The sequence below is a fragment of the Nycticebus coucang genome, chromosome 2 (genome assembly GCF_027406575.1).
Source record: "Nycticebus coucang isolate mNycCou1 chromosome 2, mNycCou1.pri, whole genome shotgun sequence".
Taxonomy (NCBI): Eukaryota; Metazoa; Chordata; class Mammalia; order Primates; family Lorisidae; genus Nycticebus; species Nycticebus coucang.
Window position 1 is genome coordinate 29,152,055 of NC_069781.1, and position 144,179 is coordinate 29,296,233.

The 144,179-nt window shown below is 41.8% G+C and overlaps 1 protein-coding gene across 1 annotated transcript; it reads right to left on the reverse strand.

Annotated features, from left to right (window-relative positions):
• Window positions 1-39,122: 39,122 nt before the first annotated feature.
• On the reverse strand, window positions 39,123-39,791 carry LOC128569171 (glutathione S-transferase A4-like). Its single transcript, XM_053567303.1, has one exon. It carries the CDS (start codon window positions 39,789-39,791, stop codon window positions 39,123-39,125), a length of 669 nt encoding a protein of 222 aa, XP_053423278.1.
• Window positions 39,792-144,179: the final 104,388 nt, after the last annotated feature.

The window sequence follows — 144,179 nt, forward strand, 5'->3', positions numbered from 1 at the left end:
GAATCTGGGAGCATTTAAATTGGGTGCATAAATATTTAGAATTGAAATGTCTTCTTGTATTTTTCTCTTGACCTATATGAAGTGACCGTCTTTGACTTTTTTTGACTTTAGTTGCTTTAAATCCACATGTATCTGAAAATAAGATTGCAAGTTCTCTTTTCTTGTGAATTCCATTTGTCTGAAAAATTGTCTTTCAATGCTGGTTCAGCCCCTTCAAAATTTGTCTTTTGAAGCCAGGTGTGTTTCTTGCAGACAGCAAGTGGATGGCTTGTGTTTTTTAATCCAGTCAGCCAATCTGTGACTCTTCAGTGGGGTATTCAAGCTATTAACATTTATGAAGATAATTGATAAGTATGGTAGTGTTCTATTCACCTTATTTTGTGAGAGTCTACTGCTTAGTTTTATCTTTTGCATCATTGTGGAAGTTAGGTTCTGTCCTTTAATTGCTGAGTTCTTACTTTGCTACTGATCCATTGTGATGGTCAGTGTGTAGAACAGGTTGAAGTATTTGCTGTAGAGCTGGTCTTGTTGTGGCGAATTTCCTCAGTGTCTGTATATCCGTAAATGATTTGATTTCTCCGTCAATTTTAAAGCTTAGCTGAGCAGGATATAGAATCCCAGGCTGGAAATTGTTCTATTTAAGTAGATTAAAGTTAGATGACCATTGTCTTCTTGCTTGGAAAGTTTCATTAGAGAAGTCTGCTGTCACCCTGATGGATTTACCCCTATAGGTCAACTGGAGCTTACTCATGGCAGCTTATAGAATGTTTTCTTTCGTCTTGACTTTGGTCAGGCTCATCACAATGAGTCTTAGAGAAGCTCAGTTAGAGTTGAGGCAATCTGGGGTCTGATATCCCTCTGAAAGGAGTGTGTCAGAATCTTTTGTGATATTTGTGAAATTTTCATTTATAATATTCTCTAGTATGGCTTCCATTCCCCTGGGGCATTCTTTTTCCTCTTCTGGGATACCTATAACTCGTATGTTTGAATGCTTCATAAAGTTCCATAATTCTGTCAGTGAACATTCTGCTTTCTCTCTCCTTTTCTGCCTCTTTAATTATCTGAATTATCTCAAGAGCTTTGTCCTCTACCTCTGAGATTCTTTCATCTGTATGGTCTAATCTGTTGTTGATACTTTCTGTTGCATCTTTAACTTCCGTAATTGACTGCTTCAGTTCCTTCAGCTCTGCTATATTCTTTCTATATTCTTCATATTGTTCATCTCTTATTTGATTCTGTTTTTGCATTTCCTTTTGGTTATTTTCCACTTTATCAGCAGTTTCTTTCATTGTTTCCATCATTTTCTTCATTGTTTTCTTCATATGTATTCTAAATCTCCTTTCTGTCATTTCTAACATTTCTTTATAGGTGGAATCCTCTGCAGTAGCTATGTCACAGTCCCGTGGAGGGGTTGCTCTGGACTGGTTCTTCATTTTGCCAGGAGTTTTTTTGCTGATTCTTCCTCATGAGTGATTTCTTTTATCTATTTCCTTGCCCTAATTTCCTTTCACTTCTTCTTGCTCTTTAAGTTGCTGTGCCTCTGGACTAGGGTTTCCATGAGTCTGTGCCCAGTTGCAAGGAAGCTGTTACTCGGCTGCCATCTTGCTCCTCCCCCTTCTTTTTTTTCTTAATTAATATTTCCACTCATTCTGCCGATTGTCTTGGGCGAGCTTCCTACAAGCGGAGCCTGACATGGGCACAGTTAGGCACGTGGCTTGCAGCAGGAGTGCTTATAGAAGAGACACCCGTAAGGAAGCAAGGGACATAGAGTGAGGCAGCCGGTGAAGCAAATCATCAGAGAGGGGGCTTCAGTTGAAGCCTAGCCTCACCCTCATCCTATAGGGAGGATAGGATAGGAGGATAGGACCTCTGGAGGGTGCAGAGTACCCTTGAAGCTAGGGGGCCAGCCTTCCTAGCTTCCCAATACTTCCCAATCAGCCAGTATTGACTTGGGTTTGGGGGAAGCTGGGGAAAGTGCATAGCTTCTCAGGAACTGTCAGACCAGGTTGCTTCTGTCTGTTGCAGGTAGTTCTGTGGGGAAGGCTACAGCTGTAAGCAGTTAGCAGCCAACACAGGAGCTGGGGTATGAGCACACACACCAGAAGTTCTCAACTGTTGTGACCCAGAGGAATTGTAGTAGAGGGCTGTGGCATTAGGAAGGTTGAGAACCACTGAGTTATATGGTTGCTGGGCCTGGCCCAGGGGCGATGACAGCAGAGCCCAAATTCACATATGACTTCCTCTGTGACTTGCTGAGACAGGCCTGAAAAGTTATTGCCCTTTACTGGTATAAGTATAGAGTCTGCTACCTTTATTCAACATGTGAGTCACTTGCAAGTAATGGAACTTGCAAGCACTTGTGTTCTTAGGAAGCTGTGCACTGATGCCAATGCCTAGTTTACCCTTTAAAGTAGTGGTTCTCAACCTTCCTAATGCCACAGCCCTTTAATACAGTTCCTTTGGGTCACGACCCACAGGTTGAGAACTGCTACTTTAAAGCAATTTTGGAATTCTTTTTTTCTGGAATGGCCATCAGAGTTGTCATTGTATTATCCTTGATGTCCTGAATGTCATAAAAATATCTTCTTTTCAATATTTCCTTTATCTTTGGTTAAAGAAAAAAAGGTATTCGGGCCCAGATCATGTGAGTAGGGAGGATATTCCAGTACATTTATATGGTTATTGGCTAAAAACTCCCTCATAGGGAGTGTGAGCTGGTGCATTGTTGTGATGCAAGAGCCATGAGTTCTTGGTGAAAAGTTTAGGTCATTTTCATCTAACTTTTTCACACAGCCTTTTCAGCACTTCCAAATAGTGAACTTGGTTAACTGTCCAGTTGGTACAAATTCATAATGAACAATATCTCTGACAACGAAAAGGTTAGCAACATTGTTTTGACTCTTGATTTGGACTGATGGAACTTTTTGGTCATGGAGAATTGGCTGACTTTCATTGTGCACTTTGATACTTTATTTTGAGATTGTATTGGTACACCCATGTTTCATCACCAGTGATAACACAGCCCCAAACAGTATCTTATTTCTTCAAAATGTCTTGACAAACTCTCCTTTCCTTTTGTTTATTAGTGAACTTCTTTAGAACCATTTTTGCACATATATGTTCCATGCCAAGATTTTCAGTTAGATTTTTCTGTTTCTCTGTTGATGTTTATTTGGTATGCTATGCTTCTCACAGTCAGCTGATGATTTTGATGCACAATTTGATAAATTTTTGCAATGTTTTCATCATTTCTGCTCATTACTGGCTGCCCTGATCTCTCTTCATCAGTGACACTTTCTCTATCCTCAGAAACATTTAATCCATTTGTACACTGTTAATTTTTCATGGCATTTAATCCATTTGTACACTGTTAATTTTTCATGGCATTCTTCCCATAAACTTGGACAAAAATGTCCCTCATTTCACTTCCACTCTTGCCAAGTTTAACTAGAAATTTATGAATGTTTGCTTGTTGCTCTAATTCAAGATCTGAGATTCTTGTGATGTCACACAAAAATACACAACAATGATAATGAACACCACTCAGCAAGACACCGCCACATGTCAACATAAACACAGCTGTGAGACACTGATATATCAAGCTTACAAGCCCTGACCAAGTTGTTTGTATAGTGTTGCCAATGTAAGTGCACAGTGGCAGGTTCATGAGCTTAATTGTCAGACCTTGTATTTCTATTCTTAACATGAAATAATCAAGTTTCCCTGTAGATAGTTAGAGATCCAGGCCTGTAAATGAGAATTGAAGAGAGATTTGGGGTTTGGAAGTAGTAAGAGGTAGGCAGTTAAAGCATTAAGGAAGGCTTTTCAAGGGAGTGGTGTGTATGGGTTAACTGGTCTTCTATAGAAAAAGTTAGCTGATTCTTGTCTTTTACATCGTAGGTCTGCATTTAAGTTCCTTGTACAGTTATGTCATTCAGTTGTCACAACAGCCTTGCATGATAGATTTTGTTAGCTTATTATCTCTTATTGTAGAGATGAAGAAAGTATCAGTGAGTTTAAATGCCTTGTCCAAGATTGCATGGTACAAGCATCCCTGGAATATGGGAAAGAGGTGAAGTCACAGGAAATTGCCAAGGGAGTGAGTATAAAGACTAAAGAATTTGTTCTAAAACTTTTTTGAAAAGGTCACAGTCCTCCTAGAAAATCTGATGAAAGCTATGTCCACCCCTCTCTCATGCATGTCTGTCTGTCTGTCTGTCTGTCTATCTAAATATCTATCTATTTATCATCTACCTATACGTCTAGATATATACATTAGTGTATGTCATATTATTCCCTTAGGACACAGAAAGTGGAGTTAGGAAAGGGAGGAGGATAAATATAAGTTATGAGGAGGTGAAAATGTGATGAGAAATGAAAGAGGTGATGCTGAGGAACCTTGTTTTAGGTGGTCAGCATATTTTCAATAAAACAGGCAAAACGATGCCATGAGAAGAGGTGAACCCCAGGGGAGGGTTGGCTCTTAAAGGAATGCAAGGAAGTCATGGTGTAGTTCTTGGGAAAAGGGGAGAGGGAGCTACCATAAGGTATCTGAGGGAATTTCCCATGGTACCGTGGCCTTGGTGAGTGCAGAGAGACAGGTGTGGGTGAGAATCCTGTGGGTGCACAGCTTTGTAGTCTTCCTTCCAAGTTTGTATGTTCCAGACAATTTGAAAGCTATTTCTGAATCAAACTTATATACAGACAGTGCCAAAAAAATGTATTAAGAAAGGAATAAACTGTATTAAGTTTGTAATATTCAAGTCACGCTTGACTTCTGCAATTACAAGAGATATAAGACACAACATACAAGATAACAAACGTTACTGATATATATTGAGTATTACAATTTTAATACAGTTTTTTCTTTCTTAAAATGTGTATATATTTTTTGATACCCCCTGTATGTATATTTTATAATTACATATAGTAAAATGCACATTTAAGTATTCAAGTGGATGAGTTTTGAAAATTATAAGGAACTGTTTAACTGTCATCCCATTATTAACATGATATGTTAATAGGATATCTCTATTACTCAAAAGGTTCCCTCATGCCCCAATCTGGTTGATCTCTGCTCCTCCACCAACCCCAGAGAAAACTATTTTCTGATTTCTATTACCATTGATTTGTTTTGCTTGTTCTTAGGATTTCTATAAATGGAATAATATAGTGTCTTCTCTATTATGCGCATCTTCTTTTGCTTAACATGATTTTATCAGATTCACTCATTTGTTGTTATACCAGTAATTCATCTCTCTTTTTTGCTAAGTGGTATTATTACATGGTATGAATCTATCATAATTTATTTACCTGTTCTCCTATGGATGGACATTTGAGTTATAAAGTTTTTGCCTGTTCTTATAATATTGCTATGAACATTTTTATACAAATCTTTTTTTGCAGGCGTGTGTATTCCTTTATTTTGGTCATATACCTAGGAGTAGAGTTACTATGTATTTGGGTAGATGTGTTTAACTTTATAAGGACCTGGAAAATAGTGCCCCTGAATGTTTATACTGTTATTCACTTCTACCAGCAAGGAGCAAGAGTGCCTCTCTAGCATTTTTTTTTACCAGTTTTAAAGTTTTAAACCATCTAGTTGGTGCAAAATAGTATCTCATTGTGGTTTTAATTTGTATTGCTCTGATGACTAATGATGTTGAGCTTCTTTTTCTATGTTTATTGGCTGTATATTTATTTTGTGAAGAGTTTATTCAAGTTTTTGCCAATTTTAATTAGGTTGCTTTAAAAATTTTTTAGTTTGTAAGGGTTCTTTATATATGCATTGTTTCCACATGAATATACCATTCTGTCAGCACCATTTATTGAAAAAACTGTTCTCACTGAAGAATCTCTCAACTCCCCTGGGATCCCCCAGCATTGAGTTTATCCACTGAGTATAGAACTTGTCATAGTCTGACTTTTATTGAAATTATATGCCTGCGGGGAACAAAACTTTTCTTATTGAATTGGCTTGGCATCTTGATAAAAAAATCAATTGATATTGTGTGGATCTATTTCTGAACTCTCTATTTTGCTCCATTGATCTGTTCGTTTCTTCTCACGTAAATACCACACTGTTTTGATCACTGCAGTTTTTTAATGAGCCTTGAAATCAAGTAATGTAAATCTTCCAACTTTGTCTTTTTCAAAATTATTTATTTTGGCCATTCTAGGACTTTCCCTTTTCATGTACATTTCAGAACCAACTTGTCAGCTAGATTTTGATCAGAATATCTTCTTTTTTTTTTTTTTTTTTTTTTTGTAGAGACAGAGTCTCACTTTATGGCCCTCGGTAGAGTGCCGTGGCCTCACAAAGCTCAGAGCAACCTCCAACTCCTGGGCTGAAGCGATTCTCTTGCCTCAGCCTCCTGAGTAGCTGGGACTACAGGCGCCCGCCACAACGCCCAGCTATTTTTTGGTTGCAGTTCAGCCGGGCCGGGTTTGAACCCGCCATCCTCGGTATATGGGGCCGGCGCCTTACCGACTGAGCCACAGGTGCCGCCCAGGAATATCTTCTTAACCATAAATTAATTTGGAGGAATGCATACTTCACACTATTGCCTTCTTGAACCCATGAATCTGATGGATATGTCCATGTACATAAGTCTTTAATTGTTCTAAGGAGTGCTTTGTAGTTTTCAGTGTAGAAGTCTTGTTTATTTTTCATTAGATTTATACCTGAATATTTCTAAAAATTGTTGTAAATAGTATTGTTTTCTAAATTTTCATTTTCCATCATTTATTGCTAATGTATAGTAATATAACTGATTTTTATATGTATTCTGAAAACTTAAATTTTTTAGGTTCCATAGAGTTTTCTATATACATAGTCTATGTGTGGCTATCTATAGTTTTAATACTTCCTTTCCAATCTATGTTTTATGTTTCTTATTGAGCCTTATTGCACTATTAGGATCTCTAGTAAAATGTTGAGTGAAAGTGGTAGGAACACTTTGCTTTGTTCCTGTTCTTATAAGAAGACCATTTCAAATATGATATCAACAGTGAGGTTTTTTTTTTTTTTTTTTAGCATCCCCTTGATCAGATTGAGAAAGTTTCATTTTTCTTCACTTCCATTCCCCCTGTAATAAATGGTTGTTAAATTTTGTCTAATACTTTTTATCTTCTATTGAGTTGACCACATGATTTTTCTCTCTGTGAATATGGTGAATTAATTAAATTCATTAATTCACTAATGTTAAACCATTCCTGTTTCTTCCAGAATAAACTTCACTTTATCATAATGTGTTATCCTATTTAGATATTTCTAACATTTTGTTAAGGATTTTTACATATATGATCATGACTAATTTTCATAATGTATTTTTCTGGTTTCTATATCAGGTAATTCTGGCTTGAAAAATGGGTTGAAATAGTATTCCCTTTTAATCTGTTTTCTAGAAGAGCTTATATTAATTTGGTATATCTTAATTACATATTTCATAGAATTTTCTGGTGAAGTTATTTGGATCTGGATTTTTTTGTGTGAGAAGATTTTTGATAATGAATCAAATGAAAACACAGATATGGGTCAATTGATTTTCTAATTCTCCTTGTTCAGTTTTATACATTTATGTTAGTTTTTCACATTTGTTAGCATAAAGTTACCTGTAATACCACCTATTATCCTTTTAATGTCTGTCTGACTTGGAGTGATGTTTTTCTTCATTTTTTCTGTTGGTAATTTGTTTTCTCTCTTTTAACACATTGATCTTGTTAGTATTTTATAAATTACTATTCTGATCAAAGAACAAACTTTTATAAAATTTTCTCGATTTTGTCCAATCTGTTTCTTTGATTATGTTTTTATTTTTTATTTAATTTTTTCTACTTAGTAGTTTGATCTTTTTTCTAATTTTTTAATACTCGAGATTAGATCATTGATTTTTACCTTATTTTTTTCTAATATAAGCATCTAAATCTATACATTTTCCAATAAGCATTACTTTAACTGCATCCCATATATGTATGCACATTTTCATTATTATTTAGTTTAAAATATTTTCTAACTTTTTCCTATGATTCTCTTTTTAACTTATGAGATATATACAACACACTGCTTAATTTCCAAATATCTGGGGGAAATCTCTAGACATCTTGTTATTGATGTTTTAATGTAATACAGTAGTGACCAAAGGATATACTCTGCATTATTTTGCTTCTTTGCAATTCACTGAGATTCATTTTATGGTGCATCTTGTCACTCCTGGTTAATATTCCATACCCACTTAAAAAGAATGTATACATTGCAGTTGTGAGGTATAGTGTTCTGTAAGCACCAATTAGGTAATTTGATTGGTAGTGTTGTTCAAATCTTCTGTATCTTTATTCACTTTTTGTGGTCTATAGCTTCCTTCATTTTCTGAGAGAAGAATATTTCTCTGACTGTAATTGTGAATTTGTGTATTTCTCCCTTTAGTTTTGTGATTTTTGTCTTTGTGTAATTTGAAGCTGTGTGGTTAGATACATACACATTTGGAATTATGTCTTCCTGATAAATTGACTCTTTGATTATTATGAAATGTCCTATTTATATTTGAAAACATTTCTTATATTTACTTTGTCTGTGATTCATATGGCCACACCAGATTTTCTATGTGTAGTGTTTGCAAGATACATGTTTTTAAACCTTTGCTTTTAATCTCTCGGTTATTGGATTTGAAACATATTTCTTACAAACACCATATAGTTGGGTTTGGTTTTTATGCAATGATTATCTTTGCCTTTTAATTGGCAAGTCATCCATGTATATTTCATGTAATCATTGATATGATTAGCTAAAATCCTTAATCTTGGTAGTTTTTTTTTTTTTAAAGATATGGCTCCTGCTTTCTTTTGGGTGAATTAAATACTTTGAAGCATTCCATTTTATTGCTTCTATTATGTTTTTCTTTATATCTTACTGTGTGTGTGTGTTTTTACTGATTTCTCCAGAGAAGAATTTTCAACTTTGGTACTATTACCACATAATTCTTTGCCATGAGGGGTGTTGCATGCATGGTAGAATATTTAGCAGTATCCTTGGTCTCTACTCCCTAGATGCCAGTAGCATCTCATATCCCCAGTTGTAAAAACCAAAAATATCCAGAATTTGCTAAATATCTGTTGGGGGTGAAATTGTCCCAGTTGAGAACTACTACCCTAAAGATTACAATATTCATCTTTACCTTATAACATTTTACCTTCAAATATTATTATACCTTTTCATAAACAATATAATAACTTGTAACTTATCCCTTTTTTTTTTTTATTGTTGGGGATTCATTGAGGGTACAAGAAACCAGGTGACACTTACTGCATTTGTTAGGTAAAGTCCCTCTTACAATCCTGTCTTGCCCCCCAAAGGTGTGTCACACATCAAGAACCCACCTCCTTCCCTCCCATATACTTTACTTTTAATTATGCTATGAATCCCATAATGCATTGTTATCAATTTGCCTTTGTTAGTTTTTCAGGGAAACAAATATGTGTATATGTATAATTTTCCTTTTCTTTGAGTACCTTTAACATGCATTCTCCTCATCTTCTGGTTTCTATTCTTTGAGAGATCTATCTTCATCCTGTTGCCCTGACCCATCTTTGAATGCCCACTGCAACATGCTTGGTAAAGGCCTTGAGGGACTTGCAGAGAATTCTTTTGGGTCCTTTGTTTACCCCATGGTTTTGAAGGCCCCTCCTGAGCACTCTGTGAAGTCCTGGCATGCCTCAAAGGTTTTCTTCAGTTCTCCTAGGCCTACCTTCAGCCATCATTCAGCCCCTGCCTTGTACTAGAGCAGTGGTTCTCAACCTTCCTAATGCTGTGATGTATTTTCATTGTTACAAAGGGGTCGCGACCCACAGGTTGAGAACCACTGTACTAGAAGAAGTCTCCACGCAAGCCCAGGGAATCTTTGTCAGATCTGCTGCTCTGCCCAGATCTTTGGCACACTATCCTGAAGCACTTGGGGAAGGCTTGTGGGACAGAGTTGGTTGGTAGAAGCCGACTTACTCTGAATTTCTGATCTATTGCTGTACCTTATACCTGGTGTTAACAGTTCATTGAAAGTTCAGCTGGTTTCTCTTTTTCTTGTTTATGGTGAATTTTTCCTCTTCTCTTCTAGAAAGAGTTTGCCACTTTCTAGTTAGTTCATTTCTTTTTTTTATGCCATTGTTTTTCTGATAGTTTTTTTAAAAAAACTATGATTTTGTAGTTGATTTTGTTTGATCACTGTGGGAATGATGTCTGTTCTGATTTTCTGCATCCTAACTGGAACTGCACCAAACTTTTTAACAAATACCCAGAACCATGAGTATTATTTCAATCTAGTTCTTGCAGAAAAGCCCTGCCAAACTTTCAACATCAGTGACTTGTCATTTACTCTCCTACACCCCCTTTCCCCACCCCATCTGTCACCCAGTGCTGAGTCTGTGATGCTCGTAGAACAGTGCAAGACTAAGCATTTGTGATGGATTCAAAGAATTCTCTCTTCAAGAACAATAGCATGGTTATTAAAGAAAATAGTCCGGGGAAGTGGATGCTGCACCTTGTCAGGACTGGGTGCCCTCTAATTTGTGGGCTTCATGACTTGAGAAAGAATAAAAACGTCAAGCCTGTGACACAGCCTGCCCAGGACTTGTTACAGCAGCTAATGTTTACTGGTCATTACATTTTTCATGTTCTGTTTCAGGCTGTTCCCAGTAGGCAGGATGGGTCACAATAGAAGTGGGTAAAACAAGAATATTAAAATATATTCTGCAGGGCTGATAGTGATGAAGTGAGTTAATGTCTATGACATGGGTGGCTTGTCATAGGTGCTTAATAAATACAGCCTCTTATTACATTTAGTTAGAAGAAAGGGCTCTCAGAACGGAGGATGAGTTTCCTGTTTTCATGTAGTGGCTATATGGGATTATTCAGAACTTGAGTAGAAAGTAGCCCAGATTAAAGTTGGCCATACTGGGTTCAAACCTGGATAGAGAGCTGGGGGTGTGCCAACAGAAATCTACTTTTGTTATCCACCATAAAGTGTCCTGTAAAATGTCACCCTAAGGGTAGGAGGAGTCAGGTGTATAACCTTGGTCCAATAGCAGAGTCCCAGGCCTTGGGGGCAACTCTGATCCTGCCTCTTCCTTTTTATTTCTCCTCTGCTTCAGCTCTTTGAACGTATGTCTTTGTCCTGAGAAGAGAGGGTGCTGTGTGTACAAATTGTTCTTTTTTCCCCCATTGATCTAAAATCATTCAGTGATGCTGAGTCTAAGTCCATCAGCTTTAGAGCCAGTGCCATGGACTGTGACATGAGAGGAGAGAGGGGTTCTCCCACTTGGCAGGGGGAAGCTGAGGGCACTGGCTGTCTCAGCACAAGGGTCTTGGCTGAGTGGCTGACGTCAGTGGGTACAGGCTATGTTTAGGTATTCTCTTTTCTCTGGGCCTGATCTTCACCATTCTGGTTTTTTGTTTTTAAGGTAGGTTTTCTCTCAGTTGCTCAGGTTAGAGTGCAGTGGTATAATCATAGCTCACTGTAACCTCAAACTCCCAGACTCAGGTGATATTCCTGCCTCAGCCTCCTAGGTAGCTGGGACTATAGGCATGTGCTACCAGGCCTAGCTAATTTTTCTGCTTTTCTGTAGAGACAGGGTCTCACTATCTTGCTCAGGCTGGTCTTGAACTACTGGCCCCAAGCAATTCTCCTGCCTCAGTTTCCCAAAGTGCTGGGATTATAGGCATGAGCCACTGTACCCAGTGTATTCTGTTTTTCTTAATGTCAATGAGATGATAATCTTGGGCCACAAAAGAGATTGATAAAGAGTCTCACCCAGGTTTTATTCATGATTGAATTCAATGCTTAAGCTGTATTTCTTTTCTTTTCTTTCTTTCTTTTTTTTTTTTTTTGAGACAGAGTTTCACTATGTGAGCCCTAAGTAGAGTGCTGTGGTGTCACAGCTCATAGCAACCTCAAACTCTTGGGCTTAAGCAATCCTCTTGCCTCAGACTCCCAAGTAGCTGGGACCACAGGTGCCTGCATAAGCTATATTTCAATGGAATCTGCTTGATGGGACTCTTAGGCCCCAGAGCTGATGACTAGACAAAGGAAATGTCCTTATGACTGAGTCTTGCTTGAAGCTGCCCCTCTGGCAAAGAGGGACTTTTGCTGAACTTTGTCATTATTTGCTTTGATGCAGAAGTTGTGGACCCAAGGTGCAATTCGATTAGACTTCTTTTTGCTTTATTTGGGGCATAGAGACAAATTTCTCTTTAATCTGTTTATGGAGACAAATGTTTCAGAAGAGCAAACACTGTAGCTCTGACAGCAGATGAGGTGGGTTTGGTGGACAGCAGCTCCTTTCCTTCAATGCAGATGTGTGGAGCTCTTGGAGGGGAAAAGGCGTCCCTTCCCTTTATTAACCCCCGCCCTGACCCTGTGCCCATCAGCAGTGCCAGGTGTTTCAGGACCCAGCGGGGTTGGGGCTGGGGAGTTTCCTGAGGCTCTTCCATGGCAGATGGTGCCAGCGTCTTCATAGGCGTCAGCATCAGGGTCTTGGTGGGGACTGGGGACACTGGAACATTATTAGGTACAGCATAAAGCTGTGCGGTGGCAAGTGTTGGTAGCTTTGGGAGCATCAGGGGATAGACTCACTGTGCCCTTGCTGGTGAATGCTGACAGCATGGTGGCAGGGGGCATAGTCACACAGGACTTGCTGCCCAGCAGAGGTCGAAGAGCTGATGACGGACAGCACAACAGGGAAAAGGAAGCCAGTGGGTACTGTGGGGTGGGCAGAACTCGCTCATCTGCCCACGTGTGGTCTTCCTGCCCCATGGGCATGGAGTGGAAACTTTGAAAGGGAAGGAGGTTATTAATTTCCTGGGGCTGATGTAACAAATTGCCACAAACTGGCTTAAAACAACAGACATGTATTTTCTTACAGTTTGTAGGCCAGAAGACTGAAGTCAAGGTGTTGGCAAGGCTTCCCTCCCTCCAAAGGGGACGATGTGTTCCCTGCCTCTCCCAGCTTTGGTGGCTGTTCGCGTTGCTTGTGGCTGCGTCACCCAGTCTCTGCCTTCATCTTCGCTTGGTCTGCTCTGTGTTCCAAATCTCCCTCTGCCTCTTTCTTTCATTCCCATCTCTCTCTCCTTTTTTTTCTCTTGTGGTAAAAACAGATAGTAAGGAATCTGCCCTCGTAACAAAATTTTAAATGTACAGCACCGTATTGTTAAGCATAAGCGTCATGATGCACAATAGATCTCTAGAACTTACTCATCTGGCACAACTGAAACTTTATACCTCTTGAATAGCCATGTCCTGTTCTCTGGCCCCTGCTGACCACCATTCTACTTCTGTTTTTTTCTTATAAAGATAGTTGACCTTGCCCCCTCATGTAAACAGGCAATGAAATACCACTTTCCTCACCAGAGGAAAGACCTCCTTATAAGAAGGTCTTTCTTCACTTCTGATCAGAGCCATTTGTCAGTTTTCATGAAGCTTCAGGCTCCTCTTTTACCAGATAATTAACATGTAATTATACTAGCGTGTGTCTGTGTGCTTGATGATTGTGGAACATGACTCGGGGTTCCAGCACCTCCCCACATCCACGAGCTCATTGCCTTGTTTCCCCTTGTGCCTTGCTGTCATCTGGTAACATGTGCATTTTCTGACCTGGACCAGCGAGCTGATGGAAAAGAGAATGGTTGCTGGGCCACTTGGCTTTGCTGTGGGACTCTGTGTCACTGATCTTCCATCTGCTTGTCTGGAGAAGGGCGATAATTCCTATTTATAGGATTGTGGTGGGGATTAAAAGACAAAGTGCATTCATGGCACCTGGTTTAATAAAGTAGTTCCTTTATCCTTTATTTCCTCTCTCCATTTAGGTGTCTTGAGAAATCACCTTCCTGTCCCCCCCAAAACAAAACTCACTTCTAGTATTTGAGTTCTGAAGACAAACACACAAATTGTTCAGCAGTGACCAATTTTGTACCATGGCAACCTGATGTTTTTAATTATCCCCCTTTACCCTGTTACAGCTGTGGTGCACTTGGCTGGCCAAAGTAATTGCAGTCTTGTGACATGCTCCAGATGTGAAGGTATTCTGCCAGGTGTTTATTTTGAGTATATAACGTGGCCTTGTAGCATACTCTGTTTGTCTATCTCCCATCCTCCCTCTGACCCCACCCCAAATGTTCTTTCAAAAAAGGTCCAGAGTTGGGGCTCCAGCTCCAGGCCTAGAACTTAGAGCCGGTGTTGTGAGTTTGGAGTCTTTTGAACTGGGCTACCTACCACTTCTGGGGTTCTCCAGCTCCCTGAGGCCTCCTCTGCTAATTAGGAAAACTGCTGCTACTGCTTTGAGAAAGAGCTATGCAGCCTTGGGTTGTGCCGCCTTCCGGGGTGGGCTGGGTGGAGTCTTCTGGGTTCCCACTTGGCAGGGCCAGGTCTTGCCGGTGGCCTCACTTTCTGAGCATGGACTTACCTTCTGATGAGGGAGGCAGCACTTCCCTTTTGGAATGAGGCCTGAACAACTTCGAAAGCTATATTCAGGAGGCCAGCCTGGAATCCGACATACCAAGCTGCTCCCAGCATGCATGCCAGACGGAATGCATGTGCTTTCCCTGGCCACAGTGCCCCGCAGCCCTGCCCGAACCTGGCTTCTGGCTGTCACTAAGTAAACAGAGGAAGTGCTACCTTTGGAAGTGGAAATGTATTTTCAGATTTTGTTTTCTTTTCCTATAATCTTTGTAAATTTAGGACAAGTCCTTTGCATTGCTGAAGTTTTTTTTTGCATTTTTAATGTTTTCTTTCCTGGCCTCATTTGCGTTTGCCCAGAACTTTTGGGATAGTTTATTAAATGCATTGAACACATTTACCTATGATGACTGGTATGAACCTGAGTGTAAGTTATCATTGAAGTTGGTTTCACTTTTAACCCAATGACTTCATTACACGTTTGACAAATATTTCCTGAGTACTTACTATATGCTAGACGTTCTCCTAAAGGTTGGAGAAATTACTGTGAGCAAACCATGAGGAATTTCTTGTCCTCATGGAGCTTATAGACTAATAGGGAGCAAAAATAATTAACTGTTATTAGTTAATAATTAACTGTTACTAGTTAAATAAATGTATGCTATTAAGTATAAGTGTTAAATAAAAATAAAGCAGAATGAAAGGGTAGAATATGAGAATTTGCTATTTTAGGACTTTCTCCAAACAGTAGATAGAACCAGGTAGAAGTATATATTTTTTCCTCAGGAAAAATCAAGTTGTCCACTTGATTTTTTTTTTTTTATTAGCTCTGAAAGTGGTTAAAAGTAGTTCTGAAATCATCAGAGGCCTAGCTCTTTTTATCCTCTGTTACACCATCCTCAGTATGTGGCTGATTCATCATGACTATATATGGCTGCTGCAGTTCCAGCCATCACACCTGCATTCTAGTCAATAGGAAGGAGGAAAGGAAGGGAAAACGGCACAGCTCTCATGGAAGATATTTCCTGGAAGTCGTATATACTAGCTCTATGTTCATCTTTTTGGCCTCTCAGTCATATGATCATACCTAGCTATAAGAGAGGCTGGGAAATGTTTTCTCTATTCCAGATAGCCACATATCTAGTTAAAATCAGGGGTCTTTTTCTATAAGGGGAAAAAAAAATGAGAATGGATATTCAGGGATATTCACAGGGGGTGAGGGATGACCCCTCTGAGGAGGTGTCATTTGAATAGAGACCAGAACGACATGATTTTTATTCAATCCATTTAACTAATCCAGTCATCCCAGTGCCTCCTATGTGCTTGGTATTACAGAGGTAAAGATGGATAGTCCCTAGTCCTGGCCTCAATGCTTGCAATCTAGAGCAGAAGTGGCAAGTTGGTGGTATAAGGGTAGTATCTCTCCAGCAAATATAATTTGTTTGGTTGATTTTAACAATTAAGAAACTTCACTTAAAGTGTCAGAGTTCTAATTTTTCAAAAAACATGAGAACATCTGGTTGTAGGCTCTGCATTTCCATGTGACCAGAGCTGAATAGAATTGGACTTTTTCAAGCTGGACCCAAACACTCCAGTTAGCCTCAGTCTTCACCACTCCCAGTTGTCACATGCTTGCTTGTTTTCCTCTTTTTCTTTACCTGCCTGACACCTACAGGCATTTGAGTTTTTGTAGTCCATAGTTTAAAGGGAGAGAAATTTATAATTAAAATAGGTTTCAATGATTTGGCTTGTCTCTCTCACCACTGGGTATCAATGTCTACTTGCCTCTTCTTGAAACCTTAAATACCTGAGAAAATCATGAGAGTATCAGTCAAATTCACTCTGAATTTCTGTTCTTCTTGATTAGATTGATGTAGGTGGGTAAAATATCAGGCCACGAGTCAGAAGACCCGAGTTCCGGTTCTGCTCCTTACGTCTAGTTGGGTAAATAAGCTTAGAAAAGTCACTTCACCTCTCTGGGTCTCCATTTTCCTATCTATAAAAAAAGAGTATATACTAGCAATCATTTCTGTTCTGCTGGTGTTCCAGGAGTTGGGAAAGATCAAACAAGATAATGGAGGAGGAAATGATTTGCAAGCTGGAAGGTGCATCGGTGTGGCAAGGACGGACCTAGCCTTTGAAAAGGGCTCCTGGATGTCACTGAGGAATGACAGCTTCCCCTGGTGGGAATTGCAGAGCTAGAGACTGGGAAGTCATTAGAAATTGAGGCAGCTATATTCTTTGCATTTTTCTTTCTCTGTGTCAGTCTCCACTTTCTTTTGCATTGGCTTTCTATTCTAGTTGTTGTTATTATTTTTATTATGTATGGGCCAAAAAGATCTATTTCAGTGCTAATGTGCCATGGCCTTTGTTTAACTGGTAGTTAAACTATTAACGATAGTCTTTCTGTCTCTTCCTTAAAATTCTCAAAAGAAAGTTCTTAACTGATATATTGACTTCCCTGGGGCTTGGTGACCACTTGAGATGGTGACAGCAGCATCACATAGTTCAAATACGGGGGCTTAGGCTCAGATCTTTGGCAGGTGCCAAGTATGGGCCATCCTAGGCAAGGGTAATGGTTGAGCAAGGATACATGTACCAAGCATGTCTCCCACAACACTCAGTGTCTGTTATTGTTATAGCTATGATGACTCTGTTTTGAGTGGCTCTACTGACGATTCTTCTGGCAAATTGGCTGGACGGCTCTTTTTTAAAAGAGGAGCCACCTGAGACAATTCTGTCGTGGAAACACGCTCATTTCCAGGTTATGGACTTGTACATCAAGGTCCTTTGCAAAATTATTCCACCTTGCCACTGTATACGACTTATTTAATCTGCTGTTGCTGCAACTTCTGAGCTCCAAAAGAAGGAGTGGTATACAAAGAGACAGGCTGAGGAATGAAATGAGAGTTTCCATGGCTACTTGCTTGAGTATGCAGAAGACAAAAGTTTTTGAACTGCAAAGCATCAATTCATTCAAAATATTTTCCCTTTTCTATTTCACTTGTTTACTTGGTAAGCAGAGAAACAGAGCAGAGAATGTTCTGGTACAAATACATAGCCTGAGGGAGTTAGAACTTTTCCAGCTGCCAGGAACATCCCCAACAGAGCCTTGAATGTTCAACAAGCTTTGGGGACACTCAGAACCGGCTTGGGTAAATGTGGGGCCAGGGGTTTGGGCCTCCTTCCCGTCAGTCTCTGAGTGATGGTGGGTAACTCTACTTCCCTGGGTCTCGGTGTCCCATCTGTAAAGAAAGAAATGGTGGTTCACTCAGGTCTGAACTCTCATTGGAGTTAATGCCAACAACTATGCCAAGTCTCTCCTGTGCGTGGAGGAAACGCAACACTTAAGGTTTAATTCTTTTGAGTAAAAGGCAATGATGACATGCTGGAGTCACCAGGGACTTGGGCTCCTCCTTCCTGTTTTCTGATCCACCATTCTTAGCTTGTGGCCCTTATCCTCATGGGCCAACAGGGCTGCCAGAACTCTAGACATTATAGTTCATGCTCCAGGCAGGAGGATGGAGGTTAGTGCTTTTCTACTATCCTCTCCTCTTGAGTGTAGGCTGGAGTTAGTTACTCACTTCTAAGGAATAGGATATAGCAGAAGTGATATGCTTGTCACTCCTGAGATTGGGTTACAAAAATACCCCTTCTTTTCCTCCTTTCTCATCCCTGGTGCTGAGGGAAGTCAGTGGCTATGTTATGAGGCAGCCCTATGCAGAGGCCCCGGTGGCTAGGGACCGAAGCTTGCTAATAGCCAGATGGAAGAGCTGGAAGCAGTTCTCCAGCCCCAGCTGAAGCTTGAGATGACTGCAGCTCTGGCTGATGGTTTAGCCACAATCTTAAGAGTGACCTTGAACTGGAGGCACCCTGCTTCACCTGGGTTCTTGACCCACAGGAACTTTGAAATAAGAAATGCTTGTTGTTCACAACAGCTAAATTTTGGAGTAATTTGTAATAAAGCAACAGAAAACTCTTCACCCTGCAATTGCTTTAAAGATGTTCAGTGAGCTTTGGGTAAATTTAGAGACCCCTCAAAACAGCCTTTTGGGAAACTGAACTGGGAGCCTCTGGTTCACCCAGGCAGCACACGAGCAGCATTTGGGCCAAAGCTTTGCTTCATTTGCTATCACTTAAATATGTTCCTACAATTTGCTTAGAGGAGAAGAATGAAACCACAGCACCCGCGCGAAACCACGGCACCCGCGCTCCACACGCAGAGCAGAACAGAACAGACTCAGCACACATTGTCAGGGCCTGCTCTGTGTGGGGCATGGAGTTTTACCCTGTGCTCTGGGGCATGGGGCAGAGATCTGGAGCAGAAGTGGCAGATGGATGGCACCACTCTGCTTGCCCTCACTTGCTCCAGCCTTGCTCGGAAGCAGGCCCTCTGGCTTCAGGGTCTCCAGGGCTGGCAGAGAGGCCAGTACACATGGTGCCTTTGTGCAAAGCACACAAGGGCCCCCTTCCCTGAGTGTTGTAGCTGTGCCAGGGACGGGAACAGGCTGGCTTTCAGCTCCCATGTGTCTCTCTGGCCTCTGTGCAGGGCACAGGCTGTCCCATTGTGGGTGACGACACTGCCTCTGAGGACCAGTTTCACGAGTCAAAAGAGGATGATAAATAAACTACTCAGGTACTTTTTCCACAGGACTGAGCTAAACTCGGAAGAATGTCCTTCTTAAAATAAAGTTTTGTTAATTTTTCACCATGTATAACTTGTGTGAAAAAAACCGGTCACGAAACAGTGTGAATAGTATGATACCATTGATTAATAATATATGCACACGCATACACAGAAACACACTTGGAGTGATTTCCTGAAGTATTACCGTTAAGCTGCTAATCATTTCTAGATGGTGGAACTTTAGATAAGGCTTATTTTCTTCTTTATATTTTTTCAGTACTGTTTTATTTTTTTTAAACACAAGCACATATTCTTCTTCTTCTTCTTCTTTTTTTTTTTTTTTTTGTGAGTCTCACTTTGTTGCCCTGGGTAGAGTGCTGTAGCGTCACAGCTCACAGCAACCTCCAGCTCTTGGGCTTAGGCGGTTCTCTTGCCTCAACCTCCCGAGTAGCTGGGACTACAGGTGCCTGCCACAACACCCAGCTATTTTTTTTTTTTTTTTTTTTTTTGTAGAGACAGAGTCTCACTTTACCGCCTTCAATAGAGTGCCATGATATCACAGGACTCACAGCAACCTCCAGCTCTTGGGCTTCAGCGATTCTCCTGCCTCAGCCTCCCGAGTAGCTGGGACTACAGGTGCCCGCCCCAACGCCCAGCTATTTTTTGGTTGCAGTTTAGCCGGGGCTGGTTTGAACCTGCCACCCTCGGTATATGGGGCCGGCGCCCTACTCACTGAGCCACCGGCGCCACCCACACCCAGCTATTTTATTCTTGCAGTTTGGCTGGGGCCAGGTTCAAACCTTGGTATATGGGGCCAGCACCCTACTCACTGAGCCATAGGCACCGCTGCCCCAATAAATCCTTTTCATTTTGAAAAAAAAAAATATATTTTCTCTTTCATTTGTGTAATATTTTGCTGCTAAACAAGTAAATGTACATGTATTATTTAAAACCTCATAGCTACCCTAGGAATATAAATATATAATTATCCTCAATTCACAGATGTGACGACTGAGGATGAGGGGGTGAAGTGATGGGCTGTTCATGAGGAGAGCCTTCTATCAAAACTTCTGTTTCTCCCCTGCTAAGTGTTAGAATTTTACCGGACACCATCAAACCTATATAACTTTCACTAATCATTTTCCTCTTTCAATTTTCTCACCTGGAAAATGAAGTTGGTAGCAGCATCTGCTTCATAGGGTTAGTGTGAAGATTAAGTGTTATAATGTGCGGGAAGCATTTAGCTTATCCCTACCCCCTCAGCCACCAGTAACCCTTAGCCTTTGTTTCCTTGGGTGAGGTGGAGAAGACATTTCCCCATTTGAATCTGTTTCTTCAAATTCAAAGTAAAAGGATTGGGCTTGAAGATTATTGAAAATTCTGCATTTCAAGTCCCTGTTTTGTTTCTTTATCAAATCATAAGTGTACAGTTATGGGATACTATGTGCTGATTTGATATGCAATGTGGAATGCTTAAATCAAGCTGATTAACATAGCCATCATCTCACTTACTTATTTGTTGTGGTAAGACATTTATACTCTACTCTTAGTAGTTTTGAAATGTACCATTGCATTGTGCACAATAGGAGAGGTCCCACCAAATATCCTCCCTCCTCCTGCCCTGCCCCCTTCCTCTTCCCTTTCTTCCCCTCTCCTCTTCCCTCCTTTTCCCTCCTTCCTTCTGGACTATAGTTGTGTTTTATCATTTGTATGAATGTGTAGATGATGATGTATTGGTTTCATAATAGTATTGAGTACATTGGATACTTTTTTCCCCATTCTTGAGATACTTTACTAAAAAGAATATATTTCAGTTCCATCCAGGTAAACATAAAAGTTGTAAAGTTTCCGTCCTTTTTTATGGCTGCATAGTATTCCATGGTATATATACACCACAATTTGTTAAACCATTCATGGATTGATGGGCATTTGGGCTTCTTCTATGACTTGGCAATTATGAATTGTGCTGCGATAAACATTCTGGTGCAAATGTCTCTGTTGTAAAATGATTTTTGATCATCTGGGCTGTTATACAAAGCAAAGTTGCTTTCAAGACACTAGATTGCAAGAAGCAGTTGTCACTCACTCATTCTTCTGTCCAATCAATTCAGAAATGATTTGAGTATGTGAACAAATAAAAAGAGATGGGGAAGGGTGTTCCTGGCAGGGAATAGCATGTGTAAATACCCAGGGCTAGCAACCTGGAGGAAGGAAGGGAGTGAAGCCAGGTGCCAGTGTTGTGGGCTGGTAGCTCTTTCCAGAAAGAGGTCCTCAGCTATAGTTGAGAGAATGTGCTTGGCTTCTCACTGAGCCTTCTATACCAGGTTGTGAGACATCTGAAGAAATGTCCCATGTGGGTGTTTTCAAAGATACACAATATTTTTTTAGTTCTGGTTTTATCTCTTTGCTTTCACTCATTTGGGGTGGATCCAAGAACATGAGAAAAGTGTCAAGTTCATGTCGCATCATAAATCAGAGGTCTGGATGTGTCTTTTCCATCTTAAACAAGTCTACTGGGAAACCTGTGGGAAATCTTACCCTGGATGAGCTGATGGTGGGGCAGGTGCATTGGGTGAGGAATCTGTTGGGACAGTAGCATTCTGAAAGTTCCTCTTCGAAGGTGATTGGGGAGGTATAGATGGATAATTTGGGAGCTTGGGATGTTGGGGACATGAGTCAGTGAGGATCCATCTAGGACAAACAGCCAATTGTTGACATGATCTGGCTGTGGAACAATGTTGTAGTCTTCGTTAATTTAGCTGAGGATGACGTGCCCTTTGCTATGGTTACCATACTCCTCTGGTATGAGGGGATATATTAATTCAATGTCATTGACAATGAGAGGAATCATGTCTACCCTGATTTTTGAAAATGGGAATAGAATTAGGAGACAAAGAAAAGTGAAAGGAAAAAAACAGGATGGAAGTTGCTGAGTAGGGATGGATGCCCCCCTTGTACCTTCCCACCTATCTATTGTTCTTACCTTCCCTTGGGGATTGCTGGAATAATGTGGTCTTTGGGCTTCCTTCCCTCACCCGCTGATGCATTCTTCACTTGCCTAGTCCTCAGGGTGCTTTGCTATCCCAGCGACCTGTTCATGTTATTTCCCTTTCATGGCCCCCTATTGGCTAAAGCTCAAATGCCTTAACATGGTGGGCAATGCTTTTGGTGATTTTGGGTTAATCTTCCTTTTCAGCCTTTTCTTGAAATGACCCCATGCTCAAATCATAGACTGTGAGAACTGGAATGCATTTGGAGATCACCTGGTTATTTTTCTTGCTGAGCAAAGGTGAAATATTTTTCTTAACAAAATTGTGGAAGCTGGAACAGTGATCTTTAAAGCAAAAGGGCAGAAACTGGTTAGCTGAAGGGTGGTGGAGGTGGTGGGACCCAGAGGCTCACCTCCTGTGGCCTCTGAATTTATACATGTATAGAAGGGCTATAGGACTTAGTGGAGGTGCTTGAAAATAGTTGATTTTATCTAATTCTTTCCTGGTATATAGGGGGTTGCTTGCTTAGGGTCTTTTCTGGTACATTCCAGAGCCAGGATTCAAAGTTAGTTCTCTGGGATCTAGGATAGTGGTCTTGCCTGGGTGTCTTCCCATGCTTCCCACCAACATTCCTGCTCTGATATAGATTGTGAACTTCTTTAAAGTGTTACTCAATTCAAATTCCCGGCAAATTCATTTCCAGGATTTGTTAAAGGAAGGTACCAAGGAACCTTGGCCATGTATCTCTTTCCCGATCTCTTGGTCTTCAGGGGACCTGTGAGCAGCCCAGTGTCTAGATTGCTTTGTAATGTCAAATCCACAAAGTCACAACAAGGAGCCTCTTCTTTTTTGAGGGTTTATTGATGAACCCTCTGAAACATCTTCCTACTCTGAGGGAATATTTTCCTCTCAAGTAGACTTCTTGACACCAGATCAGATTTATTGTTAAAATTCCATCTCTGCTATTTTATTTTGCTTTCACATCATTCTGAGGAATACTACTCCAGCATTCGGGGGGTCATAAAGTTGGAGAAGGTGCTTTTCCCCTCAGTCTCATACAGTGTCCTTCCTGTTTCTGGCCTTTCCAGTTTCAGGTGGAATTTGGTAGGAACTGACTTTCTTCTACTCACCATGCTGGATGGGAGGACTCAGATCCTGGGTAGTAAAAGGGAGTGTTTAGTGACTAGCTGATTGTGTTTACTTTAATAAATGGGACAAAGAAGGCTGGACTTGGCTAGAAGTAAGTTTTGGTGCTTAAAGCTCTGAAAATAGCCTTCCTGACCAAATGATGATGATAGTGATAACAACTAATATTAATTTTGTATTGACTAGGTACCAGGTCCCATGCAAAGTGGTTTACATGTGAGATCTTTTTTTTTTTTTTTTTTAAATCCTTATGACAATTCCATGAGGCTGATTCATTTTATAGATGAAAAAATAGAAGCCCAGAGAGGCTATATTATTGCTCCTGATTACACAGCCAAGAAATGGAATAGTTGCCAAAGAGTGGGTTCTTGATTATAACTGTCTTAAAGTTAGGGACACAGAAAACACAGAGAAAGAAAGTGATATCCAAAGGTTAAACTATGCCAAGGAAGAATCTGGCTTCCTGAGAACTCTATTCCACCCCACCCTCTGGGAATGACCACTGGGGTTGGTCTGGACAGCCAGATGCATACCAGACGATACCCACCCTGGACCACAGCTGATTGGTCAAGGGCTGGTCAATTCATTGCCTAATCAACAACTTAGTAGACTCTCCATGCAAATTTGAAGTGAGATGTGGGAACTGGAGTAAGCTGGTTTATGGCTGTTGGCCCAATGATGAGTAAGAGTAGAAAATAGAACTGAAGTCCACTTCTCTGTGTGCTGATCTCCCTCTTATACAGGTTGTTCTCTCATTCTGAGACCGGAATGGGGAATGGGAGACAGGCAGGGAGTGGGCTTTGAAAAAAGAAGAGAGATTGGATTGGGGGGCACTTGCGCGGCTTTCAGGGCCCATATGATCTTCAAGAGATGGGAAATCCAAGCCTAGGGACGCTGTGACTTGCCTTCCCAACCAGTGGGTGGCAGCAGTGGGCCTAGAACCTGGGCCCTGCTGCTTAGCTGGGGGAGGGGAGGAACGAGCTGGAAGCAGAGGGGAGATTGTGTTTCACATTTGCATCAGGCATTTGGAAAGGAACAATCCTCTTCAAAGAGGTAAGCCTGAATTATATGTTGCCCCGGAAACGAAGAATTATCAGATCTTCTCCAAATGCAAAAACATTTCATAGTAATCATTAAATTTCTGTCTGATTCACCAGTAGGGCTAGGGATGTGCATAAATGAGTTTATAAACACATTTATCATGTTTCTTAATATTTAATGAAGGTGTCCCTTGTTGAAATAGGTATGGGGAAGAAAGAAAGGAGGGGGTGGATAAAGCAATGACTTCAAGCTGAGCTGAAATGACTCTCCTGGCATTTCACGCATCCCAGGAAATACAATATGTCCCGTCAAAAGTTATTTTCTCCCTCACTGATGATGTTGGGTACTAGCAACTCTGTTTATAATGCTCTGTGGGATTAGCTACTCTTCTGCGTAACATAGCCGTCATTAAACTCTGGCTTTGGGGAAACTGGAATCCTTGTTTTGATTATTGTTTCTGTGGTGATGAGTGGCTCATTGGTCTAGTGACAAGCAATGCTTTAAGTAATAGTTCTTGAGACTTATGTGTGACACTCATAGTGTTTCCTCTTTCTTTTGTTACATCCTTACGTGCAAGTAGCAGGTTAGGTTTCTATAGCTCTTGTCAGGGTTTTGACATGCCCAGACAAACTCGGGAAAAAGGCAAAGAATGAGAGGAGCACTTCCTCAAGGAGAGAGAGAGGGTGAGGCTGGACACTGCTGTCATCCGTGGATGAATGTCTTGTGAGGCCAGACACTATATCCTTTCCCTGCCTTTGATTTGCACCCTTCTCCCAGGTTGGACTCACTGACCTTCCCTTTTCCAACTGGCTTGGATACTCCGAAGAGTGGAAGGTGGAAGGGGGTTGATAATGAAAAATTACTTAATAGGCACCAAGTATATTATTTAATTGATGGATATGCTAAAAGCCCAGACTTTACCCCTATGTAATACGTCCATGTAACAAAACTGGATTTATACAAATAAAAAAAATAAACACTGAACCAACTGGCCTCCCTCCAGGCCCTAGATCCTTCTGGACTTGAGTTGGTAGCCCCAGCCCCATGGAGATCTTTTTGTCTTATACTCTTGTCTTATACTATTTCAATCAAACGTTTGATCCTATAGGACTTTGGCAAGGTCTAAACCTTAGTCCTACTGGGACATAGCTGCCTCCTGGGGACAGGGATCTACTGACCACTTGCTGCTACTTCTGAAACACAGAAGGAAACATTCCAGCCTGGCTTTCATGCCCCATGCCGGTCAGCACACTCTACCCCCCTCTGGAACACCCATTTGGACTCCTACCCTCCACCGAGGCTCACTTTTTTGGACACTGTGCTTCTTTGGACTTATTCCTTGTCTACCTGTCTGAACATCTACTGTCATCTGGCCATTTATCCCCTAGGATTTTCCCCAGTCTTTATAGGGCTCACTGGAAACCAACTCTGAGCTTTCTCTGCTACCTGGCCTGCTAGCCAGCAAGAGGCACATCTTCTTGGTCCTTTCTAATTACAGCAAGCCAGTGGGACAGAAGTCAAGTCACTTTCTGGGAAAATAGGGCCTCAGGGCAGCTGTGAACATTTATCCTGTTTCACTGAGGCCTTCTGTTGGCTTTTACAGAAGTGTGCGCAGCTAATGCAGGCCCAGCCCTCGGTCAGAGCCACAGGGAGGCAAATGCTTGCCTTCAATTCCATCTTAGGGTCCCATGGACCCTTCTTTGATTTTGGATAATCAAGTAAACTTCTTTGCTCAAAAAGTATGATTGCTTCTTCTTGGTTTCCAAAGTAAAATTCAACTCCTTCCCTAATCTGTTCCCACCTGTGTCTCTGGCTGGTGATGCTGGGCTCTGGGATGGCTAAATGCCATTCAGTATGATTAGGAAATGATTTTTCTCCCACAGGGCCTGTAAATGGGTTTCCATAGCATTTCTTCTCCCACCCCCAGGAACAGCTTGGGACAGATCCCATTGCTTGTGGGTCACTTTTAGCCATGAGCTGTGTCTCTTTTTCAAGTATAGGTTGATTATCCCTTACCCAAAATACTTAGGACTAGGAGTGTTCAGATTTCAGAGTTTTTTGGATTTTGGAATATTTACATGTACATGATACGATAAATATGAAATTTACTTATGTTTCCTATACACCATATACACATAGCCCAAAGATACTTTCATACAATATTTTAAAATAATTTTGTGTATGAAACAAGGTTTATGTCTATTAAATCATCAGGAAGTAAAGTCACTCTCTCATGTCACTACTCAGAAAGTTTCAGACTTGGAATATTTTGAATTTCAAATTTGCAGATTAGGGAGGCTTGACTGTGTTAAAAGCCTAGCCCAAACCAACATCTTTATCCACCTCCACTTCAAAACGTGGCTCTTCCCTCACCCAGTACCTGCCTCAGACTTGGCCTGTGGCTTGGGGACCCACTGCATGGTGTTCTGGCCACACGGAGCTCTAGACAGACCCCACAACTCACCAGCATGTCTTATTTCACAGGCCACTCCTAGCTTGTCCCCGGCTGGAGTATGTCCCCACAGCTCGTCACATGGCTGGTTCAGAGTTCAGTTCTGATGTCTTTCCTCTGAAGGAACCACCCTGACCACCCTGCCTGAAGGGGCTCTGCTCTGGTTTCTAGCACACAGTAATCTCTGAGATCTTTTCACCATTTTAATTTGTTAATTTTTTTCTTAGTTGAAGGATGGTCTGCTTTCTCCCATAGTAGTGTTAGCTCTGAGGGGGCAGAAACTGCATTTGTTTTATTTAAGAGTTACACAGTTCGCAAACTCTTCCTAGAATAAGTACTATATGCCTTATTGCTGAATATCAGTATGATCACCTTCAAAGTACTTCTCTTGGGACACCAGTGCCCAGTCCACCCTTCAAAGCACTTTTTCCTGGGATAAGTTCACAAATTTAATTGTCAGACTTCATACAATGAAAGCTCTGATGGGAATTTCAGAAAAAGAGTTCCAAAATTGCTTTGGAATACTACCACAGTAACCACCACAAACTCTGGAAACTAAGGAATATATGTGACTCCATATGAAGAAAACTGTGAAACTTCTCAGGAAACTTGGTGATTGGGATGACAAAGATGCTTTGGGGTGGGAAGACTAATTTTTATAATATTATAAAAATTATTATTTTCTCCATAATTAATGTCAACAATTTATTTTCATTCCAATCCAAATTCTAATAGCATTTTGGGGAAATCTTGACAAAAACAAATGTAAAAATCATCTGAGAGGAAAAAAAAATCAGATTAGTCAAGAGTCTTCTCAAAACGAAGAGACATGTGAAGGAAAATTTTCTGCATAATGGTAGAACAACTGTCATGCTATGGTGTGACCATAGGTGACACGAAGCTGACACAGGAGTGAAGTGGAATAGAAATTTAAGAAACCAAATAAATTTTACACAGTAACAGTATATACTACTAGGGGCATTCAAATCCAGAGGAGAGAGGATTCACCCTATAAGGTATTTTGGGATAACTAGCTATCACTTAGGGAAAAAAACATTCCTACCTCACAACTCATACCAAAATAAATTTTGGATGAATTAATTTAAAATTTCTATGTAAAGTAGACCATAAATATTCTCGAAGAAAATGTGAGGGGATATAGATATTCAGTGTAAAGCAGGGATGGACTTCCTCAGCATATAAGCTAAACATAAAACTCCAAAGAAAAAACCATCACAGAACTGGAAGGTGGATATCCAACTGCAAAAATATTTTCAACATGTATAATAAACAAGGTTGAAATTCTTTATATATAAAGAGTTTTTACAAATCAAGTAAAAATGCAAGTGGGCATACATAAGTAGGCAAGTCCTGAGATGAGAACAATGAATAGACAATGAGCCTATACAAAGTGTGAATTAACAAATACAGGAGCTACCCCACCTCGGTTATTCTTGTAATGTGAAATAATATACTTTTAAACCAAACTATAGGACTGTATTACAGGCCACAGGCAGAAAGAACTTCTAGCAAAACTGTATTTTCTTTCCTTTCTGGATTCAGATGGGCCCACTTCAGCTAAGATTGCCCATTTCTTACAGACTCTTACTTAAGAGAAATAAAATTAGGCCATCCATGCCAACACCCTGAATTTTTCATACCCCCAATGCTATACTTCTAAAGGCATAGAGCCAAGATCCTAAGGTGTCATAGGTGAGAGGTTAAGAAAAAGTTTTATGGTAACATAGCAAAGTCACTGACTTCTCAACCTGAAATAATTAGGGTCATCTTATTATTTAAAATTAAATAAAATAAAATTTTATGTCACCAATTCCACATTTTAGGATCGATTGCCTATAGGATTCCACTCTTGGTATCAAATTATGGATCAGTAAGGATTGCACATGACTTTGGGTTGCAAATGAGGACAACAATAACAAACAGCTCAATATGGCTCACATGTACATTATTTCACCTAACAAGATGTCCAACAATCTAGGATTAGTTAAGTAAACTATGGCGTATTCACACAGTGGAATGTCATGCAATGCTCGTGGTATTTAAAGTGTAAAAATTAGGTTACAAAATTCTTACCAGAATATGGCTGGGGATTAGAGAGGGATCTTTTGGCATAATTAATGTTATAATCACTACTATTTAATGCACAGTTGCTATATATGCCAGTTTTGTTCTAAAGGCTTTCCCTGCATTATTTCATTCAGTCTGTTCAACTGCATGGTGATGAGGGTGGTGAGGGTAGTGTTCTCACTCCTTTGAGAGATGAGGAAACCAAAGGTGAAATTTCAAAACTTGCTTGATTAAATGGTAGAACAAATAATTTAAGGACAGGTCAGCTTCATTCTGAAGCTTCTATTTAAAATTCCAAGGTATTTTTTTGCCTTTTCTGTCATTCTTGCCATGGTAACTGGTTAATTTTCAAATTCTATCAATTCTCCCTTTAAAATTTATTTTATTTTCATCCTTTCTTCTTATATCTAATGATAATAGTTCAGTTCAGGCCTTTTTTATTATTAGCTCTGGCAATTCTGCTGGTCATTTAAATCATCTACTTCTTCTATTTTTTAATTGCTCACTGCATGAATTCATTTTATCTATTACTTCCAGATTAATCTTCCAAACATTATACTCTCTGATTAAAATGTTCCTTTCTCTACCAGACACCTGATCAAAATATCTCAAGGGATTTTTGAATGTTTACTAGCTCAGTTACTTGACATTCAAGGCTTTCCACAACGTAATTCCAACTTGCTATTTCAACATTTTGTTCCATTATTCCTTTGAATCAGGGATCAGCAAACTATGTCCTGATCCTGTTTTGTAAGTGAAGTTTTATTGGAACACACCTAGGCCTATTTATTATACATTCATCTATAGTGGCTTTTGTGCAGCAGAGTTGAATAATTGTGAGAGAGACTGTATAGCCCTCAAAGCCCAAAATATATACTGTTTGGCCCTCTATAGAACAAGTTTGCAGATTTCTGCTGTAGATGATCCCATTGTTCCAACCAAATGTGTATATTCTTCATCTCTGCCTTAAATTATTTTTAGAAACAGGCAGGATAGTTAAAAAGTATGATGTTTCGCCGGGTGTGGTGGCTCACAGCACTGCGAGGTGGGCGGAGTTCTAGACCAGCCTGAGCTCACAAGTTCTAGACCTGAGCTCACAAGTTCTAGACCAGCCTGAGCTAGAGCTCACAAGTTCTAGACCAGCCTGAGCTAGAGCGAGACCCCATCTCTGAACACAGCTGGGCATTGTGGTGGGTGCTTGTAGTTCCAGCTACTGGGGGGTGGGGTGGGGGTATGTGGGAGCTGAGGCATGAAAATTGCTTGAGCCCAGGAGTTAGAGGTTGCTGTGAGCTATGACACTAGAGTACTGTACTGGGGGCAACAAAGTGAGACTGTCTCAAAAAAAAAAAAAAAAAGTATGATATTTCCTGGATACCACTTGAATTTTTTCACCTCCATAGATCTTAAAAATGTTTTCCTATTCAGTGAGCAAATGGCTAAACAAATAAATTCCATGTTACATCTATACTGTGGAATACTACACTGAAATAAAAAGGAGCAAGCTATTTAATCATACAACTTGGATGACTTTCAAAGGAATTATGCTGAATGAAATACCAAAAGGTTATATGCTGCATGATCCCATCCATATGCCATTCTTGAAATGATAAAATTATGGAGGTGCAGAGCAGATTAGTGGTTGCCAGGGTAGAGGGAAGGGGGTTGAAGAAAGAGGTTGGATGTGGCTATCAGGCAAAATGAGAGAATGTCATGATGTTCTGTGTCTTGACTGTGGTGATGAATACACACGTGATAAAAGTGCAAAGAACTAAATGCGTGCACATACATGCATACACATACACGCACACACACACACACACACACAAATGAGTACAAGTAAGACAGGAACTCTGACTGAGATCAATGGATGGTACCAAGGTCAATGTCCCGGTTGTGACATTTACTATAGTTTTGCAAGATGTTACTGTTGGGGAAATTGGATAAAGAATACGTGAAATCTCTCTGTAGTATTCCTTACAACTACGTGTGAATCTACAATTATCTCAAAACAAGAAAGATTAATTAAAAATGCAAAATAAAATAACTAAGCTAAGAGAAAACCATACCTACCCAATTTTTTCTTCATGTCTGAAAATGCTAGATTATAAATCACATAAAAAAGCCTTTCTTCTTAAGCTTTATATATACAGGACTTTTCCCTTTTGATAAAAGTTGGCTCAATAAATAACTAATTTATTATGTTTTAAGTTATGCAGAATATCAACAAAAATAGCTTTTAGAAACATGTGAAAGAGGTACTATGTGAGATCAGGTATAATAAAGATGGCTTAAGATGGGTGAAAAATTTATATTTTGCCTTTTTTTAAGAGGGTCTTACTCTGTTGCCCAGGCTGGAGTGCAGTGGCCTGATCATACCTCACCTTGAATTCCTCCTGCCTCAGCCTCCTGAGTAGCTGAAATGACAGCTACATGCTACCATGCCCAGCTAATTCTTTTTAAATTTTTTGTAGAGATAGGGTCTCACTGTTTTGCCCAAGCTTGTCTGAAGTTCGTGGTCTCAAACAATCCTCCTGCCTCCAAAAATTCTGGAATTATAGGTGTGAGCCATCATGTCTGGCCTGCAAGTTTTTTGGGGGGTGGGGGGATAAGTATTGTTATTAAAATAACAATGAAGTATTTTTCCAAAAAGCAGGGAAGCATTTTTTTTTCTGTCTCTGCCCAGAAAAACATTTCAATGATTAAAGTCAATTTTATTACTACCTGTTAATGTCTGAAAAAGTTTTTGATTAATATGGAGAAATTCATCTCTGAACTCTTCCTCTGATTTGCTCCCCATCACTCCAGACACCTTGAAATTTTATTGTATCATTCACATGTATTCATTTAATTTTATTCCAGCAAATTTTTCATTCTTTTAGTGCTTTCCAGCATATGAAGACACTTGTAATTTTTCTATTGTAGTCACTCATCAAACCAGTGAGAACAGACAGTGATAGGCTAATAATTGCCAGTTTTTAGTGGAAGAAGCTGAACCATTCTGAGAGTCCAAGATCTGCCAGTTGTCACACCACCGGACGACAGAATGGTAGCACTGGTCTTTAGAATACAGGGTTAGTGCTGGCTGTCTTTGCCACCTCCCTAAGAGCAGTAATAAGGTAGATGAGCAATTACTTCCATTTCTTCCTGGTATAGTTCTGGCATTGGGAAGCATTCAGAGAACCACAGGTCAGAAGTTCTCAGAGCATGGTCCTTGGACCAGCAGCATCTACAGCCCCTGGGAAGTATTAGAAATGCAGATTCTCAGGCCCCACCCCAGACTGCCTGAATCAGCCACTCTGGGGTGGGGCCCAGCAATCTGTGTTTTAACAATCTCTCTGGTGATTCTGATGCATGTTCAGACTTGAGAACCAATGGCCTAGGTAGGTAATTGTGAGACATACTTCCTGCTGCTCTTCACGCAGTCTGGGCTTGGTGCCTTGTAGCAGGGAGGTTGGGACACACGACAGCCCTTTCAATGATGATCTCCCCCTGCAGCTAAATGATAGCAAGGATGGCAAGGCAGGTCAATTAACCGCACTGTTGCAACCACATGTGCCATGCGTTAAGTTGATGACTCCTGTGTCTTTCAACAGAGGATCAAAGACCAGAAATGCCTTCTTATGCTACCTTGGATTTTCCCCAAGGTGACCTTTACCTTCCCACAGGAGAAAGGGAGAGATGAGCTAGGACTTCAATAATGGTGGACCTTGTCGTCTACCGCTCTCACAGATGAAATTCTGTGCATGGTCTAGTCCTGAATAGTCTCTGGAGAGGTCCCATACGAGAGGACACGAACAGGTAGGCATATTCTTACAACACAGTATGACATAGGCCATAACAGAATTCAGCACAAGATATAAAGTGACAAGAAGAAGGAAATAGTGCTGGGTGCCTGTGTGTGCGTGTGTGAGACAGGATGTGAGGCAGGGTGAGTTCAGACAGATGTTCAGAATTTCACAAGGGAGGGCTTCTTGAGCTTAAAGATCAAGGAGCTCAGCAGGTAGACATGGAAGGAAAAAACGTTCTGGTCTGTCCAACAGGGTGGGTCTGAGATGGAGGCATGAGATGGCGTGGTGTGTTTAGAGAGCCCCAGTGGCGACGGTTGGTAGAGGGCAGGGTGTTTAGTGCAGCTGACAGTGAGCCTGGGGAAGGAGTCTGGAGGCAGATTGTGTTTGTGAACATGCGCCTGTGCTCATAGGACGCTTGCTTTTCATCCACCAGCTAGTATTTCCCAAAGTGTATGTACCTTGGAACACTCTATCCTATGTCCTTTGAAAAAAAAAAAAACTTTGTCTTTAGTCAAATGTGGAAAGTTCACTAAAAGGAAATGGATTTCTTTTCTTGGAGACCCCTGAGAGTCTTTTTAAATTTTTATTTTTAAAATTTAACTTAGGTGTTCTTTTGCGGGGGCAGGCAGGGTCTTCCTCTGTTCCCACGCTGGAGTGCAGTTCCTCTTTATAGGCATGATCATAGTTTATGGCAGTCTCAAATTCCTGGGCATAAGCAATCCTCCTGCCTCAGTAGCTGGGACCTCAGGAACATGCCACCCAGGCAGCTAAGTTTAAACATTTTTTGTAGAGCTGCTCACTATGTTGTGCAGGCAGGTTGTGAACTCCTGGTCTTAAGAAATCTTTCTGCTTCAACCTCCCATAGTGCTGAGATTACAGGTTTGAGCCTCTATTCTGGGCCCTGGGAGTCTTTAATACGCTAATGTGCGTTGAGAATACCCATGGTAGGGACTCAGAGGGCATTAGGAACTTCCTAATGTGCTTCTTCAACATCTCAGGTTCCTCAGGAATGGGCTTTGGGCAGTGCCATGGAAACCGGGGGACAGTTCCTTAGTTGTGTCCCTCTTAGAGTAGATTCCAAGCCCTTCAAAGCTCTGCACAATCCAGGCCTGCCTGTCTTTCAGACCTTGTCTCCCACCGTATTCTTTGGAATACAGCCACTTTCATTCATTTTATATTGCTGTGGCTGGTCTTTGACTATACCCACAGAGTAGTCAGGACGGAGCCTAAAATGTTTACTGTCTGGTCCTTAAGAGAAAAGATTTGCTGATCCCTGCATTATAGCATTTCCACAGTGTTTTTCTGGTCTGTCCCTCTGGATTTGGAGCTCCTAAATGGCAGATCTTACTGTCTTGACATTTTTGACAGATTCATCTTTGTATTGCTGACCTAGCCCAGGGTTTGGGGTGTGGAAGGCACCCGATGAATGTTTAATAAAAGAGTGAGTGGGACTCTCATAATAATCACTGCAGCTGGTATTTATTTATTTATTTTGAGATAGAGTTTCACTTTCTTGCCCTTAGTAGAGTGCTGAGGCATCATAGCTCACAGCAATATCAAACTCCTGGGCTCAAGAGATCCTCCTGCCTTAGCCTCCCCAGTAGTTAGGACTATAATTATCAACCACAACGCCTGGCTAGTTTTTGTATTTTTATTTATTTATTTATTTATTTTTAGTTTTTGTATTTTTAGTAGACACGGGATCTTGCTCTTGTTCAGGCTGGTCTCGAACTTCTGAGCTCAGGCAATCCACCCACCTTGGCTTCTCAGAGTGCGACGATTATAGATGTGAGCCACCTTGCCTGAGCAGCATCTGCTATTTACACAGGGAGTTTTAGTTTGACACATGCTGTAACATTTAGTCTTCATTCTGACTCTGTGATGAATGATCAGTATCCCCGTTTTACCTACAAGAAGTAGAGGCTCAGAGAGGCCACATGATTTTTCCTAAGTGGCCCAGCCGGAGAGAATGTGTGGGCTGTGGGCAGTCTTCTGCTGTGTTATATCCCATGCACTCCCCCCCCCCCCACTGGCCTTGGCTGGCTCACACTGTTGCCCTGACTACCAGATCCCTGGGAGCAACTTCACCATGTGCCCTTTTTCTTGCATGGTGGCCCCTGTTGCTGGCCCTTCCTGTGGGACCTATGCTCTCTGCCCAACTCCCAGCTGCCTTTGTTCCCCTGCCTCCCGATCTTTTCTCTTCTCGCGTGTCACTTCCACACTCTGTGCCATTTGTGCCTCAATCACAGAGGTGACATATTTCCTAGGAAGCTCACATAGCAGTATGTGGTCATCTGTATTTTGGATAATTTTTGTTACAATTCGAAGATGTCAAAGGTCCAGAAGAAGAGAGCCCTCTTCAAGGCCGTGCCCTACCAGGTTGCAGGGACTCCTCTGCTGGTACGCAGGGTTCTGAAGTTCAGGCAAGTGGGCTCATCTGCTCTCTCCTCATAGAACAGAGCTCAAGGCCTACAGAGAGTTGCATCTGGCCTCTCTACTAAGACTCTCACATGCTGCCTTATGCGTATAGTTTTCAGAAAAAATATTATGCTGAGCACCCCTGAGAGAAGATGAAGTCATTGCTTGCCTGAGATTGATTTATTCTTTCATTAATAACATATTTGCTATCTTTTCCAGTGATAAATTAGGTCCTTACAGCAAATGCTTTTGTTCCTAACCTGGCTCAAAGGATGGGCTGTGCACCACTCGCAGGCTTTCAAGTTTTCCTGGTGTTCTTGTTTAGTTAGCTGACAAATCCCTCAAACTCATCACTAGCTAAAATATGTTTGAACTTTATTCTTGAGTTGTCTAATTGTCATATGATATGAGGCAAGCCTCTAGAAGGGGTTGCTTTTTAACTAGCATTTTGGCTTTTTAAAGGAGTCACAATATGCAAAAGAAATTAGGTGAGAACAAAAAAATCTAACGCCTTCTCTACTGAAGTTGCTCTACAGGGTCCAGATATGAATTTTGTAAAATGAAATCTGAGGTCATAGGCATGCTTTGCACATCTGGAATCTTGCCTGTGGCAGATATTCTCAAACTTGAGATGTTATGTTAATGCAAGGAAAAGAACCCTTATCGAATGCCTACTATGTGTTAGGCTTTTTCACACTTGTAAATAACCTGGACAGAGTTTAGATGTAAACTCCAGCTTTCTGAACCTAATCTAATCATTGTCTGAGTGTATTTTGCCTCCCAAAGTGCTAAGATGATAGGTGTAAGCTGCCGCACACAGCCCTGATAGCATTTCTTAATGCTGGGTTAAAAGATGAAGAATCAGTATTCTTTTTGTAAGGTCTTACCAGTTATCTAAGAGAAGCAGTCTTCTTTTGAATGTTTTGCCTAATTTGTATTGTTATTAGAAATCAATAAAATAATTTCTTCTCTTCTGTAGATAGACTTTTTCATCTTATTTGCCTACATCCATCACCTTCCTCCCTGGGCCATTCTTACTCCTTGAGTGCAATAAATTGTGATGCTTTTCCTGTTGCTGAGCACAGATATTCAGTGTGATAATAAGGCTGCTCACCCATCTTGTGTTTCTCCAACTTCCTGGCCCTCTGGCTAGGTGGGACATGTGACTGGTTCTGGCTAATAGTTGGAGGTGAAAATGATGCATGTCACCTCCATCTGCATTTAATTGTTGGTGCAGTGGTTCTCAACCTTCCTAATGCTGCGACCCTTTAATACAGTTCCTCATGTTGTGGTGACCCCCAACCATAAAATTATTTTTGTTGCTACTTCATAACTGTAATTTTGCTACTGTTATGAATCATAATGTAAATATCTGATATACGGGCTGTATTTAGGTGACCCCTGTGAAAGGGTTGTTCGACCCCCAAAGGGTCGTGACCCATACGTTAAGAAACGCTGCTCTAGACCTTTCTCTTCTTTCTGGAACAAAGACTGCCAGTGTTTGGAAGATGTTGCTCCTTGCTCAGCTTGAGTCCATCAGTAATTTTGAGGAGCAGAGAGCTTTTCTGACATCCTGTGATCAACTTGTAATATGAACCAGAAAGAAACTGAAACATTTATTGTTTTTAGTCACTGAGATTCTGGGTTTTTTGTTATCACAATATAATCTAAACAATCCTGATAGGCACAGTAACTATTTACTGCCACTTCTAGTTTCTGGTCTTACCTCTGGATTCTACACTGTGAACCTTAATTGAATCTTCTCAGTTCTTTTTTATTTGTATAATCATACTGCCTTTGGCCAGCTCATGTTAGGGGCTCTATTTTGTACCCCCATATTTTCATTTTTTTTTTTTTTTTAAAGCAAATCATCTGCTTACAAAAGGATGTAGGTGGAAGAATACTGGATTTGAAGACAGACAGGCCTGGATTCCTATCCTGCCTCAGTCACTTTACAGAGATTTGGGCAGACAGTTTAATATCAAATCAGCACATTGTACCCCATAAATGCATTAATGTACACAGTTATGATTTAATAAAGAATTAAAAATAAAATAGATCAGTGATAATGACTGGCCTGTCTGTTTCATCAGATCACCTCTGAGAATCACATGAGATCAGTGAAGAGAACAACTTTTGCCAACCACAAGGAATGATTCATCAGGTGGAGCAGAGGATTTTCGGGGTGGCGAAACTCTTCCGTGCTACTTTAGTCATGGATACATGACATTATGCGTTTGGCAAAACGCATAGAACTCTACAACACAAAGCATGAGCCCTATTTTAAACCAAGGACTTTAGTTAATGATGTATCAATATTGGTTCATCCATTGTAATGAATGCATCATCTAATGTCAGATGTTAATTATAGGGGAGACTGGAGGGGGAGGGTCAGGAGACATATGGGAACTCTTCATAATTTATGCACAATTTTTTCTGTAAACCTAAAACTGCTCTAACATAGAAAGTCTATTAGTAAAAATTCCACAAAATGGCAAAAAAAAAAAAAAAGAGAGAAAATTATTCACGAGAGGAAAGTACTTTGGAGAACCAAGCAAAGCTTCTGTTCTGAACATTCTGCTCAGGATCCACCCCGTGTGGCTCACGAAAATGATCTGTCTCTATGTTACTGCTCACCCACTTTGCTGTGACTATATTCACATCACCAGCTTTTTGTCTCTAAGGCTCACTCCACCTTCACTCCCCATGGAAGCCACATCTTCATGTCTCTGTCCCTTCTTCCTGATGATTCACCTTCGCCTGGCTTCTTGCAGTTCACCTGATTCAACCTGGTAACCAGCCCAGGCCCCCTGCCTAAAGATCTTACACTGCATTTGTGACAGCAGAACTCAGATCTTCTTGATCCTTACTTCTTTGACCTAACCTACTTTCAGCAGAGCAAACAAATTTCCCTAAGCTTCACTTAGCATACGTCACTCTGCTCATCAGAATTAAACTCTCGCTCCCAGTTGTGTCTTTAAAATAAGATACACATGTGCATGCACAATTTCATGGTTATTACAAAAGCAATTCATGCTTGATGTACCAAAGTAGCAGAATACAGAAAAGCAAATGGAAAAGTAGACAGGTCCCTTACTATCTAATCACTTTAAGATAATCCCTACCAATATTTCCCCCTTCTTTTTTTTCTGTGTGTCTGTGTTTCATGGAAATGCTATCAAAGAGTGTGTACTGTTTCATATCTTGCTTTTTAAAGCCTTAGCCAAGTCATGGAAAAAGCCCAAGTGCCCATCGATCCACAAACTGTGGTATATGTACACCATGGTATATTATGCAGCCTTAAAGAAAGATGGAGACTTTACCTCTTTCATGTTTACATGGGTGGAGCTGGAACATATTCTTCATAGTAAAGTATCTCAAGAATGGAAGAAAAAGTATCCAATGTATTCAGACCTACTATGAAACTAATTTATGGCTTTCATATGAAAGCCATAACCCAGTTATAACCTAAGAATAGGGGGAAGGAGGAAAGGGAGGGGAGGGAGGGGGGAGGTGGGCAGAGGGAGGGAGATTGTGGTGGGATTACACCTATGGTGCATCTTACAAGGGTACATGTGAAACTTAGTAAATGTAGTATATAAATGTCTTAACAATAACTAAGAAAATGCCAGGAAGGCTATGTTAACCAGTGTGAGGAAAATATGTCAAATCGTCTATAAAACCAGTGCATGGTGCCCCATGATCGCATTAATGTACACAGCTATGATTTAATAAAAAAAACACACACACACACAAAATAAAGCCTTAGCCATATATTCTGAACATTTTTCAGGTTAATAGATTGGCTAATTCAATGAGTCAGTGGCTTCAATTGAATAGATTGGCCATAATTGACTTATTTAATTCCATATTGTAAAGCTTTTTTAAAAATTATAAATAACATAAAATATATACCTATGTCAGTATTTGTGTTGTATCTGTTTATATTTTGTATTTTTTTTTTGTTTGGTTGTACATTGCGTTTATTCAGTGTCTGCTACTGATGGCAGCATGGCTTATTCTTTTCAGACTCTTAGCCCCTAGAACCTACAGTTTGCCTGTTAGTCACTATGGGTGGCATGTGCTGGTGCTGTGATTAGATTGTCACTCCTGCCATCACGAGACCTGCTGCCGTTAGAACTGCAGAATGTTCCTGACTACTTCAACATAGTGGCTGTCCGGGGGCGGCTTCCTTTGACTCCCAGGCTGCAGGAACTTCTTAATTGTAGGGATGTTGCTGATACCTGTTTTAAATGCCGTTAGCAAAGGGAAGTCAGAAAGAACAGAAGCATCCAATTCTTCCACCATTAAAATAGCTTCCAGCAATTGCACATCTGCCCAACTGAATTTGTTGCCAACGAGAAAATCTTCTCCTTGGTCTTTCAAAATCTTTTCAAAGACGGGCAAGTAGCGGGTTTTAGCTTTCTTCACCACTAAAGCCAAGGCCTCCTCTTTTTCTTTAGGGGGTTTGAAAGGAGCCACCGCTATCATCATCATCAGATCCAGGGTGCCATCGGTGTACATGTCGATCCTGACTCTCTCCTTCAGGTCCTTCCCGTAAAGGTCATACTTAGCCGCGAGGTAGCTGAGGATGGCTGTAGTCTGTGTCAGCGGCATTCCATCAATTTCAACCAAAGGCACTTGGCCGAAAAGCAGGCGTCCATCTTTCTGCAACTTTTCATATTGTTCTCTTGTTTCAAAAAATTCTTCTTCAAACTCCACTCCAGCTGCAGTCAGCAGCCAGCGGATAGACTCCATCCTGCCCCTGCCATGGAAGTAACAGAGCTTGGGTTTGGCTGACATGACTCCTGCCTTGGGGTTTTCTTATCTCTTCTAGGCTGTGTCTCACGAATCTATATTTTGTATTTTGAGGGGAGACTAATAAATCTGTAGAGGTAGAATTGCTTGGCTGGAGAATACCCATATTTTAAGACTTCTGAAATGTATGGCTAGTTACCTTTCAAAAAAAGTGAACTAATTTATGTTCCAAGCGGTGTACAAGAGCACCAGTTTCTAAACACCCTCCCTTAGTTATAGTCCTTGCCAACTTTATGGGAAACATACCCCATCTTAAACTTTTAATTTGAATGGTTTTGATTAATGCTAAAGCTGAGTTTTTTTTTTTTTTTTTTTTTTGGAGACAGAGTCTTACTCTATTGCCCTGGGTAGAGCGCTTTCGTGTCAGAGCTCACAGCAACCTGAAACTCTTGAGCTCAAGCGATCCTCTTGCCTCAGCCTCCCAAGTAACTGGGACTACTGCCACAAGGGCTGGCTGTTTTTAGAGATGAAGTCTCGCTCTTGCTCAGGCTGGTCTCGAAATTAGAGGACAAAGGTTCAATTCCTGCTTGAGCTTAAGAAGTCTACTGGCCTTAGCCTCCCAAAGTGCTGGGTTTATAGACGTCAGCCACCATGCCTGGCCTAAAGTTGAACTTTTGTTCATATATTCATTGACTGTGTTTCTTGTTTTACAAACTGACTCCATAGAGTTTCCCCAATTTTATAAAATCTTCTAACTGTATTAAAGACATTTAATACAGTTAATAATACCTATCATACCTGTTTAAGTTTTCCAGTTTATCATTTACTTCTCTTCTCTTCTGAACAAAAGTACTTGATTTTCAGATACTTCTGTGTATCAGTATTTCTCTTTAAGTTTTCTGAATTTGTTACATTAAGGAGGAATTTCTATACACACACTTTTTGTTTTCTTTCTTTCTTTTTTTTTTTTTGCAGTTTCTTTAAAAAACATCAATTGACTCCAACTATAACTTATTTTGGTCTATGCTATATGGTAAAAGTGTGACAATTTACTATCATACAATTACCCTCATTCAACAAAATTTCCCATTGGACATAAATGTTATCTTTCTTATTTAATAAATTCTTAGTTGTGCTTGGGGTCCTCTCTGAGCTTTCTCTTCTGCCTCTTTGTTATTTATCTTCTGAGACCTTTACAGCAATATTTTATTTATTGTGTGTGTGTGTGTATATATATATATATATCTCATGTAAAAATCTGATCGGGCAAGTTTATTCACATTATGCTTGCTTTTCAGTATTTTCTTGGTAGTGTCCATTCATTTATATTTCTAGCTAAACTTAAGAATTACTTTCTCCCAAGAATATCATTGTAATTTTGATTGAATACGTAGTAAGTCTGTAAATTCCATGATGGCTTATATCTTTACAAAGTCTGACTTGCTCTCTAGAAACATGAAGTTTCTCATTTGTTCAGTCCTTCAGTTATGCCTCATTGTAAAATTCTGAAGCTTAATGAAAACTACTTGTTAAGTTTGTTAGTAGATATTTCAGGGCTTTTGTTTGGTTGTTTCTTAGTTTAAATGGAGTCTTTTTTTTTTTTTATTTTGCTCCTTGGATTGAATACACTATTTTAAAACTAGTCTTTGCTGGTCCCATTAAACTTTTTTTACTAGTTTTAAAATAAATTCTTTTAGATTTGTCTAGGAGAAACTCTTAGCATCTGAAAAGAATTATAATTTGATTTCCTCCTTTAAACTATTTCTACTTTTTATTTATTTTTCCTGTCTTATTGCATTGATTAAAACTTCTAAAACAAGGTGAAAAATAGGAGTGAGAGTTGGCAGTTCTTATTCCTGGTAAAGTGATTTGCTGACTGTTCTTTTCAGAGAGTTATCCTTCCTCACGTTAAAGAAGTAGATTTCAATTCCGGCCCCCTCTTTTTTTTTTTAAATCTTGAATGACTGTTGGATTTTATCAAATGTCTTTTTGGCATCTTTTGTAATGATCATATGGTTTTTCTCCTTTGACCTGTTGATGTGATGAATTATGTTAATATATTTCCTCATATTAAACTATCCTACATTCCCGGAATAAATTCTACTTAGTCAGTCTGTATTATTCTTCAAATAAACGGCTGGATTTGATTTGATAATATTTTATTTAGGATTTTTGCTTGTGTGTTTTTGAGATTGGCCTATAGAGTTTTTTTTGGGAGTAGTGCCTATGCCAGGTTTTGATTTCAGGGGTTTTCTGGGTTTCAAAAATAAAATGGGATGGTCTTCATCTTGAATCAATTAAGTGACATTCCTAATGTGGATATGAAGGCTTTCAGGATGGTGTGATGGAAAGAACGCAGGCCTGGAAATTAGAGGACAAAGGTTCAATTCCTGCTTTTGTTCCATTAGCTCCATAAATTTGGGCAAATTTTTCAGTTACCTAAAATTCCGTTTCTTTATCTTATAAATGGGAGTTACACCCAAGTTCTGCGCCAGCTATCTTGAAAGATTGCGTGACAGTCCAGTGAGCCAGTGAGGATGGGAATACTTTGCAGAAAAGGGTAACAACATTTGTCAAGTACTTGGTCCCTGCCAGGGACCGTGTGTGACATTTTATATAAATTATGCCATTCTTGAGAATCTTCACATCCTCCAATCACAGTGAGAACCCCTGAGAGCCTCGTAGCTGAGTGGTTCCTGTCCTGCCTGGTGGAGGGAATCAGAATTCGCCTTTTCACAACACCGGCAGCACTACCAGATTTCATGTTCAAGTCTGACAAACACTGAGGGCTCCCAAATTACAATGGTGTCGATTCCTCAGCATCTAAATAGAAATACAACTGTAGCCTTAGAAATTATTCCAATGATGACTCTCTTGTTCATGCTTCTGATACTCTGGGTGAAATGGCTGCAGCACTGAGGCTGTGAATGTTGGCCATTTAGAGTGAATGTTGTGAATACGTGGTCTGCACACTGCTTTCCACTCCAAAGGTGACCATCTGTGGAAACGGAGCACAACTGACCCATCCGTTGTGAGTTATTTTTCTATCAAGTCCAAAGTCTGAAAGTGGTTTTACTGCCTGCAGATGTTCTCTTCTCTGGGGAGACCCAATCACGCCGCATTCCTCCTCAATCTGAAGGAATTTTTCAGCTGATCCAATGAGCAACCACAGACCTTTCACTGGGGCAAGGATTACTATATCATTTTCATCACAAAGATTACGCTAGTCACTCCTCAAGCATGTTTTGGCTTCCACCAAGAGCAGAGGGCAGCATGCGTTAAGCCTCAGTGCATACATTAATAAGCGTGCACGCAAGTACGCACACGCTGAGAGAATGTCCAGGATCAGAAACCATGGTGACCAAGAGATCAACAAGGCCTCCCTCTGTGGGAGTCTGCAGGGATGTGTAATACAATCGAGGTAACTGTTTGCAGGCTGTGGCTGGCAGTTGCCATGGAGACTGGCAGTTGGGTGAGGGAAACCCTCTTCAGTGACGTTGCCAACAGCCGTTTCACTCCTGGGTCTCGCACGCAAGCAATTCTTTCACACCCTGTGTGGGATAGAGGCACAGGTGTGACTTTTGCTAAGCTGGGGACATGGAGGAGAAAGTTGAGTATAAAAATATTTATTCTTTTGAGATAGGGCGTCTCTCTTTTGCCTGAGCTAGAGTGCAGTGGTGTCATCATAACTCACTGTGACCTCAAACTCCTGGGCTCATGCAGTTTTCCTGCCTCAGCCTCCTAAGTAGCCAGGACTATAGACATGTGCTGCCATGCCTGGCTAATTTTTCTTATTTTTTATAGAGACAGGGTATCACTCTTGCTCAGGCTGGTCTTGAGTTCCTGGCTTCGAATGATCCTCCTGCCTTGGCCTCTGAAAATGCTAGGATTGTAGGCCTGATCTACTGTAACTGGCCTAAAACTATTTCTAATTATGGCATTGTTTCATGATGAATAAGCTGTTTATCTTAGAGTTTCAGTGGACATAAAAAAAAAAAAAAAGTACCGTGTCAAGGATGCTATCATTTTAACCTAAAGTAACTTTCTTGTGAATGTGAAATGATTTCACTGTGTTACAACTTCTTTCTCAAGTCAGATCTTGTATCTGTAATGCTTTTTTCAAATCTCTACAACAGAAATAATTGCTTATGTGGCTGTTTGCACTCATCAATTTGTTTATAAGTCTATTACAATGCTTTGTAAATGGTATTGGAGTTTAGGTTTAACTATCTTCTCTGTTTAACTAGTTCATCTCCCAGGGCCCCTACCCAGGACTGGGGTCCATGGCCTAACAAAGCTTCATATGATCATTGTGTTTAGAACAAAATACAACTCATATTTATGACAGTATTAGCTTTATATGGCTGTATAACACAGTATCACAAACTTAGTAGTTTAAAAATACATATGTTTATTATATTATAGTTTCTATGGGTCAGCTGCCCGACCCTGGCTTAGATGGTTCCTCTGCTCAAGGTGTCCAGCTGGTCCTCTGGGGACTCAGCTGGAGAAGAATTTGCTTTCAAGGTCTTTGGGTTGTGGGCACAGTCATTTCCTTGTGGCCTGCAGGAGCTGAGGGCCTCGGTACTGTAGGTCGTCCACAGTTCCCTACCATACCGCTCTCTCCACAGGCAGTTAGCAGTATGGCAGCCCACTTTCAAGGCCAGCAGGAGGCACGAGTGTCCCTAAAGAGTTAGTCTTATATTAATACATGATACTGCAATCGTAGGATGACATCTCCTAGCTTTTGCCATGTTCTGCAGGTGAGAGGCAAGTCACAGATCCCATTCACACTGAAGGAGGGGATTATAAAACTGTGAACCAAGAGAGGTTGGAGCTCACCTTAGGGTTCTGTTTGCTGTAGAGACTCTTTGCAGTTTGTCCAATGAACTGGCCATTCAGGTATACCAGAAATGGAGAAACTCCATCTGAGCTTGTTAGGATGGGAAAGGAGACACCCCCCACCCCCAATCACAGAACTCTGTTAGCATCTATATTTTGTATTATTTTGTTTTTGTTTTTTGAGATAGAGTTTCACTCTGTCGCTTAGGCTAGAATGCCAAGGCCTCAGCCTAGCTCATAGAACCCTCAAATTCCTGGGCTCAAGCCATCCTCCTTGCCTTAGTCTCCTGAGTAGCTGGGACTACATGCACGCACCACAGTTCTGGGCTAATTTTTTTCTTTTTTTTTTAGTAGAGATGGGCATCTTGTTTTGCTCAGGCTGGTCTTGAACTTCTGACCTCAAGCAGTCCTTCTGTCTTGGCCTCCCAGAGTTTTAGGATTACTGGTGTGAGCAGCTGTACTTGGCCCTATATTCTGTACTTTTGTCAGAGTTGAATTTTATCCTGCACAGGATGCCTGAATTGTCTTCCATGCTGAAGCCATGTTTCTTATAAAGGGTTTTATTTTATTTTATTGGCTATTTTTGTATTTAGAAAAAAATTGCAAAGTGTCCAACCAGGTTTTACAAGTAAGACTACAAGTGTTTCAGAAAAGTTGTAAATATTTCACGTGATTCTTCACAAAATTATTATGGCACCTGTGAGAGGGAGCCTCTGTTGACTGTAGAGAGTGTGATCAGCCGAGGACACCATCTGCCCTGAAGTTCATCACTGGATTTGTGCCAGAGTCACACTTCCCCCTGGTTGCTCCCAGCCAGCGACTGAAGCTGGTTCAGACTCTAAGGGAGGCCTGTTCCTCAGCAATGGGGAACTCCCTGATGGGCCCTTGTGGCCTGAAGGCTAATGGCCTGGCTAGACTGTCCTTGGGCCTGAATGGCCTTGTTTCTGTCCTTCCTTCCCTCTCTCCTTCACTCAGGATCAGACTTGCATCCTGGTCTGCGGCTCTCCAGTTTTCCCTGACTTACCATTTTTCTTCTCACAGCTGTTTCCTGTAATGAATTTCTGGTACATTTAATCCCGTCTTGATATTTGCTTCTCAGATGACCCAGATTAACGCAATTATTATTTGCACAAGTATGTGTCATTATTCAGTGCTATGTCTGGAGTAAAGTTCCTTCCTCTCAGCTAACTCCAGGGATGGGTGACGGTGAGGGAAGTGGAGAGAATGTGGACATGGCCCTGGGAGACTGGAGGTAGAATCTTGGCATTACCTGGATAACCTCAGCCAAGTCACTTAGTCTCTCTGTGAGGCTCATTCACCTCTTCTATAGAGTGGAATACGTTTATCATAGTATTAAAAGAAAATTGGCCCTAAAGACAGAATGCCTGGAACAGAGTAGGTACGTAAGAAGTAACTGTTAATATGTTATGAGACCTGATAAAACAATGAGACTTTTTGCAAATTCAGAGGCCGTGTTCCCACGAGATGCATCATTTCACGTATCTCATTATGGGAGGTACAAAGTCTAGAGGGCTGTGCATGAGAACAGCATACTCATCAGTACCATGGGCGCTAACCAATTGTGCCACTGGAGCACTGAGAACAGCATACAACTAAATCAACATCTCATGACACACCCCATGGAAGCTGAGCTGGGAGCAAGGAGGACAGTGGGATTTTAAGTTAGGGCCTGGGAGGAGGCCCAACAGGTGGCCAGGCTGAGGAAGGAGGGCAGAGGCTGGAGGAATGGGGCCTGTGGCCACTGTACCCCATTTCAGCTGGGCAGCAGAACTGGCAATGGGATGATTGTGTTTTTTGGAGAGACTGGAGAGAAGCTTCTCCTGGGGATTTTCCTCACTCCCTTCTCCTTCCATTCAGTTTAACCTCTCCTTTACCTTCCAAGTGGGATCTGTGCTGGATCTAGGGAGATTTCTGTGGTTTCTTTGACCTCCCTCCCCTCCTTCTCAAATTCTCACCTAACCTTCCTTTCTCAGGAAACAGCCTTCTTCTTTCTACCTTAGGTATATACACTTAGGGGGAAGCGCATTACTCAGGGTGTAGAGCTGGGGTTGTAGCTAAAAGCTTAGGTTTTGGACTCAAACAGGTCTGATTTCCAATTTTGCACTCCCCTTCCTGTGGGCCCTGCAAGCTGCTCAGCTCTCTCAGTTTCCTTCCCCTCACCTGGAGAATGGGGTGATGCTGCAAGTACCCATGGCCTCTCACACATGGCTACACTCAATAAATTAATCCTCTCTTGGTATATAAACTTGTTTAAAATGGGTTCTCCAATCATCCTAGCAGCAACTTTGATTCCTGACAGCAATATGTAGATAATGCTGAGGGCTTTGAGTGTCCAAGCTCTGGCCATTCAGCTTTGGAAAGTGAGAAATGCAAGTAAATAATGTGTCTGAGAGTGAAGAGTAAATGGCCTTGGGCTGAGCTTCAGAAGTTGGCCTAAAGAGAAACACACCACTCTTAAAAAACAAACAAACAAAAAACCTGAGAGGTGAAAAGCTTTCATATGTATAAATGTGAGGGCCCTTCTGGCAGTGTAGGCCCAAAGCTCTTTTTAGTGTCACAGGACAAATACTTGAGGGGAGGGGTAGGCAGAAAGCTTCTGGATAGAACCTTCCCTTTTCGGTCTCTTACTTTTCCTGGGAAGGGAAGCAAAGTGCTTGATCCCACTAGCACTTTGGAGTGCTAGATCCCTCATCCCAAATGATGGTGGCCCTGGGAGGCAGAGTTAGGACAAGTTTCTTTACAATGTGGCTGTGTGTACTTTGCCAGAGGCAGAGTGGGAAAGTGGAAAGTTGTCAGATCTAGAATCTAAAACCTGGGTCCCATCTGCAGTCTGCCACTTGCTGTGTGACTTGAGGCAAGTCACTTAACCTCTCTAAGCTTCAGTTTGATTAACTGTAAAATGGACATAAAATTAATTACAACATAGGGTTGTTAAGAGGCTCAGATAGGATTCCATATGAATTGTGAAAGTCTTATAAATTACTCTGCAGATGTTATTTGTGAGAAAACTGCATCCTGTTACAATCTACCTGAGTCAGAGCCACCATATGGTTATCTCTTTAAATAATGGAGTCATAATAATTCAGATAACCAGGCCCATCATACAATGACCTGATGATGATGATGGTGGCAGCATTTGCATGATTCGACATGGCAGCTTCTTTATAGGAGGGACAGAGGAAAGCAGCTTGATTGGACGTAGATGCTCAGAGACTTTTCTGGAAACTGTCCTTGCACAGCATTCAAGCTGTTCTTACCTATATCATGCGTTTGTTCATTTGGGGAATCTGGGGAAAATGTTGGTGAAGATAACAGAGGGGGAGGGGGAGCCAAGGGAGAGCGGAATCTAAATGTTTGTACAACTTTTATTGTTAAAAAGGATTCTCCGATCCCTTGCCTGATTTGAACCGCACATTAGCTCTTTTGTTCCTACGCCCATTTTACAAGGAAATCGAAATTCAGAGAGCTTAGTTAACTTGCTTAAGGACACACAGCTCACAGATTGGAGCTGTGATTCCATGCTAGCTTGACTTGAGATAATGCCTGAGTCAGGGCTTTGTAATCAGTACAACTCCATGGAGACAGACATCATTACTTCTGTTGTGTTTAAACAAAGGTAGGTGGCAGTTGAAGCTCAGGGAAGTGTGATCATTTGATCAAGGCCACACAGCTTAGAAGTAATAGAGTAGCTAGAAGACGCATTTCCCCAGCCCTACAACAGGGCCTAGACAGGGCTGCTGCCTCAGGAGTGTTCTCTAGCTCTTGTTCCCTGCCCCCTTTTTCTTTTTAAAAAATTAATAAAAGGCAGGCAAGAATGGCTAATGGGCTCATGAGAGGTTAGGGAACATACTTGTAAGGTAATCACAAGATTGCTTTCAGCGAAACACATGATCTTGCTAACAAAAGGAATGTAGAAATAAATTTCTTTGAATGCTCTTCAACCAAATCAGCCCTGATGCTACTAAACTATTCCTGACATTCTCTGCCCTCCCCCCGTTTTAAAGCCCCAAATAAAGCATAATGAAATAAGCTATAAGCATTTGGGGGTTATTCAACTCTCTGAAGTGCTTGAGGATGCAATTTGTAGGCAAGATGTTAAGGAATTAAAAAAAAAATGCCGGCTGGTGCCAAGGCGCATTGTACCAATTTCTCCATGGCCCTGCTGCATGTTAGGTATGCATATGGTCCACACATTTTTCAAAAACGTTCCCCCAGGTGTCAGGGCCTGTTCTTTAGAGCATATCAACTAAATGTGGAGCGACGGGTGTGCTGAGGAAATGAAAAATAAAACCCCAGCTGCTCCTTAGAACACTGCTATAATTTGGAGGCTTGGTGTGGGCTGCAGCGCTCTTATCCGGAGTCCCACAAGAATAACACCTTAAAAGGTGAGCTCTTCCAAGACAGGACCAAGGGCACCGACTCTTTGTTCTCTGGCCTAGCATGGGGACCTGGCAAAGAGCAGGTGTCAGGGAATCGCAGGTGAATAAACGAATAAAAATGTGAAGTGAGCAATTAAATTGGTACAAGGAAAGGAAAGACCTCTTGGATGAACTACTGGGAATAAGCCAATCTCACCTTCCCCTTAGTCAATTCCTGCCTAAAAACCCACCCCGGTCTTAAAGCATTGGCTGTGTGGAGTGATGAAAAAAGGGACAAGGGATAAACTTGAAAGATTTGGGTTCATGACCAACTGGATTGCACTTGAACCCCTTTCTTTTCTAATGAGATACGGCAGTTGCAGAGGACTCAGTGGAGTTCTTGGCACACAGTAGGCATATTTTTCATTCATTCATTCAAAACTCACTTAATAACCTACTGTGTGCCATCCTGATGTCAAAAGCTAGTGGTAGAAAAGTCACCACCCTCAAGGAGCTCAAGTGTAAATGGCTATGGGGAAGTTGACCTGGTTATTTAATTCTGTAGACCACTCCATTGAGGTTGAGATGATTATTTCTTTTCCTGAATGATAAGGAAGTCAAACCTCAGAGAAGCTCCCTGACCTTCCTTGAGTCCTGTAGCTGTGCTGATGGCCCCTGAAGTAGAGCTCAGCCTCTGAGGTCACCAGCAGGCAGCTCGTATTTCAGTTCTGCCTCAGCGAGTGTTTTGTTTGGGCTGCCTGTTGTTTGTGGAGGAGGAGATATGGCGAATGCCTGTAGCAGGGTCGTTAGGTCCCTCCACTCCTGAGGTCCAGTCTTTGTCCTTTATTAGCTGCCTGCGGGCAGCTGAGTAAGTAATCCTGGCTCAAATTTGCGGTTTTCATATCCAGTGCCCTTCCCAGGGGCCTCACAGCTATTACCTGCTTCTGACGGGGCCAGAAGCTACACTGCCGATCTTGCTGGGTCTCTTCTGACACCCCATCCCTATCACACAGTTTTTCAACCCCATGAACTGACCATCGGTTTTTGGATTGATAGACCCAAACCATTTGTGGCACGTAGTTCTAGCTGTTTGTGGGGGGAGGGGGCAGGGATGATGGTGGGAGGGTGACAGTGGGGGGGAGGAACACTGTGTAGCAGATACTGGGTGCTTGGTCCGCGTTTCCCAAATTAAAGAAAAAGATTCCAAAGCTAGCCTCATGCAGTAGCACCAACTAAAATTTTTCTTTTCTTTCTTTTTTTTTTTTTTTTTAAATAAGGAACACTCCGAGGGCCATATTCAGTTTATTTTGCTCAGTTCTCATGGAAAGGGAGGGCAGCTGGTATTACAGCCCCTGAAATGTTTCCGTGCTGAAGTCATCTCTTTCATGTAATGCAGTGTGTGGAGCTTTGGGGTGTCTGTTAAGCCCTTGGAGGTAAGTTGGAGAAAATGAAAATCTTTCCTCAGAAAAATCCCATTGGCCCACGTGTCCATGTGGGGCCCCACTTGAGCTGCTTTGGGTGTAAATTGGAGGAGAATCTGGTCCAGAAACATCCTCAGATGAGGCCCTGGGCTAACAAAGAAGGAGGGCCTTTTACTGGGCTACCTTTGATAGCACAGCCTACCTGCCCCACATCTACTTGAGTAACTCCATAAGGAGCGAAGTCAATTCCAACCTTTGTCCAGAGCTCAGTGAACACATAAGATGCTCAGTGGGTCATAACTGATCGCCCTCTGGTGGAACCACCGGCTGCCTGTGAGTGAGGATTCTACGTCTTTTACATGCTCTGCGACATTGGGCATGTTCAGGTCTCTGCACCTCAGCTTCCTTACCAGTAAAATGGGGATAATAATGGCACCTACCGCCTAGGGCGGTTTTGAGGATTTAATTAGTTATTGCATGGAGATGGCTTAGAATAGTGCTTGACACATAATAAACACTGTTGTTGCTGTTACCAGTCTTTTAAGATTTTCCACATTCTACTTTGGAATCAAGTTCAATGTATAGGAAACAACCTACTTCCACTGACCCAGGTTTGCTGTGACCCCTTTAATCAATAGCAGTTGATAGAAGAGTTGCATTTTTATTCTCTTACAAATGCCAGTGGGAGATGGCCTCATTATCCCTACAGGACATTCCCAGAAAGATGCTGGCCTCTGTCCATGTACATGTTTTCTTTCTGATGACAAAAAAAAAAAGAAGTGATATTCTTGTGTTATTTTTTTCTGCCTCATCTGTCAAGAAATTTAGAACATTATCCATTGCTCATCTTGAGTGCTCCAAACCATCTAATTCTTCCATGCTCCTTAAATAGAATGCTTCTCCTAAACTAGTGCTTTAAATTTTTTTTTCTCCCAAGGAGCCACTAAAAATAGCAAAACGTAATGACTGAAGGGAGTTTATAAGGTACAGTCCAGAGGCCTAAATCCCTTTCAAATCTTGTTTTTTAACTTAAAATGTATGCATATTTTGAACATGAGCCCATTACATATTTATTTTTTAATATTAATTCAGTGTTTTGAATGATCAGTCTTCAAGTAAAATTGATACTCTGAAAAGCTGCCCATCCGAAATTATGCTGTGACTGTTTGTGATGGTTATTAGTGTCATTTGTCAAGTATTTCTGGTTCTTCCCTCTCATAGGCACATATTAGGACTACATTTTCCTGACTCCTTGCAGTCAGGCATGACCTTGGGACTAGTGTTGGGTCAAGGAATGTATTTCAGTTCTGGCTAGTATGCGGTTTGCCTATTCCCTTGTGTGGTGGGTAGAGGCTTGGGCTGAGAGGAAGCCTCCATCAGCTGGGTTCCTGAGTGACCTTGAGGAGCTGACTTCTGCTAAACCGTATTACACAGGTTGGGTGAACAGACGTAAGTGTTGTTTCTAGTCACTGAGAGTTCAAGGTTGTTGTTACAGGATGACCTAGCCATCCTCACTGACACGTTCCTCATATCATTCCCCAACCCTCAGATTCCTTAAGAGGAACCTGTCCCCCTTTTTGAAAGCATGGCCTAAAATCATCTTATTTAAAACTCTGTATTTGGGAATATGAGGAACACAGTTGCAATATGAAAATTTTCAAATGCTGAATTTCGAATTTCCCTTTTTTTATGAAAAGGTATTTCCTCATTCCTTCTTAATTTTTAAAAACAACAAATATTGTGAAATAAGCCAAACACAAAAAGACAATATTGCCGGATCTCTCTTATGCATGGAATCTATAAAAGTTAAACTCGTAGATACTGGGAGTAGAGGCTGGTTACCAGGGGCTGGAAGTGGGGGAAATAGGGAGATGTTGGTCAAAGGGTACAAACTTGCAGTTATAGTTAATAATAGTGGATAATTGGAAAGCTGAATATACTGGATAACTGAAGATCTTAAGTGTTCTCACCACACGCACACAAGTAATTATGTGAGGTGATGGATTTGTTAATTAGTTTGTACACCTTGAACATACACAGTTTTGATTTGTCAAATATACCTCAGTAAAGCTTAAAGAATAAAGTTCAATATATAGAAGAAAATCAACTTCTCATTTGTTAATTTTTAGGATGTATCACTGTTAACAGTTACTTATCCACTAAGTTCCCAGGACCATATTGTGTCTGATTATAAATTTGTGTCATAAACCTCTGCCCATTGGATTTCTATTGCTGTATACTGTAGGTGTACTTGGTAATGGGATGGAATGAGTAAGTGTCCCTTCATTAATGTTAATTATGCAAATACACAGGCCCTTCACTTCTATTTCACTTTAGCATCGATTTCATTTTATTGTATTTTGTAGCACACTGTTGATATATTTAGTCTCTCTGGCTAAAATATTAACCCCTTTATGCAGGAATTATATTTTTTCATCTATAAGGCTTCCAGTGGAGATCAGTATAATTTCTGAGGAACAAGGATTCAAGAAAAGGCTTGCTGAATAGAATCGAGTTAGGTAATTAAATTAGAGTAGTTTTTGAGGCCAGGGATACTGTGGTGTGTCCTGACACTATCCAGGGATGCTCCTTGTACTGACGCTAATTCTCAGCCAAAGTTCCCTCCTGTTTCTCTGGCAGAACCTTGTCACCTTGCCCAGTGCAGCTCCTGAGGCCTGGCACTTGGGCAAACTACAGCAGCAGCCTGACTTCTACTATCTCCTTTTTCCAGCAATGAAATGAAAATGGCCCCAGGCTCTCATTTACCAAGTGCTGCAGGATTGACTGGTAGGATGAAGGAAAAGAGCAGGGAATTTGCATATGTCTGAAGCACCTGGAAAACCAGCTGACCAATTTGCATGAAAAACTTACTTTTCCAGACCTCAGAATAGGCGGAAGATAAATAAAAGAATGAAAATGAGAGAAGTCAGAAAGGCAAGAACTCTAGAAACATCACAGCCAAGGTGCTTTGATTATCTGTTGATGCATTACAATTCACACCAAAACTTAGTGGCTTAAAACAATACATGACTGCCTTTCATACTTCTGTGGGTTGACTTGGCTCGCTTGGTGGTTCGTTTGGGGTCTCTTATGTGGTTGCTGTCTGATGGTGGCGGGAGCTAGAGTCATCTGAATGCTTGAGTAGGTTGGCATCTGGGATGGCTTCTTCACTTATGTGTCTAGTGCCTCAGCTTTGTGGGTGGAATAGTTAGAGGCTGGCCAGGGTTCCCTCTCTCGCTGCGACTAGCTTAGACTTCCTCTTAGAGTGAAGGTCTGAGGGCAGTAGGGTCTTACATGGTATCTCTGTCTCAGCGCTATTGACATTTAGGACCATTTTTTTTTGTGGGGGCTGTCCTGTGCATTGTAAGATATTTAGCAGCATCCTGGACCTCTGTCATAGGAAAGTCCCCCACCTGCCTCCACATATCCAGTTATGATAACCAAGAGCATTCCAGACACTGTCCAATGTTCTTGGGAAGCAAATTGCCTAGAATTGGGAGATAGCTGCTCTAGAGTGAGTGTCGCAAGAAACCCAGGTGGAAGTCTCAAGGCTTCTCATGACCTAGCCTTGACCGTTATGCACAGGGGCATCCTCTGCATTCTGCTGATCCAAAGCAAGGTTAAGGGCCGGCCAGTTTTCAGGGAATGGGAACTATACAAGGGTATGAGTACAGGGAGATATAATTCATGGGGAAAGAGTCACCTCTGGACACTGGGTGTTTGTTAATGGGATAACTGATGGAAACAGTCTTCCAGGACTTTTTCTACACTTATCATCAGCTCCTTTCAATCACTCTCTGCTGTGGATAATCACTTTATCTCCATATAAGATGATCCCCAAGTCATGGTTCCCGCACTTGAGGATCTCGGAGGCCATTTGGTGGGCCAGATTCAAAAGAAGAGAGTCTTAGCATGATGTGTACATCTGTAAAAAGCAAAAGGTGTGGAAGGAGCATGAATAAGGCTTGCTGTTCTAATACGTGAGTTGTTATCCTGGACAAGTTGACACCTGGGATGAGGCTTGAAAGATGAGAGCATCTTTCCGGCTGAATAAGTGTGGGAAAGGCATTCCTGGGCAAAAGCATAGTGTAGAGAAAGAGCAGGGCTCATGCTACATGCAGTGGCTATCAGCTGTAGGTGTTTGAAGGTGGGGAGATCATGGAGTGGGACTAATTCTTACAGAAGGGGAGAGGTGGACTGTGGGAGGCCTATGTCTATTTCTTGGCTATAGATTTAGTCATCCCCAGTCACTAGGAAATGGTGCAATTTTATAAAGCAAACAGTATTGAGGTTTTTAGGGTACCTGTAACCTGAGGTTACAAAGGAGGCAACACTGAGCCCTGTAAATCAGGCCTGACGTGATTCTCTACCAGGATAGGTGGGGAGGCCGGAGGGACAGTAAGGTGTCTCTGGTGCCTATGAAGCACCAAGTCCTTTGACTGGGGCTTTGAAGACCTCTCTTTCAGTCCTTATAACTGACAGCCATGTGGATACATTATCATTTGTAGATGACATAAACTGAGAGTCGTAGACTTTAAGCGATTTGATCGTTGTCTCATAGTGAGTGAGTTATGGAGCTAGGATTGAACCCAGGTTTACGATATTGACATGTGTATTAATATGTTGAATGTTATCAAAAAAGGAACAAAGGAATGAAGAGGAAGTTCAGCAACTGAGTGTTGTTTTATGGGTGAAGCTTTAGAAAATGTTGACTTGTAGTCATTGTCTCAGTGCGCTGGGCTTGATCTGGTTCCTGGGAGGGTCCACACTGTGGCTCTGCTGCCTTCCCTTCCTGCTTTGTGCATTTGCTGCCCACCCTCAGGTTCAGAGGAGCATCAGCCAGACAGCAGGCATATCTGTAATACCCTTGAAGGATCGAGTGGGGGACCTCGGTTCTCAGTTGGAAAGGGGCCTCCAGATAGGAGACATTAGGTCTCTGGGCAGACACCTGGCTGGGCTTTGATAGAAATCTTTGCACATGCACTTTGCTCCCTGGGCCAGTTCACAAGCTACCAAGATGAATGTTTTTGCTGTTTAAAAAAAAAAAAAAAAATGCTTCCTTTCCAACTTAGTGGAGTCCAAGAGAAAGTGTTTTCCATTGAGAAAGTGTGTCTTCTGGGTCCACCCATTGCAAGCCCCTACTAATAAATCTATCCTTTTTTCCCAGGGCAAAGTTTCACCTCCTTGGCATGGCATACTAAGCCAGCTTCCTTCTTCAGCCTCGTCTGCTGTTTGCTGTGTCACACCCATACTGGAATACTTGTCCTTCCCCCAGAGGCCCATGCTCTGGGCCTTTCCTCATGGGGCCCTCTTCCTGTAATGCACCTCCTTTCCCCTTTCTGATGGTGACTCCTACTCACACTCTGAGATCTTGATAACTTACTTGGCACACCTCTACCAGGACTTTGTGTGAGCAAATCCCCTGTGGTGTGCATGGGGGACACAGTGATGAGTAAGACACAGTCCCTGACTGTAAAGAGAACCTCAAGTTTTACTTTCTCTGTGAAAACACCTTTAATCCCTTTGGTAATTCCCAGAGCACACTCTTATGGTCTCTGTTATGCCACTGATTACAACGTGTCGTGGTTATTTGTGTATGTGTCTGGTTTCCTTTTCATCATTCTTTGAGGGCAGAGACCACACCTGGCTTGTTCATGATTGTTTATATTCAAAATACATAGCTCATGTCTGGATCACAGTCAATACGTTCGTTAAAGCAGATGAATAAATGAATGGGTGAAGGAATAAGGAACCTTCTTGGTGCTTAAGTTTCAGATCTTCACCAAGATGTAACTCAAAGCAGTAGACTGGAGAAATGATTTCCCTGTTCTGTATGGAAGTTCTCTGTGAACATATCTATATGTGTTCACCTGCGCATTCTCTCGGTGGAAGAACGGGTTTTTGACCGAGTCAAGTTGCTTTCTTTAAGAAGATTAATGAACAAGGACTTAAGAGAAGGGATGGGTGAACTAGTTACTAACAAGTAAGAACCAGCCATAAGCTCAACCCTATTTTGGGAACAAACCAAACCGGGATCTTTAAGGTTGAGCTTGGCTTGGTTCAATTAATCCTTCTCCTCCTCTTTGGGCCTGTATGGCTCCCACACCCACCACTGCCTCTCTCACTCATCTCTGTTGAATCATGAATCATGACCCAGCAGCACCGCCATATTCTCTGTTCCCAGTTGGGTCTGCTTATTTTCTTCACTTTGCTGTCTTAAGAGGACAGAGAGACCTGAGGGTGGAGGGAGAGTCTTAGGTAAATAAACCATTTTGAGTCTTTCAGAGAGAAGGAAGTTGTGCGTGGCCTTGTGATTCATGGTGAAAGGAAGATGTGGAGGAGGAAAGAGGGCTGAGTTGGAAAGGGATCAGAGGGGAAGAGGAGGAGGTTGGGCCATCCTATGGGGATGGGTGGGAAGGTGAACCACCACATCCAGATAAGGAGTGGAAGGTTTGAGGCAAGTGGGCGAAGGGCTGCAGGCAGGATAGGAGCACAGGTAAGCGCACTTGACGTCTTCTGCATGGGCAATTTCCTAGTCAACTTTCAGGATCCCACTTGAATGCCCCTTGGGAAAGCTTGGACTTTCTGGTGTCCTTTGATTTGCCAACATCTTTCAGTAGCCCATCCTGCGGTACCACTTTGCAGCTTTTTCTATTCTGTCTCTATTTCCTCCTCTTCTAGGCCGAACACCTCAAAAAGGGCTGAGACCATGCCTCCTTCCCTTTTGTATTCCGAAGGACTGTGGCACACACTGACACTGACCATCTTTTCCTAAACCCAGATTGAGTCACATGTCCTGGTGCAGGGTCCACCACACAGTCCGAGAGAGGCACAGAACATCTGAAATGAAGACCATCTTGGAAAATTTAGGACATATGTTGAAAACGTGCCAAAGATGCCTGTGTACACAGAGTCAGCAGAATTTAGTAGCGTTCATTTTTTCACCCCCCCCCCACTTCTAGCTTTCAATATAAAGATGCGTTTTGCTAAAATGATTCATTTCATAAAATTCCTGCAGGCCAAACAAAAAGAGGCATGAACTTAGGTTTTACATGGAGATACATGATGTGGAAGCTGGGGTTTCAGTTCCACTTTAGTTTATAATAAGTTCAGCCAGTTGTTTCACACCTACTTTTCTAATCTGGATCCCAGATAGAAAAGCGATTTGTGTCAATAGACCCAGTATGCAATGACTGAGCACCTGCTGTATGCCAGACCCTTTGGCTTACATCATTTAGACGGGCATGTACGGACCACATATATGTATATTAAACAGATGAAGACACTGCTTGGCTTCTTGAAGGGCAGAGTGAGCTTGTGATAATTATGCCGAGGCTAACCATCTACATCACAATCATGATCAGCAATACTTTTTTTTTAATTTTTTTTTTATTAAATAATAGCTGTGTACATTAGTATGATCATGGGGCACCATACACTTGGTTCATAGACTGTTTGACACATTTTCATCACACTAATTAACATAGCTTTCCTGGCATTTTCTTAGTTATTTTGCTAAGACCTTTACATTCCACATTTACTAAGATTCACATATACCCTTGTAAGATGCACCGCAGGTGTAATCCCACCAATCACCCTCCCCTACCTACCTCCCCCCTCCCTCCCCTCCCTTTCCCCCTTCTCCCTATTCTTAGGTTGTAACTGGGTTATAGCTTTCATGTGAAGGTCCTACATTAGTTTCATAATAAGGGTGAGTACATTGGGTACTTTTTCTTCCATTCTTGAGACACTTTACTAAGAAGAATATGTTCCAGCTCCATCCATGTAAACATGAAAGAGGTAAAGTCTCCATCTTTCTTTAAGGCTGCATAATATTCCATGGTGTACATATACCACAATTTATTAATCCATTCGTGGATCGATGGGCACTTGGGCTTTTTCCATGACTTAGCGATTATGGATAGGGCTGCAATAAACATTCTGATACAAATATCTTTGTTATGATGTGATTTTTGGTCTTCTGGGTATATGCCCAGTAGAGGGATTACAGGATTGAATGGCAGATCTATTTTTAGATCTCTAAGTGTTCTCCATATCTCTTTCCAAAAGGAAAGTATTAATTTGCATTCCCACCAGCAGTGCAAAAGTGTTCCCTTTTCTCCACATCCATGCCAACATCTCTGGTCTTGGGATTTTGTGAGGTAGCACCGCAAGCCTTCCTCATGAGAACGGAAAGAGAGGAAGTAAGCAACTTAATAGGACATCTCAAGCGACTGGAAATGGAAGAACACTCCAACCCCAAATCCAGTAGAAGAAAAGAAATAACCAAAATCAGAGCAGAACTAAATGAAATTGAAAACAAAAGAATAATACAACAGATCAATAAGGCAATACTAACTAAATAGAGCCCTTATGTGTTAGGAATGTGGGGACCACAGCTGCTCTTTGTTACCTTTGTAGATGGGGCACTGGGGGGCAGCGTGGTACAGTAGACTGAGTTTGGGACTGGGAATGAGAGGATTTGAAAGCTGTATGGTCTCAGACAAGTTAAACAACCTCTCTGAGTCTCAATTTCCTTGTCCCAAGATGGGAATAATCAATCTTACTGGGCTGTGCTGGAGATCAGACAAAAAAAATGGGCATGTAAACTTCACATTTGTAAACTGCAAAGAGCTAAACTCCTGATTCCAGTATCATTGTAAGTGTGTGATTTGGGGGAGGGCCCTAAGGCTCTTCCTGGGTAAAAAATATTTCCCTTGAACCTCCTTGACTTTGGAGTTCCCTCTTGAATACACTCTGCAGGAGGCCACTGCTCAAATAAGCATGCTTTCTCCAAGGTGGATGTGGGGCTGGGTAGTCCAGGATAAAGACCAGGCCCCCTCATCAGTTCATCTTGTCTTAGCAGGCTGTTCAGGGTCCAGGATAGATGCATTTGGCTGAGGACAGGAAAGGAAAGGGGCCAAGACTGGATGTTCCTGGACACCAGAAGAACACAGAGACTCTGGGAACCCTGCACTTTGCTGGAGGGAGAAAGACAGAAGTGGAAAGTGATCTTGAGTTTGAGAGTGAGAACTGAAGATCTGAGAATCTGGAATCCTGGAATCTCAAGGTAGAGAGGAGCCTTCACCCCATTGTTTCCTGGTTTTCAGTCATTCATTTTGCCAGGTCTGTGTGTCCCCTCTGTTGGCTTTTCCTTGATGGTTTACTTTACCTTGATTGACCCACTTAAGTAAATTCAGCCTCATCTGCATTAACGGCACCTGGGAGATCTCCATATAATTATTAAAAAATATTCATTCATGTGCCACCTAAAATCACCCTGCGTGCTTTTGATGGGAACTTACGCTGTAGATCAACCACCCTTCTGAAGACAAAGTCTGCCCTGCAGGACTTTCACCTAGTTCTCACCCTGTATCTGTTTGTACATTTCTGGTGACAGGAAGCTCACTTCTTATCTTGAAGTGGCTCTGCCAGAAAGTCCCTTCTTTAGATTTTGCCTGCATTTTCTTTCCTGTAATTCTACCTATTAGCTCTAACTCCTGGACACATAAAGGATGTTTGCATTCACTTCCCCAGACAGTCCTTTAGAAATCTGAAGCTGGCTCTCAGGTCTCCCAGCAGGTTGGACACCTCCAATTCCATTTAATTTTCCTCTGCTGATGTGGTTTCCTGTGTCTTTGATGTCTTTTGTCACTCTGCTCTAAAAGACTCAGTTTTGGGATCATTACTTAAAATATAACTTCCAGCATGGAACACAATCCTCAGTTGTGGTCTGGACAAGTAACAGTGAATAGGACTGTCCCCCCTTTTCTAGATATGCTATGACTATTAATGTAGTTAAAATAACACTTTCCAGTGGTCAGGAGGTCCAGTGCTTACAGTGGTGCTGACACCTTGCTCTGAGCAGCCACACTCTCACCTGACCACCTCGATGCCAGAAGAAGGCCTGTGTGGGCTACCTGACTTCCATTCAGAGCGGTGTGCTTTATACCTCTGATTATTCAAGCATCTTGGTAAAAATCTTCTGAGCACATATCTTTAACGACACACCTATTTACTTATACGTAACTTAGTGGACTGTTACACAATGTGCATGCAGAAATTAGAAATTTTAAATGTATGCAATAAATCAGAAATATAATTTCTAATATTTCCCAGTTTTGCCCCCACTTTATTAGATTGTGTTATATACCACCTGAGGACCCCTCCTGCTCCCCAGCATTCAGTACACTTAGTGCCTACCTGTTAAACAAAGCATATCTCTGTAGGAGAGAATGGAACCTTTGGTTGTGGTCATGCCAGCACCAGGGTCTAACTCACTGTTTGTCAGACTTTCCTGGCAAAACCAGTGATTGAAAGAACCAAAAGAGAAAGAAAAGGGGCTAATCTCCAGCCACCACCCCAATTCCATCACTTCATCCTGCTTTCTCAATACACATACCCCATTTTTCTGTTCCCCAGGGCTGCCTCTGTCTTCCATTCACCCTTTGAGCATTTTGTCCCAAAAGACCGGAGATGTCTTTGGAATGCATGAAGGTGTAGTGACATGCTGAAGAAGGAATGATGTGTTTGAGGTCTTTGGAGTGAGATTCCTTCCAACATCAAACTCCATAATGATTCAACTGGAAGTGGCCTGGCCTTGGCCTGAGTTCAGAGGAGCATGGGGTAGGTGCAGCTAAATGTAAGGCACCCCATGGGGAGAGGCCAGGCGACTGGAGGGCTTTCACCAGGAGAAGAGGGGCAGGACATGAGTCTTCTCCTGAAGTGCTTGAAGGAGGCAAGCAGAAGTGAAATTAAACCTTTTTTCTAGCAGCACTCAGGGGAAGAACAGAGAGCTGTACTGGCCTCTGTATAAGGAGGACTTTTGAATGGTTGGAGCCATCTACACATCTACCAGGCTGCCAGAGAGGAGGTGTTCCCTCCTTCTGGGAGGGGTTTAGGATGCGCGGGGTGGTAGGCTGATGGAGGACTGTTGAGGCCACTAGGCTGGAAGGGGGCTGAGTTTTCATGAGTTCCCAGACTCTGAGATTCTAGGACAGAGTGGGTATGGTTGTGCGGACGCCCTCATGGGTATCCATTCCCCAGCTGGAGTTCTGATGTCCTTTGTCTTTCTGTAGGAAGGGGACCATCTCTTTTTGTGAGGCCAGGACTGAATAGGATAGCAAAGAGTATTGGGTGCTGCCACCGGCCAAAGTTGGGGCAGAGCCAGCTGGGTGTGCACAGCTTTGGAGGGAAACCTCACCCACATCACCTCTTTGCCCTCAGTGGGTTCCCCTTTAGGATGTCCCAGTGGGTCTGTCTCTATTTTCATTAGGAAGGAAGTGAGATCTGAGGGCCTCCTGGGGTCATGCCTGTGGGCAGAGTCACCCGCCTCTGGGGTTGCCACAGTCTGCTAATTTGGCTTCAGGAATGTCTTGGGGGTCCATCTGCGCCCTCTGCTACTTCCCTAGTTCATGCCCTTAAAATCCCTCACCAGGATGGTGACAAAAGCCTCTCGCTGCTTGGTCTCTAGGCTGCCCTCCTCAGAGTGATCATTGTGAAAAATGACCAGACCACACCGCCACCCATGCGGCCTGCACACAAGCTGATAAATGGTAACAAGTGTAGCCTTCACAGCTCTGCCTCCTTTTCTCCACCTGTGGGCCTGCCTGTTGTTCCCCCATATGCCTCTGTCGTGGGGATCCCAGACTTTGGCAGATGGGGTTTGGGCTTCTCTGAATCCTTATCTACCTTTTCTGCTTGAGAATCTCCTAATCCTCTCTTAAAACCTTCTAAGTATGCCATGTTCTGTGAACTCTCTTCCCTGATTCTTCCCGGCAGAGAGAGGGCTCTATGTGGCTGCTTGCAGAATCCTGAGAGCCAGGACCACACTGTACCGAGGGTGCTTGGTGTTGAGTCTGTCTCACCAATGGCAGGGATGGAGGTGTGCTTGTGTTGGCACTGGGTGTGTGTGCAGTTCGCATTAGTCAGTGGAATGGACAGCCAGAGTCCCTGGTCTATAATTCATTTGACCTCTGGCTTTCCTGTGAAGAGGTATGATTATTAGGCTTCCCATTAAAAGCCAACTGAAATGGCCTCTCATTTTCCTCAGAGCTATTGGGTGGGGAGGGGGAGAGAGTACTGTTTTATCTTCCTGGGGCTGCCCTAACAAAGAGTCAAAATCTCTGTGGCTGAAACAAGAGAAAAAAATAGTCTCACATTTCTGGAGACTAGGAGTCTGAGATCAAGATATTGGCAGGATGGGATCCTTCTAGCTCAGCGGTTCTCAACCTGTGGGTTATGACCCCCCAGGAACTGTGTTAAAGGGCCGTGGCATTAGGAAGGTTGAGAACCACTGTTCTAGGGGATATGAGAATCTGTCCCATCTTGATTGATGTCTTCCTTCATCTGCACATGGGGTCCCATCTCTATAAGGACATTGGTCTTATGGATTATGGCTCACCCTAATGATCTCATCTAACTTGATGACCTTTGTGAAGACCCTGTCTCCAAATAAGGTCATTCTGAGGTACTGGGGATTAGGGCTGCAATATATTAATTTGAGGAGTGAGGGTAGGCACAATCCAAACCATTACCCATACCAACGTCCTTAGGAATATCGCTTTGCCTCTCCTAGAGTTCCTTTTCCTGCCTGTAGAATGGGAGGATGGGGCTAGCTAGGTAAACCTGAAACTTTGTCATTCATCCATCCTCTTTCACTCTGGAAAGTCTAGCGGTAGCTTTCTTTTCATCCATTTATTTAACAAAGGGTTACTGAGTGCCTCCCATGAACCCCCAGGTACTTGGAATTTGTACTGCGCAAGCAGAGTCCTCTTGACTGTTTCCCGCCCTTCCCACTGAATGAAACATAGTGAAGTGGCCGTGACATATCTGTGGTCGGCATCTTCAATGGAATCTTTCTTTTGTCGTTTGATTGGGAACCTGCCTCATCAGCCATTTGAATATTGGTTTCACAACCTGAAGAATAGACTAGTGGTTGCCAAGTTTAAATCTTGGGCATAATCTGATTATGAAATCTGGAAACACCGTGACTGAGTGGCTTTGCTCCATCCTTCTCCAGCCCCACGTTTCTGGCTCCAGGAGGCTCACGCACCATTTATTTGTACAGGAAGTAGTAGCACATATCTCCTAAGGGCCTACTTTGTTCTGAACTGAGCCTCACTCTAAACATACACAGCACAGCCAGTGTCTGTATGGCAGGGACTGGGCCAGGCACTAGATGCCTTCCGTAGCAGTAGGCGATCTAGGTCCAGGGCATCGCCATGAGTGTTCATCGTTTCCAAACTTTCACGGCGTCTGTGCTCACAGTGTGCTGTGGGTTCCGTGATAAGCACCTTAGAGGCTTTATCTCCATTAGTCTTTGCTACAGTATTGTGAGGTGGGACCTTCTATGTTCATATCACAATGAGAAACCGAGTAGCTGAATTGTCAACTAACTGCCTGAAGTTTTACAGTATGGGAGCAGAGCAGGGTCTCAAACCCAGGTCCGTTTGGCCCTTCAGTGGAGGCTTTCACCTTTCTATGGCTATCTCTTCAGAACAGAATTGTACATGTTTAAGGTATACACCGTGCTGTTTTGAATTGCATATACAGTGAAATAATTACTACAGTCAAGCTCATTAACATATTTGTCTCCTCATACAATCATTTTTTGGGGAGTGAGAGAAGATGAAATTTACCCTCTTAAACAAATTTCCAGAATACAATACGGTATTATTAGCCATGGTCCTCATGCGGTACGTTAGGTCCCTAGACTTACTCATCCTGCCTAACTGCAACTTTGTACTCTCTAACCACGTATCTCCTTTTCTCTGACCACTCTGCCTCTGGTAACCGCTGTTCTCTATGGGTCTATGTATTAGATGTTTTTAGATTCCACGTATGAGTGAGATCATGCAGTATTTGTCTTTTTGCATCTGTCTTATTTCATTTAGCATCACATCCTCTAGGTTCATCCATTCTCCTGCCATCTTTTAATACATGTGTCTGATCATGTTACTCTTCTGCTAAAAGCAACCTACAGTTCCCCATTGCCTACAGCAAGAACACCCTGATGCCAAATGCAGAAACTGTGTGTGTGTGTGTGTGTGTGTGTGTCTCAAAGAGAGAGGAAGTATATTTTCTGGGGAAAGGACCAGAGCTTGGCCATATTCTCAAAGAGCACCCAAACTCAAGTGAATGTGCCTTAGGCAGATAGTTGATACTTATCACTGTCTGACCTCCACATTTCTGTTTGGTGCTACTTCCTGCCCACACAGTTCTGTTGTTTTGAATGTCCAACAACTTTTTGGAAGGATCCTTTCACTCTTACAACTCTGCTGGTACTGCCTGTGATTACTGCTTCCCTACTGGGGAAACTCCAGCTTATCCTTCAAGGTGTAGCTCAAATGTCCCTTGTGTGACGCTTCCCTGAACTCTCCCAGGCAAATGGGGCTGCTCCTCCTGCTCTGTGCTCATGTTGGTTTCCCTTCTACTACACGTGTAAAACTCATGGTATAAATTGGGGCCTGTGGAAGCTGTTGTCTAAGCCACTGGAGAGTCCAGAGTCCTCTTCATTCTTCTGTCCTACCTGATGCAGGGCCTGATCCAGCGTAAACATGTAGCAACTGAGACAAATGGAGTTTAAAAAACATTGTCATTTAATTTTCTCTGGGTCCCATAATCTAAGGGACACACTTTTAAACTCTGTCAGTGGAGGATAAGAGTAACTTCTACCTTGAAGGCTGTGTGTTTTCTGCCAGTTCTTTCTTTCTGGAAATCTTTGATTTTGAGATACCAGGTCTGAAGTAATAAGCCCTTTAATGCAGAGTTCTCGTGGAAGGAATAGAAAGTGAAAGGGAAAGAAAGGGGGGCCCTGAAAGGAGTGAGGTGGGGGACTTTTTCCACTCATCTGTTTCTTTGGCCTGCCACCATCCATCTACCCATTTGTCATTCATCCATCTGTCCATCCATCCATCCTTTAGTTCATTCACTTATCCATCATCTATCTGTCCATCTGTCCATTTTCATCCATCCATCAGACTATCTGTTAGTCCATCATCATGCATCCATTTTCATCCACCTATCCATTAGTCCATCCATCTATCCATTCATCTGTCTATCCGTTCATTCATCCATCCATCCATTCATTAGTCCATCTGTCCACCCATTGTCCATCCATTCATCCATCAGTCCACTTATCCATCTGTCCATCCATCCATCAATCCATCCGTCTGTGCATCCATCCTGTCCAGTCCTTCCATGAGCTGTCTTGCCTATTAAGATCCCCTTCCTTTTTTGTTTCCTTTTCTCTCATTTCCTTTCTTTTTCATATTCCGGAACCAAACAGTTTAGGTTTGAATCCTCATTCAACATTTACCACCCGTAAACTTCAGTTTCTTCATCTATTAATGGGGTGGCAATAATAATGCCTGCACTGTAGGATGCTGTATGCAGTTAATTAAATGAGGTAATAAATGTGAAACTCTTAAAACCATGTTCAATCAGCTGTAGTGACTATTACTATTTCTTGCTTTCCTTTTGCTGTTTATCTCCTGTCTCTCTGTCTGTCTGTCTCTGTTTCTGTCTCTCTCTTTGTCTTTCTGTGGGTGTCTTTTACTCATTTCCTTTTTCTAAAGCCCCATGTCTGTTTGAATCTCTCAGTTCCTCCCTTCTCTCCCTCTGAGGCCCAGTCATAGGTGTTCACAGGCCTCTGCCTGCCCCTGCCTGACTTACCACATTGGAGGCTGGTGTTAGGTGGGCAGGAGGTCTTCAACGTCTGCTCTGGGCCCATGAAACCCACGTCCCCAGAGCTGGAGGCCCCTTGTGGACGAGCGGCCTGGGGCTTTGTGTCGTCTCCAGCTTGGCCCCATAGTTCTTTTCCTTAGAGCTGCCCTGAGCAGCCTTGCTGTGGGCTCAGCCCAGGGCATCTGTGCTGGGTAGCAGTGGGTAGAGGGTTGAGCTGGGGATCCTTCCTCTCTTCCCCCTCCTCTCCTCCTGCACAAGGTGAGGAAGACCCTAAACCTTTCACTCATGCTTTGTCTTAGAAGTCACATGTGAGGCTGGCACCAGGTCTGGCTTACACTGTCAACCCAGAGGAGAAGCCTGCTGGGGCACAAGACACAAAGCTGAGAGCCCCTCTGAGCAGCGGTGCACTGGTGGCCTCAGTGGGAGGCTCTAGACTCCACCTCTTTCTCTTTCAGGTCCTCCTGCAGGCTCGGGCTGTCTTCACTTCATTATACTCCAAAGCTTCCGCTTTTATATTATCACATTCTTCTCAAAAGAAAGTGCATGAGCAAGGCCCAAACTATAAATGCACGTATACAGTAGGGGGGAGAGGGGCCAGGAATCTTCTTCCCGGAGAGCTAAAAACTCATGTAAAGTCCTGCTTTTTATCTTGCTTTTGGATAATGTCATTTCAGCATGAAGAATGCATTTTAGTCTTTTTCTTTCCAATTAGGTGCACAATCTGGCTTCAGGCTCTCAAGTGTCCAAATGAGGCAAAAACTTGCCACTATTGGCTTGCCTAAGGATGTCCGATTGAGCCAAGTCTCTGCCGTCTGAGTCCTTATTGCTAGGTTAATGTTCCTGTTTGCCAGGCAGGCTGGGTTTGGAATGGCACCTCTGTCTCTCTCGTGCTTCTTTCTCAGCCTCCAGTACAAGGGAGGTAGTACTCCTGGAAAGATATGACTTCCCTGAAGGACACTGTGCTCCACCACCGTCTGCATGGGGACCTGGCTTATAAATACCGCCAGGATCTTGCTCACAGTATTTTTGCGGACAAGCAAGCTACTGAAAGGTAAGGGGGCCATTTCCTAGTCCAGGGCTGCCTAGAGTGTCACAGGGCTTCTTAGGACACTGAGGGCACTGGGTAGCCTCCCAGGGTAACTGGGTTTATCCCTTTCTTTATTATTGAGCAACATTGTGTGGGCTCCAGGTACTATGCTGAGCTCTGGGAAACCAGGGTGAATAGGACCTGGCTGTGTCTCAAGAGGCTCAGATTCCTGTAAAATAGAAATGTAAATAAGCAAATGAATGCAGAGAGCTAGGGTAGGGTTGGCAAGGGGGCTGTGAAAATGTAGAGCCACACTGCCGGCTCCTCATTCACTGTTTCTGTCACACTCTCACCCAGCATCATTCCAGCGCCTGCTGTTATGCTTGTTCTGGGGTAGCCTGCTCAAGTTCCTATAACGTGATATGACTCTACTGGAATAGCCGTCAGGAATAAAGGCTCGCTTTTCACCCCCTTATTGGTTTCTCATTGAAAGTGGCCACCAACTCTCATTGCTTCCCAGGGGAGAATTTAAATTCTACAAGAGCAAAAATCCTATCAATTTTATTCTGTCCTATATACCCAGAATCTCATAGCAAGATGGATGAAAAAGGGTGGTGAAGGAAAGATGGCTTTGGGCAGTGGGTCTGAAACTGTATTCTGTCAGGAATAAAAGCTTGCTTTTGATCCCTTATTGGTTTCTCATCAAAAGTGGCCACCAACAATCATGTGATGAGCTTGTTAAAGTATAGAGTCCACTCCCAAAGATGGGTGCAGTAGGTTTGGGGTGGAGCCCAAGTATTTTCACTTTGAACAAGCGTCCAGAAGATCCCATAAGCCAAAGCTACTCCAAGTATGGCCCCCAAGTATGCTGCGGGGGCCATACTTTGAGTAGCTTTGACTTATGGGGTCTTCGTCCCTGTCAGGGACTGGTGACAAGAGGTGGCACTGGATGTTGTTCTCAAAAGACTGCCATGGAGTTTGACGCCACCACTTTCTTAGCAGCGGTCCAGGCCTGTTGTGCAGGACCGATTCTGGACAGGTGCACGATGACACAGCCATGGTGTAGGTGTTGGACCCAGCCAGTAGAAATGTGAACATGTGCCTCCAGCAGTCAGCTTGTTAAGTGAAATACAGGGCTATTAAAGTATCTCTGTGAAACCCTTTTGTCTGTTGTGAGGATCATTGTCCCTTTTTATGCAATCAGCTTCTTCAAGGAAGAGGACCTGCTCTCGTGGCAGTTTGGGTTTTTACTTATTTGTCATCCTGCCTATTCGTGCTGAGTAAGTGTTAATTGTCTTTGATATTGAGCAAAGAGCCCAGTGCCGGCAATCTGGGCGTGCTAACCTCTCTTGCCATACTGCTGAAGAATGCACTGACTCCAGGCAAGGGGTAGCTTCCCAATGACCCACCGTGTGCTTCCGAGTGCAGAGAGCTGACTCAGTCTCCATGAGACTGTAGTTTCTTCCCTTTCCACAGACACTTGAAGGTCAGTGTCCCTGCCCCTACTTGCGACAGACGTCACATATCGGGGGCATGTCAATGCTGAAAGCTGTCTGCCATTTGCTGTCTGCCATTTGTTTGATGAAATAAGCAGTGTGGAAGGAGCTTTGGAGTCTTTCAGAACCCTAGCTGAATATCCTGTGCCCCATGATCTGGGCTGGGTCAGAGGCCTCATCTTTGCAAGCACAGCATTCTGCACTTCTCTTGGTCACATGTGACAGGTGGCACCGAAACCGTCAGGCCACATGCCTGCTTCCTTTGCTGGGTTTGGAGTTCCGTGAGCACAGGGAATGTCGCTTCTTTCTTCTTTAGGGGCAGAGCCCAGAACTGGGCCTGCTGCCTCAGAGCAGCAGCTCACTCAGTGGCTGCTGAACTCATGAGGAATTGTACAGACCCACGTGCTTACACCCTCCCTGGGCTGCTCACCAGTTGTGGGAGCTCTTACTTCTCCGAGTCTCACTCCCCAGCACCTCCCCGCCCCCCCAAAAAGAAGGGGTGTTAATATGTATCTGAATGTTGGCTTGATTCTCTGCGCTTCACGGGTGATGTCTCATTTAATCTCTCTAACCACCCTGTGAGGGGGTATTAGTGTTAACTCTCTTTTTGGTTAAGGCCGTTAAGGAACAGAGAAATTAAGCCATTTTCTAAGCTCACCTAATACATGGGTGGTCAGGATTTGGAGTCTGGCTCTTTAACACCAGAGCTTGCACTTTTAGCCACTATAGTAGTGGGCAATTTTGCCTCCAGGGAACATCTGGCAGTGTGTGGAGACAATTTTTATTGTCACAGCTGTCAGGAAGGGTGCTACAGGCGTCCAGAGATGTTGCTAAGCGTCCTATCACGCACAATATATGTCCCTACAATAAAGACATATTCAGTCCAGAATGTCAGTGGTGTGAGGTTGAGAAACCCCACTAGCGTCACGACTCCATGAAACCCAGAGTGATTGTGGACTCAGAGAAGGCCCCCACCATAAGTGGCACTTCGTTCACAAAGTTTGCAGGTTGCAGTGCAGAGAAGACTCACCCAGTCTCCAGTTTTGTTCAGCAGCTCAAGTTTTATTCTTAATGGTTCCCAGCTGCTTGGCATCTCTATCTAGGGAGTTCCTGTCTCTGTGAGACGTGCTGACAGTTGTCAGGAGTCGGGGAAAAACTCTCCTTGGGAGAAGTCCAGCTTCCCTGAGATCTGGCAAGTTCAGACATTCCACACAGAACGCACACCTTCCTGGCTGCGACCTCACGGCATGCATGACTGGGGATGGCTGGGCTTTGTGCAGGAAGTTTCTCCATCCGTTGTGTGGAAGGCCATGTAGGGTTCTTGCCACTGTCAGTGAGGTCTTGGTATGAATGCCATCATGGTTCTGGCCCTTGAAAATGAATGATCCTAGGACAAACATGAGAGATGACCTGTTCTCTGGAGGGGCAGCCACTCCTTGCATGTTGCACATTTTGGACATGTCACCAGGTGACCATGGGCAAGTGCGTGGAGTTGACTTTGAGGGCCTCCCACCTGCATTACTGAGCTGTGTGGAAGATCTTTAGATAAGGTGGAATTAGGGATATTTTTATGTGTAAAGGAGATCTAGGTACAGGAGGTACTGGCAAATTGAGAAGGCGCTGCTGTGCATGCCAGAGGGTGCAGTGGTTAGCATCTGGAGTCTTGTTTCCTTATAAATTCACATTGTTTCATGCTTAATCCCTGTGGAGTGGAGGTAAGTCATTATAGTGTTTTTAGTATTAAAAGACTGTTGAAATTTTGTTGAAAGCTTGCTCATAGCCTTGCCTGGGTCTTGATATCCAAGGCAACGTTTTCTAGCTGTGAGCTTCAGGAAGTTTGACTGAAATGTTTATCAACAGTAGGTAGTGTAAATCCACTTGGGAGAACCAGTGGCAAACAAGGATCTATTGTACCCCACCCTGGATTCTCTGAGGTGTAAAGAACAGTCAAGTTTGAGTCAAGATGTTACCTGGGATTTAAGTGCTGAGGAGAATTTGTTCTTTCTTGAATCTGACAGACATAGGGTTCCAGATGGAAGAGCTCATTGCTCCTCTTGGAGGATTAGGCATGAGTGAAGAATAGATTTATAGAACGAGTGTATGAATGTCTAATGATGGATGGGAAATGAATGAACGAATGAAATATTTACTCTGTGCTTATGAAGATCCTGTAGCACCTAACTTAGAGTTGAGATGTCCTGAGAAAAGGTAACAGAACAGAGCTCAGTAAATACATTGTTCTTATGCTAGATAGTTTAATACTAGAAGACCTAAATGACCCGCTTTTTCAGGTTGAAGAAAAACTTAATAGGTAGTTGCAGAGGCTTCCTGATGGACACCTGTCTTATCTTACCCTGATTACAGCAAGGGCTTCCTGGTAGTAACCATAACCAGGTGGGTGATGTTTTGCTCTTTACAATGTGTGTGAATGCCCATTCCTTTATTTAATCCTCACAAAAATGCTGCTTGGTGGGTACTATTATCCCTATTTTACAGATGAAGAAACAGAGGTATCAAAGAGGATAAGTGTCCTCACAGATGATGATTCACTCAAGAAACAGCAGAGATAGATCTCAACCTAGACCTCCTAAGCTCCAAATACTCCACTCTTACTATTTTACTTCCCCATCCAAAGACTAGTAAACTATGAAAGAAGGTTATTTATTGAGATTCTGAAGAAGTTGGATTATTCTCTTTGAAGGCACCAATCTTAGAGGTTTTTCTGGTAACATATCAGGAAGATGTGCATATGTCATGGCCCAGGAACTATGTGTGGTATTTTGGAATTTATTCCATGGAACCATGGAAGATTCTAGTACATATTATGCTTCACAACATAATCAACCAAACTAAACCAGTTTTGGTGGTAATAAGCCAGGAAGCCTTCACTGTATGCATTTTATAGGACACATCCCCAAGAAGATGTTCTTGAATAGTGTTTATCTCCCTCTCATAACTGGCTTATGGTGCCCCTCGTGTCATCTCTGACATTAGCAGCACCTAAGTCCCCGTGGTCCTTGTAGGGAACATGCAGATTCTGGACCCGACCATGGCTGACAATAATGGGACTTAAGCATAGGGGAGCTATGGAACTTGTGGACAGGAACTCTTTCCCAACTGTCTCCATTTTAGTCCATAACCTCAGGCTAGTGGTCCACCTGAGAGGAGGTGTAAATGGCTAAGGATGCCTTAAAGAGGAATGTTGGATGAAATCGCACACTTACAATCTACACAAGTCCTCTTCAATAATACACTACCCATTTTGATAACAAACAGCATTTACCTGGGGCCTTAGTAGATCGTTCAACTTTAACAGAACTAAGTTGGATGGCATCGTATAGATTCTATTTCAAGTTTGGTGGAGGAATATATAAACCTTTAAAATAAGGTAAATGACAATTTTGTTCATTCACTTAGTTGTCAGTCAAATATTCATTTAAGTTTTTTCATCATACCTGTCACCATAAGATAGAATCGCATTGATGTATTTGTTTACCTGTTTATTATCTGTCTCTTCTATCTGGAATGTGAGCTCTGAAAGAGCAAAGACTTCTCTTTTCTGCCTAACACAGTACCTGCAGCACCTGGAGCCATCCCTTCCCTCAGACCTGGTGGGTGCTCAATAAATATTGATTGAATGAATGAATTACTGAAATAAAGTAAATTATTGAATTGAGTAGGGATCTTACTGGCCAAACTCAACATTCTCATGAAACCATGTTGAAAAAAATACTGAGAAAAGACTAAGAAAATTATGGAAAGATGATTAAATAAGCAGAATGAATTTCAAGTCTATTATCATCTTCATCAAAGCATGTTTCCTTATCTGTGTCTTGAGAATAATGGTAGTTACTTAGCAGGTTTTGGGGAGGATTAGGGACGTGTGGGTGGCATGTGGTAGGCATATGCTTCATGAATATTAATATAGGGTTAACAACGGAGGTGAAGGCAAGTGTGAGGATTATCAGTCCACGGATGGAACGGGATACTTTCATGGGAATTCTGCTTTGGATCCTCAAATTTTATATTAATTTATATTTATATGTTTCCCCCTAGTTTACAGAGCTTTTTCTCTGTGCTTTATTTCATGCTCACTCATCACAACTTTGCCTAGTAGTTGTAGTTAGTCTCATTTCACAGGTGGAAATCAAACATGGGGTCCAATTTAAGTTTTGGGGTTCCCAAACTTCCCTTTCACCTGCAGACCCTGAGCTTCCCATTTGAGCCCCTCCATGGACACATCATCTTGCTTACCTGGCGAGGCTTGCCTCCCTAGCCTGCTTTTGCATTGTTTTTGTGGAATTGAGACCAGCAGTCCCTTGAGGGCAGGTACTGCCTCTCATTGTTTGATTTTGTGAAATTCCAGATGCAATCTGGTTGCTCACAAGTTTATCAGTAACCGGTTATGCAAAGACATTGCATACCTGGCTTGTTTACTATGGGTTTAAACAAACACAGAGGCACTTTCATCTCCCTCTGCCCCAGCCCCATCTGAACACCCTCCCTGTCAGCCAATGGACTCTGTGACGGGAGGGCAGGCTGGAGCCCGCTCTCTTACAGGTGGGAGTGGGTGTCTGCTCCCGGTGCTCCAGCCCCTGTGTCTCCCATTTTCCACTTCTCGCCTGTGGAAAGGGACACTAAGGAAAAGTCTTTAAAAAGGATAGAAGGAAAATCTAGCCTGCTGAACAAGAAAGTCTTGAGGGCCCATAAGAATGTGGGTATGACGTAACCTAGGTAACCAATGACCGATAGAAAGGCAATAATCAATGACCAATAGAAAAGAGCTGTAATTCCTGGAGGAGCAAAAAGGCCAATAAAAAAGTTGCAAACAATTTCAAACTAAGAGAAAGAGGTATTTGTACTCCGCACTGCCTTTGCGTCTCCGTGTCTCTTACCTCTCCTTCATGGGAAGGACCCACTTCCAGCTCTCTTTGGAAGTGCTCTAAACTTCCTCTTTTGTCTTAAATAAAATTCTCCTTGTTCCACTGAAACTTGTGCAGGTCACTTTTGCTCTCTATTCACACTGCCTGTGCTGCTCCAATTTTATTTTCTGTTTTCATTCATTTTTGCCTTCGATTACCACCATGCCTGAGTTAAACTTTCTTGTTCAACTGTGTAATTAAACCAGGTCAATTAGGTTCAAAGAACTAGGACCCCTGACCCCCAACACCCTGCATCTTAGTTCAAAAACACACCAGATTCAAACACTGCCTGCTACATGTAGAATCACCAAAAAGACAATTCTTTTAAATTATAAATTGAACAGACAAATAGCAAGGATGAGAGAAGCTTCAAGTTGAAAGGTTCCAAAGAGACAGACTCCCACCCTCTCCAGTTTAACCACTGTTTAAGGACTCTCTGATATTTGTCCTGCTATTTTCTCTCCAGCTTGTAAGACTAAGAGATATTTCCCTACCATTCCTGGATTTTCTGGCGAGTGGCAGCTCACCCAGGAAGACAGTTCAGGATGGTAGATAAGAGCTTGGGCTCAAATCCTCAGCCTCTAAAATTGGTGATACTGTCTCTCAATGTTTCTAGCTAAATGACCCCAGGCAAATTACATCACTTCTTTAAACCTATTTCCTCATCTCTACCACATGTACACAGCAACACTTGTCTCCTAATTTCCACTGAGTGTTAAATTGAACTCTATGCTTAAATCTTTCAGGGCAGAGTCTGCTCATAATAGACCCCTGGTAGATAGACCTTCTTACCTCATAGGGCTAACCAGTCCATTTAAAAATGGTTTTCATTGTCAGGATATTTTTGAGCCATAGCTTATCCTTTTATATCTAGTAATATGTGAAATGGGGATAATTGTACTTTGTCTCCAGAAAATGATTCTAGAGAATGAAAAAACTACAAGCATCAAGAAGTTTGTGACACTATTGTTTATCATAAAAACATTCTGGAAATCACTTAAAATGGCTTATAGAAAATATCAGATAATAATTTAAGTAAATTCTCATCTATCTCTTCCAAGGGTTGTTACGTATCCATTATAACACTAACAGTAAAGACCGGGAGATAAGATGAATAAAGCTTATAATACTAGATTTAACATGCTGAATCCAAAATTACATTTACTTTATGATTATAAAAATGTAAATATATTTATACATGTGAGCAAGAATTGGTGAGAAGAACAGAAAAAAGGATTTTTTGGTGACTGATGAAATTCAGGATATATTTAAACATATGTAATTTTTCATGAACATCACTCTAGTGTTATTTTTATAGCAAATAGTCACATCGTTTTTCTTTTTTGAAGAAAGGAAAGTTTTCTCTTCTTTTTAATAAGATGCTGGCCTCTGGTTAGAGCTTTATCCTTCATCTCCTGAGGAGCTATTGTATATTTTATGCTCTGCATGACATTGTCTAAATCAGTGGAACCTTAATCCCAATATCACTTTGGTTGCTAGAAAGTGATTTGCAAGTTAGCATGGCTGGGGAGATTTAGTGCAGGGATTCCCATCTGATGCTCAATTTTAAAGAAAATACGCCTTGAAGCACTCCTTGACACGAGGAAGAAGCACCTCCTCCTCCATGGGGAAGTTATGACAAGGGTGGTGGCGAGGCGTAAGTGAACTTGAAACTGTGTCACCTGAGAAACTGTTGAAAGAAATGGGAGATGCTTGCTGCCTTCATATTTCTGTTGATAGGTCAGGTGGAAGAGAGACTAGAGGCACTCTGTTCAGTTTTAGAATGATGAGTTGAAGTTATTAAGCAACAGAGTCCAGTTTGACCTGAGGAAGAATCTTTTTAGTAGTTACACATGTCTAAAAGTACAACCCAGGAGGTGGTAAGCTCACTGATCTTTTTTTTTTTTTGTTGAGACAGGGTCCCACCCTATGCCCCTGAGCAGAGTGCAGTGGGCGTGGTAGCTCACCACAACCTCAGACTCGGGCTGCGGGCACCCTGCTGCCTCAGCCTCCGGAAGCTGGTGGGATTACAGGCGCTCACAGCTGTGCCCGGCTGGGTTTTTCCATTTTTTTTCATGAGTCGGGGTTTCACTCTTGAAGGTGCTACTAAAGGAGGCTGAAGGCTCAGCTGGGGACATGGCATTGGACGGTCTTTGATGGCATTGGACGGTCTTTGAGTATCTCCCAGCCCTGAGATTATGTGACTCTTCCTTTAGCTGTGTTCCCAGTTGGTGACAGCAAGTCTCAGGGATCCACCCCTACCTCCTTTCTTGCCATCCACCCCCAGGCACCCAAGGGAATCACTCTAGTCACCATGTTTCAGTATTGCTATTTTCAAAATAGCCAAGTTAATGGGCTATTAACTAATCTCAATTTACTATGGGGATTAATGAAGATCAGTAAAGATTGTCAACAGATTAAATTTCCCAAGGTCAAATATTATAATTTTGCTGCAATTTAGGTGAATCATTTTAGTAGACAGAATTACAGATGACAAAATATTCTGACTCAGTGTAAATTTGTCAATTTGCTTTACAAATTTATTCATTTGTGAAATATTTATTGAAATTATGTAAACAGTAGGAATTTCCTCTATCATATAACATGCATATACAACACGATATAATGTACAAATATAATTTAAGCAAAGTTATTTTGCCCCCCAAATCCTGACTAATCCAAATTATTCTCTGTCTCTTATTTCTAGCTTTTCCATTTTCATCTCACTTTGGCTTTATGGTCCATTTAGTGTTTCATGTTAGGCTGGATGGATTCTGGGATACTGTTTGGTACTTGGCAAGACATTGATACTGATTTTGTTTTACATCATATACACACTGCATATAATGACTTTGCCACTTTTCTTTTTTTTTTTGTAGAGACAGAGTCTCACTTTACTGCCCTCTGTAGAGTGCTGTGGCGTCACACGGCTCACAGCAACCTCCAGCTCTCGGGCTTATGTGATTCTCTTGCCTCAGCCTCCCCAGCAGCTGGGACTACAAGTGCCAGCCACAACGCCCCGCTATTTTTTTGTTGTTGCAGTTTGGCCGGGACTGGGTTTGAACCCGCCACCCTCGGCATATGGGGCCGGTGCCCTACTCACTGAGCCACAGGCGCCACCCGACTTTGCCACTTTTCAAGATTATCCAAGCTCTGCTTGTCCTAGATAAGAGGGCATGGAACAATTAAAGCAGCAGAGCAGCCCCAGAATTTCACACTAGTAACTGTAAAACAGCGGTAGGTTTTTCAACAAAGCCTTGGCTGGCATTGTTCTTTTCTTCTAAAGCTCTAGGACCTAGGACTTCGTGTTGGAGAAGAACTGGTTTCCTTATTATTTGGAGATTTGCATCTGTTTGAGGAGGAGTAGGAAGGAGCTGGAGTAATAGATAGTGAATCAAACAGGACAGGGATATGGAAAGTTAGTTACCAGGGGTGGGGAGAAGACGACGCATGGTCTGTAGAGGGTTTACAAATAATAATCAAATTGACTAAAGTCAGCGGGCCTTCTGTTATCCCCATGCGCTAGTGGTTCTCAGTAATACCAGTCATTAAATGGTCCTTGAGAAAATCTTCTGTTCTAAGTTTTAAATAATTACTAGAATAACTGTTAATAATATACATGCTTCATGTTAACACATCATTTTTGTATCTTTTAACACATCATTTTTGTATCTTATCTTTTAACTTGGAGGTTAATTCAGAGAACTACGAATTACATAGTTGGTGATTAGTACACAAGGACTATGTGTGTTCTGAGAGCAAATTCATAATGGTTTGGATTCTTTTGTGCTTGGTGCAAATGTGGTTTATGTCTCTGACACCTGCAGCCTGCGTTATTTCTATGTTTAAATGGAATATTGGAAATAAACAGTAATAGCATAATGATTATGAAGATGAAAAAAAGAAATTTAAGCTGTATCAATTTTGTCTGTGTGACCACTGGCAGGTTTTATTTGGGCTGGGAATTTAAAACAGTGAGACAGAAACAGAATGTTTACTGCGAGGTGTAATATTCTTGTTGAATGAAAGTTTTTGTATCTATTCAAAATATTCTACTGATTTTGAATAATATACTTAAAATTGAAATTTCTTCCTCCTTTGTTTCGTTCAAGAATGAATAAAGAAAATAACGATATGGTAATTATTGAACATTATTTTGCTATACAGAGGCAGAAGTTTTAAAAAATAATCTGTTTCAGATGTCAAATTTACCAGGTCCACCACAAGTTTTTGGAATTGGGCAATTTGGGCCAAATTCTGTGAATCATTGGATCAAGTTACTGGATCATTCAAAACGTTAGCTTTCTCATGAATGAAATTAGTACCCCTGTAGAGTTATCATAATATTAAATGGCATGAGGCATATAGGTGCTTAGCACAATACCAGGAACATGATAAATGCTCAATAAAGAGATGGTTTAAAAGTAATAAGAATAAGAATGATGATAAAGATCTGGTTTTCTAATGAAATATGTTGTAGAAATGTTTTATATATTAAAGGCAAGATGAGATCTAAGGAATTACATATATGAACACTGAAAATTTTCTGAACATAGTATGTCTTTTTTAAAAGAATAGTATTTTTGTTCATTGAAACAATTTTTTACGAGGGGTGCAGACACCATTTTGGGTATTACATATAGTTGCAAATAAGACAGACACAATCTTTATTCTCATGGATCCTATATTCTGGCTGAGTTCCAGTTGAGTTAAGTGCCTTTTCAGGTACTGCTACCTGAACTGGGTAGACCGCAGCACCATTTGCAGTCGACATGGTGGTGCCCAGAGTAAGTGGAGAGTGAGTAGAACCCCAGTTGAGGAGTGGGTCTGTTTGAAAGCATAATCACTATGTAGTCAGACTGGGTTGAATCCCAGTTTCTTTGTGAACTATGTGATCTTGGGCAGGTCATTTCACATGATTCAGGTTCTTTACCTCTAAAAGGGTAATCCCTGCCTCCAGGATTCTTGTGAGAATTTAATGTGAAAGCATTTAGTATTGTCCCCAGCACACAGGGGGTACTCAGAAGATGTACCCCCTTTGTCAAATTATGCCTGAATAAGACCCAGCTCTGTTGGGTACCATGCTGTTTATACAGACAAACCACACACACACACACACCCACACACACACCCAAACCCATCATATTTGGGAAGACCACAGATGAAAGGACATCAGTTGGTGCTTAAGGTGCAAAGCGTACCATTGCTATTGGCTGTTCATTCTAGTGCTTGGAAACATGCCTACTGAGAGGGTGCGGTCCACTCCATATTTAATAGAGCAGCCACTTTACTTCTCCCAAACTACATACCTGTATGCTTGCCAACCCCATGTCCAGAATAAGTATCTGTTTGCTTTTGACAAAGAGCACATGAGGATTTCTTAGACCAAATTCCTCCATGAGGAGTAAACCAGCCTTAAATACTGTTGGTGGTTCATTGTTGTATTCTTTTCCACCTTGTGGAGAAAATTAACGAGAGCAAACTAATAGTTGCATCTTTTATTGACTTTCTCTTAAAACTTGACATCATGGCAAGAATTTGCTTAGGGGAGAAAATTGACATCCCTTATAGACTACAGACTACTATTTACATAGACTCTAAATCTTATTACTACTGTGGAAGCAGCAGAGACAGGAGTGGGTCTCTTGAGGGAGATGATTTCCAGTGGCATAGGTAATATATCCGGATGCCCCATTTTTATAAATGTGCTTGGTAATAATGTGACCTCCCATTCATATAAGATGGGTGTATGCTTACTACTCCACTGGGCAGAGACAGTAACAATATGCTGATTTTTATTTCAAATTAAGAGTACCTCAAATCAATGCTGTCATCTAATGGAAGCCAGAAAGAAGAGCCTGAGATCAACTATTCCAAAATGAATTCCTTGAAGTTTGGTAAAGACCCTTCCCATGTTGACCTTGCTTAGAGTTAAGAAGCCTGTACACCTGTGACCTTATTCATTTACCTTCATATATTTTGCAGTTACTTTATATGGAGGGTTCATAGGGAACTGACATAATATCTTAACATCTGGTGTTATACACAGGCTATGTTGATTCTTTCATAGTCATCATTGACATTTGAAAATAACAACTTAAAAATTTTTCCTGGCTAAAACAAGCACAGGCGTACATGTAGGTACATGTGGGGTCTTGGTCATTTATTGTGTGTGCACTGGTCAGGACACATGAATATAGAAAACTTGAGCCTGTAAGTATCTGCCTTTACTTTTCCTGGCTATCAGGGGTTGGCCTTTGTTCCAGGGATAATTCTCTGTAAGCAGGTGTTGATTCCCAGTGGCAGATCCTTCTGGTCTGCCTTATCCACTCTCCTGTTCTTCTGGGCAGTAACATAACAATCCTACAGTTATATGTATGGTGGATATGAGGCTTTCCAGGTGAGGATTCCATTTCCCAGACTTGCTCGCAGCCAGGTCTGGCCATATTACTAAATTTTGGTCAATAATATACAAAAAGAATTGACATGTGCATGTTTTAGATCACATTTTTATAAGGAAGTTGTTGCCCTTTCAATATTTTTCTTCTGTTGACGTTAAAATGGTAATAACCAAAGAAACTGCTTCAGACTAAGAGGGAGAGGTATGTTGAGGAAGACAGGCACACTGCCAACCTAGGTCTCTAGATGACCTTGTAGAGTAGAGCTACCCACCTGCCTTCCGTGACCCTCCTACACTTGGCCTGTTACATGAAGGAGTTTTATCTAGGCCACTATAGTTTGTGGCCTCTTTGTTACAGCAGTCTAACCTACACACTAGCTAATATATCCTCCCTGGGTCATCTGACTGATAAATTGTATAGAACTTTCCTGAGAGATTGCATTCTGGATGCTTGTCCCTTTCAATTTGCTATTACTTACTACTTATTAGAAATTTTAGAGTGAGAAATGAACTTCACAGAGCCCAGCATGAAGGGTGTGCTGTTAAACGCTTCCTCCAGAATCTCCAGATGTTCCTTTTGGATTAAGACAGACCATCAGAGAACTGTACACCTGGGCTGTCTTGACTTGGCTCCTTGGAAAATTGCTCTTTCAGATCTGAGCCTTGGCCATGTGCCATCAGCCCACACTGCAGAATGCTAGCAAACAAGCCTATGAGCCCCACTGCTGCACGTCCCGGAGGACGTGATTGAGGATGTGGTTTGCTACCCTTTGTGAGAACCCAAGGGAGAAGTTTCTTTCAGACCTTGTACCAGGAATAGTCATGCTTCTCCTGAGCAACTGGCTTGTTTTTGTTTTTGTGGATTCTCTAAATTGTGTAACGGTCTGTGTCTTTCAAAGCCATCTCAAATCCTTTGGGAACAGGACAGGGTATAAAATAAAGCTCTTCAGAGTCAAGACCAAGCTTCCTATTTAACTCATTATATTGCTTTTGGAAAAGTCACTTTACTCAGCTTAACTTTCTTTGCTTGTGAGTTAGAGATGAGTTCTTCCTGTGAGTAGAGCTCAAATTAATATTTATAACACACTCAGAGTTCTCTCACCACCAGTTCTTATGGAAACTAACAATAATAGTTTCTACAAATCTCTACCATTCTGTTACTCCCTCTCTTTGAATGTCCTTCCTGAACTTCACTTGTTCATTCATTTATTCAGCAAATCTGAAGACACACTTGTGCACAAAACTCCCCAGAGAGATTTAATTTAATTTAATTCAAGTAGCTTGAGGAGTTGAGGACATGTTTCCTATGAAAGCAAAGATTTAAATAACAAACAATAAGTACATTAATTATAAAATTCTGAGACTTCAATGAAGAGGACTAGGAGCTGGGCATAGTGGTGTGTGCTTGCATTCCCAGCTACTTGGGAGACTGAGGCCTTGAGCCCAGGAATTTGAGGCCAGCCTGGGGAACATAGATCCTGTCTCTCAAAAACCTAATAATAATAATTTAAAAAAAATTTAAAAAAGAATAGGACTAGGGAATAGTGAGAGAGAACAATGATAGTTCTAGAGGTGATGCTCAAAGGGATCTCAAAGAAGGCAACATTCAAGCCAAGGCTGGAGATTTAAAAGGAACAACCCTGCTAATAGCTGAGGAAATAAGTAAGTCTGGGCCTGAAAGGGTTTGGCATGTGAATGAGTCTGAACATGGGCAGGATACACTAAGGGCAGAAGAGGGAGTTGGGAGAGAGGGTCAGGGACTAGGTCATTTAGGGCCTTGAAGGCCAGAACTTCCCTTACCGGCCCTAAGATGCCTTCTAAAGCATTCCGTGCAGCATTGGGGTATGGTATGGCTGATGTTGTAAGGAGATGATTCTGTTTGTGTCTCTAGTGTGAGGAAATCTCAACACAACGAGGGGAGCTAACCACTGGGATTAGGGAGGCCCAGAGAGGGATCCTCTGGGTGTTCTCAGTCTGGGTCGAATGAAACTTCCTAAATACACATTGGTTGAGCTGAGCTCTTGAGGAATGAGTTAGCCAGAGGGAGGGAGGAGGGTAAACTAGATGGTGAACTGTATGACCAAGTACGTCTGGCAGCATAGCATGGGTGCTGTCCAACTGAAGCAGCAGGTGAAACAGCATCAACGGACATGAAACTGGGGAAGCTGCTAAGTCCTGAATCAGGGAGAGCCTTGAGTACCAAATGCTTTCTTCCTTATCCCATACTGGCAGGTGGTAGGGAGCTGGGTTTTGACTCCTAATAATTTTAGGAGAATTATTTGGGAAAGTATTTGTTGCCAATTTCTTAAATAAAACTTACTTATTTTTCATGCTTTCTTTGACATAAGGAGCTTGGAGTGGAGGTGACTCTTCTGCAGTTTGAGATGATGCTTCATCTCACCCTTGCCTGTGTCATGTCAGCAACTCTCAGCCCTACTCCTCTCCCCAGCTCTGCTTTCTGCAAACTCCTGCAGGCACAGTCCCTGGTGGGCACCCTTCCCCCTTCCTAAAGGATGTGGACGTGCTTAGGAAAACGCTCCACAGGTCTGAGTTATTATTCTTAGTGTCATTCGTTCTAGGTCAGGAAGCAGTGCTGGTCCTGGCTCTGTTACTGGTAGAGAGTGGTCTTGGGCACGTTACTTCTTGAAGCTGTTTCCTTATTGCGAAAAAAGGGATAATATCTACCTTCTAGAGTTGTGAGAATTAAATGAAAAATTGAATATAGGCAAAGGACTTAACCAGCGCCTGCTCAATGGATGTTATTACTGTTGTTCATAACAGAAGTGTAATAAAAATGGAAAGCAAATCCAAAGTTTTTTTCTTTTCTGAAGACTGAGAATGGAAGTCTGGAAAATGGGGAAACTTAAAATAATGAGATGATTGTTCTTGGTTAAGTCACTTAACCTCTTTCCTCATCCAAATAGTGGAAACTACAATTTCACCTTCGTATAATTTATTGTATATTCATAAAGGATCGATGTGACTATAGATGCAAAAATTCCTTGAAAAGTTGAGTGTTTTCTTCTTTGCTTTGTTTACAGTGTTAATCTAGGTCCCCTAAGAAAGCGATGCCAAGGAATTTATAGAATAGTTGTGAGAGAAGATGGGGTGGGGACTAGGGAAGGCTAGAGCTATCAAACTGTGGGGTAGGGATGACCTAAGAGGAGACAGGTAGGAAAGTCGGGAGGAAGCATCTCAGATGGCGGTGGAATCCAAGGAAGATTTGGCAAGTGGACACAACATTTCAAGGTCAACCAATAGCAGAGTCCCACATCTCCCCACATCTTTAAGGAGCAGGGTGGTCAATGGGTCCCTGCGGAGTGCAGTCATAGCTTGGAGAAGCCCAGGGAAGATGTAGCTTCAGCACTAAGGAGTGATGGGTTTTGCAGCCACAGCCCTTGGGCCTGGGTCCCCGGGTCAGTTCTGCTCCCTGTGGTTGGTGCTTTCTCTTGGCCACCAAATTTACCATGAAGGAGAACCTTTTTTCTTAATAGGAGAGTATACTCTTTGCATATAAAACTATTTATTATGATTCCCTTTGATATGCTGGAGAAGTCTTCCCAGGAAATCAGATGTGGCCATTTTCCCATGAAAGTCAACAAATAATGTGAAGGAAACCATGAATATGAGCATTGCTTTTATTACAAATGGGACTTTGCAAGAGCCAATGGGGATGGGTTAATGTCCTCTCTTAGACCTGGTACCTTTTCCTTCTTTGTATTAATACAAAATAGAATCAATTAGTAGTGACCTTTGTATCCATTGACTTTGTAAAAAGAATGAAAAGCTCTCTCTGTTCAAATACTTACTTATGCTTGAAAGCATTTAACATTTTATACATGTTCATATGTGTTTTCTCATGTGATTGTCACAAAAATCTTGAAGAGTAAGAACTTCCATTTTAGAGGGATCACAGTGAGGACGGGAAAGGTTAAACCACTTAGCAGTGCCTCCTTGGCTCTGTGGGGATTTACTCCTCTGTGGGATTATTTCCTGCTCTCATTAGAACACGGGAGAGTTTGTGAGCACCTCTAATGAGAAAGAAATATTCTGAATCTTTCTTGTCATTACTCCCAGTTTGAATATCCTCATTTTATAAATGATGGTGCGGCTCTACAAAAAAAGCATCAGACGTTTTAAAATGTGTCCTTGGAGGAGGAAGCACATTGAAGGGAATTGGAGTTGCTCACCTTGAAAAGAGAAAGCTAAGGGTTGACTTCATTGTTCACTTTACATCTAGAAGGAAATATTATGAGGTAGAGATGGACAAGTGCTCTCCATCTCCAGAAACATCAGGATGTCAGGAGGTGGGGCTTAACATGAGGCAGAAGAACGTTCTGAGTTGTCAGGGCAATTAAACCACCAGAACCATGGGGAAAGGCTTGAGGACCTTATACCTGTTTAGCTGGTTTCCTGCCTACTTAAGGGAGGAGGGAAGGAACCGGAACCTTTTGCCCTCTGTACTATGTTGGGGCTGTAATTCTATGACATCAGAATAAAGATGCAGGAGACTACTTGTTAGGTTCATAACATGATGACTTGTGTCATGAGAGAAGCATGTTACGGATCAGTCAGCTTTTATGCTGGTGTTACAAAAAGCTCACTGTGCTCTCCTCTATTCATTCACGCAACAAGTATTTATTGAGTGCCTACTGGTTTCCAGGCAATATTCTAGGTAATAAGGATTTATATAGTGGTGACTAGGCCAGGTCCTTGCCTTTGTGGCTTTCATATTTTAGAGGGCAGAGACAGGCAATTGATGAATAAACAGATTAAGTAATAAATGTAGACAGTGACGAGTGCTATGGTAAGAAAGAATAAATCAGTGCAATGTTACAGAGAAAGACGTGGGCTATTGTAGACCCAGTGGTCTGGGAAAGTGTCTCTGAAGGGGTGTCATTGGATCTGAGATCTTGGAACTGAGAAACCAACCCTGCAAAAATGATTTAGGGGAGGACTCTCTCGGGTAGAGGGGACAGCAGTGTAAGGTGGCATTTGGGATAACCCTTGAAGATAAGGGTCTAGGGTAAGGAGCAGCCCAAGAAGAGGGAAGAACCAGAGTGAAGGTGTCTTGGGTGATGATTGTGAAGCATTTTCTTGGAGTGGTGTTTGGTGCAGTGTGGCTGGAGGTGGAGTTAGTACATAGCCTTGGTTCTTTTTTTTTTTTTTAAATATTTTATTTCATTTTTTTTCTTTTATTAAGTCATATACACATAGATCATTAATACATTTATGCATTTGTAAGGTATAATGTGTTGATTTTTTATACAATTTGGAGTGCTTATATCAAACTAGTTAATGTAGCTTTCACCTCATTTACTTAATTATTGTGTTAAGATATTTGTGTTCTATACTTTATAGATTTGGCTTGTACCCTTACAATATGCTCCATAGGTGTGGTCCCGTCATTTACCCTCCCTCTACAAACCTTCCCCCATCCACTTCTCTCCTTCATCCTGGGCTATAGTTGTGATCTATTTTTCATAAGAAAGTGTGAGTAATTATAAATTGGTTTCATAAAAGTACTGAGTTCATTGAATACTTTTTCTTCCATTCTTGAGATACTGTACTAAGAAGAATATGTTTGCCTTGATTCTTAAACTTGAGTGTGCTTCAGAATCACTGGGGAGGCTTGTTAAAATGCAGGTTCCTGGACTCCACACCTGGTTTTTCAGATTCAGTCAATCCGCTGTGGGGCCTGAACATTTGCATTTCTAATACGTTCCCAGGTGATGCTGATTCTCACATGCTCTCACAATCACTGGAAAGATCAATCACTTTTTTATGTTCAATTTATTTAATAATATTAATAAGAAAAGACATCATTTACTGAGCCATAGCTGTGTGTCAGGTGCTTCATAGACTCTCTTGCAGAATCGCTGTAACAGCCTGTGAAGTAGGTATTATGACTACACCACTTACAGTTGTGGGATAAGCCTGGACTGATTGAGTGATGTACTGAAGCTTATAAAGCTTCTTTGCAATGGAAGAAAGTGGTGGAACTGGTGGGAGAGACACGGCCACAGAATTCTGAAACTATTCTTTACGGGCTGTAATTCGACTACAAAACCCAGAGAGGTGGAGAGGCAGCAGCTAGCTGGGTAATGTAATCAATGGGGAATGAAGGTATCCTATGAGGAAACTGCTACCTATCAGACCTGGTGGTTCTCTACTCAGCAGGCCTTCCCTCTGCTCTTTCCTAAGAGAAACCTGATTTTCTCCAGATACCACCTTCCTAGTACCCTGAGTCTAGGCCCATCAGCAGACAGCATTTTCTAGGCAGCTATTTCTGGTTCTGGCTAGAATGTGTATCTTCAATTGGTAGGACTAAATGGAAGCCTTATATCTATTCTATTTCCAGAGAGAAAGCTGGGAGAGCAACCTTCTTCTGTCTTTGCTTGTCTGTGAAAGAAGGGGCATGTCCCTGATCGCTGTTGGCAGCCATTTCCTAGCCATGCGAACAGCAGTCTGAACACAAAGCTGACACATGGAAGCTGTGGAGTGGGAAGCCAGGAGGCATCTTGTTCTTTTTTTTTTTTTTTTTTAATTTCAGGTTAATGTGAGGGCACAAACAACCAGGTTATGATATTTGCATTTGTTAGATAGAGTCCCTCTTGTAGTTGTGTCCTGCACCCAAGAAGTGTGCCGTATACCTTTACATGGTGTCCATTAAGCGGGAGCACCCCAATCCCCCACCCTCTGCCTCTCACCCTCCCTCATTCCCTCTCCCTCCAACTTGAATTGAATTGTTTTTCTCTTATGTATTGGTTTGTCTATTGGCTTCATATTAGTATCGAATACATTGGGTGCTTGCTTTTCCATTCTTGTGATTGATACTTTACTAAGAACAATGTGCTTCACCTCCATTCAGGTTACTATAAAGGATGTAAAGTCTCCATCTTTTTTTATGGCATCTTAGTTCTTGATCACTTGTCCATGTCATGAAATCATGGAATTCACAGAACCCTGATTGACCTTTGGACTTTCTTAAGCGAAATGACCAATTTCTCTTTGGCTTGAGCCAGTTTCAGTCAGAGTAATGGGCTGCTAACAACTTTATAACTGATAGAGCAGGTGCTACAATATGAAGGAGAATGTTTGGAATGTATAATCATTTTAACATAAAAATGAGGAGTAAATGTTCTAAGTCTGTAGGATTTGGGGGGTCATAATGGTGGCCACTTATTCTGAATGTTGCATGGAAGAGAGGGGAGGAGAGGAGGAGAATGAAGTTGTGGAAACATCCCTGTGACCAGGGGTGTCCAACCTGCAGTGCGGGGGGTGGAGGAGTGGGGGGCGGGGAGAGGGGCACTTGCTGGTTTTGTGAGGATTTTTTTGCTTATCTGTGGTGTTGGATTACCACGAAAATATGTATGGACCTGGACCTTTTTTGTGCTAATTAGCTTGCCTTAGTGTTTGTGTATTTACTGTGTGGCCCAAGACAACTCCTATTTCTCCAGTGTGAGACAGAAAAGGAAAAAGGTTGGACACCCCTGGTGTAGTCCTTTATCCTCAAGAACGCTCGGGAAATTAAGACAACTTTAGAATGATGACAGTCTCAACACATCTCTTCTTTCTTTCCCTGTTCTAACTCTTTTATCCGAATCGCCATGTTTCTCCCCAACCAAAATGCATGTGAAACTCATACGTCAGGATTCCTTGTGACATGATGGAAACATTTGGCCAAAGGAATGTGGTAAGGGACAGTTGGCTAGCACCATGATGATTTGGTAAAAAAACACAAATTTCACAGTCACCTTTTTTTATTTGAATAAGTGTATTATTGCACTATGAGGGTGATTTTGTACTTCCTGTACTTCTTGTTTGTGACAAGGAAAGGCTGAATAGCTGTATGTCAGGGAAGAGGTGATTCACTGGAAAAATTAAGTAAGCAATAAGAGAGGATTTGTTGGAAGAACTTAAGTGGCAGGAATAGGGGATTAGTTGAAACATATTAAATATCTTTTGCGCTGTCCACAAAAGAAAAATCACAACCATGTTAGAAGGGTAAGCATGAGAAAGAATTATAAAAATTTTAAGAGGGAAAATGAATTTCTAAATTTATAAAGTTCTGAATTCCAGATTTTTTAAAACAATTGTTGTTTGTCTTTATTCACTTTTACTGTACTATGATCAGAAATACAATTTTAAAAGCTCGTGTTCTGTTTGCTCAGAAATAAACACTGCTGACGTTTGATTTATTTCCTTGTTTATGAAGATAGAAATGATCATTAGTGTGTTTATACCTAAGTATAATATATATGTTTATGTGTTAATATTTTTCTAACAACATATATGTACATGTTAGCATTTTTCTACAAAATGGATTTATGACATTTTTAGTGTAAAACAAAGTATTTATAACTCTGGTAATAGTTTTTAAGTGTTCCATCACATTGGCCAATAAAGTGACTTCAAAATTTCTCTCTTAAAATTATGAAAGAAAAGGAGTAATGCTTGAAAATGAAATAGTAATAAATTAAGCAGGAAAATATTTAAAAAACCATGAAAGATAGGTAAAAATGTTTAAAGGTATCTAAAATGTTTGCCAAAACCCCTTACTTTGCATTCAAATTATTAATACGTAGAGAAATCAGTGATTAGAAATGTCTACTTTTGATTGTAATTATGATTAATTTTTGCATTGGTCATCTTCTACAGCTGGGGATAATTGCTAAGGTGAAACAAGCGACATGTTATTCAGTCAGGAAGCTCCAGGGTGGTCAGTTTATCCTAGTTTATGTGGGACTGTCTAGTTTTGAAACTAAACGTCCTGAGTCCTGGGAACCCCTTCAGTCACAGGCAAGCCAGGACAGTTGAACACCCTGTTAAATAGGTTTCCTCCAAAAGCTGGGAAGTCAGGTAAAACACCTAACTGAAAGAGTGAAGGCATTTTGAAAAGCTGTCTATGGATCTAGCAGGTGGATGGAGTGACACATACCTGCTGGGTCTCTCGCATTTGCAGGGGTTAGTGTAGCAGCAAACAGGAGAAGAAATAATTAGGACTACTCATTTAAATGGGGGAAATTTGGTGACTCAGATTGGAGCAGCAAAGGCCCAGCCAGCAATGCCTACCTGCCTTTTGGTCTGTCCTGTGTGGCATTCTCTACTCCCTTTGAGCCTAACTAACCACTTGGGGATTTGGAGATTTTGTGAGCCACCTGTGAGCCAGGGAGCTCAGATATTAACCAGAGGCAGGTGAGGACTCTTTGCTGATGAGGAAAAGAACATAAGACTGTTAAATGAGAAATAAGAAAATGAAAGATCCATGGAGTGAAAAATGTCTTCATTTGGCAGAATAAATGCAAGCTTTCATATTAATATGATTAAGAACATATCCCATGGCTCAAAAAAGGCCAGAATATGAACAAAAGGAGGATAAGAAGATAATAGCTGCCAAATAAAAACTGGAAAACAAAACTAAACTAAACAAAGCAGAAATAAAAACCAAGAAGCACAAACCCCAGTCTTAGAAGAGATTTTCTGCCAGGGAAGCAGAACATCCGGGAGAAGCATGAAAAGCAACTGTCAGGACGAGAAGGAGGGTGTAGGATAGGCTAGACCATCCCTCACAGTGGCTGCTATTACATTTGGACATGGTGAGGATGTGCGTGACTTTCCTAAGTTGGAGAAGCGGTTGGGGATTGGCCTTTAACTAAAAGAGAACAGACTTGAGGATGACTTACTTTGTTAAACAATTGATGCTTTGTTGTATTTAAAGAGGAGATTGGAAGCAAAAAAGCGACGTAGTAATTATACCCCCAGATTAATACCCAAATATGTTCTATGGGTATCTTGGTAAGTTTAGCTGATTTCAGATCTATCCACGTATCTAATACGTTCTATTTTGTTTTATCTTACTTGGGATTTGGTTTTAAAAGTGAGCACGAGCCTTCTGCTTTAATCTAATGTGAAGTAGAAGGATTGGATTTATCCCCTTGCCTAAAATAACACCCCAAACCAGACAAGATACATGAAACATTGATTTCCTGACATGGGGCATCAGGGTAGTGAGGTATCTTTGATACCTAAGAGATAGGAAACTAATGAGGTGAGCCCTAGGAATGTCTGCAGTTTACTGCCTGGAGAAATTTCCAGGCTGTAGTACAGGGAGGGGATAATATAGAAGAGCCCAAAAATGTCATGGATGAATAACTGAGTTATTTTTTCTTTTTAAAGAGTCTAAACTACACACACATGCAGACAGGAGAAAGAGACTTTTCTGCAAGACTTGGTCAGCACTCCTGTAAGGAGGCGAACTCTCTGGAAACGTCCCAGCATGGGGCAATAAGGAAGGTCAGCAGATGAGAAGCCAAATTCAGTGGAAACAAGGATCAAAACCAAGGGCTTCCTGAGTGTTCTGGTTAGGAGGGATGGGTAGTTCGGACCAGAGCCACAGTGTGGGTTGGCTGGTAAATTAGCTGCAGCTTGTTTTTTAGTATTTATGCTTCAGGACATAATAAACCATACACAACTCCTTTTACAGGATGGGGTTCCTGTCTCTTGAGTTCCCCTTTTGTTTTTAAGAGTCTTTCAGGAATAAAAGCCTCCTTCATCAGCTTGTACGAGGGAGCCTGAACTGAGAGCGACCCAACCAGCATGCGTAGTCCCTTATCCTGGCGTCCTGAGCGCACGCTGCCCTTCCAAAGGAAACGGGTCTAAAGAGGGCTCATTCTCCTTTATTTCACCGGGGCTTGTGGATAGCCTTTACAGAAATGAGGTAAAAGGGGAGATTTAAAAAGAGAAGAAAAAGACTAAATGAAATCCACAGAGGCATTTGTGTGGGTATATGTGAGAGAGTGTGTGTACACGTGTGTATTATTCTTTCTTAAAACGAGGTGGGATTTTTCTGGAAGCTTTTATATCAGAGATTTCCTGGTACTTTAGACTAATTTTATTTTATATACATGTGATAATCTAGATCTTATACAGTAGAACCTCCAAAGATGACTACCTCCCTACATTGACCACCTCCTTAAGTTGACCTAATTTTCATAGACCGGACATGCACCACACGTCCGTAGGTGTCGGTACAGTAGGCCTTGTTGACCACATCGGTACGTTGACAGTTTGTTACATTCCCTTGGGTGGTCAGTTTACTGAAGTTCTCCTGTAATTAAGTTAATCTCTCAGTAGACTTCACCTAATCATAGTACTTCTTCAAAGAACTTAAATTACTCAAATAGATAAATTAATTACGGTGAGTTGAGCGCCTACCACACACACATCATAGAGATGGAAAAAAGTGTGTTCTGCCTGTCAGGCCTCTTACGGGTTGGGTGTGAGGGGCTGAAAGGGCAGAATGTTGGGTAGGGACAGAGTTGAGAGAGGCTACCGGACAGGCCCCACATAGCAGACGGGATGTGGGAACTGGAGTCAGAATTGTTTTTCAGAGGTTTCCTGAGGGAGACAGAGTTTTCTGATGTTTAGGAAGCAAAGGAATCTGATATGGCTTTCTACTTAAATGAAAGATCATACTCAAAAATCAGGTGGCATGTGAGATGCCCTGCATGTGAAACGTCTTCTGCCACTTCAATTTAAGCACAAAAGTAAGTGCCCAGATGTAGACAGGTGCTTTCTGAAATGTCACTCTTATGCCTCACCATAAATAGCTGGGAACATAACAAAATTATTTTGGTGTCTTATGTGTGATGTGAGTGATTAGGTTTGAGAAAAAAGTCACGTTCCTGAGGTTGGTATGTCAGGCCAACACCCCAAATTCCCATCAAGTTTGGTCCTGTGGTGGTAGAAGTTCCTTTCGAGTTTAGGTTGAGTCATTGTCACGATGACTCTATCCAAGAACTGTAGCATTTTGAGGCTCTAGAATCAGAAGCAAGTGTGAACTGGTGTGAGATTTTCCAACAAGAAACGGTGGGTAAATAGAGCAGGGAGAGGCAGCACCAGGTGAAATGGCAGACACAGCCTGGAGATGTGTTTTGAAAGTGCCCAGCAGCCCTTGAACAGGGGTCAGAGGACGGTTAATGGGTAGGTTTTGTTAGAGAAAAACATATTTTACAAAGTCATAAAAGGCCAAAGGCAGCCTTGCAAAAAGCGTCAACTTGGTGATTAATGTATCTAGTTACTAATTATTCAGGGGAGGTTGTCTGTGTGTCCAGACGTATCTGTCAGGGGCAGCACTGTGAGTCACTGGAGATTGATTGTTGCAACCAGATAAAACAGATTGGGTTTTAGGAGCAGAATCTCTTAGGATCAGCAGAGTCCCTACTAAAATAGCATAAATATCCAAGGGGTTATTTTCTTACATAGACTGAAGTCTGGGAGTAGGCCATTTAGTGTTGGTCATCAGAGACTTGGACTTCTTCCAGTTTATGGCATTCCATCCCTGGGGCCTGGGTTCTTTTACCTACAGTCCAAGATGATAGCTGGAACTCAACTTGTTACATTCCAGATAGCTGAAAGTACTTAAATCTCATTGATCACATTCAGTCATAAGGCCACACCCACCTTTAAGGGAGGCTGGGAAATGCAATAATTTAACTAGGCACATGGTTACTCCTATAAATTCTGGGGATTTTGTTACTCTGGAGGGAGAAGACAACAGATTTTGGAAGGTGATGGCATCTTTGCCAAGGAAGCTTGTAATTGAAAGATAAAAATAAAAACAGCATGCATGGAACATGTATCACAAGTGATAGAAACTAGTTGCCATTCATTTAGTAGTTTGCCTCATTCATTCATTCATCATTTAATGAGCACCAAATGATGCGCTCGTCAGGGGGATAAAAAGGTGTCTCTAGACTCTAGGCTGACTCCTGGGAATCTTTGTCTTGAAAGGCAAAACTACGCCCTTTAATTAGCACAATCTTTTGTTTGGGATTTGGGAAAGAGATCATCAGTCTCATTGAACAGAATTATTCATAAGGCCGTAACTTGTAGATTAAAAATGATTTTCTTCAGAAACTTTCAGAGCAGCCAAACACTAGAAAATTCTCTGCTGTGATGAACTGAACACTTACCTCACCCCCTCCTTCTTCTCCTTCCCTAACTGTGAACTCCTATCTATCCAATTTTAGTTCTGTCTTTTGAGGACCACCTAGAATTATTATTGAGTCTGTCCTCTGATCTGCTCACTATCTTTCTGCACTATCTTTCTGCTCTTTTCTCAGGCTTTATTTTTCTGAAAGGAAAAGCCCTAATACTCTTTCTCTTGTTCTGTACATAACAGGATTTGGGGAAAGGAATGAGGAAGGAAATAATGTTTTTGTGGGGGCTTACTATGTGCTCGGCACTATCTCAACCTTCACAGGAGCTCTGGGAGAGGACTGTATTTTTCATATTTTGCAAGTAAAAACCCAGGTTTATGGAAGTAACCATCACGAGTTACCTCTTTCAATTCTCACGCTCAGCCACTGTGCAAGCAAGATTTGGTCCTGACCTGTTGGGGGACTTGGGCTGTCCTTTCTGACCATACCTTACAGGTCCATCTTCTTGGTTACTCCATTTTGAAGATGCCCAATTTTCTTAGCTCCAAAATAGGACTCATTCCCTACCTGCCTCAGGAGAGACTGATGCACCTGGAAACAGACCTTTCTCTCTTCCAGGTAAATATAGAAAACGTGGGCTGGTTGTGACAATTCCCTGCACATGGTGGATAGAAGGGGCCAATGTGGGTCTCAACCCCAATTCAGGAATACAGGTAGTCCCTGAGTTACAAATATCTGACTTATGTACAACCTATACGTATGAATGGAGGCTATTACAGTAAGTCTTAGAGTTCCAAACATCTGACCGATGTATGACTCACATTTAGGAATGAAGAGTATTATAAGTAATAGGTAAATGTACCTGTTCCGACTTACATACAAATTCAACTTAAGAACAAACCTACGGAATCTATTTCATTCGTAACCTGGGGACTGCCTGTAGTGTTGCAGATTTCTTGAATCTAGTTCTTCATAACCTGGGAACTGCAGTGTTGAGGATTTCTTGAAGGGCATCTCAGTCAAGTGATATTGTCAATAGCAGTTGGCTTTAGAGGGACTATTAAGTCTTCCATCCAGTGGGGATGATGAGGCCGTGCATCCGCATCACCCCTCTGCCTTCATACAGCTAAATTGTTGTGCCCTTAATCTACAGGAAAGGAACTTATGCCCCCTACCTGTGTCTATGGTACTTGTATTTTTCTGTCAGTGCTCATTGCTCTTATCAAAGTGTTCTGTATTCCACCCCCCAATATTAATAGTTTGTAAGAATTGATAGCATTAACAGGGAAACATATAGGAAACTGCTTCATTAAAATAATGAAGCTCTGATGAAAATGTTGGTTTGGGGCGGCACCTGTGGCTCAGTCGGTAAGGCGCCGGCCCCATATACCGAGGGTGGTGGGTTCAAACCCGGCCCCGGCCAAACTGCAACCAAAAAATAGCCGGGCGTTGTGGCGGGCGCCTGTAGTCCCAGCGACTCGGGAGGCTGAGGCAAGAGAATCGCTTAAGCCCAGGAGTTAGAGGTTGCTGTGAGCTGTGTGAGGCCACGGCACTCTACCGAGGGCCATAAAGTGAGACTCTGTCTCTACAAAAAAAAAAAAAAAAAAAAAGAAAATGTTGGTTTGTATAATTTCATCTTCAGAGACCATGTTAGCAGTGACAAAATCATCCAGTATTTCTCCCTAATTTTATAGGGAAGGAAACTGAGGTCTAGAGCAGGGTCCTGTAGCTAGCTGGTCCTTTAGGGAAAGTTAGCTTAGTGTTTGCAAATTTAAACACACTCTCAAATTTAAACTGTTTGGTGCAGTTTAGGTTTTGGCAACAATTCTGTGGTCAGTGAAGGATAGCGCGTAAGAGTGCTCACCATGGGGGCAGTCTTGGGTGAGTGATTTAGTTTCTCTGTTTCCCCATCTTATAATAGGGATAATAACAACCTTAAAGGGTTGTTATGAAGATGAGAGGGATTGGCACATAATAAGTGGCATATAAATGGTTATTTAAAAATGAAAATAAACTTTCATTAGAAGAGAAAATGACCCATGGGTCTGTGAGATTGAAATTCCCATTTTATACCCCATTTTTTATCACGAACAACAGGATTTTGTAGGGCTTGAGTATTTTATACCTTATTGAATAATTTCATGAGCATTATATAATTTGGTTTGTACTGAATCCTGGGTGCTAGATCCTTTCAGCTCCTTTTCCAGATAAAGATACTGAGGGGAAAGTGATTTGTTTAATCTCACACATCTAACATGGGATAGAGCCTAATGCATTTCCTCATTGGTATAATTGGTATCATTTTTATAGCACTTACTGTGTGCCAAGCAGTGTGCTAGGTTCTAGTTTTTTTTTTTTTTTTTTTTTTAGTGTTAACTCTAACCCTCTTAGTAATCTGTAAGGTATTATCCCAGTTTTACAGGTGGCAAAAGTGAGGTCAGAGGGGTTCAATAACTTGCCTCAGGTCCCATAACTAATGAAGGGAGTCATCAGAATTTTGCTTGAGACCAAAACCTTTGTCCTTTTTACTCCGACACGCTAATTCTCCTTATTGTCTTCTGAAAGAAAAGATGGATTGTCGGCTTCTTGGCTACAAGGTCTTTGATATTGAGGATTGTGTCTTTTCACCTTTGCATTCCCTGGATCACAGAGCCGGGCATCATGCATGGTTTGACATGGACACTGGCTGATCTCAGTGGAAATGCTGCTCTTCTTAGCTGTCTTTTCTAGCTAGGTAAGGAACTGAGTGGTCAGAGCCTTGACCTTGGCTCAGGTGGAGCTTGGTGCCAGTTCCTAAAGTTATTTGAATGTAGTTCCTAAAGATATTTGCTTTCTTCATCCCTGGATGCCATTAGATCTTACTTGCTTTGCATTTTTTGGTGTCTTCTTTGGAAAAGTACTCAATGTTATGATTTCACTCATCCATAGCAGAACAAAGGCTCAGTAATGCAATGATAATTGAATTGTTAACGAAAACAGATCTTGATGAAATGGAAATCTCAGTCCTCTGCCAGTTGGGAATATTCAGAAGCAGCTCTGTGAGGAGCATGATGGATGGAATCAGCGGAGCTACTAATGATGAAAAAGACTTGTAGAGAGAGGTGGAATGGATGACTGTGTAGGACAATGAGACTAAACTTTAAAGTAAATGTTCCTTGGCCACTTGATAGACAAATGGGGCCTGGAAAGCAAGTGACTTCATAAGGGGACTGTGCCCCAAGGGAGGGTCTAGCTCAGTCACTGTTGGGTTACTTCTCAGTTGTGCAGGTGAGGGAGCTGAGATGTGCTGCGGCTAACCTAAAGACCAAAAGAAAGGTGGTAGGAAGGCTGAGCCTAGGATCCAGGCTCTTCATTCTCCACCTAGGTCTCTTTTTATGTAAGTTTTAGTGGTTGGCAGTAGAGGATGAGGAGAAGAAAGCGCTGAGGATGACCCCCTCATTTCAGGCTTGTTCTGGGGGAAGGAGAGAAGCCAGTGAGGTGTTTGACAACTTTACTCATGGCCACTAGCAAAGTATTGGTTTCTGTTGTGAGCTGATGCTGATCCCAACGGTGATGTTTTCAATGGAATCTTTGCTGTATCAGACTGGGCTGAAGGTGAGAGGGAATTGAGGTAGTAGAGACTGCTGGTATAGATTACACTTTCAATATCTTTGGGGAAGGGAATTACCAGGAAGCAAGGTGGGAATTGGAAGGGGGAGGGGGGAGAATAAGAACCTTTTTTTTCTTTTAAAAGGTTCTAAGACTTGAGCTTATTTTCAGGCTGAAAAGAACCCAGAGTGAAAGGAGTTGATGACAGGGATAAGGGGGCATGGCTGATGGAGCACATCCTGGAAGAAGATGGATAAGAAGGAATCTGTCCACAGGTGACAAGCTAGCTTGAAAGGGAGGAAGAACATGTGAGGCAAGGAATACAAAGGCATAGTTGCTGCTATATTTAAGTTTAGAGAAGGATGTACTAGTGTTGAAAGCCTTTTATATTCTGTGTGAAGGAGATGTTTATTGATAACTTGCTTACAGGGGAGTTAAGATCAGCCAACTTTCACATGATGACATAAAGGTAAAGAAATAAGACAAATTGCCATTGTTTTTTGTAACTAAAGCATGAACAGAAGGAATAATTGGCTTTGCTAATAATTTTGTCTCATTTGGTAACAGCAGCGGGGAGCTGATCTTTAGCTGGGATGTGGATGGATATACACATAACTGATGTGTGGGTATGCTTGTGAAACTGACCAGAAAACTGCCTCCTGCCAGATTATTATCATTCCCTGATCAATCTTGGGCTTCTAATTGGTCTAGACCATTGAATTCAGGCTTCCCTCTCATCCTTTGCCGAAATGTACCTACTTCTGAGATGGAGTGTGAAACCGATTATGATGGAGCCTGAAACTGATAGTGATGGAGCCCGGAAACTGTCCTCCAGGACAAGATGAGGCTGATTAAGCTGGGGTGTCCAGGCTTGAGTCTCTGTCTCCTCTGGGACTAAGAAGAAAGTGGATTCCTAGTAGCCCTTATACGAGCCCTCTGCTCTGCTGTCTCTTATGCCATATGTTATATGATGTCTGGTTCAAGTTAAAGTCCCCTTTGTGGAAGCTCATAAAGCCTGGGTGTTGTGATAGAAAGTATTTCAGTTTGGAGGCAAATGTGCCTACCTTTAAGTCCTGGCCCCATCTCATGTGACCTGGGCTCTGATGAAGCCTCATTAGACTTCTCTGAGTGTCAGTGTGCTTCTCAGTAGAAGATGACAGTTTCTCCCCTGGTTACTACAGATTCATTGAAAGGGTAACCTAGGCCAGTGAATATAAGAGGTGATACATGAGGCAAGGGATGCTTTTATTAAGAAGAGGGGAGGGAGGTGTCATTTACTGAATACCATTTGTGTTCAAGACCTTGCTCTGGGTGGTTCACTTTCCTGATCCTGTTTCATCCTTATGGAAAACCTCTGAGGTTAGTAATATCGTCCTCATTTTACCAGATGGTAAAACATGTCTATAGGCTTGACTTGTCCCCTCATAAAGAAAACAAGTGTTCATTTTGAAGTATACACCATCCGTTTTTTGCCTGGGACAGTCGTAGGTCACATATGTTGTTCCAGAGTAATCATTAATAGACCCATCTTTCGCTTTTGAAAGGCTGGAATCCAAATATGGTCATTCTGCAAGGTGGGATTTTTTTTTTTCTTTTTTCTTTTTGCCCCTCAACAAGACTGTACTTTTCTTCCTCAAAAGCAAGGAAGAGAATAGCTCCTAATCTGCTAAGTCCTGCCTGGGATACTCTTAGCAGGGCCAGTTCATAGTTCCTTATATAGGAATAAAAGCCCATAAATGGAGCTACAGGAGGAGATAACCATATGGTATGTAATATCAGATCCATTGATTTATTCCCTCACATATTCATTCATTTATTGACCACTTAGTCCCTGCAAGCACCAGTGCTGGGTATGAGAATGGGAGGACAGGAAGATGACAACCATAAGAAGCTTCAAGTCCAAAGGGCCGGTGAAGTCAAGAAGGACGCCAGGCTGAAAGTGTAGCGTTTAAAGACATAGTCTGGGTATAATGCATCAGTGGGATTCTGGGAGGGGACTTCCGACGTAATTTAGGACAGTTTCTTATTGGAGGTATCCTTCAGGCAAACTTTGAATGTTTGGTAAGACATGAACAAGCAGAGCAGTGGATGTCAAAAACTTTGCACATCAACAGTAAAAACCTCATGATAATGGTCACAATGGTTATAATGCATTTGGTTTTTCGAGAACCAAACAGTCAGCAGAAATAAAGCCTTACAGTAATTTTATAGGTCTATTAATTAAAAAAGATCAGAAAATACTAAGACCATCGTTAACATATGACCCTAATGATGAAGCTCTGAGAGAAAACCAGAAAATTGCTAGAATTCCAATCACACAGTAAGAGCTTTGTATCTTTTAGGAACAGCCATTTTTTTTGGGTAACTTCTGAATTAAATAAGTTAGTACATTTTAACATATTAATATGTTATTTTATTAATAAATTTATTTTTCATTATTTAATTTATGAATTAACCAATTTAATATATTAAACCCCATGTCAGGAATCTTTCATAACTCAGTAGATAACCCGTGAGTTGTTTTTAGTTATACAGGGATATGAAAATCTATGGTAGAAACAGTTCATTGTTTGGTAAGGGCCACTTTGGGACAAAACATGCTGCCAGAATATTTCACAGCAAGTTGGAGAGAAATGCTGCCTCCATAGAAATCCATTGATAAAGAGTTAATCATTTGATTAAGAGTATAAATAGTAAAGGAAGACTTAGAAATGAAGATCTTAAAGATAGGCTCTGTGCCTGTAGCTCAACAGCTCGGATGCCAGCCACATACATCGGACGTGGTGGGTTCGAATGCAGCCTGGGCCCACCAAACAACAATGACAACTACAGTCAAAAAATAGCTGGGTGTTGTAGTGGGCACCTGTAGTCCCAGCTACTTTGGAGGCTGAGGCAAGAGAATTGCTTAAGCCCAAGAGTTTGAGGTTGCTATGAGCTGTGATGCCACAGCACTCTACCCAGGGCGACAGCTTGAGGCTCTGTCTCAAAAAAAATCTTAAAGATAAAAAGCACACATCCCAACTCAGGTCAAAAATAGTGTGAGAGACACGATCAGTGTGGGATACTGAAGAGCATCTGTCCTTGCTGCAGCACAAAGACTTTGTCCCTGCAGCTGGGTGAAGGCTTCTTCAGCCCTTTAGTGTGAGGACTTGGCTTGTCCCATCACAGAGTAACCAGAGGAAGCTCATTTTAGAGTATGGGCTTCACCATGGTCAATAAATATTTTACGACCTTCAGAAAAGAAAGAAACAAGCTAACTCTCTCTTGTAATGCTCCGTCTTATCAGATATGATTGGGACCAGTAGTTGTATTTTGAAAAGTTGGTTAAAGTGGGGAAAAAAATGATACATATATACAATAAACATTTCATTTGGATATAGAGCATACATGTGCCCATGATTTTGCCAATCTTTTGATGTTAGTTAGACTAAAGCTTTTCTCTGGAAATGGTTCACCAACCACAGCCATGACACACACATCTACAATTTCCAGTTCTGCTTTCTTCAACATGGAATAAAGACTTGAAGATGTTTATGAAGCAACTTGGGCATAAAATCCTTGTAGATTTTTACAATCCCCCCACCCAAATTATTTATAGTCATCTCACCCATATCTATTTCCAAAGCATTTACATAGTGATTACTGAGTCTTTTCAAAGTATTCAAATCATATTTCATAGAAGCACCCCTTATTGCATTTATATTTCATTGATTTCTGTAATATTTAAATCACATCATTGTAGGAATGAAAGTACTACTGTGCACAGTGTTGTGAGCACTGAGTGCTCAGCAGACTGCTCAGGCACAGAGCAGATGCTCAGCAGTGAACATCAAAAGCTTTTCTGCCGCTTCCACACATCACAGAACAGTGAGTGTCTCTGTCCCTTTCTCAGGTCATTCCAGAGTTGTGCTGTTTTTGACTGGACCATACAGAAATTTCCTTCAGTTCTACACAAAGATCTGGAACATTGTTTTATTTTTGCACAACTGGAGCTGAGCCTTTTCAGTGCCCCCTGGCAGGTCTACCAGAAAAACAAGGTTCACTCCTAATCTGGATGCCTGGGTTGAAGTACTTGTTTGGACTAAGTAAAGAGAGACATCAGCTGCATCAAACTTAACTTTGATATTTATGTTTCTCTGGGGCTGTGTGAGAATAGAAACCAAGAATGTTTTGCAATGAGAAATAAATGCATGAAGCCGAAGCAGGAAGTTAGTTTAAGACAATGGAAACCCCAGCCCTCATTCCCATCCCTGGGAAAACAAGCAAGCGACACGCACATCAACCACCACTTAAAAGTTTTGGAATATACTCAAGAGAAAAGTTTTGCCCATGGACAAAAGCCCAGTCCCCTCACAGCTATACACTGGGCTCTTTGTGATTGACGTGGCCCCTGTATCCTCCTAGGCCACTATTAGACCTCCCTCCTCACTCTGCCTCCTTCCCAAGTATCTGGAGCTTCAACCAAACCAATCCACCATGATAAAAACCCACTGTGTGGGTTTAAGCTGCTGTGGGTTCATACAACCTGTGGCTCTTCCCCTGAAACTTCTCCTCCATCTCCATCTGGTGAGCATCCTCTCAAACATTTCAGTGACAAGTTAGTCATCAATGATCTATAATCAATGGCTCATTATATATACACTTATACTCACCATATTCTAAATCAATGCCTCATTATATATACACTTATACTCACCATAGTCTAGTCTTTCTTCTTCTGCCTCCTCTTTTCTCTCTCCTCCTACCTCTCTCTTTCCCTCTCAGATTTTCTTCTTTCTCCTCCTCCTCCCTTTTCCCTGCCCCATCCTCTTCTTTCTTTTTTTTTCTTCTTTCCATCTTCTATTCTATTGCTGTGCTGCATGGCAGCCATGAGCCATACATAGCAATTTAATTTTAACTTGAAATTAGGTAAAATTAAAGATTTCATTCCTCAGCTGTCTTTCTCTCTCTCCTCTCTCTCTTTAAAACAAGAGTCTCACTTTGTCACCGTGGATGGAGTGCTATGGTATCATAGCTCACAGCAACTTCAAACTCTTAGACTTGAGCAATCCTCTTGCCTCAGCCTCCTGAGTAGCTGGGTTTACAGGCAAGTGCCCCTATGCAGAGCTCCTTAGCTACATTTCAAAAGTTCAATAGTCGCATGTGGGTGGTGGCCATCACGTTGGAAAGAGCAGACCCATATTTCTGTTATTGTACATTGTTGCAATGAATGAAGCCACACTAGAGCATGAGTTCCTTAATAGCAGAGGGGCCATATTGAGTTTACTTCTCCATCTGCAGGAATGAGCCAAGTCTCTGGAGGTTAAGAGAGCCTGAGAGAGCAAATGAACCCTGGGTGAGACTGAGTGCTGTGGTGAAGAGGTTTGAATTCCCAAGGTCTAGGCTTTTCAAGAAAAATGCCAACTTCTAATTCCCTTTCAATACCCCAACATGAATCAAATTTATAAATTTTCAGTATGGAAGTCAAAAAATGATTTGGGTAGATTCTTCTTGAATTCCTATAATAATAATGCTTCATAAATACTTTCTCCAAAGGTGGTAAAATCTTGAATGTAATAAAGATAAAAGGATGGGAAAATGAAGGCAGGCTTTTACCTTAGATGGATATCATTTGTAAATGTACAACAGTTCTAAGAGGTTCATTTGTGGGGAGAAGCTGTTGAAATCCTGAAACCTTGTTTTGACAGTTGGTCACTGAGGTGACTGAGTTCATCTTTGCCAAAATTCCCATCATTTTTGAGGGAAGTGAAATTTGCCTCCATTCCCTGAAGGAGGCCAAACATTTAACGGATTCATTGTAAGCTTCTGAGATGAGAGATTTAGAATGCTTTGCAGAGGAGGTGAGATTAGGATCAGTGCAGCATATGCTACCATTAAGCATTAACTTTTGGGTAACTCTACATCAGGCCATTTAAAAGTCAATGTACCTCTTTCCAAGATGATGCCAGGAATTTAGAAAGATCAAATAACTCAGCAGCTAATTAGTCATTGATTCCAGTTGGAATGCAGGTCTTCTAACTCCAAGTCCAGGGCTCTTTGCCTCATACAAGGCAAAGAATCACCTGGGGTCTCATGAAAAGTTGCCAGACTTACTGCATCAGACTCTCTTAGTCTGTAGTTTTACCAAGTTTCCAAGCCACCAAGTGTCCAAAGTGGCTCAAAATATACTAAATATAATGTGGCACTTTCCTTGGGGTTAAATCTTATTTCAATATATAGATCTTAACATACATGATTATATTATTTAATCACTTGATTGGAATTTGTAATTGGATTTGGTTATTTCACATAGGTACAGAATCACAGACTCTGAGAAGTTGGGAGGGACATGAGGTGGTTTATTCTCATTTGTCTCACATAGGAATTATTACTATGGTCTCCCAGGCAGGGGATTAAGTAACTTTTGCTTGATTAGTTTATTAGTATAGGGGAAACTACTTCCTTTGCATGACTGCTCTTCTTGTTATAAGAGAAAGTACTTCTCCTGAACTATCATCTATCTGCTTGTTGGTTTGGTTATGCCTCCTGGGATGACAGGGAATGTGAGTTAGTGTTCTAAGGAGTTGGCTATCAAGGCTGGTGGAACCTCAGCGATCACATGATTGAGTTCCTTCATTGTTCATATAAACTGACATGCATTTTTTCAACATTGATCTTACAAATATTAAAAAAATAATCCTACTCTTTGCCAAGCCTCATACCATGTGCCGGGGACAAAGTTGGACTCTGCTGCCCTGTATGTGAGGAAGAAAGATGGATACGGATGAAATAATCAAACAAAACAAAACAAACAAAAAAAGAAATAATAACAGAGGCATGTCATTCATCAACACATTGATAAGCGATGTGGAGAAAAAAGTGGGCAATGAGCGTGTTGCACGGTGCCCGTCTGATATGGGAATTGGGGAAGGTGTCCCTGTGGATGTGATCTCTGAGATGGATCAAAGGGTAAGGAGGAATTGAAGAGCTGACAAAGGGAAGGGAGAGCTTTTCAGGCTAAGAGCCAATATGTATAGAGGCTACCAGGAAGAGGGAATTGGGTGTTTAAAAACTAGAAGGCTGGAGCTCAGGAAACAGAGAGGTGGATGAAACTGGAATGGGGGGCAGAGAAATTATGTGCCATTCTATGGATTTGGTCTTTTTCCTAAGAGAAAATGGGAAGTTGTGATAAGCTTGTGTTTTATGGCTTAATCTGACTGTGGTGCAAATCTTGGGTTGGAGGCCAGTTAGTGTGGGTATGAGGACACCAATGGTGAGTTGGGAATTTTATTGCACAAGTGTAAGTGAGAGATGAAAGTGGCATGGTAGGGTTTTGGTGGTGGTGATGGAGAGCAGTGGTCATATTTGAGACATGTTCTAGGTAGAAGAAGTAAAACTTCTGATGGATGGGATATAGAGTAAGAAGATTTTTTTTAAAAAGAAAGGCCAAGAGATCCAGATAAAGAAAGAAATGACGAGTCTAAGATCACATAACTAGCTAATTACAAAGCAGAACAAAGAGACCAAGACATTGATCCTAAGACTCCTCCTTTCTCTGTGAATCAGGATGCTACAGTGTGAAGAGATTGGGCTTTGAAAGTGGGAAGATTGGCACTGAACACTGGCCTGGCCACTGATAAGCTCTACGATCAGGAATAGTTTCCTTTACCTCTCTGAGATGGGAATGAGGATGATAAACATATCTTTTTCATAGGGATCTTGTGGGGAATTAAATGATACTGGAAATACTTGTGGGGAATTAAATGTTTTAAAGTAGCTGGAATGAGGCTTAACATATACCAGACACCCAAACACTAACCTAGATTAGTTATTGTTAGTAGTGCTAAGAAGTGCTATATCTCCCGTGAGTCTTTGTCAGGCCCATTTCCTTCACTTCTTTTTTTTTTAATGTCATGATTTCTAGAATTTTTCTACTTCCCCAAATACTGATGTAACATAGTAAGTTAGCAGAAATCCTGTTAGACTGTAGTTGCACAAAATCAAAGACCTTGTGGTACTTACAACAGGTGGTGCAAATCTAATGTTGAGCTACGTTAAAGTTAAGTGGTCAGGTAGCCATTGACTCTCCTTCCAATGACTCGGAAAGATGTTTTAAGCTAATGTTTACCTCAGCCTAGAAGGATGAGTAGATATTTGTCAGGTGGAAAAGAGGCAGGAAATAGGCAGAGATGACAGTGGTGGTGGGACATTTTAGTAAGAAGGAACACCAATTAGAAAAATACAGAGATAGGAGAGAGCCCATCCTTGGAGGATCTCAGGAAGTTCAGCATGCCTGATAAGATGATTTCATGATTAAGTGGCATAATATGTCCCTGGAAAAATAGGCAGGGGCTCGATTGTAAAGGATTCATAGGCTAAGCTAGAGATCTTGAACCGTATTTCGTAGACAACCGGGAAGCATTGAAGCATTTTAAGCTGAGTAACACAATCATAGTTGTAGGGGGTTTTGTAAGAGATTTAGTTTATAATTTTTACTATATGAGTAATTGCAAATTGTCCCTCTAGAAGGGGTGATGTTAAAGTTACTAGGGGAATATTACTCAGAAGTAGCCATCCTCACAAGGATGTCTAGGAAAAGGGAATAAAATCTGGTGCTCTGTTCTTGAGTGTTTATGAAAATACTGCCCAATTCCTTGGGATTGATCTCTGGGGTAAAAAGGGGCTGGTGGTTGGGACCCTGTAGAGGTGGGAGCTGGGACGAGTGCTGCCCAGCACACAAGGAGCTCACCTGTTTGGGAGCTTTGTGTCTTACCGTCTTCATGCCTGTCAATGAAAGGTGATGTTTACACAAGTGAAGGAAGCCAAGGGCCAAACCATCTTGTTAGTAGCTGTCATTTCTTTTAATATGTCAGACTTGAAGACTAAGTATTGAGCTTATTTAAGAAAAGAAGAGAGGCTGAGTGCGGTGACTTGGTGCCTATAATCTCAGCACTTTGGGAGGCCACGGTGGATGGATTGCTTGAACTCAGGAGTTTGAGAACAGCCTGAGCAAGAGTGAGACCCCTGTCTCTACGAAAAATAGAAAAAGTAAAAGGCAGTGGTTAACATTTGTGAAAAAAGGGACATTTTTCAGTATATCCAGGAAAAACATGAGGGTTTTATGTTTTCTTGTGTTGTTGTTGTTTGTTTGTTTTAGTACAAAAGTCTTGAGAAGCACCCTGGTAAGGATGGTTAAACACCCATCATTGTTGGGAGCAATATTATAAAATCCTCTTTGCTCATTTTCAGACTCTCTTTTTATGATCTAGTGTTCTTTGGCCTTAAACTCTTGCTATTTTTAAAAAATGACTCTATTCTTTGATTTTTGATTTAATGCTTATGTACAGCCCATGATTATCAGGCTCACTTTGTGGGTTTGGGCAGATATTCTCTTTGGGGTTTTTCCTCCTCTGCATCTTTTGTGCAGCTTATCTTCCTCAACCAGTCCTCCTAGAACCTGATTTCTGGGTGTCCAATCCCAAGTGTGGGAGCAGGATAAGGGATTAAAGTAGGATTTAATAAAGGGGCAAGTTTATAGAATGGGGGTTAGGCAATTGAAACTGATACAAGGGACATTTGAAATAAGATGAGATGCAAAAATCAAAGAATATTGATTAGCAATAACCCTCAGTTAACTGAAAGATCAATTAACCAGACACTCTATTCCTGAAACATTTCCATTAACTTTGAAAAAATTCTAAATAAAGTCATTAAAAAAACAAAACAGATGGATGAGATCTGAAACTTCAAAAGAAGCAAAGTTTAATACAAGATTTTAATGGGACCCACCTGACAAAACAAAGACAGGACTTGAGCTTATACTGTTGGAAATAAAAAGACAAAGAAATAGAGGCACACAGGACAATGTCTGTTGGGCTCCAAGTGCTTAAATTAACCTTTAATGCAATTTACAAAGCACCAAAGCATGCAAAGGACCTAGAGGACCTTCTTAGAATTAACTTCTGATGTTGCAGACTTCAAAGGCACTGAGGATGTAAACCCCAATGAGGCAAATATTTCCATAGTCATATAGGAGGTATATTTCATGGCCAAGGACCCAGCAAAAGAGTTCACTGCTATAGATCAGACAAGAAAAATGAAATATTTTTCTGCATTATAGAAGACAATTTTCCAAATTACTTGTCTGGTCTTAAGCAGAACATATAAACCCAAAGGTTGAACTTGAGGGTCAGAGGCCATGGAAAGAAGATGATGTCATGGCTGAAAGGCAGCAGCCAAACTACCTGGATTTTTATTGTCTTTTCTCACAGTTAGTATAGCTTAGGGCTTAACCAGTTATTGCATAATAGACTGTAAGGCATAATGGAACCTTGGTGGGAAGAAGATCCAGGTTGTGTTGAGCTATGGTTGGAATCTGGTTAGGACTGTAGGGCTGACCCAAAACACAGGGCCAAAACCTGTTTCCACTTTCTTCCATTGAGGTTTGACTTGACAGCCTAAAGTATTCAACCTGATGGTAGAGCATGACAGGAACTATGTCTCGCACATAGCGATTCATCTCAGGAATGAGCACGGCTATAGTTATAGGTGTTCTGCTGACTTTAGAATAGGGCTCTGCCAAATATCTTGGGAAGGAAATAGTGACCAGCCTCCAGGAAGATGGTGCTGTCCAGAAACAGGCAGACTATCAAGGCCTCAGACTGCTTGCTGGTGTTAAGAGCAGGGCTCTTCTCTTTAACAGTGAATAAAGACCAAAAGAAAGAAGCTCAGTCATATAGGTTAATAATTGTGTAATTCAGATTACCTTTTAGATGCATTGTATCATTGGCCTAGGGAGTAAGACTAATTCCAGAACTTCCCGTGTATGCTAATAGACTGGCCACTTGGGGCCACAGCGGCTCAGGGACCAAGTGGTAGAAGGCTTCTCAGTGGCTGCTGCAGAATAAGTCTTGGAGTGGGGATGGCCCAGTTGTAGATTTGGCACAAATAGATGCAGATATGCTGTGCTGCTCGGCACCATCTGGAACTCAGAAGGTGAAACTTCAGAGATGCTGGCCACATAATATGCGTTCTGAATCTCCAGTCTTCACGCCTCTAACTTGGAAAGGAGATACGCAGAGTACCATGCTAGATGTTCTCATCTCTGGGTATAGTCACGTTGTCTCCACCCAGCTGTGTACCCAGAGGGGCTGAGCTCAGGAGGGCACAACAACCCAGCGCCTTGGCCTCTGCTGCTGGGGTCAGCCACTGGGGAGCTGTGGCAGTCAGAGCAGCAGGAGGAGAGGTTAGGCTATTTTTTTCTCTAGCTCCCTCTCTGCTGGGCCGCATTTTGGGAGTGGCAGACTTCCTTACTGAAAGACACATCCCCTGTCAGGTGACCCCTCCTTTTGCTATTAGCCTCCCTGGCTTCTCCCCTCCCACCTCTGCCCCTCCAGGCTGGCCAACGGTGGCTTCCTCATTATTTTTGGCTCCATCTCTTTAGCCCTCACTACCCTTGTTGGTTTCCCTTAAGCCCCAATGCCTGTGTAAATACTCCTTTCAGGAAACTCCTTCTGTGTATGCCATCCTATTTGGGTCTGACAGATTTAAGTATGAGAATTTTTTTTTTTCTTTTGTTACTTATACTAACGAAAAAACTGGAAGCAAACCAAATGTCGATGATGGAGGATAGATTAAATTATGGTATGTTCATATTATAAGGTCTTATTCTGTCAGTAAGGAAGTCATGCCATTGGCCGGGCATGGTGCCTCACATCTGTAATCCTAGCATTCTGTGAAGCTGAAGTGGGAAGAATGTTTGAGCTCAGAACTTGGAGACCAGCCTGAGCAAGAGCAAAACCCTGTATCTACTAAAAATAGAAAAAATTTACCTGGGTGTGGTGGTGCCCACCTGTAGTTGTTATTCTTTTTGTATTTTTCAAACATACTACAATTAACGTGCATCAGAGTATAATTAGAAAAATTACAAGAGGGACTCTTGTGATCAAAATCAAATATTTTGACCTGGTTGTTTGTGCCCTCACATTAACCTGAAATAAATTTACTTTCAGAAAAAAAAGAAAAAAAAAAAAAAGGAAAAGAATACTCTGGTTTCACTTCAGATTGTATAAATCTTTCACCTTTTATAATCAGAAACGAAAATTATAAAAAACAAAATAGGAGAACTACCCATGATCTGGAAGGATAAGTGTCACTTGCAGGGGGTACTGTTAGATTTTAAGGGCTGTCATGTGTACTGGTGTACAGTCAGATGGATCATCACAGTGGGTCAAGGGCGTCAGTCCTTCATGTAAAGTGATTGGATATATGTTCTCTTCCCATCAAATCCGTGGAGATGTGTTTCCTTTCTATAACATTTACCTTGCTCTTTCCTTTGCAGATGAAGTGAGTCTGAATGTTGTCACAAGCCTAAAGTTTTCCAGAAAGAATATTTGTCTTGACTCAGAAACCTTTGTGCTGTTGTACAGAGAAGTATACTTCCGGTGTCTGATGACAAATGATATTAATAACAATAAGGAAGGAAAAATCAAATAACACATTTCACATAGGAAATCAAAAAAACTAAGTATTATTTGCAATTATCAGGCACATTCTTTTTGTTTCTGCTCTTTGAAATGTTGGTAATCACTTGCCTGTGAGATACTCCTCACTTGGAAATATCCCAAGGTGCCTTAAACTCAGTAGATCTCATATAAAATTCGTTATTTTTGTTTGCTTCTATTCATGCTACTCTTCCTCCTAAATTCCTGATCTTGGTGAATGTTATTGTTATCCATCAAGTTGCAATGCCCTCAGGATATGTAGAACTAAAATCTCCATCTGATTATTTCACATTCCAGGGTCAGCTCACACATGATCAACTGAGGTATAGGACTAGACCTAAAATTCATTTTTGTATTCCTCTTGGGTGGCTCAGTAGCCTCGAAATATCATCAAGGTGTCTGTGATGGGCAGATGGTGCCTCAAAACGTGTGGGTTAAGGGTATCAATGTGGTTCTTTTTCATTAAACCCCAGGTGAATCAAACCTTGATTAAGTGACTTTGTTACCAATCCCATAGGTTCTTTCTTTTTAACAGGTACTGACTTGGGTCTAAGAAGGAAGTATCCCAAGTGTTTAAACTATAAGTGAGATTGAAAAAGCATTTCCCCTCATTCTAGTCAAAAATCCTCTTATTTATATATATGGGCATGTGTGATAGTGGGTTCATATTTGGGTTTCTCTTCTTACTATGGCCATTATATGCCTCGTAGAAGAATGCTGGGTTGCCTCAAAACTCTCTGCTAGGACTTCCTGGGGCTTCTTCAAGCCTCCTCCAGGTCCTGCACTGGAATTCACACTTCGCTGCTTTCCAAGTGAGGCTCATCTATAACATTTTAATGAGTGGGACAATTACTCATGTGCATGAGAAAATCTCTTATAATGCTCGCTTGAGTCCTGTCCAAGTTTGAGGTAAGAGATAATTGTGCCTCTGGTTGGGAACTCCATACTCTGTTTATGGTATTTGGGCTTTGTTTGTCTTTCAGTAACTTCACGATTTTCCTCATTCCCTGCCTACTTTTATGGAAATGATCTTCCTGATGCCTGAAGTGTGTCATTCTGCATCTTGCCAAGAAGAAAACCTCTCCATAGGGAAAATGACCCATCTTTTCCCCTCTGCATTCATCTGACTTAATTGTGCACCATTCTTGGCCCCTGGAGAGCCCAGTGGGGAACGTGAGGAAGTCCTGGCTTGATCACCAAGCCCTAGGGTCCTTGTCAATTATCATCTGGCACCCACGAGTCTGGCCAAATTTATAGGCATGTCTGTCTCTTAAAACATGTCAGGCCTGAAGAGTGAATCACTTTTATTTATTTATTTATTTATTTTTTTGAGCCGCTATAAGTAGAACAATCTTTTCCATTAAAACCTACTTTACGGTCTGCCTAGCACCCCCAGAGACTCTTGAACACACCTTCCACTCCACGTGTGATGCTTGGGAGACTGCAGTTGAATAACATTACTCATTTCCCAGGACTCGTGGCATGCACAGAGGCCTTGTAGTCTACAGGGAAGGATACCTCTTTGCAGGCAGGCAGAGGTGGACTTCAGAGGCTTGTTCTTCCCTTTGTTTAGCTATGAGCCCCTGCAACAGCCACTTACCTTTCTAAGCTTCCATTTTCTCACCATATAAGGGAGATTATCATGCCTAGCAGGTAGGGGTTTTGTAAGGCACTAATTAGTTAATATGTGCAAAAGTAATTTGAAAACTAAAGGACAATAAAGAATTAATAGACTTAAAAAGAAGAAGAAAAGCAGTACTTATTAACCATGCTCCTTATAGTTCCCCATGTTCTCTAAGAGAAAAAGAAAATAGCTTTATCCTCATCTTTTTCTAGGGATTTCATACCTCTAGAAGTCAGGGATCCCCTCGAAGGCACAATTTCCTCACAGGTTTTGAGACCTGGATTTGCAGAGTTATATACAAATATCTGAGATGCTTCTTTTGATTCTGACCTTCAATATTTCAAGTGAATGAATGATTTCTCCACTCCATTTTGAATGGCTCCCACTTTTTGAGGGGGATATAGCACCACTCCCTTTAGTGCCGGTCACACTCTCGAGAGATTGTTTGTTAACACCCCCCACTAGACTCTAGGATGAGGCAGAGTTTGAATTCCATTCTCCTCAGTAGCCTTGGGTCCCAGCCTATCGGCTGGTGCAAAGGAGGAGGTTGGGATGTGATTATTGGAAGAGGAAAGAAGGAAGGAAGGAGAAGGCAGGAGAAGAAGAGAAGGAAGGAAGAAACCCAGACTTGATATTCTTACAAGTGTAACCAAGGCATAGTCGTAACTCTTCATGACAGCAACCATACTGGAAAACCTATTATTACACCCTGGCTTGAAGTCTTATTTTTGTTTTGGGGAGGAAATACATGATTTGTGTTTTGGATTAGCCCCATCAATCTGGTCTCTCCATCCCTGTCCCAGACTTCCTCTGGAGTTATGTGGGCAGAGTGAGTAGGCCCCTGTATTTTGTATTGGTAGCTAAAGGCTAATGAATGTTTTCTTGCAGAGCCAGCAACTTGTTACTGGTGAGGAGATGGGGAGGAAGCCCTCAAACAGAATTCTTGGGCTTCTGCCTTTCCCTCAGCCCTGCATGTAGCTGCCTGTCTTATGGGAAGATGCTGAGAGTCTGAAGACGGCAGCCAAACTCTGCTCTAAATGGGTTCATATATTTTTAAAAACATCACGTCAACTAGGAGTTATGTTGGTTTGATGTCAAATATCTGTTTTGATGCATTTCCCCAATCAAAATGAAAGAATTGAGCTGTTCACTTTGATTTTCATACATATCTCAGAGGTCACTTCTTTCTGTCTTGATTAATCCTGGTTAAAATTTGCAACTGAATACACACAGGTTGGGGACAGGAAAAGAGCCCTAACCTTAGTGTCAGAAGAGCTGTTCTAGTTCCAGTTCTGTCATTTACTGGTGTGCGATTCTAAGCAATGTGCTAAACCTCTCGATGCTTAGTTCTTTTCTCTTTAAAGAGGGAATAACACTACCTCCTTCTCTAGTTTGTTGTGAGTTTTCAATGATTTGATGTACATAAAACATGGTGCCTTAGCAAATCCTCAGAATGTGTTTGCTGGGTGGGAGTGGTGGTGCACTACGTGTGGGATGATGATGACCTCCTTGCCATATGTTAAGTGCTACAGTTGGCCCTGATAATTGGCAGAGGCTGCAGGTCCGTAATCCTTCCTAAGAGGCTGACAGTGATGCCAGCCACACTGGAAGCATGTGGAGCTCCTTCCCTGGTTAATAATCACACACACAGTCGGGTGGACCCCAGGTTAGTTGGCTGACAGATACGGTCACAATACGTTTTGTAAACACATGCACTCTAGGAACACTGGCTTTTCTTCTCCCTAATGTTAGAAACAAATAAACCAAAAAACAAGCTTAAAATCTCTCCACCCTGATCAGTCACCTGACTACATGTTTCTAAGTTCTCTTCCAAGCCTGATCTAAATGGAGATATTTATTTTATACTTTGGTAAAAATCAGAATGCAGAAACTTTGAAACATTCTTCTTTTTGATAACCTCAAGCCTAGGCAGGGCAAGGTGGACCATCTACTGACTCTTAGCTCCAGACCCTCCACGCAACAGTTATGGAGGAAGAGCAGATATGGCCTGGCCAGTGTCTTTCTAGAGTACTGATTTTTTAACTCGGGCAATTTTTCCTGCCCACATCACAGGGCATTTGGCAATGTTAAGAGACATCCTTAAGTGTCACAACTGGTGAGAAGTAGGCTACTATCATCTAGCGTAGGGGTCCTCAAACTGCGGCCCGCAGGCCACATGAAGCGGTGTGAATTGTATTTGTTCCCGTTTTGTTTTTTACTTCAAAATAAGGTTTGCGCAGTGTGCATAGGAATTTGTTCATAGTTTTTTTCTTTTTTTTAAACTATAGTCTGGCCCTCCAACGGTCTGAGGGACAGTGAATTGTCCCCCTGTTTAAAAAGTTTGAGGACGCCTGATCTAGTGTATAGAGGCCAGGTTACTGTTAAACATTCTACTATTCAGGGAATAGACCCCCACAGAATGAATGATTCACCCCCAAATGTCAACAGTACTGAGGTTGGGAAATGATGGCCCAAAGAAAAAACTGGAGGCAGTGAATTCAAGAACTGTCTGAAAGTGTATGCAAAATTTTGTGTGTGAATGGATTTCAGGGAGAGTCTAAAGCTTTCACGAGATTCATGAAGGCCAAGAAAGATTCATAAGTCCTGCCTCAGTGTGAGCAAGTGGCTCCCAGGATTGCTAGGCTTGGCTCTGACCGAATGGGTGGCCTTACGTGCATCTGCCCATCTGAAGAGGTGGTGGTCAGGGTGGCTCATAGAAAAACTGAGGGAGTTATACTTGAGCTCTCCCCAGTGGGCTATGCTAATGAGCAAACAGCTACTTACAATCTTCCTGCCAGGTCTGTATCAATGGTAAGACCGATATCTGGATCTGTCAGGGCTTGATGCTATAAAACGATTAAATCCCCTTAACTTGCCTGGATTATTTCTTTTCAATCCAGATCTGTCCATTGTTGTTGTAAATTCATTGTTGGCCCCTAGGGGGCGGGCCCTGAAGTGAGCGCTCAATAATTGTGTGTTTTAGTGAACAAGAGAATTGTTATCAACCAGAAAAATAAGGTCATGATTTTGTGAACATGTTACTCCATGCTACAGAGATATTTATTTTTATAAATTAGCATATTGGTTTTCAGGTCTGTGCCTCAAATTTCTATAAGGTTTGTTAATGTGAGTTGGCTTCTCTGAGTCTGATTGCCTTTGGGGCATTGTCTAGATTGAGTTTCAGAATCTGCAGTGCTGGGAGGCAGTTACAAGTATGTTGTGTGTACAGTGGGATGCTGCTGCCCTGTGGAACATCTTGGAAGAGGGAGATCCTTTACCTGTGAACACCCTTATATTCCTGCAAACCTTCACTCGGTTCACCAGCATTGGGCACCAAGGGGAGATTCAATGAGGGTGGTATGTTTTGGTTTGTTTGTTTCTTCTTAGATTCTCCCTGCTCTGCTCTGTATCATAGGGAGGCTAACCCTGTGGTCCATATTTCCTAGGCTCCCATGCCATTTGGTTTTTGTCTGGGTTTGGCCAATGGGAAGAACAGGCAGGAAATTGGAGAGTAGCAAAAAGGTAAAGCCAAAGGATTTCTCTCCATCTCTCTCAGCCTTGGACAACATCTCTGGCAGTGGTAATTAATATTCTCCCCATGGTTCATGGTGGATCCAGGTTTTGTGAGATCCAAAGCTTATACAATTTGGGGAATGCTTTTAAGAAAAAAGAATACAAAATTATAAATAAAAAATTAGATTCAGGATATTAGGAGGGACCCAGGAAGGAAGGACCTTTATAAAGGACCCAGGAAGGCAAGCAAGCCTAAGGCTCAAGAGCTTCTTGGTAAATCTGCTATTGTCAAGCCGCCAGCTTCCACTGGGTAACTGGCCCTAATCCTCACCTGTCCTCCCAGCTTAGACATCTAGCAGCTTCGTCTGTCCTGGGTGGCCTTATCATTGCCTGCTTAAATATTTCAGCTCCTCCATAGCCTGTGGAATCAATTATTTTTATTGAATTCCTATTGTACTAAATAGAGTATTTCTTACTTTTCTGCTTGGACCCAAACTGATAACATGAGTTAAATAAAAGTTAAAAAAGTTTACAAATTTTTTTTTATTCATAACCCATCACAAGGAGACTTTTTGTTTGATGTTATAAATAATCAGAAACAGTTGAATATTATGAAAAGTTAAGATAGAGCATTCATCACTCCTAAAACTTTTGGGATCTTCACCTGCTCTGAAGGAGTGCTTAATCCAAAAATAATCAGAGAAAGACATTGTGGCTTGAGGGAGCAAGGCTGGATAAGCTGGGGATTGCTGACACCTTGAAGATCTATTTCTTCAAGGGTGCACTGAGCACCTGCTATGGGTCAAACTGGCTGACGTAGCCCCCCAAGGCACTGTTGTAGCCACTAAGGAATTGATGACCCAGCAGGGGAGGTACCCCCCGCCCCCAAAATGTCTGTCCCCACTACCTTGTGGGGAGTGTTGGGTGCCATGCCAAGGGGTTTGCATAGAGGGCAAAGGGTTTGCATAGGGTTTTTATCCCTGGCAGGTAGTGTAGCCTGTGCTTATGAAGGCATCAGTGCGGAGGAGCCTGGCATGAGAGAAGCAAGCAGAACACTGGGACGAAGCAGTGGTAAAAGTCCAGGCAGAAGACTGAGAGGTTTTGACCTGGGGCAGTAAGGATGGCTGTGAGATAGAAGGGGGTATTGAGAACCCCTGAGCTGTCCGCCTTGGATGGGGAGGTGATGCGCTCACCAACCAAGATAGCAAATGCAGAAAGATGAGTAGGTTTTGATGGGGAAGGTGAGAGTTTGGATTAGGAGAGCTGTGTTTGTGGGCAGTGTAGGATGAGCAGGTGTGGGTTCCACCAGGGGGCTGAGCTTGCTGTTCTGGACTTGAGGAGGGGTGAGGAGTGAGAGGAGAGTGTGTGTTAAGCTGGAGCGGAAGATTCTGGATCCTTATGTGGGTGAGAGATCATGAACAGGGGACAGATGGGGCATCTTCTAGGAAGAGGATTATGGAAAGAGAAGAGGCCCTGGGAAGAAAGCTCCAGACAGTCCACACCTGGAGATGGACAGATGAAAAGGGTTGTGAATTGGAGGAGAGTGAGAGGAGTACAGAAGGGTAATGAGGGGCAGCAGAGGGTGGTCAAAGTGGAAAATTGAAGTGGGACCAAGCAGGACAAGACCTTGTTGGACCTGGAAAGGTTACTTGTGACTTGCAGAGAACAGTTCAGTGTCATGGGAAGGCAGAAAGGGCTGCTTAGAGGCGCGAAGGTGACTACAGGTGAGAAGCCGCAGTGGGTACAGGTTACTAGGAGCAACAATAAGCAGTAGAAAGCAGAGGCTTTGCTTGGAAGAGGGCCTGAGAAGGTTCCAGAACGTTTGCTAGCGAGAGGATAAGTGTCAGGAGACAGGAGAGGGAGAGCTCATCGCTGGAACTGAGAGCTGCCTCCGTGCGTGTGCTCTCACCTCCCCAGCGAGTGCTTTGGAGCAGGACTGAGGTGGGAATAATGGAATATCTGCCACCGCAAACCCTGATGTTACAGCCAGCCCTGTTCCCAGAAGTATATTAGCTGTGCTGATGTGGCAGCTGTGGGCCACGGGGGCACTATTGCCGTCTAGAAGAAGTCATTTGTCCTTCTGTGAGACAGGACACAAAAGCCTGATACACATGTACCTAATCCACTTGTGCGGCCTCCGTTCCGCCCCTCAACTGCTCCCCTTGACAGAGAGAAATTGTCAGGTAAACGCTGGGCCTTGTAGATTCTGATGGAAGCTGGGCACTGGGCCAGCGCAGCTTGTCAAACCAGGTTACGTGGGAATGTGCCCAGGGCGGCCGAGAACACGCAGCTCAGATCGGTGTGTACGGGCTTGTTTGACTCAGGCTGGTTTTTGCTTTCCATCAAAGGCACACCTGAGCCTCCTGTGTAGGTAGTAAGGCTGGGCTCATCCCCACCACTCTTGTTTGCTTTGGTTACTGGTGCTCAGCAGAGGAAGCCTCTGTCCTGGTGCATGACTCCTGATTTCTGAGAGCATTCTTGGCAAATGAGGGTTTTTCTTCCATCATAACGGCAGCTACCACTCATGGCCTGCTCTGGCCCTGATGCTGTGTCAGGGACGTTGCATGTGTCTGTGACTCACAGCAACCTGGCTGGGTTGGCAGTACGATTGCCATGTTATGCAAGAGGAAGCTGAGGTTCTGGGAGTCTGGCCGGGTTGCCTAGTGGCATTGAACCTGATATGTTGAAAAGCTGGGGCACTTGTTGGGTCTTTCTCCCTCTAAGACCCCCATTCCATGCTGCTTGCCTCTCGCTTAGCAGGCACTAAACAGCCCCCACAGTAGCCATGTGGAAGGTCATGAGACTACATGACTTACTCTTCTATTGTTCCTTTTAGAACAGACATTCCACACAAAAATCACAATATAATCCCTCCTAAGTTGCCTTTGAGCCTTGGGCCACTCTTCCACCACTCTGCCTTCATGGGGCCCCAGAGGGAGCTTCCTTAAAGGCAAACCTGACCACTTCACTCCTGACATTGCTTCTGTGTCTACAAGCTCTCAGTGGCTCTCCATGGCTAATGGATGAGGAAGGCCAGGCTCCTTGCTCTGGTGCACAGGGTGGCCCTGTATGACTTGGCTCTTGCCCGTATGTCTAGTCTCATCTTCCATACTCCCTGACTCCAGACAACTCCCTGCTTTCTCAGGTAGGAAACTGAACAGATTCCCAAGCTCCTTTATGCCTGGGAGCCTCTGCTCAAGATGTTCCTTCTGCCTCCATGTTCTTACCCCCTTGTGTGCTTGGTGAACCCCAATGGAACCTCCTCTGGTAACACTATCTCTGACAGCCCTACGTAGAATTGGTTCTAGACCTTTCCTTGTTGAATTTTCTTTGATTACATGTCTGACTTTCCAAAAGTTCTTGAACAGAGGAGCCCAGTTCTCCACACCATGCTCTATAAGAGATCAGCTCTGGGCCTGACATGCACGTGGCCCTCAGTAAATAGGTCCATCAGTGTATTTGTGGATAGTGTTGAATTTGATGATCTTGGAGGGTGGTGGGTCCCAAAGGTGGTCTCTGCATCATGATGTTTAAAGCAGAAACTGGCTGCAGCTGCCTGGGTGGAGAGGAGTCCGTCCAAGCTTCATGCAAGACTGGGCTCTACCTACTTTTGAAGAATAGCAATATCTTTCTATTTTTCCTCTACTTCCAAAGATCTGTTAGGAATCCTAAGTCAGACAGTTTTACACAAGGAGTATTTATGGTCCCCTGAAGAAAGACAATAAGTACTTAATTATATAACCTTCATTAAGCTTCTATAATTTGAGAATTGATTATTGTTTTCATAGAGGTGAGGCCCCAATATCACTTTCTCCCTCCCCACCTTGAATCTTATTATGGTGTTTACACATGTTTCATACCAAATAGCCTACTCAGTACTTCAAGTGGGTGCTTCCTAAACCTTCACTGAATTGAAAGTATCTATCCCAGTGAGGCAGGGAGTATTATTATTCCCAGTTTTGTGAGAGAGAACTGAGGTTCAATTCAATTTTCAAAGATTTTATCACTTATGAATAAATCATTTGTCATTTTTTGCTTCTAAGACTAAGGCCACAGGTCCATAAACTGGCCACCAATGAATGTCCCCTTCACCACAGGACCACTTCTAACACCCCCAGGAAGGGTAGACCTTCTGCTTAGTCTTCCCACTCCTCTCATCTTTGCGTCAGACTCTGTACACCCATCTGTCTCATCTACGTATAGGCCGTGGGGGCGGGGGCATGCTAAGCCTCCTTGGTTTCCATGTATTAGTAGTGTCTGTCACATACTAAGTGCTCAGTGCTGTCTCTCTTCCTTCCAGAGGTGTTTCCCCTGCTATCTTTGTAAGGTTTTAAATTAATAAAAAATATTTTTAAAGATAATTTTTTTTTAAATCTAGGATTTTAAGTCTACTCATGGCTGGATTTAGAATAATCCTTTAGTTCAAGCATTCTGATTACTATTTCAAACAAGGAGAAGAAAGCACATTCCATGTTGAATGAAGATTCCAAAGTGGTGATGCTTTGTTTGGCTCCATGTTGTCACCTCTTTCCCTTTCTGGATATTATGCAAATTGGGCAGGTGTACTGTTACTTCTTGGCTCATCCACTATCACTGATGATCTCTGCATGGATGACCTTGTGGAATGATCCAATTTCTCAGCATGGCCCAGCTCCCAGATTCCTGCTGGACCTTGCTGGAGTATCCAGAGTATCAGAGTGTCGGGCCTGGGAGGACTCCTGGAGACCATCCTGCCTCGTGCTCCTTCAGTTCTTCGAGACAGCTCAGAGGGGCCCAGGTGGGGAAGAGACGCCTCCAATGTACACAGAGGGTTAGAGGCAGAGGCGTCAGCAGATGCACTTTCTACTTCCCAGCCCTCTGCCTGGTGCTGTGAGCATTCTTTCCTTAATTTAGGTTTATTGTCATTCTCTTGTTGATGTCAACCCCTGATGAATTTCACAGAAGGAGTGAGCATCTCCCTGCAGAGTTTTGTCAGTTCACCTTCTGAAATACACACAGCCTGGAATTCTTATGCATGTCCAGCTCCCTCTTTAATAGCTCTGCCTTATCTCTGATCCTGCTGAAACGAAAATGCGATCTCCTCTAGGAGTAGGGGTCAGGAAACACAAGGGTGTCAAGAGACATTGGTCTGCTCTGTGGAATTGAAAGGGGACTAACCTACACATAATCAGCTTGAGCGAGGGACATTACAGAATACTGATGCTAATCGCAACGTGGATTCAGATGGCTGCTTCTCTCATGGCTTTGTTGGGGGCAATATCAAAGTACATGGCATTGACAAACAAAAAAGCTTTGTTTTTTCTCAGCTTCAGCAAGACCTATGTGTGTATAATATATCTTTCCAGAGAACATAACTTGAGAATTAGTCACAAGAGTCATTGGTCTTGATAAGACATTACTTGGAAAAGAAACTCTTGGGTTTCAAAAACGTGGCCAGGACTGGAGGGTGGAAGGAAGCCTATTGAATTAGAGTGTGGGAAAAAGGTTTACAGAGCTAGAACTTGATCCCCAGCTTCAACTTAAAGTCAAATAGTTCTGCTTTTTAATTAATTAATTTTTTTTTAGTTTTTTTGTAATTCCACTAAAGGAAAAAAAAAGAAAAGATTGGATTGACTTTTGTTTTCATTATTTTTCCATTTCACTCATTTCTATACCTCTGGTTTCCAACGGTGATGAGGGAAAGTGCCAAAGTCTTGGGAGAGGTAGTCCCCCTGGAATTTAAGCCTGACCAAAGGCTGCAGATATGAAAACACCACCAAATTAAAGAATCCAAATTCCAAGCCTATTGTGCACACCATGACTTTATGGGCATTTTCCTCAGACGTTTTAAGGTTAGTACATTTTTGTGTTTCACCAAACTTAAATGTTTGAACAAATGTCACCAACAGGCCTTAAAGTGGAGAAATTAGGCATCAAAAGGAGAAAAGAGGAGCAGGGAGGAATGAGGAATGGCCACTTTCTAAGCCCTTATTGTATGCTACATATTTTATCTCACAGGATTCTCATAAAAATTCTAAGAAGATTCATTTTTCAACTGGGGAAATTGAGGCTCACGGAGTGTGAGTTTTCTATGGTCATGTACTTAAGAGGAGGCAGGACAAAAATTAAAAACTAGGGCAGCGCCTGTGGCTCAGTCGGTGGGGCGCCGGGCCCATGTGCCAAGGGTGGTGGGTTCAGGCCCGGCCCCGGCCAAACTGTAACCAAAAAATAGCCGGGCGTTGTGGCGGGCACCTTTAGTCCCAGCTACTTGGGAGGCTGAGGCAGGAGAATCGCTTAAGCCCAGGAGTTGGAGGTTGCTGTGAGCTGTGTGAGGCCACGGCACTCTACCGAGGGCCATAAAGTGAGACTCTGTCTCTACAAAAAAAAATTAAAAACTAAATTTGATTCCAAGGCTCATGCCTTTTCTACTTTCTATTTCCTGGTTACCTATCTGGAAAAACACAAAATGGCAGTTCTCTTTCTTTCTTTACTAGTTGTAATACTTTCTGAACTCAGGTTAATTTAGTTTGTTTCCTTAATGCAATGGTAATTAATTTACTCTACTAAGCTAAAAACATTGGTTAAGACCTGAGATTCTTAAGTGTATTTAGATGTTGAACTGGGGTCAAGACCATGGTCTCTGATGATGCTTTGTGGCACCAGGACTTTCTTAATTAAGATCATGATATCAAGGGTTCTGGAACCACCATAACCCATGTAGGCTGGTGTGGGTGGAGAAACAGTGAACTTACCATCAGGTGACTAGGGCTTAAACCCCGTCTTTGCTGCTAACTTACTAACATTGGGAGAATTTATACTCTTTGGATCTAAATTTCTCTGTCTAAAAAATGAGAGGATTGAGCTGTAGAATCTGTAAGGTAACTTCTGACTCTAACATGGTAGGCTTTTGTCACACCTGATTTAAATAGAAACTTCATGAAGGAAGGGACTTTGCTTATTGATGGCTGAATCCCCTGCCTCTGGAATGTGTGCTAGCTCATAGTTGGCATGTAGTAAACATTTACTGATTGCATGAATGAATCTGCTTCCCTTAGGAACTCAGTATTGATCAGTCAACTATTATTTTTCGAGCACCTATTAGGTGCTAGGCACAGTATAGGGCACCAGACACTCTTGAATCTGTTGTTAATATGGCCCACATCATATATCAGTGAACATGACTTATTTTTTGCATTCTCTGTTACAAACTGCTTTCCTCTTAGGTCATAAAATGGTCTTTTAAAAAATGCCAATATTGAGATTCAATATTACTTGACACCAATTAAAGACAGTTAGGGTTCCCAGTTAGTCAATTATGTTCGCAGTGTTTATTTCCCAAGAGTTCTCCAATACTGTTCAAATCTCCATTTGGACGTGCTATAAAACTAACTCAAGTGGTGAGCGTCTCCAGTATTACCACCTCCTCTAGGATTCAAAGCCAGGAACAGGTGAAGATTAGCCAAAGGAGTAGCAAAAGTGAACCCCATACTGCTAAGATAATTCTCATATTATCACTGGTTTTCTGTCTCCCTTTGAGATGACAGAGAAGTAGAAAGTAAGAGATGGCTTACTCAAGACCCACCAGGAATGATATTTTCAAAACATAAATATAACCATGTTGCTTTCCTGCTTACATTCTTGATTATCTCTTCATTGTCTTCAGCATAAAATTTAAGCTCCCTAATATCTCATTGGTAGAAAAAAAAGGAATGATATATGCTCTTATATCTTGCCTGTGAGTTGTAACAGTGTATGGTCCCATTTGCTTGGAGGGAACCATTGCTACTTGAATCATGGCACAACTGAGGACCAACTGTATTTCATTCATTTGCACACTTATCACTGCCCAGCTCTCCATTTGTTCTTTTATTTCATCTACTCCATACTTTTATCATCCATCCATCCATTCATCCCACCACTCACTTGTCCATTTACTGATTTCCTCACCCACTTATGCAACATTTATTAATGACTTACTTCTCATCTGTTCCTGTTTGAGTCCTTTCTGGTTTGTCTCTGTACCCCAGTTGCTTCCTTGGATTTTCTCCTAAGTTGCTTGCTCACTTGTGTGCTGAATCGAGGTTTGGGGGTGGGATAGGTTCCTAATGAAATCACCCAGCCCAGATCAATTCACATACTGCAGGGTCACTAAAGAGGGGAATGGCAAGAAGCAGGAACAGAGGAGCCGGATGCTTGGTTAGTTGAATGGCTTTCCCAAGTCTTTACCCAGAAACTCAGTTTCTTCTCCTCTCAACTTGGGGCATGGCCCAGAGCAGACTGGGTTGTCTCTGTCTGAGATTTGTAGATATGCACTGTAAAAGGAATTTGCTAGTCAAAAAACCTTGGGAAACATTGAGCTAATTGAAAACAATTTGATTTAATTCAAAATTTTAAAAGATGTTTGTACTACAGGGCTCCTCTGTGCTTTCAGTATGGCAATACGCATCATGTTTCTCTAAGAAGAAGATGCAGTGTGAGGCTCTGACAGCTGGAGGATTGATGAACATTCAGAGCAGTTGGTATTCCTCAATTTGTACAGCCTTTAAAGTTTCCAAGGAGTGAATTGGCAATAGACTTGGTCCTTCCAGATCTGGAACTATTAAATTTCATAAAATGCATTAGTCCTACTAGAGAATAAATGACATAATTAAATCATTAAATGCTTCTGGGATCTAATTTGACACACTGAGAACTGGCAGTGGGGATGAAAGGGGTAGCGGGGTAGAACTTGATGATAGAGTGGAGGGGGTCACTAAGTCTTTGCTTCTCTTCTTTGCACTTAGTAGGTACTTAATATATGCAGATTATCTCTTAGAAATTGCAAAAGTTCATAGTGTAGGAACATCTATTTCTGGAGTGCACGTCACTTAACTACTCAATCTCCCATCTGCAAAGTAGATAAGAGGAGCCCCAAATTATTTTCCTGCTCACATGGTTGGTGATAGTGCAATTTGCTGTCTGGTCTCATCAGGAGCAGGAATGCATATGGGAATTAATCATGCCATGGAGAACTGAAACAATATTTGTTGATTATACCACTGTTAATTAGGTAAAGCTTACCCTGACTCTGACTGAGTGGTGCAGGCAGGGTTATGTCATGTTAGAGATGAATGCAAACAAGAATGCATCACTTGAGCAGAGTAGAAAGCACTTAAGTTCAGACTTTTGATTTGGGACAAAACTAGGATGGTTTCTGAAAGGGCAAAACCAACTCTGGTGAAGAATATGCCGACTGAGCTGGCGCTTGTATATTTTTATTGTACTGTGGCCTTCACAATCCACTTTTGGTTAATGAAATACAAATAATAAAACTAGCATCATAGCTGTCACTTACTGACTGCCTACTAAGTGCCGTGTAGTCTCCTAAGAACATTACAGATAGTATATTTGCTGAAATTTTACAACAATCTTATTAGGGAGCTATTAGCCTTGTTATAGATGTGAAGACAATAAGGCTTGGAGAAGTTAAATAATTTGCTTGAGATCTCACCTAGTTGCATAAGGATTCAAATTCACACCTGTCTGATTTCAAAACAATGCTGTGCTGGTAAATGTATAACAACCAGCTCTCTGGGGGAAAAGCACCATCCTTTGTAGTGTTTGCTGATCTCTGGGATATAAATATTATTATTGTGGTCAATTTCCAGATGCCAATGTAACAGTTGGGAAGAATGTGCACTATTGATGCCGTGGAGTTGATGTGAGCTGGCTCCAGCTCACTGCTGCCTAACTGAGCTCCTACCCCTTCCCCTGACCCATCTGTTCATAGTGAGGGTCACAGAGGGATTCTCCCCAGTTCCTGCGATTACAACTGAACCGGCAGGTGCACACTATTAGCTTAAGCCCTGTTGCAAGAGTCTGGAATTTTCTCCTACTGGCAAGAAAATGTTGATTATGCCAGAAGCAAGTCCTGTGCCACTAGGAGCTATAGAATGTAGCTTCTGTAGACATTTCTTCATGATGAAGATGATGATGAACTGGAGTACTAGCAGTAGTTAAAATAGTAATTACTTGGTCGGGCACAGTGGATCATACCTGTAGTCCTAGCACTCCAGGAGGCTGAGGTGGGTGGATTGCTTAAGCTCAGGAGTTCAAGCGATCAGGAGTGAGACCCTGAGCTCAGGAGTTCAAGCTGAGCAGGAGTGAGACCCTGTCTCTACTAAATCTAGCTGGGTGTTGTGGGAGGCTACTTGGGAGGCTGAGGCAAGAGGATCTTTTGAGCCCAAGAATTTGAGGTTGCTATGAGCTATGATGCCGTGGCACTTTACTCAGGGGGACAGAGTGAGACTCTGTCTAAAAAAAAGTCATTATTTTTCAGAATGTAATATGTGCCAGTTACTGTTCTAAGTACCCAGAGAAGTGACAGAATAGGGTGATTAAGCAAGGGGCTCTATAGTGAGAATGCCTGAGTTTAAAATCTCTGTTGGTGCTTGTTAGCTATGTGGTGTAGGGCAAGTGACAGTTAATAGTACCTGCCTAATAGAATTGGTGCTATTCTCTGCTGAGAACAGAGGATTATGTGAGATCAGGAACGTAACATGATGGTAACTACATGCTCAACAAATGCTAGTTTCTATTGTGTTCCCTGTCTCATATAATCCTCATTCAAACCTTCTACAAAGGTATTATTATTATTCCCACTTCATCAATGAGAAAACTGAGAAACGAGAGGTTCATGGAAAAAGGCCCAAAGACTACATCTTGAAAGTGGCTGGGTAAGGACTGGAACTCCCATCTGTGTAATTATAAAACTTGTACTTTTATCCTTTAGGCCATATTAAATATAAGAAAAATAAAGTAGGAATTTTGCTTTGTGGCCAAATGTTCATCCAGAGAAATCAAAATGGAGGATTAATACTAGTTTAAAAGTTTTTACTTCTTCAGAGAGCCCTTTAAGGTTTGTTTTAGCAAAGATGCCTCTTCTAATTTGTACAGTGTTTTAGCAAAGATGCCTCTTCTAATTTGTACAGTGTGGGTGGAGTGGGAGGCTTTTTGACATGACCCAAAACAGTCAGTCCTGTCCAGCCCAGGATTAGCTCTGCACCAGGAGCTCATGGCAAAGAACCAGATCTTCACACAGGCAGTTCATTTCCCATATATAAGGCATTTGGCAACCATTCTCTTCCCTTTGCAAACAAGTGGTGGAGTTCATAGCAGGGTACACAGGCTGAGACGGAGTGCTAGGCCTGGGTACTGGACTAACTGAATCCACCCTTCTCTCATTGATCAGTTGCAAGAGTGAACATGTGAGCCTGGGAGAGGCGGTCGTGGCTCTGCTAATGGGACTTGCTGGAAACACATACATTTTTGTGCTTTTGGCATTGTGAAGAGTTCTTTTCCTTGGCTTTATACAGTGCATTGTGGAATTATTTCAATATGGATTGAATGTGGAGAAGTTTAGGTTTCAGCTTTTCTTCTTTACATAAACAAGGAAAGCTTGGATTCTCCTTGGAGAACAGATGGCATAACAGCTTTCTATTAGCTAAGGTGCACTGTGTGGAGCATTTAGTGGAACAGCATGACAGTTGAGTGTTGTGATGTAGAAATCTGCTTGTCTGATTCCAGGTAAATATACATTGTCTACTTTGTTAGGTGGCTACAAAAGTTCAGCCCCAGGGTCTGTCACCAATGAGACCTCCACAAATGATGCTCCATATCACATATTATCATAGCATGGCATTATACATCCTTTACTAGCTAGATCTTAACAAATAGGTCTCTCATAACCTTCACATGCTATTTCATCATTTAAAAAAAGTAAAATTTGTTAGTGCACCTAGGTAGAGATTGGGACCTAGAGCTAGGTAAGACATAGCTCCAACTTTTGAGCTTATGGCCTAGTAAGGGAGACTCAATTGTATTACAGAAGTGATGAGTAGCACAATTAAGTTATATACATACATGCATTAGGAATATAGCAACTAATTGAACCTATATATAGCAACCTAATTGAGGATGGGAGAGTTGGAACCTCAAGACAGAAGTAAGTCAAAGTATCTGCATTTGTGTCTTTAACTAGCAAGCACTCCAATTCCTTGAGGGTGAAGATTATGATGCTTTCATTCTTGGAGTCCCAAGTCCTAGCCTAGTACCTAGTACTTAGTAGGTGCTCAATAGATGCAAATTGAAAGAATTAATTAATTAATAGCAGCATGGCAGGTTTGGCAGTCGCTTCTGACCAGGGTTTAAGTGGTGCCATAATAGAAAGAGCTTAGCACAGGAGGCGGCAAACTGTTAACCAAATCCATCTGTTTTTGTAAATAAAAATTTATTGGAACACAGCCACATCCATTTGTTTGCATATTGCCAATGGCTGCTTTCATGCTGCAATGGCAGAGTTGAGTAGTAGTGACAGAAACTGTATGGCCTACACAGCCTAAAATATTTACTCTTCAGCCTTTTATAAAGAATGTTTGCTGACCCTCTGTTCAGCGAGTCAGACTGGCTCTGACATTTGTTAAGAAATCAGAGCCAAGGTGCTTAATTTCTTAGAGACCTAGTTTTCCCAATTCTAAGTGGGGGTAATCCCAATATCATGTTGCAGATCAAATGATCTTTTATCACATATTTGGATGTAGCTTTTAAATCATAAAAATCCTTAATACATGCACTATAATTATGTCAGAACTACAGAGTTTTGTAATTTCCCCAAGAAAGTATTTCAACCATCCTTTACTATCAACTGACTGGGAAAAGAGAGACTAAATTCATTTGTCCTTTAGCATCTAGGACCTATAACAGATAATCCACAGCCCAGGATAGAACTGACAAGGCCTTATTGGCAATGTACTCTTGGCACTAGATAATCAATGTTGATGATTTACTGAAGTTAAAGGCTTAAGTCTTAGAGAATCAAGGGTCTACTGAAGACTGAAGGATTTGGAATGAATTTCCGTTGAAGAAGGCTTCATTTCAGATATGTTTCCTATGGTATAGTAATGTGATAACCAGGTAATCATGCTTTGTAACCTGCAAAAAGAATCTTCTGAACCATAAAATAGAGGTATCCAAAGAATAATATGCATCCAAATCACCTGGGATCCTGTTAAAGTGAAATTGGGACTCGGCAGGTCCGGACTGAGGTGCGAATGTGTGCATTTCCAGCAAGCTCCCGGATGCTTTCCCCACACTTAGAGAAGCCACCTGTAAAGAATCTTGAGCCAGACCTGGATGAAAAAGAGAAAAAGTGCAAAGACATTTTGGGAAAATGAATAAAACTATAGGGCTCTAAGAGAGACCCTCACTTAACAATATTCAGTCAGAATAATAGGGCAAAGATATTTTAAAAGTCTAAATATGTACCCTACATTTATATTGGCTCAGGATGCTCAAAATATTGTTTTGGGTAAGATTCTAAGGCTACTTCTGGGCTGAGATAAAGAGAGTTACAGGGATTGATTAACAACGTCTGCTTGAGCACAGGAGAGGGAATGGTGGTGTGAGTGTGGCCTATCTATATTCTATCACAGGCTTCAGGTGATAGCACATTTGGACATCCAAGAGTTTCTATTTTTCTTTTTTTTTTTTTTTGGTTTTTGGCCGGGGCTGGGTTTGAACCCGCCACCTCCGGCATATGGGACCGGCGCCCTACTCCTTGAGCCACAGATGCCGCCCTGCTTCATGCCAGTATGGGAGCTCTGCCATAATAATTGTCTCTAATGATTGGCTATGTGACACAGAGGTCTTGGCAAAATTATTCCTGTCATATGGTGCATAAGGTACTCTGCTTGTGGTACTTTTTAGAAATAGATCTTATTCCTTTTGGGTCTAGAATCAGCTTTTTCTCTATGCATTGCCTATGGGATATTCCAGTTTCTGGAGAATAAAAAGTACCTGACATTGGGCACCAGCACAGGAATGCCCAGTATTGGTTAAATGGGTGTCAGTGGAGCTGTTATTTATGGCAAAAGTTCTTCATCCTCATGTAGGTGTTTCTACTGATAAACCACTAACCCATGTGCTATTCTCATCTCGTATTCTTCTAGAGGGTTCTCTTGTCATCTCTGTTTATGAAGAATTTGATTCAAGCAAAAGAATAGATTTATACCCTATTCCACTCCAATAGGAAAACCTATAAGGATTTTTGGAAGTAAATCAACAGTATATAACAGAATTCTCAAAGACACAGGTACTGTTACATGTATTTGCTTATGGAGAATGGTCTAGCTAGAGAGGTAGCATCTTTTCAAATGTTTTAGTTATCAGAGTTCAGTGAGACTTAGAGCAGAATCCCAAGTTTTTTTGAAGATTGTTTTTTAAATTGCTGCCTGCTGATTCACAGGGCATATGGTTATATTTCTTGATTCTTTATTATTAAATGGCTGTTGGGGTTAAGGGCAACCTTTGTGATGACTAAGACAACTGTAGAAGTGAAACACACAAATTTTAGGGAGATTTCCAGCCTAATTTTCTCCTTTCCCTGTTCTTTGCTCTTGTCTGTATTTTGCTGTCTCTCTCCTATAACCACCTCCTGCCAAGCCAATATCCACTAAGAATCTGCAATGTATAAATATGCACTAAACTTCCACTTGAATTTGGCCTGTGTATTACATGCCCATAGCAACTCACATGTATACAAGGTGACATTTTCACCTCAGATCAAGTGAGGCAATAAATAGAAATTTATGATAGTCCCAATAGCAAAGGCCTAAGAAAAAGAGGGAAATTTGGGTCAGGATTTTCTCAGAAGAAGTAATAGTCCTTCCTTGTATTACTGTCTCTTTGTATACCTGCCTCCCCCACCTGCCCTCTGCATTTTTTTCCTTTCCCCATCCTTCCTTCTCTTTACAAGTGTAATGCAGAACAAAGTACTTAGGCTCTGAAGTCTAATTCACTTATTCATTCAACAGATGCATGTTAAATACTTGTGTTATACCAGCATTGCCGTGCCCTAGAGAAAGAGCTTCACATGGAAGCTGGAAATATTTTTGCTCTTGCATAGTTTTCATTTTGTTAGTAGGAGACAAATAACAAACGAGCCTAACATATGTTAGGCGTCAGAAATGCTTAGAAGAAAAACGAAGCTTGGTAAGAGGCAGGGTGATAGGTAGACTCGATAGGGAAGCCCTCTCTGAGGTTAGAGTGGAGCCCGGAATGAATCCCTGTGGATGTGAGGGGAGGAGCGAGGCACGTAGAGGGAGTGCAGGTACGAAGACCCGGAGGTAGCAGTGTGTCTGGTAGTCAGAGAAGCAGCACATCGGTAAGCAGGTTTTGTTCATATAAGTACATATATATGTGTGGTCAGTACTTGGCATAGTTCCTGGCACATGGTAGCTCAAAAAAATCTCCATCAGAGTCCATCATCTTCCCCTTTACAAAATGCCTAAGTGATATGAGATTGAACTACAGGACATTGCCAATTTTGAACCGTTTTAAACCTATGAAATAGCTATTTCATAGAGTTCAACTTAGTAACTGAATGAGATTCGACATTACAAAGAGGGTAGGCCTTGACAAGTCTAATCTCTCATCTAAGATTTCCAATGGCTCGATTTCCCATTTAATAAAATTATCTAGGAGAGAATCATCCTGGTGATAGTTTCTAAACTGCTCTCCAGTTGTGGCTTTGTGGTGTCCTCAATTTTATGTTGGTGTCACATTGAGTATGAGGGCCGAGCTTCACCCCTGCATAGCACTTAGTGTTAGAACACAGATGTATGAACTCGTAAACCTGAAGCTTCTTAAGGGAACTCTACTTTTCTACTTTCCTAGCAGTCGCTGTGATGCTCATCTTTTTTTGGAAGCTCTGATTTGTAAGGCTGTTTCCTTTCAGGCACTTGGCCTGAATTTTGGGGGAAGCCCTGCTAAGTAGACTGTAGTGTCAGTGCAGGGGTGGTCACGTCTACGGGCTGCACTAGTTCTTTTTTTTTTTATTGTTGGGGATTCATTGAGGGTACAATAAGCCAGTTACACTGATTGCAATTGTTAGGTAAAGTCCCTCTTGCAATCATGTCTTGCCCCCATAAAGTGTGACACACACTAAGGCCCCACACCCCTCCCTCCATCTCTCTCTCTGATTCCCTCCCCCATAACCTTAATTGTCATTAATTGTCCTCATATCAAGATTGAGTACATAGGATTCATGCTTCTCCATTCTTGTGATGCTTTACTAAGAATAATGTCTTCCACTTCCATCCAGGTTAATACGAAGGATGTAAAGTCTCCATTTTTTTTTTTTTTTTTTTTTTGTAGAGACAGAGTCTCACTGTACCGCCCTCGGGTAGACTGCCGTGGCGTCACACGGCTCACAGCAACCTCTAACTCCTGGGCTTAGGCGATTCTCTTGCCTCAGCCTCCCGAGTAGCTGGGACTACAGGCGCCCGCCACAACGCCCGGCTATTTTTTTTTTGTTGTTGCAGTTTGGCCGGGGCTGGGTTTGAACCCGCCACCCTTGGCATATGGGGCCGGCGCCCTACTCACTGGGCCACAGGCGCCGCCAAGTATCCATTTTTTTTAATGGCTGAATAGTATTCCATGGTATACATATACTACAGCTTGTTAATCCATTCCTGGGTTGGTGGGCATTTAGGCTGTTTCCACATTTTGGCAACGGTAAATTGACCTGCAATAAACAGTCTAGTACAAGTGTCCTTATGATAAAAGGATTTTTTTCCTTCTGGGTAGATGCCCAGTAATGGGATTGCAGGATCAAATGGGAGGTCTAGCTTGAGTGCTTTGAGGTTTCTCCATACTTCCTTCCAGAAAGGTTGTACTAGTTTGCAGTCCCACCAGCAGTGTAAAAGTGTTCCCTTCTCTCCACATCCACGCCAGCATCTGCAGTTTTGAGATTTTGTGATGTGGGCCATTCTCACTGGGGTTAGATGATATCTCAGGGTTGTTTTGATTTGCATTTCTCTAATATATAGAGATGATGAACATTTTTTCATGTGTTTGTTAGCTATTCATCTGTCGTCTTTAGAGAAAGTTCTATTCATGTCTCTTGCCCATTGATATATGGGATTGTTGGCTTTTTTCATGTGGATTAATTTGAGTTCTCTATAGATCCTAGTTATCAAGCTTTTGTCTGATTGAAAATATGCAAATATCCTTTCCCATTGTGTAGGTTGTCTCTTTGCTTTAGTTATTGTCTCCTTAGCTGTACAGAAGCTTTCCAGTTTAATGAAGTCCCATTTGTTTATTTTTGTTGTTGTTGCAATTGCCATGGCGGTCTTCTTCATGAAGTCTTCCCCCAGGCCAATATCTTCCAGTGTTTTTCCTATGCTTTCTTTGAGGATTTTTATTGTTTCATGCCTTAAATTTAAGTCCTTTATCCATCGTGAATCAATTTTTGTGAGTGGGGAAAGGTGTGGGTCCAGTTTCAGTCTTTTACATGTAGACATCCAGTTCTCCCAACACCATTTATTGAATAGGGAGTCTTTGCCCCAAGGTAAGTTCTTGTTTGCTTTATTGAAGATTAGAAAATGGTGGTTGTAAGATGTTAGTTTCATTTCTTGGTTTTCAATTAGATTCCAAGTGTCTATGTCGCTGTTTTTGTGCCAGTACCATGCTGTCTTGAGCACTATGGCTTTGTAGTACAGACTAAAATCTGGTATGCTGATGCCCCCAGCTTTATTTTTATTACTAAGAACTGCCTTAGCTATACGGGGTTTCTTCTGGTTCCATACAAAACGCAGAATCATTTTTTCCAAATCTTGAAAGTACGATGTAGGTACTTTGATAGGAATGGCATTGAATAGGTAGATTGCTTTGGGAAGTATAGACATTTTAACAATGTTGGTTCTTCCAATCCATGAGCATGGTATGTTCTTCCATTTGTTAATATCCTCTGCTATTTCCTTTCTGAGGATTTCATAGTTTTCTTTATAGAGGTCCTTCACCTCCTTCGTTAGGTATATTCCTAGGTATTTCATTTTCTTTGAGACTATGGTGAAGGGAGTTGTGTCCTTAATTAGCTTCTCATCTTGACTGTGATTGGTGTATACAAAGGCTACTGACTTGTGGACATTGATTTTATATCCTGAAACATTACTGTATTTTTTGATGGCTTCTAGGAGTCTTGTGGTTGAGTCTTTGGGGTTCTCTAAGTATAAGATCATGTCGTCAGCAAAGAGGGAGAGTTTGACCTCCTCTGCTCCCATTTGGATTCCCTTTATTTCCTTGTCTTGCCTAATTGTATTGGCTAGAACTTCCAGCACTATGTTGAATAGTAAAGGTGACAGAGGACAACCTTGTCTGGTTCCAGTTCTAAGAGGAAAAGCTTTTCAGTTTTACTCCATTCAGTAACATATTGGCTGTGGGTTTGTCATAGATAGCTTCAATCAGCTTTAGAAATGTGCCACCTATGCCTATACTCTTCAGTGTTCTAATTAGAAAAGGATGCTGGATTTTATCAAATGCTTTTTCTGCATCTATTGAGAGGATCATGTGATCTTTATTTTTGCCTCTGTTAATATGGTGGATAACGTTTATGGACTTGCGTATGTTAAACCAGCCTTGCATCCCTGGGATGAAGCCTACTTGATCATGATGAATGACTTTTTTGATGATAAGCTGTAATCTATTGGCTAGGATTTTGTTGAGAATTTTTGCATCTATATTCATGAGTGAGATTGGTCTGAAATTCTCCTTTTTGTTTGGGTCTTTTCCTGGTTTTGGTATCAGGGTGTGTTTGCTTCATAGAATGTGTTGGGGAAGATTCCTTCTTCCTCAGTTTTTTGGAATAATTTCTGCAGTACAGGAATAAGCTCTTCCTTGAAGGTTTGATAGAATTCTGGAGTGAAGCCATCTGGACCAGGGCATTTTTTGGTTGGAAGAGTTTTTATTGTTTCTTTGATCTCAGTGCTTGAAATTGGTCTGTTCAGGAGGTCATTTCTTCCTGGCTAAGTCTAGGGAGAGGGTGTGATTCCAAATATTGATTCATTTCCTTCACATTGTCAAATTTCTGGGCATAGAGTTTCTGGTAGTATTCAGAGATGATCTCTTGTATCTCTGTGGGATCAGTTGTTATTTCCCCTTTATCGTTTCTGATTGAGGTTACTAGAGATTTTACTTTTCTATTTCTAGTTAGTCTGGCCAATGGTTTATCTATTTTATTTATTTTTTCAAAAACCAACTCCTTGTTCCATTAATTTTCTGAATGATTCTTTTGTTTTCAATTTCATTGATCTCTGATTTGATTTGGGATATTTCTTTTCTTCTACTGAGTTTAGGCTTAGATTGTTCTTCTTTTTCCAATTCCATAAGATCTCTTGTGAGATTGTTGATGTGCTCTCTTTCTGTTTTTCGAACGTAGGCATCTAAAGCGATGAATTTTCCTCTCAAAACTGCTTTTGCAGTATCCCAAGGTTTTGGTAGCTTGTGTCTTCATTGTTGTTATGCTCAAGGAAGTTAATGATTTCCTGTTTTATTTCTTCCTGCACCCATCTGTTATTCAACAGAAGATTGTTTAATTTCCATGCCTTTGGGTGGGGTTGAGCATTTTTGTTAGAGTTGAGTTCCACCTTTAGTGCCTTATGGTCTGAAAAGATACAAGGTAAAATTTCAATTCTTTTGATTCTGTTGATATTTGTTTTGTGTCCCAGGATATGATCAATTTTGGAGAATGTTCCATGGGGTGATGAGAAGAATGTATGTTCTTTATCTTTGGGGTGGAGTGTTCTATATGCATCTATCAAGCACAGTTGTTCTAGGGTCTCATTTAAATCTCTTATATCTTTGTTTAATTTCTGTTTAGAGGATCTGTCCAGCTCTGTAAGAGGAGTGTTAAGTCCCCTGTTATGATGGTATTATCAGATATCATATTGCTCAGACTGAGTAAGGTCTGCTTCAAGAATCTGGGAGCATTTAAATTGGGTGCATAAATATTTAGAATTGAAATGTCTTCTTGTTGTAGTTTTCCCTTGACCAATATAAAGTGACCATCTTTGTCTTTTTTGACTTTAGTTGCTTTAAATCCACATGTATCTGAAAATAAGATTGCAACTCCTCTTTTCTTCTGAATTCCATTTGCCTGAAAAATTGTCTTCCAACCCTTGACTCGGAGCTTTAATTTGTCTTTTAAAGCCAGGTGTGTTTCTTGCAGACAGCAAATGGATGGCTTGTGTTTTTTAATCCATTCAGCCAATCTATGTCTCTTCAGTGGGGAATTCAAGCCATTAACATTTATTGAGATAATTGATAAGTGTGGTAGTATTCTATTCGTCTTATTTTGTGAGAGTCCATTGCTTAGTTTTATCTTTTGCATCAGTGTGGAGGTTAGGTTCTGTCCTTTAATTTCTGAGTTCTTACTTTGATGCTGATCCATTGTGGTGGTCAGTGTGCAGAACAGGTTGAAGTATTTCCTGTAGAGCTGGTCTTGTTGTGGCGAATTTCCTCGATGTTTGTATATCCGTAAATGATTTGATTTCTCCATCAATTTTGAAGCTTAGCTTAGCGGGGTACAGAATTCTGGGCTGAAAATTGTTCTGTTTAAGTAGATTAAAGGTAGATGACCATTGTCTTCTTTCTTGAAAAGTTTCATTAGAGAAGTCTGCGGTCACTCTGATGGATTTGCCCCTGTAGGTTAACTGGCGCTTACTCCTGGCAGCTTGCAGAATCTTTTCTTTTGTCTTGACTTTGGACAGGTTCATCACAATGTGTCTTGGAGAAGCTCGGTTAGAGTTGAGGCGAACTGGGGTCCGATAGCCCTCTGAAAGCAGTGTGTCAGAGTCTTTGGTGATATTAGGGAAATTTTCTTTTATAATATTCTCTAGAATGGCTTCCATTCCTCTGGGGAATTCTTCTTCCCCTTCTGGAATTCCTATAACTCGTGTGTTGGAACGCTTCATAAAGTCCCATAATTCTGACAGTGAACGTTCTGCTTTCTCTCTCTTCTTTTCTGCCTCTTTTACTATCTGAGTTATCCCAAGAACTTTGTCTTCTACCTCTGAAATTCTTTCTTCTGCATGGTCTAACCTGTTGCTGATGCTTTCCATTGCATCTTTAAGTTCTCTAATGGACTGTACAGTTCCTTCAGCTCTGCTATATCCTTTTTATATTCTTCATATCGTTCATCTCTTATTTGATTCTGTTTTTGGATTTCCTTTTAGTTTCCACTTTATTAGCAGTTTCCGTCATTGTTTCCATCATTTCTTTCATTGTTTTCAACATGTGTATTCTAAATTCCCTTTCTGTCATTCCTAACCTTTCTTTATAGGTGGAATCCTCTGCAGTAGCTACCTCATGGTCCCTCGGCGGGGTTGTTCTGGACTGGTTCTTCATGTTGCCTGGAGTTTTCTGCTGATTCTTCCTCATGGGTGATTTCTTTTATCTGTTTCCTTGCCCTAATTTTCCTTTCACTTCCTCTTTCTCTTTAAGTTCTCATGCCTGTGGACTAAGGGTTACAGGACCAGAAGTGTGAGAAGGTTGAAGAGCAAAAAAGGATGAAAGAAAGGAGGACCAAGTGATAAGAAAAAAAAAAGAAAAATAGAGAAAGGAGAGAGGGTGGGTAAAAGGAATATTGACAAAAAGAAGAGAGGCACAGAAAGAGGGAGACGGAGCAATATAGGTGTACAGTAGGGTACTTTGACACAACCTTAAAAAAAAACCCCACCTTCTGGGGGTGCCCAGTTGGGTGGTTCCCTTGAGGTCAGCAGCTCTTTGCTAAATTGATCAGACACAGTACCCCACCTCCACCAGTTAGAGAGGAAAGGCAAAAATGCTATAAATCAAACCAAAACAAGCAAACAGAAAACTTTACGGGATAAAATTGGCTGGAAAAACCAAATAATAGTGGTAGAAACACTAGCAAAAATGAAGTTCTAGTTATTGAAAAAGGCAGCAATGGGAAATTATAATTAAACTAGAAAAATTGAGATAGAAAAAGGATCTGTATAGAAAAGGTTGAAATTAAAAAACAAAAAACATCAACAACATCAAAATAAGCAAAAAATACAACCAAACCAAAGAAAAAAAAAGACACAACCAAAAACAAATCAGTATGTATATGTTATTGAATATTGTCTGGGCAACACGTAGTCTTCTGGGGTATGAGATGTTAATCACAGTTCTGATATGACTGGAGGCTGCTGATTTCTCAAACCCCAGCAGGTAGACACCCTAAATCTCTCTTTAGCCCACTTAAAAGTCACTTTGAACTTGTAAACTTGCTGAGCAGAAGCTTTCCCAGGAAAGTGCTTGTCACTGGAATCACTGCTGAAGTGGCTATCCACTTACCCAGTGTGCCAAAACCGGTCTCACTCTGCCCCTGAGGGTTAGGGCTGCAAGGAGGCTCAGACCCCACCCTTAGGCTACTTGGTTGCTGGGTTACCAGCTCCCACCCATTTCTAGCTCTGCGACCCTGAGGGTGGAGCTTGCCGGGGCAGATCACTGACAATGGTTCCGTGTGACCACCAAACACTAGTAGCTCCGTCTGGCTCAGCGGCTCAGACTGGGGCCCTAGACAACAGCCAAAGTTCTCTGCACTCCCACTCAGGCCCTCCCCAAGGCAGTTCAACTCAGTGCCAAGTTCAAGGACACCAAAACAGTTCACAGGTAAGGCCTTTCTGGTTTGCAGACTCGCTGCTACTGAACTTACAGTTGCGGGCGGGTTTAGACGGATTGAACACACGCGACCACTTGCCGGTTTTCCACTGTTTTAGTCCTCCTCTTGGGGTCCAGAAGTCTCTCGCTGACTCCCTGCATCCTCATAGGAGTGATGATAGGCAGATCCCACCAGCCAGAGATGCCAGGAGTCCTATCACGCCAGACTCACGGTGCCCAGATGCAAGGAAGCTGTTACTCGGCCGCCATCTTGCTTCGCCTCTGCACTAGTTCTTAATGCTCATGGATCTGACGAATGAGCTGTCAGTTTACTTCCACATCTTAACTCAGGAGAAAAATAGCAAAAAAAAAAAAAAAATCCAAAGCAGAATGAGATTATTTTCTACTCTCCAAAACTTGGTAGAAATTATGGGAGAAATTGATTAAAGTCCATCAACAGTATGATTTCCCAATGATGTATTTTTTCCATAGGTATTTTTTAACTACCTGGATACCTCTATTTATCTTAGCTCTCTGCCCTGGAAATTTGGGTTTAATAATTAGCTTACATACTTACGCTAACTCATTAAAGCCTCAGTTGGCCACTGGCCTTGCCTCTCATTCTAAAGGGACTCCTATAAATGATCTATACTTTCCTTTCCATGATAAAGACAAGACCAAGTGTTTCGGTGAAAGAATAAATTTGTTATTTCACTCTTCACCATTTAAGAAATAGGAGAGTTCAGGAAGAATGAGTGGTAATTTAATGTAAAATTGTCCAATTTGGTGTATGGATAAAATTTACTAGAGTTCCCAGAAAGAAGACATATTAAGAAGGAAGACTGCAAACAAGTTCTGAGGTGCCCGTCCTTAAACATCTACAACCATAATCATAGTAAGTGGAAAGATGAAGGTCATAATGGGAGAGAAAAGCAGCTGATAATTACTACACTACCCTACCCTAACAACACTACACTATACTGCATTACGACACTACAGTACCTTACCCTACCCTATACTATCCCATCCTACCTATACTACCTTACCCTACACTACACTACCCTACCCTATACTTTGCTACCCTAACTACCCCACTCTACACTATACTACACTACAGTACCCTACCCTACCCTACATTACACTAACCTACCCCACACTGTGCTACCCTGACTACCCTACCCTACACTATACTACACTACCCTACACTACCAGACTCTATACTGCCATACTCTAACCTACCCTACCCTACATTTTATTACTACACTACACTACAGTACCCTACACTACAGTGTATTACTACACTGCACTATACTACCCTATACTATACTATACTATATTGTATTTCTAAACTAATTTATCCTATACTATACTACCCTATACTGTATTACTATACCGCACTCCCCTACCCTACCTTACCCTACACTACCCTAAACTATACTATGCTACCCTATACTACCCTAGCCTACACTATACTACAACACTACCCTACCCTAACCTACCCTATACTACCCTACACTACGCTATACTGCCTTACCCTAAACTACCTTCCCCTACACTATACTACACTACACTGCACTACCCTACTCTATGCTACTCTACACTACACTACCCTACTTTACCCTACTCTACCCTACTCTACAGTACCCTACCCTACACTACCCTACCTTACCCTACCCTACACTACCCTATACTGCATTACTACAGTGCACTAATTTTCTCTGTGCCAGCCCATGATCCTATTTATATCTCACTCATTTTGAGGGCAGGTAATACATTTTCAGATAAAGAAAGTAAGCCTTACTAGGGTTAATTGGGTTGTTAACGGTCAAACTGCAGGAAGTAGCAGAAACGGGATTCAAATGCAGGTCTGTGGGACTCTAGCACTCTTATTATTTTCTGGAAAGTTTTAAAATAGTCAGAGATTCTGGGACTTCAGGGACACTTTGGATTTTTTTCTTTTTTTATGTAAGGGGTGCATTGTGATGAAAGAAGAGTTTTGATTTTTGAACCTACTTGCAAATGGCACAGGTGTCCAAGAGAGCCAGACAGAAGCACAGTTTGCTTTTGTCCACTTAAGACAGGGTGGCACAATGTGTAAGAGCACAGACTGATTTGGAGTGGTTCTCCTATCCTGAGTGAGCCTGAGTAAGTCATTTAATTTCTCTGCTTGTTAGTTTCCTCATGTGGGAAATGGGAATGGTCATCAGTTTTTAACATCGAATTTGTTGTAAGGATGACATGGGTATAAAACATTTGGTCTAACTACTCAGCAATAGCCAGCCCATTAGCTATTAGTGTGATCTGTGGTTAAGATACCACCATCATCTAGCTCCAGTTAGGCACTGGGAATAGGAGAGTTCACCATCTTTGGCACAATCATTGCACAAGTTTTAGTGTTGACATGTGTCTCCGGGTCTCCTTTCACTTCAGGGACTCAGTAATGCAATGATTCAGGAAGCAAATCTTTTAAGTAACTTTTTAGCCTGCTCAGCTTAGCACACCTCATGGAAGGAAAGTCCTCATCTATACACAGATTCTCCAATCCATCTCTAATGCTGCAAAATATATTAGGACATCTGTGTTTACCATCCACTTAGCCTCCTTTTAAAATCTTCCTTACCATTGTGCATTAATGGGTGTAGTGGGCATTTGTTGGTTTGATATTCTAGCAGCCATTGTTTTCTTCCTCCTCCTCAAGTGCTTTGGATTTCCCTTGGAATTTCACATACTTCCACAGAAATTGCCTGTGCCCCAGGCTCTAGGAAAAGAATACATGACCCAGACCAAGCCAGTCAGCATATCCCATTCCATCCCTTGCCCTCTAGGATTGATTTATGTATGTAACCTGAGTCATTCCAGTCAGGATTTTGCCAGGAATGTTGAAACAAAGACCCACGCACTTTCCTACCAGATATGGACGAGAAAAACATGTTGGCTTGGGGACTGTAAACAGCCATCTGGCAATCATGAGAGAGGCGGATCTTAGGGAAAATTGACTCTGGAGAAGGCAGAATGGAGAATGGGAGAAACCTAGTTCCTGGTCATATCACTGACCTGATCAAGTTGCCTTGACTCAGATACCACCCCTTGACTTTTCTGTTATGGAAGTAAAACATATATTTTTAATGTTAGAGTTTGGCAACTGAAAAGCTTTGAACTGATGTAACTGGAGGCAGTCAGCTTGGGTTGCTGGGTAAGTTCTGCAAGATTCACAACCTTTGGCACTTGCTTGTTCTGAGTCTTAATTTCCAAGTCTGTAAATTGGGAATTAAATAAGATTATGAGGGTGAAAGCACTTTAAAAACTATAAAGTAATTATAAAAGTAAAGCATTATTATGATAATTAGTATTATTTGTTGACATCATGATGGATGATTCTGTGTTTCTTTGATGTTCCAAAGCCTTGGTTTCACAGCTTGGGTTGACCCCCAAGCTGTAGGCAGGCTTCTTGACTAGCATTTGTGTATTTCATCCTTGCAGGTTTTGGTAGGTGAGGAGGATTTGAGGATTTCACAGAGAAACCATCTGGCGGTTTGTCAAATCACCATGAATAGGTTTACTCTTAATAATAGTAAATGTGATCATTGTCAAGCTAGTGATTCTCTATTCACCTGGATTTTGAGGTTTTAAGCCATCATTCTCTTTAAGAGAGTTAAGGCAGTGTAAAGGTAACAGCGAGATTACAGACCATCCAGATAACTCAACAAGAGGAAGTCAAATATCTTTAACCCAGACCAAGGACAGGGATGAGTGATCATTTTGTGGTGTTATCTTGACAATCCAAGGTGTAAAGGTCACCAGAAACCCTGAGTTCCATTCACTTAACTTCCTGATTCTCCAAATTTTCATTTGTGAAATGGGTATAATAAGACCAGTACTGTCTACTTCATAGACTTTAGTGTGGGATTAGGAGTATATATATTATTATTTTAATATATTATATATGTGTAATATGTATACATATTAAAATAATAATGTGGCTCCACTCTTCCATGTGATCACATTGATTCTCTCAGTCCTGCTCTTGACTCCACATCTTTCCCCTTCAGCTGAGATTCTCCCCCTGAGCTGCCTACTGGATGTCCTTGACCTGATGTGTCACAGGATTCTCTAACCCTGAACTTATTCCCCAAACCTGCTCACCTTCCTCAGCCACGCCACTAGAGGCGCCATCATCCACTCGGTTGCCCCAGTGGATGACTCCTTCTCCTTCCTGGGGTTGGCCCATCACCAGGAACTGTGGGATGTGTTCTGTCAATCTTTCTGATCTTCATTGCCTCTCACCTGGTCTGTTTCTGCTATCCTCTTAGCACATTGGTATGGATCATTTTCCTCATACCCCTACAGAGGCATCTCAGGCACAGTTGTGGCACCCGGAGGAGGCCAAGTAGGCATTACACCTGATCCTAGACCCCAAAGCAGGCCTGCTATTACCTGTTTCACACTATGAAATGCTGCTTAAGATTTGACTTGAAGGAACAAAGTTCCTTTGTATGTGACTCTGACACATAAAAAATAAGCAGCTGTGCTTTTAGGCACTTTTCTCTCCCAAGACATATTCCAAGCACACCAAAGAGATTTCCTAATGTGAAGGTCTACTCATATTGCATTCAAGTTTAGAACATTTTCTTGAATCTTTCTTGCCTGCAGGGTAAAGGTCAACTTCCGTATTAACTATGTTACAATCTGACCCTTTGCTGGGCCCTTCACCTCTCTCTCCTATGGTTGGATAGTTTTCAGTTCCCCTGAACACTAGGATTATAGTGGCATAGTTTTATGGCCTAGTTTCCTCTCTTGGGAATTCCTCCCAGTTTCCATCAGCTGGGGAAATGCCAGCCTATCTTAGTCTTAGTCCAAGAATTGCCTCCTCTCTGAAGGTCTCTTGGTTGCACAAGTAGGAATGGCTGTTTCTGTCTTTCCTTCCCATTCTTTGTGTCTTGTATACAAGTCCCTATAACGTAGTGCTATGAATGGGTTACTTGGCTCTCTCCCTCATTCCACAATGAGCAGGAAACATGACTGTCTTAATTGTATTTATCTGCCTAATGACCAAAACAGTGGGGCTTGGCTTGTTGTAGGTGCTTAAAAAATATTGACTGAAAGTTCGAACTTAAGGCTTGTTCATTCTAAAGAGCAAAGCTATATTGGTGAGGTGGTGCTAAGCTGCTTTGTGGGAGGCTGGAGGTGATACTTTTCTGTAAGTTCCCATTTTGGCAATAGAATATGTAACAACCAGCAGATTTTCTGAGGCTTGACATTAGTTTATAAATGTATTTGTTTCTATGAACCTAATAATGGTCAAATCAGCTTCTGTCTAGTCTCTCTGGATTTGATTTTTGGATAATGTCTTTTTGTATCAAAAATAATGATGATAAAAATATTATTTGTAGTGAGCTTTGTACATAAAAAATATTTTTACTTCCTTTGTCTTGCTTGATATTTACAACGACATCTCCTGGGTCGGATAGGGCTGACATCACTCAAATTTTACAGACGTATTGAACCAGATGCTCAGATATCACATGATTTTCCCAAAGTCACGTAGTTGATAGCTAATAGAGCCAGATATTTAAGTCTTCTTATTTTAAGGCTTATTATTTATTCATATTTCTTTGAAGGTTCCTCTGATAGAAAAGGATCACCCTTGTGTTTCCTTGAACATGATAGAGAAATAGGTCACTGAGGTCAGGAAAAATGTCTTTGTTGACACACCTGTCGGACACTTGGTCATCTGGAGAATGGGGTTTTCCATCATTTTGTTTACTTGCTCCCCTATTCCTGGCCTGGAGGCTTCCCCAGTGTCAGGCTGCCAAGACTTTGCAATGGTCACTGCAATTTGTTGACAAATAACAAAGATACTCCTTGTCTTGCTGTCAATTTTACATCCTCTGGCTTTGCCAAGTGAGCCCGACATGCCAGGAAGGGCTTTGTTGTGGTCTGTGACTCACTGTACTCCTCTGCCGCTCCCTGGGTGCAGGCTCTTGCAGTCTGCTGATTGCACAATTTCAGAACATCTTTGGGTGAATTGGCAGAGGATAAAAAAAAAGCCCCACAGACCAAGGATTCCGCCACTGCTACATGAAGCAAAGGCATGCTTCCATAGGAGGGTTGTTTTAATCTCATCTGCAAATTGCTTCTGTCATCATCCAGAAATTTACTGGAGACATTCACTACTGGAGGGAAACCCTTTTTCCTAGGTGGTTCTATAAAAAGGGAATGTCCTGTGGAATAATAGATGTGAGTAGGAGGAAACACCCCTCTCACTTATTTAGAAGTACTTAAGTTCAAGTTCTGTTGATGAGAGGTGCAACTCACACGACCTGTGCAGAGATTACTTTAGGCACTTAAGGTTGGGTCCTTCTCAGCAGTATGTGAGAGCATCATATTTTGGAGGGTGGTTGGGGTGGGTTGGCTTCATTTTCCAGTAGAAAATGAAGCAGTTCTGTTTCCCCCTAGATAATGTATTTGTGATAAATCATAAATTATACATAAGTGTGACTAGAGTTTATTTTAGTTACTGTTAATTGCTGCTCTGCCTTCAAAAGGTCAGTGGTGAAATGCTTAGCCTGGAGAGGTAAAGGGAGTTCATGTCTGGGTCTGGTCAGTATCCTCCTCTTCTGCCACCACCTGCTTCATGAATTCATTCATTGGGCATTGGATAAGGTCCTGGCCTGTGCCGTGCTCTGTGCCAGATGCCCCAGGGGTGGGGGGTGGGGTTCCCACAGTGATGAAGAGATATGTTCTCAAGAAGCTCCAAAGCATAGTGAGAGAGACAGATGTAGGAACAGATTAATACACTGGGATAAGTGCAGAATTTGAAAGAGGGACACTCTAAGAGGGAAAGATTCTTGAAGGAGATAATAATGCTTAAGCTTTAGGTAGATCTTGCCTTGGGTTTTTACAAGAAGGGCCCCTGCCCTAGCCTGCCAAAGCCCATGGAAACACTGTGGTGGCAAACTCCTATCCACCTACCTGTGTAGGAAGTGAGCAACGCATTGATTGTCTGCAGAGGAGTGTTCCAATCCCTTCTGAACTGTGTTGGGGTAACAAGGAACAGGCTGTTCCCTTCTCAGTTGCTACCACAGACAGGGCACTATGGGCATGGCTGCCTTGTCAGATGCTCCACGGGCTTTGTGGTCCTATGTAGAATATACCTGGATTGTCATTGCTCTTGAGTGCTAGCTGGGAAGAGAAGGCTTTTCCAGAGAAACTTCCTACTCTGTCCCACATTCTAGCATACACAAGTGCCATAGAGGGAAGGTACTGGAGTTGGAGTTTGGGAGAACCTGAAGTGAGGAGGTGAGGGGGTGGGGGCGCTGAATCTAACACATCTAACACTTTGCGTAAGTTAGGAACATACTAATTTGTGAAATGAATGAATGATTGAAAGACATATCCAGGGAACTGGGCCACTGCAGGGAGCAGAGTGGGCCCATCAGTGCACACAGCTTTCCTTTCCTGTCCCTAGTGATCAGGTCAGCATTTCTCTGTAGCTGGAGCAACCGAGGCCCTGAAAGATTGGCTTCAAGTAAGCCAAAGGGCTTACTTAGGTGACTAGAAAGTCTTTTCTAACGTCAGAACTCCAGAACTCTCTGCAGATATACCAAAGAAACTTCTTTAGCCTCTGTTTGTCTCAGCCCCACACCTTTA

Excerpts from the sequence above, each read along its gene's own strand:
- LOC128569171 (XM_053567303.1), bottom strand. The coding sequence starts at position 39,791 with ATGTCAGCCAAACCCAAGCTCTGTTACTTCCATGGCAGGGGCAGGATG.